General features: G+C 40.9%; 1 protein-coding gene and 1 long non-coding RNA gene across 2 annotated transcripts; one reads left to right on the top strand and one right to left on the bottom strand.

Annotated features, from left to right (window-relative positions):
- Positions 1–48,836: 48,836 nt before the first annotated feature.
- LOC121150316 lies at positions 48,837–56,115 on the bottom strand. Its single transcript, XR_005882947.1, has 3 exons — positions 55,986–56,115; positions 55,772–55,901; positions 48,837–49,162 (listed from the first exon to the last, which is right to left on the bottom strand). It is a non-coding gene; the product is annotated as an uncharacterized LOC121150316 (long non-coding RNA).
- A 3,695-nt stretch (positions 56,116–59,810) lies between these two features.
- On the top strand, positions 59,811–95,684 carry CD36 (CD36 molecule). The gene is made up of 15 exons (XM_040971115.1): positions 59,811–60,037; positions 67,132–67,212; positions 67,663–67,871; positions 76,363–76,523; positions 80,548–80,695; positions 81,447–81,626; positions 82,705–82,796; positions 84,439–84,485; positions 85,889–85,958; positions 87,882–88,069; positions 88,828–88,946; positions 90,288–90,361; positions 90,858–90,912; positions 91,877–92,041; positions 94,758–95,684. The coding sequence occupies exons 3-14, from the start codon at positions 67,752–67,754 to the stop codon at positions 92,039–92,041; spliced, it is 1,419 nt and encodes a 472-aa protein (XP_040827049.1). The 5' UTR covers positions 59,811–60,037; positions 67,132–67,212; positions 67,663–67,751; the 3' UTR covers positions 94,758–95,684.
- The last annotated feature ends 18,156 nt before the right edge of the window (positions 95,685–113,840 follow it).

Below are 113,840 nucleotides of genomic sequence, written 5' to 3'. Positions count from 1 at the left end.
GCAAGGAGCATTTCAAATAGAATGTCACTCATTAATAGGCAATAGACAATTGTTATCAGTGTTGCTACTTATCAATAATGCTGTGTCTTCGGATTTTTGGCTCTTCAGATTCTTCATAATCACTCCGAAATCACAATTAGAATAATTCTAAGAAACTACCCAAGCATGATGATTTTCCTATACCTTAAAGATCCTTGAGAAATTCTTAGCGAATGTCTCAGTGAATTAGGAAACACTGTTTTTTAGAACAAGGGGAAACGCACATCCAGTTTTTAAGCTCACGGCCACTGTATGACTACCAACCAAATTCATCATGCAGTTTTCTGGAATGATTGCTTTTAGTCTTAGGGGATTCATTTCTATAAATTGAGCTGCTTCTGCCTGGGAGAAAGTCCATCTGTCAGCACTAATTGAGGCCCCACTTTGTGTAGACATCCAAATGTGTTCAATTTAGGCAGCACATCAACTCTTTGGGGCCATTAGTCAAGGGCTGCAGTGCTGGGAGGACGTTTATCGATTTGGTACCAAGGGAGTAGAAGCCAACGCGCTTGGAGACAGAAGGTAATTTGGCTCTTCCTGAAAGACAACGGTAGCCACACTTAAATATGTTCCACAACCTTCCACGACCCCAGCAGCACCAAGTGCACTCAGAAAATCACTGGGATTGAGGACATGTACCATGTGTACAGTTTTTAAATTTGTAGTTTTCTTATTTAGGTAAATGCTATGAAGTATAAAGTACACTGTAAATAGCTCATCACGGTTTTCTCTGTAGACAAGCGACACTTGGCTTTTTGTGGGTGCAGGCAAGCCTTTCTAAGTACATGTTAGGATTTGTGAATATGCAAAGCCACGCAATGCTAAAATACAGCCAATTCCTCAACCTGCCCATGCTGTGTTTGTGGCATCATGGGCAAAGTTTGAACAGGTGAGATTTTGCATGTTCATACAACAAGGAAATAGGCTGCCAGATGAAATACATATCGCTACTTGGTTTGTTTTTACACATTTAAAAATTATGCTGAGGATACATAAGCATAGGCAAAACTTCTTGGAATCCGTCCCTCTCGGAGCCACGTTTTGCTCACAGGATGAAGCGGAAAGGTCGGAATGCAAACATGTGTGCAAATGCTTTGGCTTTGCTTTTGCCAATGCAAAAAACCTGCCTGTCTGCAAGGAAAGACATTTCCTTTGCTCTGTCGATGGCCCACCGATGAATTCAACCTCCTGATGAGACAGAGTAGCACAGCATTAAACTACCTTTTGTGTATGTTTCCAAATAGAAATTGAACACATATAGAAGCCTGGATATATAGGATTTTTATATGTTCTATAGCTGTAATGGGCTTGGAGGATACACAGGATAATTTGCAATTAAGTATAAACATACCCATGACTTTTTTTTTTTTTACCACAGATGTACAGTGGTTTAGGGAAGGTATGTATTGTCTTCACACTTTCTAACTGGATTACCAAATAAATCGAACACATTGACCAACCACTGCACTGTATTTGTGAGGAATTTCCACTTCTGTGTAACTGAGAAAGTTGTCATTAACATAGTTGATTATTTTTAAAAGATTTACTTATTTTTTATCAGAAAGACAAATTTACATAGAGCAAGATTCACTGGTTCACCCTCCAGGTGACTACAACAGCCAGAGCTAAGCTGATGTGAAACCAGGAGCCTGGAGTCTCTTCCGGCTCTCCCATACACGTGCAGGGTCCCAAGGCTTTGGGCCGCCCTCTACTGCTTTCCCAAGGCAACAAGCAGGGAGCTGGATGGGAAGTGGAGCAGCCCGGACACAAACTGGTGAACCATTGCACCGGGCCCAATTTATTTGATTAATGTTGGTTCCTTCACCATTGATTACACCCTTTTTGACAAATATAATCTTGTCAAACTCTGTTTTAAATATTTGTCCAACTATTGGTTAGGAGTTATATATTATCATAGTCCTAATGAGCTGTGATCATTTTAAATTTTACTCCGTATGAGAGAAATGGTCATGTTTTCTTTTGGGTTTTGTTCATAGCCTTTACCTATATTCCCACTAAATCCCCCCTTTTACTTTTTCAACTCTTTATTGAGTAGAGGATTAAGCCTCTGGCTATAATGTAATTTAAAATGTTTTCTCAAAAACTAGCAAAGAAAGAGAGGGGCAGAGGAAGGGAAAGAAAGAGCACTGCCTCGAGGCAGTGCTACTGCACAGCTAGCAATTCACGTTGCTTCCCTTAAGGATATAGCATATCATATCAAAAATTGACACACTTTAGAGTTGCAACTTGCACAAGACTCCAAGATGCATCTGACTGGCTAATGACTTTGCGTGTTTGGCACACCGCTAACCACAGGAAACTTTCAGAAAGCATCTCTTGCTGACAAAGTTACGGAGACCTTGGGCCTTTGTCTTCATCTTGCTGCTTCAGAGCATCGTTGGCCCTTACTTCCAAGGTTCGGCATGTAGTTTGTCTTTCTTAGCCAACTAAACTTTTACAGTAGAGAAAGCTGACCAACGAAGATATACAGCGAGGAGGAGAGACAGAGAGGAAGATCTTCCTTCCACTGCTTCACCACCTTAAATGGCTACAATGGCCAGAGCTGAGGCGATCAGAAGCCCGGAGCCAGGAACCTCCTCTGGGTCTCCCATGCTGGTACAAGATACTGAGACTTTAGTTCATCCTTGACTGATTCCACAGGCCACCAGTAGGGAGTTGGATGGGAAGCGGGATGGGGCTAGGACATGAACTGGCACCCATATGGGATTCTGGCTTCTGTGAGCTGAAGACTTTAGCCACTAGGCTACTGTGCCTGGCCCTAATAGGCATACAATTTCAAGTCGTGGTCCAGCATTCATAATATTTTTTTTATCAATAATAGCTGTGCGGTCCCTTCCATTTTCAAACTCTACCGTAATGAGGGAAAAAAAATGGTAAAACATCGTAATAGAAAAGGGGATCACAATAGTTATTATGATCACAATAGTTATTATGCATAAAAACTGGAAACAGCTATTAAAAAAAAACAGCACCATGTTATGTTATATATATTATATTATATAGCATACATAACATGTATATAATATATTATACACCATGTTAGAGTTATATATGTTGGTTTGCTAGCAGGTGGATTGCTCTTATTTGATCTTAGCCAAAAGGCCGAGAAGTGATGATGGATTTCTCTCTGCTCACATACGTGCACACACATGCACACACATGCACACACACACACACACACACACACACTAATGTACTTAAGAACTTATGTATGTACAAAACCAGAATAAATTGCAATGTGAAAACCATTGAAAATAATTTTAGAAAAAGGGTTGCTTTTAAATTTTCATTTATTCTGTTGCTTTCTTGTCTGAATGGAGTTCCTTTCCTTCGCCATTGTCTTGCAAGAAGAAAAATGACTTGACATTGAATACATGAAGAGGATCTTTCTACTGTGAAAGTTACCGGCCTGTCCCCAGCAGGGACAATATGAAGAGTTGTTTCCTTGCTGTATTTGGTTGCTGTTTATGTGAAACCTTCAGAAGTGGCTATTACTTTTGAACATGCTGGATGGATTATCACTGTGCATTTGCAATTCGGCATATTCTGAGATTCCGTCTATGGTTTCGGAGGCATCACGTTTCCAGGCATTAAATACCTAGGTTCTGTAATCATCCAACTGGATGTCCCTTGGGAATGTTTCACATGTCGGCCTTCAGCGACTTCCGAGCACCAGTGGTTCAACTTGTGCTGGCAACTGTCAAGACAGGCCGTCATGCATGTCATTCTTTCCTTTGTATCTTTCTAAGTGGTGTTGATTTTCAGGCACTGTGTTCCTAGGTGGTTTGAGCCCTGGCTGCCTTAGCAATGACCCTTATACTAGCATATCCCCAAGAAATTTGAGACAAGCCATCGCTCCTTTGCTAATGGTACTCAAATGGGTACTTCTGGGAGCTCTCAGCCTGGTGTTCCCTCCAGAGAGCTCATGCCATTTGGGGCTTCATAAGCACAACCTTTCCAGTCTTGAGGAAGTGAGAGAAAACTTGGTGCTTCAAGTTTGTGCAGTCAGCTCATGGAGTAAGTCTGCATTGCCATCATTCGGAGCTTTTGCGTTTTCATAGATGGCTTGGATACATATTGTTATTGGAGGTAGTTTCTATCTTTACCAGTCCCTGGCACATTTCTAGGGACTAAGATGTAATTATGCATAATAATAATGAAATGACTGTGACATTGGCTTTCCAGGGAGTCCCCACTGACCCATATTCTGCAAATTGTAAGGTCTGTAAAAATATCCCATTCAAAGGTTTCTGCTCCCTCACTGCTTTTTATCTCTAGCATCAGGGACTTCAGCTTTGGTTGTGGCAATAACTTGTTGGCCCTGCACAGACCAGTTTGGCTGACCTGGGCTAAATTGGCTCAGACCTGAAAACCAACATTCATCATTATTAGTTTCTTATTAAAAAGTCTTTTAAAAATTTAAAAAAATCCGCCTTTCCAATGAAAAAATAATAAAAAATAAATCTTTAAAAAAAAAAATTTAAAAAAATCCATAGCTCTTACTTTATAATAGTTTGATATTACACGGCTGTTGCCATACACTCAATAATCTAGTTAGCACAATGCAACCGTCCACATGTGTTTCTACATTTCTCAAAAGGCACCCTCTACTACGGATAAAGTTAATTTTTTTTTCTTTTGTTTTCTGCTTTGGCATCCATTCCAGTTTTCCTCCTCTGTTGTTTTGCTTACTAACAATGTGTTCCTCCTACGCATATGCCTTCCCAATAGTATCCATTTCTAATACTAGTGTTTTTCATTGTGGCTCCCATCCACTACAACAATGCCAGGTTCTTCCCACTCCCATTCCTAAGAGGAATCAGCAGTGAGTCAATGTGTGTTTCTTCAGTAACTGGAGCTACAGCAGAGAGGTACCTTACCCTCTGCGTCTTCTCTTTTGCTTATAGGCTTGAGACTGATTGCATATAAGAAAATCTTGCTTAGCTGAAATAAATGATGAATGCTGGATGAGCAATAGATCCATAAACAGGTCTCTGCTACATCTTAGAAATGCATTATTCTCCTTCCTAAGCTGTTGCAAGTGGAAAATATCAACTCTATAATTGAAGGGATTTATTTAGGTAGCAATTAACCTCCTATTCCAGAAATGGGGGGTACATCAAGGCTAAACACTCCGACACAAACCCTCCTAGAACTTAAATTTTCTCTCTCTCTCTCTCTCTCTCTCTCTCTCTCTCTCTCTCTGTGTGTGTCTCTCTCGCTGTAGGGCCTGTGGATTGAGAAAGTTCACAAAGAAACCACATTTGCAAAGTACATAGCTTTACAAATGATAAAAAGTATGCTGAGAACACCAACAACGGGAGAATAGAGTATGAGGTGGTGAGATACGCAAGTGGTTGGAAGAGTATGTATAACTTGAGCTGAGAGGACCTCACCAAAAATGTGATTGTAAGAGATTAAGCCCCATGGACATGGACTTTAACATAAACACGTGGTTGACAGATCACAATGAGAGTGTCCTTTGTAAAATTCATGTACGTAAGTGAGAGGATACTGGCATAGAAAAAGTTGGGCTCAAAGCAATTGCAACAAAAACATTCAGCCAACTCTGTGGAAGGAGCTCTGGAGCCAAGATGCTCTGTAGATTTATGCTGAAATAAAGCAGTAGGATGGAATTAGTTAACCCTTGCAAGAACCAGACTTTGAACACGCATTTGTCCTGGGGAGAGGGTACTATTTGAGGTGAGCTCTTTGTGATCCAGTGAGATTTCTGAACAAGTTCTGAGCTGTTCACCAGGATAATACTTCATGATTTCAACAGATGAATTTGGGCAATCCCCCTGGTATTTCTTTATGGCCCATTCTTTCTTCTATTTAAAGGGTAAGTAGATTTAGTGTGTTAGCTGCTTCTGGGTGTGTTCATGATTCTGGGAGAACTGATGCCGGCTGATTTTGTTATTGCCTATAGGTGGGACGTCTGACAGGGTCAGGAGCAACAGCATGAGTGGTGGACCATTTTCTCAGACCCATGCTTCATGGTCATTCCTGTCCCCAAGGCTGTCTTACCCCTATCCATTTGTCTGGCAATGGGGATGCCCTGACGAAGTTTAATTGATTTCAGTTGACCAACTGTCCAACACAGATGGACCAATTGTCCAACACTTTGTCCCTTCAAGCTTCTTTTATGATACGTGTTCATTACTATGGAAGCATGCAATATAAATCCTACAATGTAAATGCAATTAAATATAATTGTGAGATGTGTATGGTATAATTATTCAGCAGGTGTATTGTTGAGGCCCCTCTCCCCTGTTCTTTCAATCATTTCAGGGCCCCACAGTATCCAGACAACTCATTCACAACTACCCATAAATACACTTTGTTTTTTTTTAACCCGGCTTCAGATGCAGTTACCGCAGCTCCACCCATTGGAAGGATTTTACCTCATACAGTCTTTCAGTTCTACCTTTAAATAGGGACATGAAATAGGAACTGTCTTGTTTTTGCTCCCACCCACAATTTTACCTCTAACTGCTGTGCGTGTGGGCCCTGTTTGGCCTGGTTCCTGCTTCATTGCCAGCTTACATATTCAGCTTCGTACATAGGAAGCAGCCTTATAACTAAGTCATCTGATTAGGCAGTCTGTCTGTGCCCTCTGACCATGCGTGGGCCCAACCAAGATGCTATACTCCACTAAACAATAGATTGCGACTATGCCTCCAGTATCTAGGATTGGTGCTTCCTTTAGAACATACCACATTACAGACATTCCTAACCACATGATCAGATGTTTCATATATACCTCGACTCTGTAACATTAAATAGCTGTTTTCAAATGCACATGTTTCATTTGCATCTGACGTGACTTTAATCACTATAGAAGTATGTCCTGATTCTCCACTTGGGACTTCCTATGAACACTGCCAGTTATCTAACTCCACATGATTCTAATACAGTAGTGGTTTTCTTTCTCTTTTTTTAAAGATTTATTTATTTTTGATTGGAAAGTCAGATATACAGAGAGGAGGAGAGACAGAGAGGAAGGTCTTCCATCCGATGATTCACTCCCCAAGTGACTGCTTTGGCCAGTGCTGCACCAATCCAAAGCCAGGATCCAGGAGCTTCCTCGGCCCACCACATGTGTGCAGGTCCCCAAGGCTTTGGGCCACCCTTGACTGCTTTTTCAGGCCACAGCAAGAGGTGGATGGGAAGCAGGGTCACCGGACATGAGCCAGCACCCATATGGGATCCAGACACCTGCTGGAGAGGACTTTAGCTGCTAGGCTTCTGCACCAGACCCGGAGGTCATTTTTCTTAACGCAAGAGGCTTATTGTTGGCATTACATTGACAGAAATGTACAGGGCAGGACGCCTCTTCTCCCAAACAAAGAATTATGCGGTCCCAAATATCTGCTGTACAAAAAATGAAATATCCTGCTCTGGTGGTGTAAATCTATTGGGATATCCATGCTCATAGAGGAAAACGTCTTATATGAATTCCCAACCCTTTCGTCACTCCCTTTTCTTAGTTCCTTGATGTGATTTTACAGGTAGATTGGAGCTGGATGTCCTTTGTGACCCAATAAATCTCTACAGGGAATCTCTCTCAGTGATTAGCTGTAAGAAACAATTTGACATTTACTTTCAGGATGGTTTTGTCATATTATTATTATTATTATTATTATTATTATTATTATGGGATTTCAACAAACTTCCTGGAATACGAGGGCCCTGAAACTCTGAAGTGTGTTTTTACAATATTATAAGATTTTCCTATTTTTCCAAGGCTTCCAAGTGCATTTGCTGTATCTGTCTCATCTTATCTAATGAACATGATATCATCCGTACAATAGATCTGTGCAATATGTGAGGACGAGTAAGGCTGTACATTTCCCTTTGGAATCTTTATGGCAGAGTTCGACAAAGTTGACACAGACCTTGGACAAGTAAGTAAATAACTCACAGTGATTTGTCTCACTCGAATGTAAACTCTATTCCTTGTCAGATAGGCTTGGGAAAAAATATTCATTTCACTGAATCAGCAGTCACAGAGTATGCTTGGGTCTCTGTGAATTTGCTTGAGTGAAAACAGCACAATGCTGAAACTGGATACAGCTGGGCTTATTTCTTTAAGTCAATTTGTTGGGCACCAGAAACCATTTGTTAGTGCAGTTAGTCTCCAAAAGTAAAGGGAAACTAAAATGGGATCCACCATCCTTGGATCCCTAGGCTTGTAAGCTAACCAAGACATTTGTCACATTCTCTAAGATGCAATGTTGCTGGCTGGTTTATGAGTCTGTTTTGATAACTGTATCGCGATATCATTGATGGGGTGCCCTGATGAACAGAAATTAGTTCATCACCATTCTTGAGACTGGTAAGGTTGGTGAGACGTCTCCCTGGCTTGCAGAGCTGTTGACTTACAGCATGGCTACCTTTGGTTCTTCCCATTGGGCCAACTCAGCAACACTCATATTGCTGCCTAGTTATGTTGGCTCTCATAACCCTGGGCTCTACTGAACATTTCCATAGGCTTCTGCACATCAGGGACTTCTGGCTGACACTCTGACCTTGAATCTCAGTATCCAATTAAGCCTACATTATTTCTCATAATTAAATGCTACCATCTGGTCTCAGGTATTATGGGTTTTTTTTATCATAACCATTTGCTGAAGAAGCCTATATTTATAATTGTGTCAATGCTGCTTCTAGAAACCAGTCCTGGCGATGCTGAAATCCCTGCCACTAGAGGGTTCCTAAGTGTAGTGCAGTGGAAGCCTTGTGCTTAGTTTCTGAAATCTAGATGTCCAGCCCTCTGTGTTCATTCTAGCATGTCAGCCTCTCTTGGACTTCTGTTGCCTTACTCTCTCATCTGTCATAAAACATCTCTAGAGAGGAGCACTTTCGAATGCTTAAAGAAATGGAATTAGAAGGAAATCTCGCTCTGGTGTAAACACTTTGAATTGCATGCATGATATGTTGCATAGCATGCATTTCCACGGACTCTTTGAATAACTATTGCATGCAGGCTTCCAAAGTCCATTCCAGAAGAACATATTACCTTTCATGATGGTGACCCTAGTACTGGAAAGAGCTTCCATACAGTCTCCCCCAGTTGGTTTTTTTTTTTTTAATTCATGCTCTGCTTTCCCTAAACCAGCATCCTTGGAATCCTGTCTCCAGTGAGTGTATCTATAACAACAGAATTGTTCCAGATCCCGTCGTTGTCTGTTGGTAAGGGGCGATGATTCATTTGTTACATTGCCTCTTCATTGCATTATCAAGTCTGCATTTTTTCTAACCAGGTATGTTGTAAATAGATAATGGCTACAATTTTTGTTTCCAGGAGAAGCAAATATTGACCTCATTATGACACATGTCATGTAATATGGCAGACACCGTTGTTTCCATGCAAAGGGTGGTGCTAGCCATTCAAAGAGAAGCATGGGCCACTTCTGCTAGTTCAGAGGGTTGAGAGGGAACATATTGTCTCGAGATGCTTTGCTGTCTCAACTCCAGCATCCCCGTTTGAAATCTTAGAACTTCCCTTTTTTTCCAGAAAATGCTGATTTTATTTCTTTAGACTTGACAGGGCTGAAATTTCAGTCTTGTTTGGAACCCTTCTCATATTACTAAACCCTGGGCTTCATTTTCCCTGGTAAAGGCTGAGTCAATATGTATGCAGTCAGGAAGGCCCAGAGGCTTTTACACACCGCATTAAGTGGTACTCACCATCCTGGGCCTTCCATTGCCTTTCTATTAAACTAATAGCCACCAGTGCCATGGCAGGTATGGTTTCCACTTTTTCCTCACTTCTGAGACTCTGGAATGTTCCTCACCTGTAACATTACCTCTCACATTAAATATTTCAAAGAACCCTAACTACAAGCCAGGAGATTACTAAGAGATTCAAATGGTAGAGTTGACTAGAGGATGCCAGTGGGAAATCTAGTCTCAATAGCTCATTTTAGAACCCTTCTATTAGCACCAGGTAGCACAGTGTGGCCACACTGCAACCTTCTGCACTGTGGAAGGAGAGACGGGAGTGAGCATCAGTTTTTGCCCTGGACTCTAGTATAATCCAGGAGCAAGAAGATCCCCCAGGGAGAGACTCTGACTTTAACCAAAAGCTGAATCACGAGCAGTCATGCCCTGGATGAGTCTAGCATGTGACTAACACGTGATATGGTGTCATTGGATGCTGATGACCCTTAAAACTACAGCAGTGGATAAGCACATTGAGAATGTGAAGCTACAGAAAAGACGGGGCCCAAGAATTGTGCCCAACACCACTCCGAGGAATCTGAAAAGATTGTTTTCCAACGTCCCTAAGAATCAAAAATTGGTTCACTATGTTGTTCTCCTGGAAGCCAATGAATAAACGTTTTTAAGCAGAGGGAGTTATTCCTTCTGTCAAATGCTGCTGGTTGGTCAAGAGAGAAATGCATTGAGAATTAATCATTCTAACTTCTATTTTACACCTGGGATATCATGTACAACACACATGCACCTCCCTATCAATCAAGCTAACACATTGTTCATTAGATAGAGTTCCTTTCACTTAAAAACAAATGACTTTATAAATCCCTGGAAGGTTGTGCTCAAATGCAACCCACTTGGATTCTTAGAGTTCTTCACAAAAATGCAAAAAAAACTTCAATCACCCCTTCCCACCTCCTTCGGGAGTCACTGTCAAAAGCAGTGAGTTGGGGAAGTGGTGACAGAGCTTTGGTTTGTAGCAAATGCAGAACTGAGAGTGGAGGAAAAGGTGGATCCTGCCCCACCAGCTGAGATGGGGCATCCATTCTTCCCAGCTCTCCCTGAACCTGGTTCTGAGATCAACTTACACTGGCTTTTTAGGGGGCATATATAGAGAGAAACAGAGAAAGATCTTCTATCCACTGGTTTACTCCCCAGATGTCCACAATGGTTAGAGCAGAGCCAATCTGAAGCCAGGAATTTCTTCCAGATGTCCCACACAGGTACAAGGTCCCAAAGCTTTGGGTCATGCTCCATTGCTTCTCCAGGCTGAAAGCAGAGAGCTGGATGGGAAGAGCAACAGCCAGGACATGAATTGGTACCCATGTGGATGTTAGTGCTTGGAGCTGGAGGATTAGCCAATTGAGCCATCACGAAATCCCCTCACTCTTTGGCCTTTAAGCCATTCCTTGGCTTTGCTGGGTCTCCAGCGTGTGGACAATAGATCCTGGAAGTTCTTGGCTATCCAATACCTTATCAAAATTTTTTTATGGATTTAATGTAACTTAGCTAAATGATGTTGATGTGTATATTTAGTTTATCACTTATACTAAATGATAAACTGCAGACTTTGGAACAGGGGAATCTGGATTACAAACTTAGATCAGTCATTTCTGTGACTCAGTGAAGAGACACCTCACACTACATCTTGTCGCTGGCATCTAGGCTTCACCAAGATGATAACAGTGGTTAGATCCTAAGGATCCTCCCTTATCGCAGAGGTTGATAAAGCATGCAATCTGTCCCCTTATGACAACACAACATTCCTCCTTTCCAGAGGATGAGCCCTCACCAGGCAACCAACCACGCCTGCTGAGATTTTGACTGGACTTTCCATGCCCCAGGGCAGTGAGAAAATCAACTTGTGGTTTATAAACTACTCCGACTCAGGTGTTTTGTTATAGTAGCACAAATGAGCTAATATACACACAGAGCTGTTTGTGCTTTACCCAAGGTGGAAAGAACATCATGTTCAAAGACCCAGGTGAAGTTTTACTCTCCTGGCTTTGGCCAGTTGTGGCCATTCATAGAGTAAACCAGCAGACAGAATTTCGCTCTATGTTTCTCCCTCTTTGTATAACTCGAAGTTTCAAATAAACCAATTAACCTTAGAATTTTTTTAAATAAAAAAATTTATTTTTAAAAATAAAAAATTTCCATCTGTACTTTGGCAGCACAGATAGAGAAACTGAAACCCAGAAGATCATCATGTCCTTTAGTCAACAATAACATGCACATGCCGAATTATTCTAAATTTTTCTACCATGGTCAATGAGCTCAATGAGTAATTTCTTCTGAATGTTAACCCAGATGTCTTGGCCCCTCCTGGGCCCTGCTGTCTTGAGGCAGTTAGGAGAAATTCAAGGACACTTGGGGAAAGGACAACAGCTTACAACCCAATGCCAGAAAGGGCAAGGGGCAGATGGAGATGGAGGAGGCTGCAGGAAGAAGTCCCACTCCTCCAACCACAACATCAGCTGGCAGAAGCTGGCACTGGGGGCTAGTTCTGTCAAGTCAAACCACAGAACTACCTGGAGAGTGCATAATCCTGGAGTGGGAGAGGCCTGGGAGGGAAATGGTGGGCTCATCCCTCTTGGATTACCACTTCAGCGGGAGGGCATGAAAACTAGGACAGAAGCTGAGGTAGAATGGGGTGTGGGACAAACTGGACTACTGCTACACATACTGGTAAACCAGGGTAGGGGGCGGGCCTGGTGGGGGTTATTATGGGTTGCTCCAACTAGGTGCAGCTCCCACTTGATTATGTGAGGGCCGAGTATGTGCTGGGCAGCACCAGGCTGGACTGCAACACCCATTGGTTCCAGCGGAAGTTGGGGCTGAAAACAGAATCAACCCAGCGATCGCAACCACCAGCTGATCAGGGCCATGGACTGAGCTGGGTCCTGCACTTGCTAGTACATACAAGAATCTGCTCCGAGAACACCTCAAAGTTTCTTTGGAGATTTCCCCAATCAAAATGCTGGACTCAGAACCCTAACCAAGAAAAGAGAGAAGACAGAACAGGTCAATCAACCATCTCAGCTATATGTTGGAAGCGAAATACAGGGCAAACGGAGACTCTATGATGGACTATGTCAATCAGTGGATTCTTCAAAGACCTCATAGTGTTTGGAGTGGCAAGATTGGCAGTGATTTATAACTGGCGAACTATCAAGACCACTTGAGCAAGAAGCTTGGAGCATACCCTACATCTGGGACCTGGGGAGGGTGGGAGATTGGGTGGGGTTTCTCCTTAATACCCTCCTTTAAACATGAAGAAAACAATATGGAAATAATACTCTTACCTACTTTCCTATAGCCCTTGAACCTTTTTTTTTTTTTTACCACAATTAACTATGTAAAGATTGCCAAAAATATCATTTAAAAAATTGTCAAAAAATTTTTAAAAAAGATTTCCTTATTTTTAATGAAAAGGCAGATTTACAGAGAGAGGGAGAAACAGAGAGAAAGATCTTGGATTTGCTGGTTCACCCCACTTGGCTACAATGGCTAGAGCTGAGCCCATCCAAAGTCAGGAACTTCCTCTCTGTCTTTTCCATTGGGTGCAGGGACTTGGTGCATCCTCCAATACTTTCCTAGGTCAGAGGCAGGATGCTGGATGCGAACTGGAGCAAGGAGAAAACAAACCAGCTCTTCAATGCGATGTTGGCACTTGGAGAAAAAGTTGTCCATTGAGTCGTCACGTCAGCCCCCTTTACCCATTGCTTTATTACAGATACTTTTCCACTGGTAATGTCTTCCTCAGCATGAATAAGTATTAGTTTTCCTTAATCCTCTCGGTGTTGATACTCAATGTGACAATTATCTTTTGGAGGAGTCCCAGAACACTCAACCTAGAATTTAAGACATTTACTTAATGTCACAAAAGAAAATAAATGAACTTTAACACACACATTTTTTTTTCACATCCCCAGAGACTTTCCCTATTAACATTTAATTTTAGATGGTTTCAGTTCCAGCTATTGGGCGTGTTGGAAGCTGCTGGGTCACACCATGGCTCAAGTTTATAGCAGAAGGCAGGCAGCTCATAGGGGAACATGATCTGGTTTTCCTGTTGTGTATTTTAACCTTTCCCTTTACAAATTAATCAGCATGGGAGGAAATAAACACTTTTTTGTCTTGACCATGGTACAATGGGAGTGTTATGTTTTTTGATTTTCCCAATGATAACCAATTGCCAGAGAGCTGCCGCACGCTGTAACACTGAAACCAATGAACACCTCAGACCCACTTGGCAAGTGTTTTTCTCCAACACAGGACAACTTATTCCAGGATAAAGTAGGTCAAATGCTACTCTAACACAGTTCACAGCACCCAGCATTCAACTTTGCAGTCGCATCACTGGCGTCAAAGAACTATTTGACATTTTACCTACATTTAAACACAGAAGGGGAGAAACTATATGAGGGAACATTTATGGAGCTTATTAGAGTTATCAGAAACTAGAATTTGTGCCTTGCAAAATCTTCTGAAGAATTGGGAAAGTGCAAATTTAGAAAGAACAAAAAAAGAATTATGAAAATGGCACTGTGTTGTAAATACTTTCTTCTATTTCCCAGCAGGAATCGAAGAGAAATACTTTGGAAAAAATCCTTGGATGTGATGGATTTCAACCTTTTTTAAAAAGACAACATGTTTTGTCATGTTTTCATGGACATCTTCTAGGCAACAGCACGACTAGAATGTGTAGGAATGAGACAGATGTCTTGTGATTTGCCGAATCCCCAAATCCTGTCTCAATTTTTGTTCGCAACTTTAAGGATGGTTAGGAATCCCTGCGACGGCTTTCAGAAGATGAACATGGTCTCTTGTGAAGCTGCCCCGTGAATTTATATGGAAGAAATGTAACACACATGTTTGTCTTTTTAAAATCCAGTGCTCAGATCAGAATTACACATAGCCGAGGTGAGGAGCAGGGTCCTCTCTCAGCAGCATGGACAGTGGAGTGCTTGCTCTTACTTCCTGGGACATCATAAGAACTTAGGAAAGATGGGTACCAGGCCCTGTGTTTTAGACAAGAAGCTACCAATCGGGGAGAAATTGCAGCGAAAGCCTTGTTTAAGTATCAGCTTTTTTTTTTTTTTTAGATAGGATAGAGTTGCCCTATTACCTGAGTCAAAAGAAACCTCTGTCTCTTTAACAGGCAGTTTGAGAAGAAATCATTACTGACAGAGGCATCAGGAGGAAAAGCCATTTTGTTCCTTCCTGTCTTTCAATCAGGGACACACAGAGCAGCTGCTTCTCTTCCTGCTCTCCCCACACTGACTCTCATCCCACTGGGTCAGGGATGAACTTGCCAAACCTATTTCCCTCCACAAGGACACATTGATACCAATTTCTCCTGCAGAGACCAAGGGCCCTTGAACACTGGGACTATTGTTCCTGCTTCGTTGTAAACTAGGAAGGGTTTCATACTCAACTGTGTTAAGAACTCTCCCAGGAGCCATAACTAATACGCAGAACGCATGAGGAGTCTGGGAATCAATGCAATTTTGTTTTCTGGGTTGCAGCGGCACACTGGTCCACCCACTCTTGAGTGAAACGGTGAGGTCACACTGACACAGCCGTGCTAAGCTGAGACTAACTGCAAGAGTCAAAACCATTTGCTCAGAGACAGTGTATCGTGACTTTGAAATAAGAGTTCTCTGGAACCAAACCAGAAATATTTCCCATATAAAACAACAACAACAACAACAAAACCTACAAAGATGATTTAAATGCAATTGATTCGGATGCAAACCACACATTGAGTCAGGAACCAGAGCTGTGTGTATATTGAATATTGAGACTTCAATATGAGGCCCTAGTATCTTAACCAATAGGTTAAATGCCTTCCCTAATAGAATTCCTTTTAGTTTAATGATATGTTTAATAGGGTTTGTGAGCTGAGGAACTTATTTTGTGTTGGTTATAAGGCACACGTAGATGGACAAGACATTAGCTCAGCCCATATGATACAATCTGCAGCCGGAAATCATTGCATGTGAAATATATCAGTAAAATGCAGAAATTAGGAGGTAATATGAATGCTACATTTCATTTTCCACGTGGAAAAAAAAATGTGAGAAGGAAGGTTTCTAGCAGTGAGGATTATTTTATTCTTGAGAAACAGTTTTCATTTCTAATTAAACATTTTAATGTCTATTACTAATTTTTTAAAACCTAGAAAATCAGAAAATACAGTGAAAACTCTGTGTAAAACTACTTCAATTGCACTCTCTTCCCTATATCAGAAAAACAGAAAGCCAAATGCCAAAGCAGTCAGAAAGAAAAGAATGCCAATTATAGGGCTGTGTTGTAACCCCAGGCCTGTTTGTATAAGCCTTATTTTTCTGTATACTCCATATATTTACTTACAACCGGGTGGGGTAGGACCTGGTGCGATGGTTTGGTGGCTAAATTCTTGCTTTGCACTTTTTGGAATCTCATATGAATGCCAGTCTGTGTCTTAACTGCTCCACTTCCCATCTAGCTCCATATCTGTGGCTTGGGAAAGCAGTTGGTGATGGTCCAAGACCTTGGGACCCTGCATCCATAGGGGAGATCCTAAAGGAGCTTCTGACTTTGGATTGGCTCAGCTCCTGCTGTTGTGGCTACTGGGTGAGGAAACCAGCTGACAGAAGTTCTTTCTGTTTATTCATCTTTGTAAGTCTACCTTCCCAATAAAGATAAATAAACCTTCGAAAAAAATAAAGATGAACGGTTTTGAATGTTAGGGAAGCAAGAAAGGATTATGCTATTAACAATGAGCAGATGAAATATTGGCCATGGAGAATGGGAATGAATTTAGTTTTGATAGTGTAGCAGAAACTCTGGTTGTCCTGCAACATCCCTAAGCCTTGGGACCCTGTAACTATGTGGGAGACCTGAAAGAGGCCCCGGGATCCCAGCTATTGGCTTCAGATCAGCTCAGCTCCAGCCTTTGTAGCCACTTGGGGAGTAAACCAGTTTTCTTTCTCTCTGTTTCTACTTCTCTCTATAGATCCACCTACCCAATTAGAAATTAAACCATTTTTTTAAATGTGAACACTATTTTGTTACTTCCCATCCTGTACCCATTTCTTCTTGACTTCACTGTCAATATAGTCCCATTTTTCTCAGTCCTTTCTTCCATTTTCCAAGTACATTTTGAGGTTTGCCTCTGATGTGGTATACATTTCTTGGTCAGTTCAAATAGACACCATTGGATTAACATGATAATCTCCACTCTGAGCACGCTGGCCAAGGTGCCAGGAGAGTAGGAGGGGTGCCAGCACATTGCATAAGAGTTTCAAGCCATGTAATCAGACACTGTGGTAAGAGACAGCCAAAGATGAAGGAGGGGGAGGAAGCCACAGGAGGACTACCACATGGTGTGACAAGCACAACGGGCTGCCTGGTTCTGCTCCCGTTTTCTGATCGTAAGAGCTTTAAATAAAACTCCTTTTGCAATCATTGAAGAGGCTATTAGGCCAAATGAACCAAGAACATGGGCCAGAAACACACATGCTTCTGAATGTATGGTTTTAGGATAGGCCCAGAAGGAACCAGAATACTATTTGTCCTTCATCTGTCTCCAACAAACATTTCAATGCAGATTTTATACCAATTGGTTAAGGGAGAACTGGGGAGTCTTAGAATGTCATTCCATACTGTTCCTGAAATGTTTCTTGTTTTAGAAAGTGGAAAGGTCCTGCCCTTCAAGTCGGATTTTTCTGATTTTGGGCAATATTGTCTTCCATTCGCCTTAGACGTCATTTTTGATCCCTTTTGCATAGTTGACAAAATCCTGAGTGATGAGTGTACTTGGAGTTTAAAGACACTATGTGATGGATGTCATAAGGGTTTCTCGGAAAAGGCAGATCCCTTGGGAAGGAGCCTGAAGAAGAGGACTTCTAAATCATCTTATTATTTGAGCTCTAATGTTAGGAATTTTCACAGAACAGATTTTGTGAGCAGCATCGCTATTACAAAATGAAGCCTACTGAGATTGGACCATACACAGGTTATATGGATGCTGGAGATCATGGGTCTTTTACTTAGAGCTAGATTTCTCTAGGAAGGAAATCCCTTTTCATCTATAGGATCTCCCAGGTTGGAAGCAGTTGTCCTTAAATCTTATTGCTCATCCTTTCAACCAAGTTCTCTTAGACTGTAACCAGGTTTTTTTTTTTTTCCAGGATGTACCTTGCGTATGTGTTTTAGGAAGAGAACATACTAGGAGAAATAAGCCAGGCAGCATCTATGATGATAATGATTTAAAATGCAGCTTTTCTTTGAAAAGATTGATTTATTAACTCATGAAAGAATTACAGACATACACATAGAGAATACATGGAATCGTCTTTTCAAGGGCGTAATTGAGCAGTAACTGTATTCCAATTTTGACTGCAAACCATGGTCATTTTTCTCCGTGGTTTTTACTTTAGCGGATAATGATTGTCATTCATATCCAAGTGAGTGTTACTGACAGTAACTTCCCTATGAATTCATAGGAACAAGCATCTTACGAATGGGGGCTCATGAAGTTTTCATGATCTCTCTTGGGTCCGGTGCTGACAGAACTGAAACATCCTAAGTGTATGGCATTCATCCAGGCTTTACCATCCTGTCTTGTAAACCTTGATGGTTAAGTTGGGCCCCACCCTTCTGAGAAAAAGAGTTTCCATCTGCTGGCTCACTCCTCAGCTGTCCACAAAAATCAGTGCCGCTCCAGGCCAAAGGCCAGGAGCCAGGGATTCCATTCTAGTCTCCCCCTGAGGTGCTGTAGATCAGACCATTTGTCCTTCTTCTGCCGCCTCCCCAGAGGCATTAGCAGGAAACTGAATCAGAAGCAGAATACCAGACCTGATCAAGGGTCAAACATGACTCCAGTGATATGCCGCTGTATGTGAGATAAAGCTACTTTTCTTGACATTAAGACAATGGACTCAATGTTCTCCAAGTCTTAATCAAGAAAGGTAGAGGTGAGCCTTCAGACTCAGTCTATTACATTATTTCCTTAATTCCATAGACAGTGTAGCAGCAAAAATAGCATATGCCAACGTAATAAATACAATCAATTCCTTCTGGGTTGAAACAATATTCCAAGAAATGAAGTTTCAAGAAAGAAAATTTAGACCTTTTTTTTATTTATTTATTTAAGTGAGAGGTAGAAAAGGGGATCAGAATATGTATGTCTTATATACATATATTTAAATAGAAATATATGCATGTCACACGAGTGTGTATTTACATATGTTAATTAAATATTAGATATGCATATAGAGAGACTAGGAATTCGCATTGATTGGTTCATTCCTAAATGACTGAAGAGCTAGAGCAGAGTTCAATTTTCTCATATGGGTAGCAGTAACCCAATTACTTAAAGCATTCCTGGTGCTTCCCAGGCTCTGATTTCTGCAGGAGACTGGCTTCGGGGGCCTGAAAGCAACATGAGTTATTCTGAAGTGGGACACAGGCCAAATGCTTCCTTCCAAAGAAGCTTCCTCAGTGCTTCTGGATCTTGCAAATCTCATTTAAACCCTGTTTCAGCCTCTAGCTTCCACTACTGAAGACTCTACTCAATTTGCATGTGCCTTTCATGTTTCCATAACTATTCCTTCAGACATTTTCACGGGGACTGAACCTCTAAAATGACTTGGAGTCCAAAGAGCAAAATGCTGATCAAAATGGAGCTGAGATATGGTCTAAGGGGATGATTGTATCATTATCTTCGCTATTGAAAATATCCATAATACAAAGTCAACGGATGCTGAAAAGCATGAAAAAACAAATCTTCAGACACTGCCTTTGCAAACTAGATAACTGTGACATTGATTTTTTAAATTTACAGGAAGACTGAGCAAACCTAATTGCCTATTTTTATCCATTACAAATACAAGGAAATTCCACCTCAAGAATTTTGTGTGCCACTATGCCTTTACGTGAGAGACCATCAGTGTTCCAAGGATTCTAAGTTTCCTGAGTTAGACAACATCAAGTAAAGATTAGGGGTCGGACCTTGAAACTTTATTGTCCAATTCATCCAGTTCCATGTTATAGCCATTGTTAATTTAAACTTCAAATTCCACACGCCTGTATTATTTTAGTACATCACTTATCCTAGGGACCAGATGTTTCCTCTAGACCAGATTGTGACTTTTTATTTGCTTCCTTTTTTTTTCTCTTATAATGCATATTTACCAATATCTCCTGTGCAGTTGCATGAGAGATGTTCCAGATTCCTCGAGTTGGGGGTAGAGTAGTGTTCTTGGAATAAGGAAGGAAGGTGTGAGTAGAAACAAAAAAGATATGAAAGGAAATAAGGAAACAAACAGAGTGGATGGGTATACCAGATGAGGCTGAGAAGAAAAACAAAGAACCCCTTGCATCTTCATTGTGTCTTTAGTGTAGAATAGAATGTTTTATATAAGAAATGTTCCATTTGCATGCATTAGAGTTTAATTGAATATTCATCCAACTTTAATAATTATCTTTTAGAATATGGCCTTATCCATGGTTTATTATTTTGCTTGTAAGATTATTTTTTTTTCTGCCATGTATCATTTATGGAAAAAAAAAGCAAAGCCATTATGTTGTTTGCTGTGTATCTTTCGAAGTAATGCTCATTGCTTTTGAGTGAATGGAGCCTATGTACTAAACAGAGACATCTAGAATCACATAATACTCTAAGGAGTTTGGGAACTGTTAATTTATTATTCTTCTACATTTTAGAATCAACTAAAGTAAAAAAGAAAAAAGAAAGATGAAAAAGTCTGTCTGTGATCATGCAACGCCCAAGTGGAACCAGTCTGTACTCAGCCCAAATATTTTAACTCCAAGACAATGACTTTCAAACGTGCCCCCTACATGGGGGGCAGTGCTGTGACAATAGAACATGGAGCTGTTGAAGACATACTTTCTTTTCATTTTTCAAAACGCACAAAATATTTGTGCAAATATTACTCAGAATGTCATTTAAGTCAAGCCTATTGAATTGTGAGTTTTGTGTTTCATCCAAAACTCCTACAAGTAGTTTTGCCAAGTTTTTGTCTTACATTATTGCAGTATGTTGCAAATTCTTACTAGGTTTGTAACTTGCATATTTTCAAGCCAAAAAAAGATACAACATATTTTCTTTGTTATGTAAATATTCAGATAAAGACGGAAACACTTTAAGTCTCTTGAAAAATGTGCTGAACAGGGTCAGCTGCTCTGATGTGGTGGGATAAGCTTCTGCCTGCAGCACCAGCATTCCCTAATGGGTGCTGGTTCGTATCCTGGCTGCTCAAATTCCAATACAGCTCCCTGATTATGTCCTGGGAAAGCAGCAGAGGATAGCTCAAATCCGAAGGAGGACTGGAGGTAGCTCCTAGCCCCTGGCTTCAGATAAGCTCAGCTCTGGCCATCGCAGCTATTTGGGGAATGAGCAAAGAGATGGAAGTTTTCTCTCTCTTTCCGTAACTCTGCATTTCATATAAATATGTTTATTAAATTAATTAATGCATATATATGATAGTTTGATACTTAACTCCATGATGCTATAATTTTTTTTTTAATTTTACTCCTGTCATTGATTTTGTTTTGTGACTTCTCATTCAAGGGAGTGTGTAGTAACTGTGTAATAGAGACCATCATATCCAGAACTGAAGATACAGTGCAATATGCATATCTGCTTCCAAATCAAAGATGGACTTCCAATGAGACTGTTACATGTATCTTGACAGTAGAATGCTGGCCCCTCTGCCATTGTCTTTACCGGCAATGTCAGGACACACTTAAATAGCAGCATGATAGACTTATGACTGCTTGTAAAGGACTACACTGCTGAAATAATACAGGGGAAATCAGTTGGAGGGGAGGAAAATTGAGGAGGGGGGTAAGGGAAATCCCAGAGCCTATGGATTTGTGCAATAAGATTAAAAATAAAATAGAAGGAAAAATGAAAACAATAATAAAACAAAGAAGATGTGATAAACCATTTTTAATTTTAAAAATAATTTTAATACATTGATTTTTTAAAATACTTTTATTTATTTATTTGAATATCAGAGTTACAAAGAGAGGCAAAAATACCTGGGGCCGAGCCAGGTTGAGGTTGGGAGCTTGACTCAGGTGTCGCACATGGATGGTAGGGGTCCAGCATCTTCCACTGCTTTGCCCAGGTCATTAACATTGAGCAGGACTTGAAGTGGAGCAGCTGAGATTTGAACCTGTGTTCATGTGGAAAACTAAGCAGTGTGTTCACCTACTATGCAACAATGCCAGCCTCTAATTGTAGTATTTTTTTTAAATGATTTATTCACTTGAATGACGAAGCTATAGAGTAGAACAGAGAGAGAGAGAGAGAGAGAGAGAGAGAGAGAGAGAATCTTCCATCTGCTGGTTTAATTCCCAGATGGCTGTAGCAGCCAGGAAAGGGCCAGGTCTAACTCAAGAGCCAGAAAGTCCTTCCAGGTCTCCCATGTGAGTAGCAAATGCCCACACGCTTGGTCCATCTTCAGAAGGAGAGCATCCAGGTCTTGAAGTAGCACTTCACCTGCAGGGCTAGCACCCGCAGCAGCAGCCTAACCTGCCAATGCCCAACACTAGATCATATAAATGCATTCTTGAGATTCTTACACACACACTGAAATAATTCTTTGGAAAAACATATTTGAACAGGCTGCAAATGAATTCAAGAAGCCCAAGTAGATATTTTCTCTGTAAGTCCCAAGCAATTGAACGCATGCTTGTCATTTGGGTACTATCTGACTAATCAGTGAAGGAAGATTGACTTTTCTAAGATCCCAGCCAGCTGGAAAAACTGCCCTTGCAAGTACTCTCAGTGCTAATCTCAGGGACCTAAGAAAGAGCGGATAAGCTGAGGTCAAGAGTCCAACCCGAGGACTTGGGAACACCTTGTGCATTGGGCAGGCTTGAAGTTCTACATGGAGGAATGTTCTGAACGAACTGAGAAAGGGTCGGGAACATGATGAGCAAGACAGATTACAGGTGAGCCAGCAGATTCCATCTCTCAGGTGAGACTGGCTCGTGTTGGTTGATGTCACATGCGTACTGCGTGAAGGCATATACGTCAAGGAATTAACAAACACGACTTGGGAAAGTCCTCTCTCCGTTCGACTGGGTATTCTTCTCCAAGAATCACCTGTTTTCAGTGTGGGCCTCTTACTGCACCCACCCACACACACACACACACGCACACACACACACACACACACACACCCCATTTGAACGAGAGAGTAAAGGGGAGCTAGGAAATGTTTGTGTTTTCTTCCTTCACTGAAAAATGCAGGGGGGAATCCCCTACACAGGATACTGTCACTGCTGGCAGCTGTAGAAATATTTCGAAAACTATTGAAGAAAATTTTACCATCAAGTCCCACCATGATGATGTGCCTGAGATTAAAAGGTTGCCTAACAAGAGCATGCGAGGCTGCAGGGTTGACATCATCCTAGCGATGATCAGGCGTCCTGAGGAATGATTGGTCCTACATGAATACCTGATCAGGAACCATGATGCCAGCCTTCTGTGCACTGGCTTTCGTAAAATCTGGCTGCGTATGGCGAACCGATCGAGAACAAATCTATAGGCTTTCCTTAAAATTTTCCCTTTACACCTGTGCATTTTTTTAATGACAAGACAGCATCTGTGATGACCACACGTCTCTGAGTGCAGGTGCATTTCGCTTCTGAGATTATGCAATGGGTGACGCCTTACGTGAAGGTATTTTGCAGATTCCGAGTGGATTAGGTAGAGTTTTTTAATTTATTTATCTTTATTGGAAAGCCAGATATACAGAGAGGAGGAGAGACAGAGAGGAAGATCTTCCACCCGATGATTCACTCCCCAAGTGGCTACAATGGCGAGAACTGAGCTGACCCAAAGCCAGGAACCAGAAGCCTGTTCTGGGTATCACCCGTGGGTGCAGGATTCCAAGGCTTTGGGCCTTCCTCGACTGCTTTCCCAAGCCACAAGCAGGAAGTTGGATGGGAAACAGGGCTGCTAGGACACGAACCGGCATCCATATGGGATGCTGGTGTGTGCAAGGTGAGGGCTTTAGCCGCTAGGCTACTGCGACATGCCCTAGATGGATGGTTTTAACACGGTGGTAAAGTTTTCACATCTCTGAGATTCCTCAAGTAGGAAGGCCTTCTAATTAGGATCTCAAAGGCAGACAGGCTCCGGCAGATCAAGCCTGGCTAACTGTCAGCCAGCAGGAAGGACCTTTGACCCACAAAGGCAAGGGAGTCTTGCAGCCTACAATCACATGAGCTAAAATCATCCCAGCCTCACATGAAAATTCATCTCAGCCCCAGCTCCGATTTCTGCCCTGTAAGATTTGGAAGGGACATCAGCTCCTGCCTGTCTACATTTCTGACTCAAAGAACAGTGAATTAATAAGGAGGTGTGGCTTCAAGCTACTAAGTGTGTACCAATAATGCAGCACGGAAAACAAATACAGTCGGGTCTTCTCTTCGTGACGGTTGCTTGACATCCTTGTCACTTTCTATAGCAAGACAAATCTGCTGGCTACGTATGATACGTTAGATTTTCCATTCTCTACAAATTTTGTTTAAAATATTAAGGTATTACATAAAATTCCACGCAATTTCTAATCCATAAAAACTTCTGATATGCTTTCAGCGTGCCTAGTATCTTCCTATAGACAGTGAACAAGCTAGATAAAGTTCTCCTGGACCTCAAGGAGCTTGCATTATTACATGAAAGAGCTAAATAATAGGAAATAGTTAAGTGGCAAAATCAGCAAGTATGACAAAGGTAATAAGGAGAGTTAGGGGATGGAGAATGCAAAGAGATCAGCCAGAGTCCCTGAGATGTGGCTCCTAAAAAAACTGCTAATATCGGAACCGAAAAAGAGACCCTGAAGGAAGAGGAGAGAGGGTTCTAAGTAGGGTGACGCACTGGTACAGATCTGGAGGAGGAATGCGCTGGTTACATTCCAAAGGAGCCTGTGTCATTTGGCAGGGTTTGTGGAATGGACAGCGCATGCGTCCTGATAAAGATGGAAAGCTAGGCAGAGGTCAAGCCAGGGGAAGCCTGGCAGATGTCTGAATATGATCTGTGCTTCCTAACCAGATCAGAGCATGTTGAAGACAAGTTCCGTATTTCATATTTATCTGCTACATTCTTGCAGAAGCTTAAGCTCTGTTAGATGGGGTACATTAAGAAATGTGATGTCCCATGAAAGACTATCAAGTTTGCTGTGAGCTTTGTGTAGCATGATTTAGTTCTCGCATCATCTTGCCTGCTAGCTTGGGGGAACTGTCCTCAGCTAAGCCATTTGGACAAATACATTTCATTCCTTTATGATTATGTCTTTTTGTTGTGCCCTCTTGATTTTGCATCATTTGTTTTTGTAAATACTTTTTGAAATATGCACGCTAAAAAGAGTTAAGAGTACCACATTCGTCAACCTGAAATCTTTCTAAAAATATGATTTATATTAAAGCAATTTATCAAACACTTGTACTTTCGATTTCACGTTACAGTTCCTGAACTAAATGAGTAAGCCCTCACTTTTGCCAATGAGGTAATTAATAAGCCTTGTAAGTGAGTAAGATGTGTATTGACAGGTAAAACAAGATCAAAGAACAATCAATACAGAAAAAGGTTTGCTGGGGGATTGAAGATAACACCACGTACAGAAAATACCTTCAATGAATCCTGAAATAAAACCTGGGTACACAGCTGGGTACAGTAATGCTTTCCATGCAGGGCACCTGCTAAAGATGGCCATTCATTCTGTGTATGCAGTAATACCTGTGACCAGGCTGCACTATATATGGCAAACTGTAAATATAGAGTGCTCATGGAAAATGTGCATATCTTACAGTAGTTTTCTTGCTGTGTCAAGTGCCTTGAAAAAGTGACCTTTGTATTTACACAAAGCTATAGGCAGTGGTAGCACTGATAATAATTTTCAACACAGAAACACTCATTAATTCAGATTCAATTAGTCTAGAATAGATAGTCGGCATGCTGTGTTTCAAAAATTTTCAAATATGTACACCTGATTAAGAAACCCGTAAATTCGGGGTGTCAGCAGTGCAGAACTGGCATGGCCTCTATTGAGGAAACATTGGAAGGGGCAGAGAGAGAGAGAGAGAGAGAGGGGGGGGGAACTACTTCACTGAAGAGCAGAGGATATAGGAATACAACTTACAGTTGAAGATCTTCGAGATTGATGTGAAAAGTTAAAATCTGCAAGGGGGGGCAATGAGAATTTTAAATACATACATTGTAATAATGATTGCAATCATTGTAATAAGCGGATCAACTCTGGGACAGCAAATCTGTGTACGAGGGAACTTACTATGCTTCCATGGTGGAAGTGAATAGTGCTTAACGACTTAGGAGGAAGCAATGAAAATGGGACACAGCGAGCCAAGGAAAAACACATTGTAATCTCAGTGGCCAGTACCTGCCCCTGGGGATGGAGGCCTAGGCCTGGCGGTGAGAGGCACTGTGACAGACAGTCCCTTAACTGATCCGAACGTCCCTTGAAATCTGTAAAGTGACAAAGGTTAGCATTATCTCAAGGCAATGACAGTCACTGTACTTTTACATAGAAAAGTTTTTAAACTAATTTTACTAGTTAATACAAAGTTTAAAAGTCAAAACTGTATTTTAGAATGAACTTGGAAAAAGTGCCAACTTTAGCCTGTGGAAGGGTCACCAAGGAAGAAAAGCTACAGGAAGACAGGGTGAACCCCAGTTGAGACGTTGACAGAAACCTGTCATTGGAAGGCATGCGAAGCAAGGGGAGCATCAGTTGCAGTTGTAACGTTGCCACTTGGCGTACCTATACTAGAGTCTGAGTCCTAGCTTTGCTTCTGATCCAACTTCCTGCTAGTGCACATGGTGGGAGGCCCCAGGTGACAGCTTGGGTCGCCAAGCCCCTGACACCCATGTGGGATAAGACTGAATTCCAGACTTAAAAAAAATTTCAAAAGGAAACATCAGTCTCACTCACCCTCTCATTTTTCAAATGCAAACTTTTTTTTTTAAAGTAGAATGCAGACAGGTTAAATGGAACTCAGAAAGTGGAGACAAGAAATTCTCTGATGTTTTACAAGAAAGAACTCTTGTAAAGTTCTTTACAAGCACAGAGAGTATGGGTGAAGTGTGACCTAAAGGCTGGGCTTAATTAGAACACAGCATGCGGGCTTGTTTGTGACTCTTGGAGAAAAGAGGGTGGAGCTTACTGGATGCTACTTTGTACAGTTGCTTACGTAAGACGTTTGATTATTGTTGGCAATTACCTGATAACATGAACTCAAAGTTTCCTACAGCGTGGAAGTCATAATTAGAACAAACCAAAGCTCTGTGTCTGATTTAAAAACCAGTGGGACATTTGCTTGGCTTCTTCTGTAATTGGCCACCAGCCTGTTGTTTTGCTGTGCTGGAAGAGGGACTTTATGTCCTGTGGATATTATTTGCTCTTGGTCCAGGGGGACCCACGTTTCTGTTAGATTGCGAGCTCTGTTCGCACAGCCAGATGTGTGTGCAAAACTCTTGCACAATTTCTCCCAGGCATGCTTAACATTTTGCCCTGGATACTGTTTTTTGTTTGTTTGTTTGTTTAGATTTCCTCTGTTTCCTTTCTCTGTTAGAATGGAGTGTCTTCAGGGTTCCAGTTCCAAAGTGGTCACTTGTGTGGTAGCTTTTGCTGTCACATACCTGTTAAAGCTGTTGCTGATGGCCAAACTAACCAGATGTGCTATCATCCGTTGGTAACCCACAGGGGATGTCTTTCAGGACTTTGTACAATCCACAAGGTGTTCAACTCTACTGGTGTAGTATTTGCATAAGACTGAAGTGCATCCTCCTGTAGGTATTAAACATCTCTAAATTACTTAGAAGAATGCAGAATCCACATAAATAACTATTGCATCATGTCAGATTGTGTACAGAATAATAACAAGAAAAGAATGTCTTGTGCAGTCACCGTTGACACTAATGTCTTAAGCATACACTTTCCATTGTGTTGGTGGAATTTGTGGAGGCTGAGTCAGGGATACTAGAACTTACTCTGTTGTTGTCAATATAATTTCTTCAGGTATTCACATTGTATTTAGTTGCACTTGTTCAATCATCCGTTTATTCACTCTTGATTCAGGAAATCTTTAGCACCTGCTAGGTACTAATTAGGTAATATGTTATTATGAAACATGAATATTTACAATGGGGTGAACAATGAGTCTTAGAATGGGTTCAACTTAAACATTTCACTAATGAATCTCATTCTTATTTCACCACCATCCTTCTCCCATAGCAGGCCTATTGAACTTGCATGCTGAGTTTTTTTTTAATGGCTAAACCTGAACTTTTAATAAGGCTAGCATGATGATTAAACAAATAATTAGTTCAGAAAGCTGAATTCCTCCCTCTCCTTGGCCAATCAATGATTCAGTAGGAAGAAATGAGAATAAGGGGGTCTTTATGATGGGAAAATAATGTCTGTTTGCTTCTCTTAGAAGAATGCAGTGTTTTTTATTTTTCATGATTTTGTTTTTCTTTAGGCTGAGGGATTTTCCCCACCACCCCCACGCCCCATGAGTATTTCTTAATTCTACACTTTCCTCTTCATTTCCCTGCATCCATTTCAGGCCAAATTACCACTACAATCAGCAAAAGATGTCGCACATTGTTCTCCCTTTTTTGGTACATTAATCACACCACTGGTGCGACTTTTAGTGTGATTTAGACCCAATCATGTGTTTCTCAAGATTATAATACTTCAAAGGCTTCTCATTGTTCCCAAGAAAAGGCCTTAATAATACCCATGGTGTATACCCATCCCTAACCTTCCTGCATCATTCCTCGCTGTTCTTTGTTATTCAACCACACTTTAGCTTCTAGCTCATTATATTGTCCGGCTTTCTTCCTATCCATGACAAGCTCCTTTCCATTCCCTTATCTTTGAATGCTTTCCTAACACGTCAATAAAGCCTACCTATTTTACATATAAACCCATTTAGTTTAAATACATGCACACACACACACACACACATCCTTATCTGCATATTCAAAGAAAACATACACAAATATTTATATACGTATGCAACATTGATCCATATTTGTTAATGCACATGTAAACATATCCATAAATCTATGCGTACACATAGGTGTGTAAGTTTTAAAATCCATGCAGGGGCTTCAAGACACCCTCCCAACAACACAAATTACCTCTTAACTCCATCTTGCATGGACTTTTTCAAGTCCTCTGTCCAGCTTTGCTTATTCCCATGGAACAATCTATGCCTCCTTCTGCTAAACAATACAAATCTGAGACCATAGACTTTAGCTCTTAATTAATACATTTTCCCCCACAGGAGTAGCACAATGCACACACATAAACAGAATCTCAATGTATCTTCCTGCTGAATGAATACATGATTAAATGACTGCACATCCATTCAACGGAAAAAATATGTTCTCTGGCTGTAGCACGTCATGAAAATTGTTGATAAGACTTTTACTATCAAAGGAACAAAAGAACATGGACACTGAATGGGAAAAAATAAAAATACAAAATTTAGCAGTAATTTTATCTTTCAAAGACGTAAGAGCCCTCTTTCATCATTTTGACTAGCAAGCATATATTAAACGTATGCCCCCTACCGTCATGATTTTTCAAGCATACAAGTTGCTAGTTTATAATGACAAATAAAGCCGTGTGCATTGATGACAGACAACACGATGCTTTGAAGCACGCCTGATCATTGTGGAATGAGTATGTAGTTCGTTCACACAATCGTGGCCTCCTCTGATTTTCATCTGTCTTGGTTAGAACACTCCACGCCCACTCTCACTGTTGTTCAAGAAAGCAACAGATATTCAACTCAGGTTCTTTCAAGTGTTTTTATTTATGGGAGGTCAACAAGTTTCATATATTTCTTAGATACAGATAGAACAATATAATGATATTTCTATACTACTCTCCTTCCCATCCATGCTCACATTCCCTTCCCCCTTCTTCTAAAAAACATCTTTTTTTCGCAATGACACCATTTCATATTATTTTATGATACCTAGGGAAATAAGCCAATCCTTAAAAGACAAACAGTATGTGCTTTCCCTGATTTGTGGCAGCTAATATACAAAATATATTTTTTTAAAATCCTGTAAAATATATGAGTGAAACTGACAACTTTGCGGTTAGATTCTTCTGATAATCCATGTCTGTACTCTTCAGGAACACTGAATCCTCTACGTGTTAGTTCCTAAAGTCTGTATTGAGTGCAGAGTCGAGGCCATGATGATAGAATAAAGTAAAGTCAGCTTTGAGAGACCATGCCACAGATGCTACATTTGAAATGGATGTGCTGGTTTAAGTATGTTTCACATAGGATCCATTTGAGGGCAGGCGGTTGTTCAGCTTGGAATCACTAAACGCCTGCCCCATTATCATTAGCGCCACATGAAGAACACCGGAAGAGGTTGTTACAAGAACGAAACATGAACGGCAGGAAAGACCATCAAGGTATCAAAGAAGCAGACTTAGGGAGACCATGGCAGTAGATAACGCATGACTGCTACTGCTGCTGTACCCAGGGCGGTTTGCACACACACCGATGGATTTGATTACTTGGTCTTGAGGAAAGAGTTCCTTGCAGAAATGAGAAATCCCTAGGTAGTGCCTTGTGGGGGACATCCTGTCAGCTACTACTGTCCTACTAGCCTCAGGGGTGTTCCATCAACTTTCATGCCCTGAACTGATGCCCTATGCATGTGTACACCAGTAAAACTAAGTAAAACTTACCCTAAATCCACTACAGTATTAACCGTTCCAAGTGATTAAAGACCAATAATAATTACAAGCAAAGTGTCTTGGGCAATGTCCAGTAGTTTCTGCCTTATTAAATGAGGCAAGCTAAGGATGAGCAAATTGTTGCTGCTAACCTATCAGGAAGAAACTATTAAGAAATACACATTCATACTGAAGAGGCTCACGTGCTTGTGGACCAAATCGTAATAGGTAATATTTTGCTGTTTGAAAATCAAGAATGAACACCTACCTGCCTGCATGTGTCCCCATCAGAGAAGGGGGTGTTTGTGACAAGCAGCAAACCGATTACTAATGATTTTGAATTTCTCTTTCAAGGACCAACTACTACCTCGGGTTTTAGCAGGAAAAGGATTAAAGGTTTCACTTTCCTCCACTGAAGCCCCAAATGAGTGAGACTGTTCAAGTTCAATTTCACTCCTTTGGGTTCAGGTGCCAGCGTCTATATTTATCCTGTGTCAGGCCTGCGTTCCATGTGTTGGAAGCCTCAGCACGTCCATGGCTGTCAGGCTAACCTTGAACACAACTAAGTGCTGGAGACCCGTGCCTGCTTTCTGAATTCTCAGCCACTGTGCTGCGAAGGCATGTGTTTGCTCTCTGCGTCTCCTGCTACAAAAGGCGGTGTCACGTCGCTTTTCAGATCCTCCATCTGGGCAGGAGAACGTCTCTAAATGTTGGTGAGCAGAGTTCTCTTTGTTTAGGAGTTAGACTGTAAATGTCTTTATTTTTGAGTGATCTACTGCTAGCTGGTATAATGATTGCATTCAGTCTGGTTGTCTAAGATATTAATACTCTTTTAACCTGATGGGAAAAGAAACGTGGCCTTTAATCCTGAAATATTGCATTTTCTTACAACTGTAAATTCATCATATGAGTTTCTCATTTGCACATTACTTGCCTTTTACTTACAGAGTGTTGGAAAGTTTTTAACTTCTCGTGATTTCTAAAGTAGAAGTATAGTTAGGTTGTTTATTGTTTAGATTCCTTATACTGATCTGGTATGTGCTACTTTTTCAGCTCTTATTTCAATTTCTACTCTTTTTAGAATGCTAATCTTTTAAAACTAATACTCAAACTCTGTGACCAATTAAATTTTTCTATTCCAAGTTGAAACAAAAACTTTTTTAAAAATCAGACCAGAAGTTAAATGATCTTTACTCATGTGGTTCATTGCTTTTGATTTTTTTGTCCTTTTCAGAAAATTTGTGAAGTAACTGAAGCAAAAACAAACAAACAAACAAAAAAAAAACCAAAAAAACAATTATCTTAACAACTTAACTGCTAGAGGGAAAACTCTCATTCTGGGAAAATCTTTCCAGAATAGAAAACCTACTAGTCATTACTGGTCATAGGAATTTTATGAATGGTAGACACCAACATCTTATTGATTGGAGGGACAGTTTGTGACACAGCAAATTTTTGTTTCATCGTGAATTTCACATATGACTGGAAATGACCAAAGGACCATGAAATAGTGGCTAACACAGAAAGACAACTTCAAAATGTACTTATTTAGAAACAAAACTAAATGCTGATAAATCAGATAGCAGTCATTTCTGTTGGTCCCCATATCATTCTATTTTACAAAGCCTGGCAATGAAGGGTGGATCACTTGAATGCAGGCTACTTTGATTCTCTGGACAATGGTTGCTTGGCGATGTGTTAAGTTCCTGGGAAAGCATCTGATGCATGCTTGCAGGAAGTGTCAAGCTGTTCCTTCCCATGAGGCAAAACAACACTCAGGTGAAATGTGGATTAGGTGAAGAACTGGAGACGGCCCACTTGTTCTCAGATAAATGCGACTCCATAAGAAAAGTGGATTTGTGGGGCAGTATTTGAAACTCCTGTAATCTGGAGGCGAGGCAGGGAGAACTATTTTCAAAGGATGCCCTGCACACACACACTTATTATTTGGAATCGGATCCCTTGGCAGAGGACAATGACAATTTTGTAATTCACGATTCTGAGAGTTTAAGATGGAAAGCAGACACCTGAGCATAAAAACAGAGTGTTCACCTGGCTGAACTCAGAAGAATCTGCAGGAAAAAATTAATCACTTCACTAGTTAGATAAATAAAATACTACAAGGTGATGTAGTGACTTGACTGTGTGAAAAAGTACAGCCGGACAATTCCATGAAAGAAAATGTTTCTCTTAGGCCCATAATTACAAAACAAAAGTGATGACAGTATGAGTACAACTGATTTTGCTTCTGGCACAAATGTGTGTTAAGACAACTGTTAGAAGTATAATCTATTCCAAGTAATTGTATACTAACCAAAAGAAGCAAGTTCTGGGGGAGAGAAAAAAAAATTCAGGGAATGTTAAAGCTGAGAAGACACGCTATGAGATGAATAAAGAGAAAAAATTAAAAAAATATATTGCCATGTGTGGGAAAATTGAAGCATGTGTCACAACTGGATGGCAATGATTAGGAGCGGTCCATGATGAGGAATAGGAATGGTGCTGTTTCTGATTTAAATGCCCTGAATCCTACATGACATCCAATCCAAAGAGACTGAATCACAAGGAACAGCTCAGCAGGAAAGGAGAAAAACTGAAAATGGAATGACTCCACAGGGCCTGGAGAAAGAATGCACTTGAGTACATAATTTGTTTGACTTTTGTTTGTCCTTGCACAAGTACAGAAACTGGCTAAGACACCCGGAACTCCTTTGACAAAATGGTATTTAGTAGGCTATGGGTTCCACAATAACCTTTCTAGCCAACTCTTTATAAAGAAGGCCACGATGAACTCCGTTTGTATGTTCTGACACATTAAGGCACTTGGAGAATCAGTCATACTTTCACGTGGTTGCTTGTAGTAGCCTCCAAACTAGAGAGGATGTTTTGCAATACAACCAGGGACCTTTGTCACACAAACACGAAGGGAGGAAATGACAGCAAATTGGCAAGTGCTACGGAGGGGACACAGGAAACAACTTGGCCACATTCACCAAGGACAGCACCATGTGTTCCAATGGAAGAACATTGTTTGCCCTTTGCCGTTCATAATGTTGCAAAGTAGAATCACACGTTTTGTATATGTATGCATATGTTACGAATTCTGTCTTCTAATTAAGGTTGTTTCTTATTCAGTCTATCAAATACAATCTCACAATTTAATTTTTAATGTTTAGGAAATCACAAAAGATATCAGGAATCAGCTCATATCTTTAACAGGTGCTTTAATCAGAACACCTAGGCCATTTCAAGTTCATTTTGTTTCACCCTGGAATGTCATCCTTATTCTATTTGTAAGTTACCAAAAACTTTTCTAAAGTATATAGAAATATGATAGACTTCATATGCGATGAGGCACAGGTTGCACTTTGCAGATACTCCCCCTTTAGGACCTTAAACTGCAGAACCAGGCTGGGTCCTCCCTGTGCTGCAAAGACCTGGGCCAAAGAGAGGCTAGCAATATTTACAGAAGGAACAAATAGAAGACCCCCAGCACAGTTATTCTCCAGCCTACTGTAAGGTCTACATTCCTGTATTCTCAGATCTATGATTAGCTCTCTCAAACTCTGTTTTTCAAATCAAAGAAATGAATCTTTAGAAAAGAAATGCTAGGTCACCTCTGTCCAGTGTTGACATAAGGGATCCTAGCTGCTCTGCTTTTGGACCAGGTACCTCCGAATGCACCTGGGAAGCTGGTAGAAGGTGGATTGAGTGCTTGGGCCCTGCTCCCAAGGGGCAGACCAGGCGTAGCCCAGGCCGCTGGCTTAGGCATGCTCTGCCCCAGGTGTTTGGCAGAGTAGTCATTTAGAGAGTGAAACAGTGGATGGGAGATTACCCCATTGTGCGTGTGTGTATTCTTTCACCTTTGAAAAAATCAATTTGAAAGCAAATCGCTGTCACCTCCTACAGCATGTGGAAACCCCTCCACCATCCAACAGCCTCACAAAGGATTCTCAGGTTTGGAGTCTATGATTCCCTGTATTTACTTCCGGCTGATGTGCTTTGTCTGAAATGGATGATTATTCCTAGTTTACATGCTAGACCTCTGATTTTTCCAAGAATCATCCTTCTAAGATCTGCTTGAGCAACAGGTACACTTGGGCAGTCCTAGAGCTGGAGTCCTAGGTGGGAGCTGCGGGGAGGGTGACACACGGCGACACGGGTACTGCTGGTACACCTGTGGTACTGCTCAGAATCAGAACGTCTAGCTGGGATATAAACCACAGGAAGGCAGGTGCTGCTCGTAACTTTTTGTCAGCAAGGTCCCCACACCGGACATCTCTGATAAGCATTCAAGAAATAGTTCTGTTCATTTATTAAGAAATCGTTATGTTTGAAATGTTTAAACCCAAATGTTCACCTTCCATTGGGAATCATGACACAAATCTTCATCGTTGAAATCCTTGGATGCATTTTAATATTTCATATATATTCGAACTATTTACATCACTGGACATGTCTTCCTTCTCACATTTCCTACTCATTTCAAAAATATCCAATGGGAATGACATTATGGCACAAGGCTTGCAGAGCCAGCATCCTGCATTGTGGTGCCGTGTAGAGTTCCCAGCTGCTCCACTTCTGACTCAGCTACCTGCTAATGCTTTGGGGAAAGCAATGGATGATATGTCAATCATTTGTACCTCTGCTACCCATGTGGGAGCCTCGGATGGAGATTTGGCACAAGGCTTTGGCTAAGCCTAGACCTGACTGCTATGAGTATTTTTGGAGAGAACCAGTGATGAAATATCTCCATATATATATTATTCTATCTTTCCCTGTCCCACTCACATTGCTTTCAAATGAATACATCTTGACCAAAATATCAACAGTCACATGTGACAGGTGTTTAAGCACAAAATAATACAAGTGTCAATAATATGTTGTGATTTTAATTTTGTCTGCAAAATATCCAGGAAGATAATTTTGTGGAATGGCAGCAACGCACTCTCTTGCCAGCAAATCTAGATAAGTTTGTTGTTGTTGTTGTTGTTGAGTTGGTAACTTTTTTTCTCCTGTCTTAGCTTTTGCAATCTGCAACAGAGCTGCTCATAAAACCAATGATCATATTTAATAGACAAATGCTCTGTAACTTCCCTGATGCGGAGCATGCATGCAGACCCCCAGCAGGGGAGAGTTTGTGGAGGAGCTGGTCCACAAAGCTCTGTGCTTCACCTCACAGCATGTGTAGAAGTTCTCCTGGGCTCCAACCCTCTGTAAATATCAGGCATGCCTGCTCCTTTGTTAGGTCTCTTAGGAGAACTCATGGCATCTACTGAGCTGTGGATGGCGCCTGAGAGAAAATTTCAGATCCGTCAGTTTCTCTTTATAACAGGACTCTTTGTAGGAAACCACAGCTTGTATAACCACTGTCCCTTGCCAGCCTCGTTAACCCCCCAGATTCTTCCCTGGGTCCGGAGGTAGTGCCCAACCAATGATGCAGGTGCACGCATTCCACACTGCTCCCTATGCCCCGCCGCCTTGTTCTCTTACAGCAAACCTCTTGAAAGTTCTTTTTCCCCCAATTTTCCGAGCTTTTGTCGATGGCACACTCATACTGCAGCCTTACCATATAAGAATACAACAAAAGCATGTGTTTTGCCAGATGATGTTAGGAAAGACAGGATAAAACAAAGGAAAAAGCAAATCAGCTCAACAGCAAGCGAACTGAGCGCAATCATCGCTATTATCTTCTCTCCCCCGTTACTGTTCCCGTGGAGTATTTGTGAGAGACGCCGTTTTGTTCTGGCCAATCTCCCATGCGGAACTTTGTACATAGTAACAGCAAACACGATTCTGAAGCTGAAATCCTGCGGAATCAATAAAAAGCAACTGAAACCATCTGAACGGCCTTTTTGCAAGAAAGAAAAGGCTTCATGATTATGTACCATGGCAAAGCCACCGCTATGAGACTTGGCTCTTTCTAAAGCTCCAGGCTAGAAGGGTCTGTTTTCAGCTTCTCTGTCCGTGTACATCTTTTCAACCAGCACAAGCTGCGAATGTGAAAAACGGAATGCTTCATCACACACTCTTGAGCCAAGATGCTCTGAGCTTCGCAAAGAGGGGACCAAGGTTCAGATACGTTAAGCAAAGCTGGGATAGCTTTGCTTACACTGGAAACAGTACCTTCAGTTCCCATTTTTGCTCTTTTTCTGGGATCTATCTGCCAGGAGACCTGCCTTGTTTTCAGGGCTTCATCTGTATAATTCAGTGACCTAAGTCAGTACTGTGTGGCCTGAGTTGCATTCCTGAACTCTAGACCTGCAATTCTGTATCATGAGCAAGTTCTTGATGGGAGTACCACACCTTGTGTAGTAGGTTTTTTTTTGTATGTGTGTGTATGTATATCTACTACTTATTGAATTATTTTTTTGTTTTTAGATTTGCTTTTATGTGAAAGGCACATTTACAGAGAGAGAGAAAGAGAGATTTTCCATCTGCAGATTCACACAGCAGTAGCTGTAACAGCTGGGACTGAGTCAATCCAAATCCAGGAGCATCTCCGAGGACTCCCGCATGACTGCAGGAGCCCCAAGACTGGAACCATCTTCCACTGCTTTCCCAGACCATAAGCAGAGCGTGGCACTGCAAGTAGAGCGTCTGGGACTACAACTTGTATCCATGTAGGATGCTGGTGTTACAGTGGAAGCCCGCTGGACCACAGTGCCGTCCCCACTTGCTGAATTTTTTATGTGGTGCAGGTGAACCCTGTGGTTATAAACAAACTGAAAAGATGCCATTACCAAAATTCAAAGAAAACTACGAAAGGAAGGAGGAGGGAAGGTAGAAGCAAGGGAGGCAGAGTTGCCTGGATGGGATCGCCAGTTCTTTTTCTAAAATTTTAAGTTGTTCCAATCATGTAGTTACTTACCTATGTCTATTTGGGGGGGAAGGGTGTTTGGATGGCCTATACCCTTTTCCTATTCACTTTACTTGGACCAACCTGTTTTTATAAAATGTATTTAATTTATTTGAAAAAGCAGAGTAACACCAAACGAGAGGCAAAAAACTGCTACAAGGGCATAGCGGGCTACTTTTTTTTTGTGGCATCAGTATCCCATTGGGGTGCTAGTTCATATCCCAGTCGCTCACTTCTGATCCAGCTCCCTGCTGCTAACGGCCTAGGGAAGCAGCAGAGGACAGCCTGAGTTTGAGCCCTGGAAACCACATGGGAAACCCAAAAGAAACTCCTGGCTCTTTGCTCCTGGCTTTGGATCAGCCCCACCTGCTGCTGTGGCTATCTGAGGAGTGAACCACTGCACAGAATATTTTTCTCTGCCTTTCCCTCTATCTTGTTATCACCCTTGGGAACAAGATCTGCAAAGCAGGGTGGAAGATTTTCCATTCACGGTTTCAGTGCCTAAATGACTGGACTAGTTTCCCAGGTACAATTGAGGGAACTGAATTGGAAATAGAACATCTGGGATCCAATCTGGCACTTCTTTATGGGATGCCAGCACTGTAGGCAGAGGCTTAAGCTATTGTGCCACTGTGCTGCCCACAACCTGGTCCTGTATGCTTACGTGAGAGATCACCACCTGCAATACTTGCCTATTATGAATCAACCTGCCATGTTCTGCTGCAGCCTTCTAGGCAGAGGGATCAGTTTTTTTTTTTTTTAGAGGATTCTCATATTTTATCCAATTAAGAGTTCAGATGCAGAACACTTGCGGGGTTTATTTTGATATTCACAAAGGCTGTAGATGAATCAAACATTTGCCAACATCACTGGGGAAGTGAAAGCAAACACAAATAACAAAGCTAATGATTCCAACTGTGATAGGGAGATGATGTCAAATGTAATGTGTATTTTTTTTTCAACACGAAAGAATTTGATGGGGTGGAGACAGCATAAAAGCCTGCTTGTGAGTGTGTCTGTCTCCTTGGTGTTAAGCTGCTGCTGAAGTGAGCCGGATCCAAATCTGGTTCAGGTTTCAGGCATGACTCCCTAGCAGGTGCGCGCTATGTAGGCAAAGGGTTGAGGGCAACATTAGATGAGGAAAGGACGCGTACTCCGAAGAATGAACCAGGCTTAAGCTCTTACCTAGTTTTAAATCTTTCCTCTGTGAGTAAAACAAAAACTGGTAAGAGTGAAGACTGGGATCTAGTGAGTGATTCGCATTATCCTGAAACACACAGTTTCAATTTAACAGCCTGCTAAATCAGACTAAGTTTAACACACCTGCTCCCCCAAATTAGTAGGAGCCAGAAGCAGCAGAAATGTAGAACTCGGTACTCACAAGGCTTGCCTTGAAGATCATTGTAATCACGACCAAGATCATTGTAATTATTGATCATTGTAATCACGACCATTGTTCCCGGTCTACGTTTGTACCCCGTACTTCATGGTTCACTGCCTGAAATTTTAATCCCTTCTCAATACAGAGTGCCTTAATCTCTTGTGAGTCAATTTCAACAATTCACCTCTAAGACAGCCATTTACTGGAAAGATCCTTAGTTTCCAAATTATATTGTGCTGTTTGGGTGCCTTCTTTGCAGATACAAGATGGATATACCTTCAGTGTAGCAGCTGAGCCTTCTGAAAGAAATTCCAATGATGCTGAGTTACCTGGTTCCTCGTTCTGTCTGTCTCTCTGTCTCTCTCTTACTCTGTTCAGCAGACAAAGCTCACGCTCTCTGCTGGCTCGCTCTTCAAATGTTTGTGACAGCCAGGATTAGCATGGAGCCACAGCCATTTTTCACAAGGTGTTAGAAGTACGTTCATATTGATGATTCCAGCTGATGAAATCAAAACATCTTTACATTTATTTAGGTCTGTTTTAATTACATCCAATTGATTTTTGGAGGTTGGATTATGGAATAGAAAGGCAATATAAAAGAACCGATGTTCTGTTTTCTTCTGCTGCTCTGTGAAGCTAATTTGATTAGCCTTCATGGGTCATCAGTTTGTTACTCTTGGGGTTACCATCTAAACTAAAAAGTGTTCATTCCTCATATTCTTCTTAAGACTTACCTTTCTCAGGGTCCCCTTTCGCCTTTCCTGGCTTCAAGTAAGCCATGTGGCTCCATTATATGTGAGCCAGAAATAACAATTTAGTGAACAGGAAGTTGAAATTGAGCAGCTCAAGTTCCAGTCAAACCTGTTATCTTTGGGAAAATAATAAAGCTACAGAAGCAAAGCAGAGATTTCTATCCTGGAATGAGGAAAGGAAGAAAAGAATTATATAAATATGGCAGGCAGTATTTCGGACCCATCCTCAAATTCTGAATGTCTCAGCCATTCAACCATAAGGGGATCCCAATGAGTGAGCTATTTCTTGGAAAGTAGTAACGAAAAATAAGTCATACCAATAAATGTGATAGAAATGACTTACCAGGATAATTCAATGGGTAACCTTGGAATCTATTTTAAAATATTTATTTTCATGTAATTTGAAAGGTAGAGAAAGAGTAAGCACAAGACAGAAAGAGAGAAATCTTCCATGTGCTGCTTCTCTCCCCATATGGCCACAAGAGCCAGAAATGAGCTGATGTGAAGCCAAGAGCCAGGAGTCTCCTCAGGGTCTCCCACGTGGGTACAGTGTCTCAAAGCTTTGGGTCATCCTCCTCTGCTTTCCCAGGACACAAGAAGAGAGCTGGATCAGAAGTAGAACGGGCAGGACATGAACTGGCATCCTGACACATGCAAGTTGAGTATTTAACCACTAAACCATCTCATCAGGCCCTTCATCTTCCATCTTTAAACTTTTGTGTTACAATTTAATTTTAGACAGCCCTCGGTCAACGAGATAGTTGATGACTATTTAGCAGTAGGTGGAATAATATAATCGTGCTCTATTTTACATGATGTGACTTCCTCATGAGCCTGTTTTTTTTTACTGAGTGTAGTTCCTTTTAAACTATGCACATGGAGTTAGCAGGTTCGCATCCTTATTGGCCTGTGGCCTGTTCATGACAGCCTGTCTCCCTGGTTTTCACTCTCTACATCTTTTTCTCTCCATCCCCACTGCAGGACACTGAAATACTGCCACATCCTGTACTGTTTTAGGAACTAAGCCAGGAGCACAGCCCCAACACCGGGGATAGCAACCTGTGTCCTGAAGGGTGTGAGAAATGGGAAATTAGGACACTGAGTATCTTCCGAATATCTTTGGTGTTCTTGTTACCTGCTCTGCAACTTGCTGGTTGCATTTCCACCAAAGCCACCATGCATGCACTATATGTATGTTTAGTGATGTGGAAACTAAAGTGATATACTGAGAAGACAGCTCGCCAAGCAAATTGTTGAGAGACTAAAGAAGACATAAAAAAGCTGCTATAATGAAGGTAGCAATCCTAATAGAAAAAAAAAAGTAAAAGATTTGCCAAATAGTTACTAATCACAGCTCAATTCAAATAGAATTTAATTTTAAAATATACTTAATTATCTAGTGAATATTTGCTGCTGGAAATAGATGATAAGTCAAGAAGTGACACGACTGGTCTTTTTCCCCGCCCCCCAAACCTTCTCATTCACCAAATTCTAGAAGAAAAAAAGTTTGAACTGTTTCTAGGTACCATACTATTTTTCGGTTTGATTAAAAAATTCTTTCAAGATTAGTCTTTAATTTCTTATGTAGAAAAAGAAGGAACTAGCTATTATATTACCACTTGCAGCACCATTCCACATGTATCCACTACAGCCACAAACAATACTTTTCTTTTACCAGCCCAATTATTGCAGTTCATTTTTAACACTTTGGATTGTTTTCATAATTATTATAATTTTTCTTTGTAGCGGAGCCAAGAAGTACATAATGAAGACTTTCTTTCTGGTGCACTTTTTCTTTTTCTTTTTTTTTTCCTAGCTATAAGCCCACATCTCAGCCTGAATACTGCTTCCTCCCACTGCCACCCAAGCCTATTGCCTAATGCCCACCCAGAGACTTCCTGTCCATTTCTTCCTAGAAATTTTCTTTGTCTCTCAGTTGTCACATGGGTTATTTCCTCAAGCTCCTGTCTTCCAATTTCCCCTTTGGTAGAATTTATGTTCTTGAGCGTTGCACCTATTAAAATAGTCTTGAAGACTTGAATGCAGCTTCACAGTTGGAAATCACTTTTCCTCTGATGGTTAGAGAAATTGCTCATTCCACTTCAAATTCTCTGTATTATTACATGAATGTGCAATTTTCTTCTAGCAGGCTTGCGGGCTTCGTCTCAAGGCCAGCCACCAGAGATTTTGATGGCTTTTTTTAATCTTGACACTCTAATGTTTTGAAGACAGACAGGTTTAACCCATGTATGCCATAGATGGATAGTTTGTTTGCTTTGCAATCTTGGGTCCTTCAGTCTTTGAAAACACTGTAATTTTATCCTAGGTTTTCATGCTATTCATGGTTTTGTTTTGCTTCACACACACACACACACACAAGTTGCATTATCCCCATGTCATCCTAACAATTCCAGCTCTTGTGGTACAGTATGCCCACTGTCATTGCTGAAATTACCCAGATTGCCACTTGTTCATTCTTATTTGCTATGATTTTATGGTGTTCTGGCTCACCATTTCCATCACATAGCATGTCTTCTTAGTTATCTGAAGTCACTAACCACAGAAATTTTTGAGTCCCCTCTCTCACATTAACCTTGATTTATTTTTTAATAATGGCTTATGTGTCACGTTTTTCTTGAAATGACTGACAGCTGCTCAGGCATATCTAAGTTCTTATTTACTCAAGAGGCAAAGAGAGAGAGATCTTCCATCTGGTGGTTCACTCCCTGAATGACTGCAATGGCCATGGATGGGCCAGGGCGAATCGAGGACCCACACAGGTGCAGGCATCCAAATGCATGAGCCATCTTCTACTACTTTCCCAGATGACCAGGGAGCTGGATCAGAAGAAAAATGTGCAGGACTTGAACCCCTGCCCATAGGGATGGCAGCACTGCAGGCAGTGAACCAGCCTGCACCACAGTGCTGACTTGAGACAATATTAATGTCTAGCGGGGTAGGTCCTATTTCAGCTTACATGTGGAAATCTTGTTTTAAAAAGTTAGATTGCTCTGAAGAGGACAAAATATCAGGACACAAGGTGGATGTTTTCAAGAAATGCACCCGTGGAAAGAATACTTCACAAATGTCACAAATGGCAAAGGATGTCAGCCAACACAGGAGCCTTGTTGCTACCTTTCCAGAAATCTCCTGGCGAGAGGGACAAAGTGGCATGTTTAAGTTCTTGCCAGAAACATTGTAAAGGAGGAAGGGGAATAGAAAATTTCCAGATAATGTGTAGGTAGAATCCCTGACTACATGTAAATACTTCCTCATTTTCTTCATTCTCAGAAGTGGCTCAGATATTTCTAGATGTATTCATGAATTTTAACTGAAGCTCATTCATGTTCAGGGGCAGGGCAGCCCAGTTTCTGTCCCAGAAACTCTAGGAGCCACCTACCTACCACAGCAGAACAAAACTCCACTTCTTGCCTAATTCAGTTGAACAATGCAGACGGTGGGGAGCCTGTAGAAAAACCACCTCACGGAGCCCAAAGTGGGTCACGCGCTAAGCAGCATGCTGGCCTGGGGCTGACACCTGACATGCCTAGAAGCAGAGAGCTTGGACGCGTAGTCCTAGCTTTACGTGGCACCACGCAAGTGGATTTCAAGAGGTGGGATCTGGGTTGCTGGAGGTTATTTCAATCTCTCCCAATGGAAGAGATTAGGAGAAAACCAATATGTCCAGAATGCTATCTATAGTTTAGGAATGCCATAGTTGAGACAGAAGACAAGGGAACTTTTATCGTAATGTAACTTTGAGTCTGGGCTTTTGATTTTGAAAGAAAAAGGAATCACCCCAGAATCTAATTTCTTTTTTAAAGATTTTTATTTTTATTATTTTTTTATTGGAAAGGCGGATATACAGAGAGGAGAGACAGAGAGGAAGATCTTCCGTCCGATGATTCACTCCCCAAGTGAGCGCAACGGGCCGATACCATGCCGATCCGAAGCCAGGAGCCTCTTCCGGGTCTCCCACGCGGGTGCAGGGTCCCAAAGCTTTGGGCCGTCCTCGACTGCTTTCCCAGGCCACAGGCAGGGAGCTGGAAGGGAAGCGGGGCTGCAGGGATTAGAACCGGCGCCCATATGGGATCCCGGGCGTGCAAGGCGAGGACCTTTTAACCACTTGCGCCACCGCGCCGGGCCCCAGAATCTAATTTCTTAAGTGTGCACTACTGTCAATTTTATTTTGTAGTGAATTGTTACCTTGTACAAACCTCGTGTTTATTGCTGTGCAAAATCCTGAATATAAGTGCTTTTTCTAGTGACTAATAGTCACAGTAAAACAACGGGCTTTTTCGTGTTTACTGACATAAAAGAAAATGCTTTCATGCCTTTCATATCTACAGCTTCAAAAACATGATATTTCCAAGGCTCCTCTCTGCCTTCCATCTCCCCTTCTTTTTCCTTTTTTTAAAATTTCTTTTAATTTTTGCAGCGACGTATTTTCAGTTTCCTCAACCGTCACAAGCTTAAAATGAAAGGCCCTTGTCTGCAGGAAGGGACAGAAATACACTGAAATCACTGTAAAATTTATATTATTTAACAAAAGAGCAGAGAGGGCCATAACTGCCATAAAGACCCAAGTTTCGATGCTTTTAGACTAAATGGCTTTTAATTTGAAAATCACTAACGGACTCCTAAAGTTGTACATTCACCCTTAATTTTTAGCATTTATTGCATATGATCTTTTTCTGTCTTTTTAAAACAACACATCAACGTATTTTCTGCGTTTCATTTTTGAGTCACTAAATTGCCAAGTAAAGCTGTTCTTCAAGGTACTTGAAGCAGTTCTATTGGGGATCAAGTAAAAATCTTGTGTTTTGAAGCAAAATAATTTTTTTTTTTACAAAAGAAAAATGCATTGCTCTGAAAGGTCGAATGTCCCTGCCAACACGCCTTGGAAAACAGCAGATATTGGCCCAAATAGCTGGAACCTTTACGCCCATACGAGCGATCTGGCTGAAGTGCCGGGCACCTTGCCTTGGCCAAGCCTACTTAGGTGAGTTCAGTAATATTTTAACGAACACGATGGATTTTTACTAGTGAAAGTCTCTTTGTTTTTGTTGATTATGCCAAACTGCATTTCTGAGAAGATAAAAAAGCCCAAAAAGTGAGTTTCTAGTAAGTGCTGGAAAACCAGCTTGAGAATGTTCTCAACCAGCGTAACTGGTTACTGAAAGAAAAGAAATAGCAAGTGTTTATATAAAAGATTAGTTTATATAAAGTTAGTTTATATAAAAGATTCTAAGTCCACCGAGGAAATATTCACAGCAGGTGTAATACTTTCTTCCTCTTGGTGGCACAATTCTAAGCTTATCATGCCCACATGACAAATACCCATTATACACAAGAAAAGTACGTGAAGGTGCATACCCAATAAATCATATAAGTTTATCAAAATATATGATTTTTTTTTAATTCCCAAATCATTGGTCTCATGCAGCCCACGATGTGGTAGAATTTTTAAAAATATTTTTTTTATTTTGTTCTAATTTACTGGATTGTGTTTATTGCACATGCAGAACCCATTGATAATTGCTGTAAGATTTCTGCACTGTCATAGAGGAGCATCGCAGCAGTTATAAGCTGCCTGATGGCCAGAATGTTTGCCAATGCTTCATTTCTTATCCCAACGATCTGGGCACAGGTTGTGGCGTGGCCCCTGGGAGGATGGGAATGTGTAACCCACAGGACGGAAGAGACGAGGGAATTGCAGTGAGAAAGGCCATGGGGAGGGAGCCGTTTCTGTGTTTTAAACGTCACAGAGTAATTTTTTTTTTCTTTAAAGAACCAGGGTAAAGAACAGCTTCATTTCACACTGGAAGGGCTGGCAAACACTGCTATGATTTAGAAGTCCTGCTGGCACCCTGGGTGCATCCATCAGAATTCTTCAGTTATTCTTGTCTCTGTTGGAGGTGGGCTGATCTGACCCAGCCCTTGGGCCAATCACACAGACTCCTCCGTGTTAATTCTGGGGTCTCCCAACCAACACTGGAAAGTGTATCTTCCCGCACGGACCTCGTACTCTTCCATCGAACTTCTAACTGGTAATTTCCCTCACCCCCTGGTCTCTGTGAATTTACGTAACGGTTGCAGGATTAAAGCTGCTGCCTGCGGTACAAACTCTGTAAGCTTGATTTTTTTTTTTTTTTGCTTTAATCTTTTCTAGTTAAAAACATATCTGCATTGTTTCTTCTCTCACAAAGTAGAACAAGTGGTATATTTGTGAAGCGTTAGGCATCGCGGTTCCAAGCAGGAGTTGGTCTGATGAAATTTGCTAAGCTCTTCTCGGTCATGGCTATGTTACTAAATGATGTGAGGCCATCCCGAAAAGTTTTGAGATGTCCCAGACTCGTACACTTATACTAACGCCATGAGAGAAGTATGTAATAATAGAGAAACCTACTAAAAGTACCGATTCATATTTAGTTATCCTTTTATCTTGAAGGATATATCTCTTCCAGGAAGATTTAGCTGAATTAGCTATATAGAACGATAATAGAAGTGATCATGATAGCAGAAAAGCAAGAGTTTGGGAAATTATCACAAATAATAAGCCTAATTGTTTTGCTGGTGTCAATGTCATCATTAACAATGATGACATTTCATTGGACCTGTAGGTTGATACACAGTTCTGTGGGCACTAAGTTACTTATGCCTTAATATTACACATCGTGGTTGTATTCAACAGTAGAAAAATGGGCCTGTTGAGAGCGCAGAAGGCAATGGCCCAGCCGGCAGTTGTAGGGAGATGGAGTCACGGAGTATTTAAACAGAGGGACTGAATAAGCTCAAATCCTAAAATGTGCTCCCGTGGATTGGCCTCAGAACTATGCCAATCTGCCCCTTGTGTAACTAATACGAATCGGCAAGTGTTCTAGGCAAATTTTGATGAAACATGCTAGCATAAGATTTCAACTGCTGCTCTATATTTGCTGACATTATCTAAATGTGCAGTCGCTGGAGACAAGAATACTGAAGTGACAGACTGTGGGGTAGTGGCACTAAATAGACTAATATTTCCATCAAATGCAAGGGATTTATGAAGGTTGGCATTGCAGAACTGAGTCTGCTTCTAGAAAGCCGGATTATGCATGGCATCTTGTTCATTATTTCCAATATATTTGTTTACCACATATATAAGGTACTGATAGAGTTTTATAGCTGCTCTCATTTCCATGGCACTGTAATCATTGCACAATCTCACTGACTGGGTATTTTTAATCAACTAATCAAGCAGAGGCTGGTGAACGAAGGCCTCTGCCCTTGCGTCTTACCAAAGGAACCTCCAAGGATCAGGGTACCACGGCTTTCTCATTTGCTCTGAAACATCAGTGGACTCCTAGGTATCTGCAGCCTGTGGAGCCAGGTTGCCTAGGAACTCAGTGGCTCCGGGCTTGCCATGGCAATCCAACCTCAGTGACTGCAAAACGAACAGAGCTGGCACCGTGCCTTATCTTCATAGCACAAGTGAGACTACTCAGATAAGCCCTCGTTTCATGCCAGGATTATATGACTCACAGAGTCAAACAAATGAAGGCCTCAGATTTGCCAAACTGTTGAAATAATAAGTTACAATTCATGATAGTCTGCAATCACATAAAAATAAGCCTAAGATTCTGCTTGTCTTCTGATTTTAATTATGCAATGTATCATAAATGTGTCTGCTGTTGCTACCTCATTGCCAACATTTTATATATATATGTAATTATATATAAGATGTGTATTATATATAATGATATGTATGCACATCAGATATTAAAGCATCTTATATATAATTAAAATATGACACAGCAAAACAAATAATATTATCTGCTAGCTATTAAAAGGCTCCGTGATTTGTTTTTGTTAGTAATTGTACCCTAACAACTTAAAAATCTATCTAAATATATAATGTATATAAAGCACATTTCCATTACATTAAGTTAATGACACCTAATTTTCATGTCAGGAAAATATGAACGATTATCACAATACTTGTCTTAAAAAAAAAAAATCTTACGTTTTAAATAACTTGCTAATCATCTCAGACACCAGTACATCAGAAAAGAAATCTGTTTGGAAAACACATGTTTGCAGTCACCAAAAAGACGTTCAAGGACCGGGTGTCATCGTCAGATGGGGTAGCTGCTTGCTACACACCTTTATGAGGATTTGGACTTTTTGGATTTGAGGCAGGCTGTCCGGGTTACTGGCAGCTTCTACTGTGGCATGCATTTGCACTCTGTGTAACGTCTTCTGCTGTCCCGCTTTGCACAGAAAAGCTGTTTTCATCTGAACCTCTCTGTTGCTTCCGACTCCGTGTTGATCACAGTCCGTAGCGGGGAGAGAGCCTTGGGTCTCTTGAGACAGGCCGATTCTGCGTCCCGTTCCCCCGAGCTTTGGCATTTGCGCGTTTTGTTTTGCTATTAAGAGTTCAACAGATTAAAGACTCTCCGGGGAGTGAAGGAAGCTGTCTAACTCAGGGTTTCAGGAGGCAGTTACACTTGGTGGCAATAATGCATTCTTTGTTTGCTTACAAGTCTGCAAATGGTCTCTTATTTTCATCCATTCAGATCAGCAGTGCCCTTGCAAAGGACAACGTGCCTCCTCCCAAGGATGGAAATAGTGACAAAGACAAAATACAGGCCAGGTTTTTTTTTTTTCAAATTAACTGTGCTAATTGGAACGCAGACTCTTGTTCCCAGGGTTCCCAGGAGTCTTTGTTTAAAGCCCCAAAGCCTAGACCACACTAGCCCCTTCTCTGGACATTTCTGGATAGATTAATGATCCAGTTTTTTAAACAAAATAAATGAGCAGTGGTGAATAAGCGACAATGCAGAGAAATCAACTTCTATCAAAGAATGTCTATGGCAACTTTTATATGAGGCAATAGGTTGATTGGTAAAACATTGAATAGTTCAGTATAAATATTAGGAGAGCTAGAACAGACTTCATTTGGTCAACGCAAAACAAACCACACAACTGTTAGTGATCCACTTTTCTTGTTTAGTAATATTTTTAATACAATTGAAGTACTTAAGTAAAACTTCAGAAAACTTCCTGCTATTTGGGGCATGGCAATTCCTGGTAAAGGAATATTATTTTAAATCAGTGACTCCTAATTTTCAGCTTAGGTAAATATGAGAGATTATTACACCATTTGTTTTTAAAAATCTTACATTTTAAATAGCTTGCCAATCATCTCAGACACCAGTACATCAGAAAAGAAATCTGTTTGGAAAACACATGTTTGCAATCACCAAAATGAGTTCTAATGTGGAGTGATCAGTTCTTTTGCTTAAAGCTGCCTGTAAGATCTGTTCTTTATTCCATTATATACATGATTTATAATAAATAGAAACTTCTGGAATATCACCAGTTTCTCCTTTTAATATCTGTTTATTTGGAAGGCAGAGTCTCACACACACACACACACACACACACGAATGGTGGGAGGTACAGCTGGGGGAAATGACAAAGACAGGGAGAAAGGAGGAGAATCTTCCATCTGCCAGCTCCCTCTGCATATGCCTTAAACAGCCAGGTCGGGTCCGAGCCACACCAAAGCCAGGAGCCAGGAGCTCCTTCCCAGCTGCTCACAGGAACAAGTGTCATCCAAGTACCTGAGTCATCTTTTGTTGCTTTCCTAGGAACATTAACAGGGAACTGGATTGGAAACAAAGCAGCCAGGAACCAATCTGGCACCCATACAAGATGCCCATGTTTTGGGCAGCGGATTAATGCACTGCATCGCAGCAGAAGCCCTTCCTTTTACTCTAGATTATGATATCCCTGGAATAACAGATTGAGCATCAAGCTAGTGGGCATGTGAACATTGGTGTGAGCCAGACAGTATTTGTAACTCTGGGCAACACACGAATGAGCAAATCAATCACCTTGAGCAAATGAGTCACTCTGAGGCATTTAAAACAACACTGTTGATGGGACACTAAAATGTTCTGAAGATCTAGAGAAGAAGAGAATATGACCACAGGGCATTTTGCATGTGATTTGTAATGTTAACAATCTATATTGGTTGCCTAAGGTACAGAAATCATACAGTTAATTATGTTCCTTTTATTTTTTTTTCTAAAGAAAATCACTGATTAATTCACACTCATTACCATAATACATGACATATAGACGCTCAGGTTATTTGAGTGATACCAACTCTGTCTCATATAACAGAAAACTTTCATCAAAATGCAGGGCTGGGTTAAGTGTCTCTAAACTTGTTTTTATTTGTACGTTGGGTTTGATTCAGACTGGCCTTCCTCTGAGGTTATAAAAGAGCCAAAGAGCTTCTTTCATCTTACGCATAGCAGTGGCTGATTGGGATGGAATCCAGACGATAGAAAAGTCAATTCCATTGATATTGAATGAGTCATCATTCATGGCCTTGGGAGTCCCAAGGGATGATGTATTATAATGCTCCCTACCTAATGAGGTAAAAGAAAATGTCAAATAGGATTGTGGCATTTTAGAGGTAACATCACGTTAATGGCAGCACATAAAAAAATTGAGACAACTCTGGGATCTGTCCTTGGGAATTCAATGTTAAAAAGCCCTCTCTCAAAGCCTCCCAACCACGCGTTGTCTGCAACATGAGCACTCTTCACTACACACTAACTTACTCTAAGGATCTGAGCAGAGCATCATGTCTTAAAGAAATGTATGCTTACTTCTTTTGAGGAATTGTCTTTTTTTCATTGCATTTGAAGTATAGATTTCATGAGAAGGTAGCGAGCGAGAGAGAGAATGATGCATCCCTCATAATCCTGGTGGGTTGGTATATTTGTACAGTTCCATAATGGCTAGGACTGGACCAGCCCGAGCTGGGAGCTGGGAACTGGCTGGGACTGGACCAGCCTGAGCTGGGAGCTGGGAACCTGCTGGGACTGGACCAGCCCAAGCTGGGAGCAGGGAGTTGGGACCTGCTGGGACTGGACCAGCCTGAGCTGGGAGCTGGGAGCTGGAAGCTGGGAGCTGGGAGCTAGGAACTGGCTAGGACGGACCAGCCTGAGCTGAGAGCGGGGAACTCAGTGCTTGCTCAATGTCTCTCAACTAGGTGATGCCAGCCTAACCACCTGAGCCTTCACTCACTGGCTCCCTCTGGGAAATTCTCAAGTCTATTGAATTATCCCCAACAGATTAGGATTCAGTCAGTGGAGAGTGATGAATTTAATCAGTGTTATTCATTATGCCTCATCTTTTTGAGTTGGAACAAATCCCTGAAACACATCTGAACCCCGACCCCCATATTAAATTTCTCTCAAAAGATATTACCTTGTCTTAGTTTGAGTTACATCCACTTAGGATGAGATGAAGATTGCCTGCATTACAGGAAGAAAAGCAATTTTAATAATTTTGAAGATTTTAGTTTCAGTAGCAGATAGTAGGATGGTCAATATGAACTTCAGAGTGTCAGCCTACATTTTCATTTGTCTGATCTATTTTTTATATTATTTTTGAAGATGTACTGTTTTTCTTGAGCTCTTGCTGACAGCTATGTTCCTTAATGCACCTATTAAAGGGTGAACATTGGTTGCATCCCTTAAGATGCTGCCTTGGGATGTATGCCAAATCAGAGCACCTCCGTTGAGTCCTGGGCAGTCTTCTGATTCCAGCTTCTTGCTGGTGTCAGCCACAAGGGCCCTGCCACCCATACTCAACACTTCAAGAGTTTCTACTTGCTGCCCCTGGCCTGGCCCAGCTACACTTGCTGAAGGCATTTGGGAAATGCACCAGAAATTTTTACAGGCATTAGCTCCTATGCTCACCTAATTTCCTGCAGCCAAATCCTCCTTTTGGGATAAGTTTGCCTCAATAAGCCAAAAATACCAGATGAAGCAAGGTACCTAGGAGGTCCTTTGTTCCAATAGTTTGGAGGGTACTGCAAGCGAGGGGGGAACCGAGCAAGATGGAGATAAGGGAAGAACTGGGCGAGGGGGAAGGGGTGGCAAGAAGAGGGAAGAGGGAGGAAGAGGAAGTGGGTGGGAGGGTGGCCTTGAGGGATTAGTGAATAGGAGTGTCAGAGCCACAGGGGCTTGGTAGATGGGGTGGGGGCAGGGCGTGAGGGATTGGTGGGGAGGGCAGTCAGATACGGGGCCATGAGGGAACAGCGGATTGGTGGGTAGACCGATAGGCACAGAAGGTGGGAGCCACGAGAAAGGGGAAACAGAGTCCAAAATGGCGGAAGCCATCAGGGCGGATGTTTCCTCATAGAAGCAAATCTGTTTCTCTCTTTCTCTCCCTTTCCCTCTCTTTCCCTCCCCTCTTCCTCTCTCTACTACCTTTAAGTAAGTAAATAACCAAAAGGGGGGAAAAAATCTGTTAAGTGCACGAATTAATATTATCTATAAAAGGAATACGGGGAACAAACTGTTGGTTTCTTCGAATTCGGGGAGAGTTTTCACAGGTAAAATTGGTTTAAATTAATGTAATTGCAGATCTACACACACATAGAACCAGGTCTTATTTTGAAAGAAAAGGTGAAATAATGAGATGTTAACTACTCGAAACAGCCAAGAACAGATCAGAGAGAAGAAAGAAAAACTCAAGAGAGGCTTGCGAAAGACAGAAGCCTACACTAAAAGCTGATAAGCGATTTCTTGAGATGAACGTCATAATACGAGACACCATGAATGGACTTTTGTTTTGGAATATCACGAAATGGTGCGTTTCCCAGGTGTTTACAGGTTTATTAGAGTCTGCCTGCCTCCATCCTACTGGGTTATCCAGTTTTCCCTGAAGAGTTGTTGAAAATGAGAGGAAAAAACAGGCCTAGCAGTGAGCTTGGATGAATTCCAGAATGTATTTTTACTCTCCAAATAGATGTAGGATGCAGCTCCAAGTCTAAGAAATGCAACTGCAGGATAGAGGATAGCCCACGCTGAATGCTAGAGCGATGTGCTGTCGGCAACAGAAATGCGGAAAGCACGGCACGCTATGCAGATAACATCAACATCTTCCCCTCACATTTGCACAGGCGACGTGGAGTGGAACAGTTTGCTGTGAAATGCAACTGGGAGACCTCAGGCTCAACAGCCAAGCTACTGGACATCATGGGTCTCAAAAGCAAAATGCTGAGGTTCATTTGAAGGCAACATTCTACAGCAATGCGGAGTCCATGACCGGCCATTGTTTGCTGAAAGCAAACGGAAATCCCAAACAAACAAACAAACAAACAAATGAAAAAGTTCCCTTAAAGACTCTGGAGGAAAACAGGCTTTAGACACACACTGGGAGTCTTTGCTTTTACTCATCAGCAAACAATGAACTTAATAGATACTACGATAATATCGCCAGGATACCTAAACTTACTTAGTACAGTCAGAGGGTAAAAGATTGCTTTCCATGGGTTCCATGCAAGTGGGCCCTTTAAGACTAGTCACCTGTCATTCTCCAGGATGTGAAGCCAGCTGTAAACACTGCCACTAACCTGTTAGGGTTAACGGGAACTTTACCAAGCATGCGAGATTTCTCTACCTATCAAAACTGCTTAGCCCCAAGTGAAGGTTTTATGTTACTCCTGGCAAGTTTGCCATTTCTTCCATACATCTCAAAGTCATGTGCTGGTGAAAGGTGTTCAGTATTTTAGAAGTATTCTGAATTTGTAAGTTATCAGTCTTACACATTATATAATGGTGGCTGGTAAATTGCTACGTTTTATTCTGTCTAGATTTCCATGATTTAGAGGATCCACTTATGAAATATCCGATTTAAATGATTAATAAGTTTTCAGAAAAAAAAGTGTGTTTCTGGGCATTAGTATGCGCACGTGTGTGTGTGTGTGTGCGTGTGTGTGTGTGTGCCTAAATGATACATAAAAACACACACGTTTCTGTAAAGTATCCTGGGACACTTTGTTAAAATGTAAAAATTAACTTAGTGTACGATGGTCCCAATTTTAATCTTACAGATTCTTGAGAGTGTCAAAAATAGGCTTGAGCGGATTTGCAGAGATCCATTTGAGAACGGGTGCTTTAAACCAAACTCCTGGCTCCTCAAAACCCAGGGGACATGGTCTTTTCCAGAAGCCAAGCCTCTCCTTAGCCCACTGAGAATCAGTCTAGGGGGACGTGTTGGCGTCACTGTGAGCTGAAATGGCACATTGAGCTTCTTTGAAACAGAAAGCCAGAGCTGCTGTGCCACTCAAGTGCCATGTTTGTGTTGCCCATTTCTCTGTTCATTAGGGGGGGAAAAAAAAAGGCAGCGAAGATGCATTCTTTCCTGTGTGGCATTGTTCTTAAAATGTTAGATAACACTTCTTAGAACGTCATCTTTGTTCTCCTACATTTGAAAATTAAGTGTGTGTCCATGTTCCTGTGCAATGTGTGTTGTTAAGTACATGGATCTGTTTATGTGCTTAGCTTGTTCACACAGCTAATGCCCAATTCATGGCAGGCTGTGTGCTCACAGGGTCACGGCTGAGCATACAGTCCGGATAGCACTACTAGCAAGATCGTAAAAGACAGGCTTATCAATGTGATTAGCATATTTTTTAAATTTTTATTTTTTTCTAAATGTGCTCAGATTTTCATTTTTTATCATGACAAAGTGAAATGGTCGATTTGCATATTATCAATTTCATATTATATATACATTTATATATATTTATACTTCATATCTGATGCATATGTAATAAGTTCAGTGTTCATCTACTTTGATTGTTTAAACAGATTTTTTTCAAATTTTACATTCGTTGAGAATTTTAGCGGAGACATTTTTGTCCAAGCCAAGAACCTTTATGTAACTAAATCGATTGTCTGACCTTTTCAAAAAAAAGTTTTATCAACTTCATTTTTTAAGATTTCACTTTAAGAACGCTCTTGCCAGTCCAAACATATCGTATTTCTCAGCATGAAAATGTATTGTGTCCTTAATTGCCATTTTCTATTCTGCTGCCTTGTGAAACTTCAAATTGATTCTCCGAGTTGTCTTTCTCTCTCTCTTTTTTTTAAATTTGGAACTTTACAACTAAATGCTATCAATGATTGACTTTTTTTTTCCCTGCTATTTTACCACATCATCCTCTGATCACTGGTTATTCTTCCATGTAAGTATTTTTGCTTTTTCCCTTGATACCATCCCATCTATGGTCTGAACTTAACCAAACTGCTCCGATCTTAATGTTTCCTTGTATTTCTTAGCAACACTTAGGGGTTGGCTCTCTCCCCTCATCCTGCCCCCATTCCTGGGAGAGCTGAGTCATCTTTAGGAAGTGTGTAAGGAAGGGTTAGAACGGTCACCTTGTTACATACGGATCTGCCCATCCACAGACACAGAGGGGCCTTCTCCTTATTCAGTCTCTTATAGTCAGCGGCTACAATGGCTTCTGACAAACACCCGGGTAAGGCTGCTTTATGAGTTTAAGGCTGTAGCTTTCTTCACACTGTCTCTGACTCACCAGGAGATGAGATTGAAATATAAATTTCACTCTGCTATTCTGCAGTTTACCTCTCATATTGTCTTTCCCGTGACGTTTACAAGTGAGTATAGTCATTTCCATGTTGGTCTCTCTACATTTCTATGTTACCTGTTGTCTATCTTACATAATTTAATGTCTTAAAAAGTTACATACATCTGTGCTTATTTTCACTCTTGTGGGTGAAGTTCTTCCTCACTATATAAGCAAACAATATATCAATAATTATAGCAAATTAATACTTCAGGGGTTACAAAATTTGTTTTGTGTTCATATATTATGTAACCACACCTGCATACACATAAAGGTTCATCAAATAGTTCATGAACAATGGAATTAAGAGAAGGTTATTTTTGGTACAAAGCAATGGGAAATCCACATATTGTATTTTTATAGGCTTTTAAAAACTCCACATATTGGGATGTGACATGTATAAATCTCTACTGTGACTTTTCCCCTACAAATTTGGCCTGAGTTGTGCTTTTAGATAATGTGGAGGTCATTAGAACAAAACTTGTTTTCAATTTGAAAAGAATTCTATTAATGGCCACCTACACAAATTTCCCTGCCCATTACTGGTTGTGTTCAGGTTTTAGTTACCGCTCAAGGTAATATCTGATGACATTAAAAGCATTTAATCTGCAAAAACTCTGTATAAAGAATGTACTAGCCTTGACATTGATCAAGGACATATGTATCATTTATCTGAAAGAAAATAGGGTCTTCAGCGAGTCTGGTGTTGGCACATGCTACCTTTAAGTCCTCAGCTGGTTATCTCAAGAGCCTGGTAAGGATTAGTCAATGAAGGAAAATTAGTCACACACTCACCTCACCATCCAGCAGGCTCCCAGTTCCCTGTGTATGAACTCTCACCGTATCATCATCTTCATCAGTTTTTAACCTTCACCCGTTAAATTTAGCATTACAATTTACGTTACGCAAAAATGTTTTCCATGGGCTGAGTTGTAAACAAGAAAAAAAAAGACACTTAGAATGTGTTAAATATTATTTACAATCATAAGATACCAATATTGCTACCTACACATAGCTTTGCCATTGGCAAGGTAATCCAGCATCCGATTTCCTCTTGAGATGGCAGCTATAGGTCATTGCTTATGGTTATCCATTTGGACATAACGAGACATCAGAAACACAAGTACTACAGCTTGTTAATTTTACAAACCCTACTGCGAATAATTCTGTGATGGGAAATTGGGCAATACGCTCTGTCTCTAGAACTTTTGTAATGCGTCATTATTGGCCTCTCAAATATGTTGCAATGTTTGTAATTCTTCCTCTTTTTGCTTCACAAATGCTAAAGGGCACAACCAGGCTTAGTTCATAAAACTGTAATAAAGGAGATATAAAAATGCTAGAAAAACAAGATAGAATTCTTCACACGGATATGGTGGAGAATGGCTTTCCAAAAAAAAGACATAATTCTTAAAGCGAATGGAAATTAATGAAAGAAGCATCAAAAATCTCTCTAGTTAAAACAGACAATAAGATATGGAAAACTTTGACACTATTGAAACAGTGAAATATGCGAGATAGGAGATTTCATTTTCCATTTAAAAAGAGGGGCACAAATAACCTATAAAAAGGGTGGAAAATTGTGCATCCCTGTTTATTTACATGAAAGAGCCACAAGGAGGGAGGAATGAGGGAGACAGAGAGAGGAAGAGGAGTCTTCCATTAACTGAGTCACTCCCTTAAATGGCCCCAATAGCCGCAGAAGCTTCATTTGAATCTCCTGCGTGAGTGTAGACACCGCAGTGTTTGAATCATCTTGCATTGCTTTTCCCAGGCACTTTGTTATGAAGCTGGATGAAAAGTGGAGCAGGCAGGACTCAAACCTAGGATGCTGGTTTTGCAAGTGGCAGTTTACACTGATATGCCACAATGCCAGCTGCCACGAATGTTTTAAGATAAAAACTAGATAGCATATTTATTGTTAAAAGAAAATGGTGTATTTATTTGTTCGAAAATTCGTGTGGTGAGAGAGAAAGAGAGAGAGAGACAAAGAAAGAGATTCCATCCTCTGATTCATTTTCTCAAATTGCTACAATGCATGGGGCTGGGCCAGGTTGAGCCAGGAACCAGGAATTCCATCCAGGTCTCCTGCATGGGTTGCGAGATTCCAAACACCTGGACCATCACTTCCTGCCCTTCCAGGTGCGCTGCCAGGAAGTGAATTAGAAGTGGAGCAGCTGGGACTCAAGGTGGCGATCTTATAGAGAATGCCCATATTTTGAGCAGTGGTTTAAATCTGCCTATTGTACTTTAGAAAATAGATTAAATAATAAAGTTGGTAAAAAAATGTATAGAATCAAACAATGGGGTGATGTCTAGAGACAGATTTCTCCCATATTGTTGTGCACATTACGAACAATTAATTTGTCAAAAATGCCCTTTACAAACAAAAAAAAAATAAAGAAAAACAGTAAGGAACACCCCACTTTTTACTGATATCCCTGTTCAAGTGCAAGATGTCTTATGTATTTGTTTTTAAGCGTGAAGAACTAGAAATGGTAATATCTAATGAATAGGGAAAATAGGCCCTGAAAAGACGAAATATCCATGTAAACTGTTTTGGAATCGTGGGAAAAGAGTTCACCCTGTTTGTGCAAGACTTCCAAGGCATATGATAAGAGAAGTAAGTGGCACAAAAAAATATTAGCAGTCGGTCTAGGTGCGACCACACGTACGCAGATGTGAGCTTAAAATCTCAGGGAAGCGTATATATTGTGTGTGATACCACATGGTCAATTGTGGGGAATAGAATTGGGAGTTGAAAGTGACTTCTCATTTTCAAAATGCTAGCATTCTTGTCATTGTTGTGTGTGTGTGTGTCCATTCACTCATCTGCCCTTTCTAAACCTTGGGCATTCAGCAGTGAAGTTACACAGACACAACACAAAGTTCTAACAGAGAGAAGGCAAAACGACAGGTCAACTGGAGTATGTCCAGTCAGCAATAAGTGATCTGCAGGGAGAAAACAGAGAAGGGCCGAAGCAAAGGAAACTAGCAGGAAGGGATCCACACCACGAGAGCACAGGGTGTGCATCCCAGGGCTTCCAGGAGTGGCAGGATCCTCAGAGCTCTCACCACTGTTTGTTCTCTCCATTGATTATGAAAAGTGGATATGCTATTCAGTTTGATTGTGGCAAGGTATGTGCATATATATATATATATTATATATACATATGTATACATATATACACACATATATGTATATCCCTCACTCAAACTCTTCCTTCAATTTTATTTTTTTGCAAAAACATATTTTCTATCTATTCAATAATCGCAGGCTTAATTCACCACTAAGCACAATACGCCACAAGTATAAAGAAAGACCACAGTGGTGTGAAAGTAGAAGCAAAAGCTAACACTGTGCAAATCACAAGGTACTTGCTTAATTCTTGCACTTTTTTTTTTTAATTCGACATGAACTGTCCCATAAGTGAATAATTGCTGAAATCCTAACCCCCACTCACAGAACAGGTGCTGGAGCACCCGGATTTGATTGTGTCCTGAAATTTCTAGTGCGTACACTGCCTGATATTTCTAGAAATTAGTCATTCAAATAAAAATAATAAAACATCCATCATATAAAATAAAACAATAAGCATCATATATAATAAACATTTCATATAAAACATAAAATAGTAAACATAATCAAAATAATAAAATCGATTTTCCTAAATGATTTCTATTCCATCGTGGATAAGTCATCTTAAATTGGGGGGAAAAAAACTCATTCTAATATGCCTGAAGTGTTCTTATGATCTATTATTTTTTTAAATAAATACTTCTAAAATGATACTTTTAGAAATACCAGCAGCGCTGGCTCTCGAGAACGCTGGACCACTTCCGTTAAGCGAGCTGTCTGCTGAGTCAGCACCCACAGTGGTCAGTAAGTGCCCGCCAGGGATAGCACTGTGCCCTCTGACAAACACTGGCTTCACTATAGCTTAACCAGCTAACTACCCGTCTGTCTATCCTTGGCATGCTTCGTGTCAAGGTGGCTTGAGGCATTTATGCAGGTACCCTGTCAGATCCTTGCCAATGTAACCTCCTGAAGATTTGCCTGTAAGATTCTGGGAAGTTCTTTCTAAGAACACAGCTGTAATGCCAAGAGGCTTCTAGCTTCAAAGACCAAGTCCTTCTGTTTTGATTAGCTCTAAAAATAATGAGTTTGACCGTGAATGAGTGGCATGCATTTTTACATCAAGAGATCATTCTCAATAGTATTTGTATTTAAGTATTAATCCATAGTTCCCCTTTTGACGGAAGAGGTTTAAGGACCATTTATTGTTGGTAGAACTTTCCTTTGCTCATGAAACTAGCTTACAACTAATGAGATAAACAGGTAAAAACATTCAATTCAAGGAGAACAATAACTTGTTTCCTTTTCTCTCTTTTTTTAATTGTTTGTCAATCTTTGATTGACAGAGCACCCGACTATTTTCTAAATTGTTAGTCTCTGAGCTCCTCAGGGTCGTGCCCTGTAGGAAAGAAAATTTTCTTTAACCATCACAAGGCGAGTTTTGCAAGCCCAGTTGCAATGGAGAAGTGAAAACAGGATTTACTTTCCAATCTGTTTCTGTACACCAGTCTCGCTTCAGCATCTGGAATACCGATTCTACAGGAAAAAAAAAAAAGATAAATATATGAGAGATGGCTCTGACAGCCAGCTTCCTTTGTTTCTCTGGCCTCTGTCTTGAATGGGAAAATATCCAAGAAAAACAAAAAGTACGCTCAGTAGCTCTCCTTATAGGTGATGGGGTGATGGGTTTTCCCTTGACCATAAAAATAGAATCTTATGAGCCACACCAGTAGCATAGCATAATGGGTGTGGCTTTCTTTCCTTCATTCTTTACTTTTTTTTTTTTTTAATTCCTCTGGCAGTGAGCCATATAGTGGGATCTGACGTAGGATTTTTTTTTTTAAGGCATATTTAAACTCTCACACACTTATGTAATGAGAATTTCAGTGTCAGATTTTTCTGCAGGATCCCACTTAGTCTGTTAAGAACTGTCTATTTAAATGCTGCAGCTTTCAATTGAAAACTAACTCTTGGCTCTTTTAAAGGTAAGTCCTGTGGTTTTTGTTTAAATAAGAAAAAGATGAAGAGGTTGTATCACTCTGAACTAACGGGAGATGATACTGCTATGGAAATACTCCCAAGAAATTTTATTGATAAAAACAACAGAAAACAATTGTTCTTGTTTTAAATTCACTAGGCTTTATTTGAAACTTAGATTTGTCATGTTTTCCAGCTTGTCAGATGTTTTGCATCTGACGTTAAAAACCTATTACGACTATGTTAAAAAGCATTTTACTATTTGATGTGTAATAGCTTTTGTTTATCTGCATTCATTTATTAGAGCTTAAAATGGTCTGTAATCAATTTGGATTGTTGTAAATACCTCTGTCTTATGTTTAGACTATTCATACAGTATGCTTAGTTTAAAATATGAAGGTCACTATAATAATTTTAATTACAATGGAATTTGTTTTCATTAATGTCTGTCACTCAGATCAACATACTCTCTCTACTATATAATCATTACAACTACTTTTTACATTACTGAGTCCAATTAAAATTAGTTTAATTTTCAGTCTGAATTGCACAGCTTGTTGAAATTGAATTTGTCTAGGGTGTAGTTCAGTGCCTATTTCAGATATGTGATGATAAAGCATTTTTCTTTAATTCATAAAGTAATTGTTACTAGAAATTTATATAAACTTTAAACATTAACATATTAATTTGTATAAATTAGCTTAAAATTTACTAGTAAGTTAAACTAAAATGCGTATGGCAAGCCAGTGAATTGTTTTATTACATGATAGGATTTAAATAAGGGATAGGTCACTTTGGAGGAATTAAGAGGCTCATTTATATAAGTAAACACGCGAATAACTGTAAATGGCATAAATTTCATATAGTAAATCTCAAAGGGGTTCTGGAATTAAGGAATACATTGAAAGAATTTTTATGATTTGTGGCCCTTTCTTGGGTCATTTATGTCAATGATGTCTTTCAAAGTAGACTATTGTCTTAAGCATTGCTTTAAAGTAAACCATAATGAAATATTGAAAATGGGCAGCATACAAAAAAGTCTTTTAATCTGCTAAAATTACTGTTGAGGCCACACAAAGAAGCAAATACAGAGCCACCAGATAAGGACATAGCCTAGACAGATGGCTGTATTTACAAGTGGTGAGGTCATTGTACTGAGCGGACCGAGAACTTCAGAACTCAGCTGCTGATGTTCTGATTACCGTCCTTCCTTTTTATGAAAGTTGTGCCCGTATTCACTTGAATATATTTGCTGTATATGCTTGTGTGCCTTGTCCTTCATTGCCTAAAAGGTCGAATTTTATCACTGTTTAATCACAAGATGCTTTAGTTCACTAACTTAAAATTCTGCTGAAACTTTCGAGTGACACTGTTGCAAGTTTTTAGTTGCCTTTCCATTTGCATGGTATTTTCATTTCATGTACACACGTGTGTGTGCACATATACGCATGTCATTACATTTTACTATAAATGGTCCTAAATGATTATGACTATTTTTATGATATGTGTACATTTAGTATCATCTTAAAATAACAGTTTTGAAAGATGAAATAATATTTCGCTGCTGCTATAATTATTTAAGATAGCATTTCATAACATTTTTAAGCGGCACGCTCCATGAGAATTTTGAACATTGTCTCGTTTGATTTTATTTAGTACTTTCAATCTTACTGGATCTATCAAAACCAGAGAGAAAACCTGAAACAAACTAATTCTAAGATCAAAACTCAAATTTGCATTTCCTGACATGAGGTGTGCAATATCAACCACTGCAAACTGAGTAGTGTTTCAGTTTGTGGTGGAATTGCATTGCAGAAAAACATGCCATTTTTACATAGCATTGAAGATGAAGAATTTTCCCAAACAATCCTGTTTAAATTGGTCTGAGCCTAAAAGAGTTATTTGGAACTCACATTAATTGTTGATTCAAAAACCTCTAGTAGAAAGGCTAGAGTTTTAGAAGTAACATGAGTATAATATATAAAATTCAATATATTCATACTATGATTGATTACAGAATTATTTTTAAAGTGAGACATTTGAGAAAAACATTTTACTGAATCACATTGTGCTATGTTACAAGTGTCTGTTTAGTTTTTCTATTGTCTATTTGTACCTTCATATGTTGTGTAGTGTAGACAGGCACATCCAAGCAAGTGAGTTTATTGTGGTTGACTTGTATAGCACTGCATGTTCCTGATCTTATAGTTCTGTTATTTAAATACTCTGTGCAGAACCATTGGTTTCATAGAGCCCAAATGTGAAATACCTGAATGTGTGGAAAGATACCTCTCTGGCTTACTCCAGTTAGCTTTTCTCTGCCTTTGGGGTTGGGGACTCAACTTTGAGAGTTACTTATTTGAAAAAGACTTTGTGAAGATGGATCAAAAGGCCTTCTGTCTCCAAGGATGAAACATAACTGCATTTAAATGATTAGTATGCACCTGTTTCTACTATCTTGGATTGGGTCTGTATTTCATTCATGTCTAGGGAACCATGGCATGGTTGATAGAGAGTAAAAGTGTGGGAAAAAAAATGTTGCTCATTTTGGAAGCCAATTTAACAGTTCCTTTTTGATCTATTGTTGAGTAAACCATCCTCAGACACTCCACAAACTGGATTTTATGGGCACGTGTTGTATTTCTTTGGTGAGGAAGACTCTGTTAAGTGGGTGTTCTAATTTTATATCCTGAACAAACAAACAAAAAGTAGAGGGAAGTGCTATGGAATTTAATAATTTAAATAATAGGAAACTTTAGACATCTAACAATCAGTCCTGTGGGCCCTGAGACCTATTTATGGCACAAAACCCCTGGACATCTGAAATTATTTCCAATTTCATGGTTCCTATCCTGGAAATGTTACCACTGGGCTACGCCTTTTCTGGATGGAGTTTCCCAGGGAACACAGCTTCATTCACACCTGGGAATAATTACAACTTCTCCAAGGATTTGCTCTGATTTTTTTGACCTTTTACCAGAAGCTTCTTATAACTTAGCCTACTCTATCCTTTGCAAAAAGCTCAGTTCGTAAGTTCTCAAAATAGTGGAAAGAGATTTTGCTTATGATATCATTATAGAAACACTCCGTTAAATTGACAGCAAGGATAACAAAATCCAAGAATTTCTTTCTCTATTCTCTCAAAGACAGCCCCAAGGATGAGAATCCGACTGTGAGTTCTGAACAGGACTGGAATTTATCATCTATCAGCCAGGACCATGTATCCCCTTGACAATCAGGAAAGCTGTGTGATGAGTGACATCTTAAAATCTGTCTCCCTTCTCCCTGTTCCTTATTTAAGTCCCAAGAATTGGCTCTCATGATCTGCTCTCCATATTTAAAAGTTTTAAACAAGGTGTAAATTGTGACATCAAAACCTGGTCTGTTTCTTGTAAATGTCAGATGACGGTAGAACATAAAATAAAATTTAATCCAAAATTAGCAAGTGAACTTGTTGATCTATTTCATGTATAAGAAGGCATGCTACTAAGAAAATTGAGACTATGATCCTCAAACTTTACATTCTACAAATAGCTAAATACCTTTTCTCTGATAATAAGTGAGGGGAAGAAGCTGTTGAATGCTCTGTGTAACCTGACCTTACCTCTCCATACCCACTGCCTTTCTCACCTGTGTTATGACCTCCTTAGCGTTAGCTGAAGGAAGCTCATTATAACGCATTATGCAGCATAAGGATAAAGTATGATTACATTGGTAATATCCCATTACTCCTGGGTGTCGAGGCACTGCATGAGAGTAAAGCAACCTCAAGAATGTCAAATATTTTCCTATGCTTAGGGGAGAAATCAGAAAGGTACAGCAAAGTAGTGAAAGCTGATCTGTTGAAAATGAAAGAAGTAGACAAGTTCAATCAATGTATCTCTCCAGAGTGAGAATATGGATGAATTTGACCAGAAGTAGTGGACCAGTGCACAATCTTAGTTCCCTTTTATTGTTTAAAGTAGGCAGAATACAGGCAGTACCCTGACCTGGCCATTGTGCAATAAGTCTGGACTCAGAGTACACGTCTCTAGTACTGTGTGTCTGAAATGGTTTGTATGCTATGCTAAGTCCTCCAGCAGGCACTCTCAAAACTCCTTTCTTCCTTGTAGCACATGGACATGCATGGGCATCACTGAATAAAAAAAAAAAAAAAACTGATTATAGAATAGATCAGATAGAGTCCCAGCAAGGTTGTGGCATCAAATCTGGAAAGGGACAAAATCAGGCACTTTCTAGCTGTGTTTACAGCAAGGTAATTATATATTTCTAAATATTTATACCTGCAAGAGTAACAGAAAAAGAGAGAGGCAGATAAGGAGGGAGAGAGAGAATCTTTCATCTATTGGTCGGCTTGCCAGAGAGCTGCAACAACCAGAACTGGATGAGGTTAAAACCAGGAGCCAGACGCTTCGTCCAGATCTTCCACTGATTTTTTTTTCCCCCAGGCCATAAGTAGGAAATTGGATGAAAAGTGGAATAGCTGTGACAATTGCAAGCAGCAGCTTTACCCACTAGGTCACAACTCCAGCCCTCAAGGTTTTGATTTTTAGATCATTTTCTGGATTATCACATAGAATGAAAGTAACACTAAAGTAGGACAAATGTTTTTTTTAACAAAGTTTGCTTTGGGTGTAAAATTGCTTTTCAAAAAAGATGACTTCATCCTTGAATAATATATTTTTGAAAATAGATTCGCATTCTCGTCACAAAACAAATTTGGCAGAGGGTTTCTTGCCTCCTCGTGCTGTTTTATTCTTTCCCTGAGGGGCAGAGATATTGAGGAAGGACACACAGCCAACCAGCCAGCCAGCCATGGAGAGGTCACATCCCCTGCCTCCCTTTCCAAATGTCCACACTGGCCAGGACTAACCTGGGTTGTAAGCCAGGACACAAAACTCAGTGTACATTCTCCACGAAGGTGACAGATAACCACAATGTTGAAGCGTCACCTGCCATGTCCCAAAGTGTGCCCTGGAGCCAAGACTTGAACCCAAACCATCAACATGGGACATGCTGTCTTAACTGCCATGTAATATGCCCACACAGCCCCTCTCCTTCACTTCTCTTTCTTTCTATGGGTTTGCAAAAGCCATAGATTTCTGTAAGTTCTCCTTGAACATCCTAACAGAAAAAGGAGAGGGCCACCCAGGAATAGGGTGACCACACTGGAAGTAAGGGCACCGGGGTCCCCGTTACTGCTGCGATATTGCTCCCATGTTGGATGATCTTCCAAATAGACATGATACAGTGGCTCAGCTGTCCAACTTAGAATGCTAGTCTCATCTTCACAGACCACTCTAAGTATGGGGACTTTGAGGTACAAACAGATTAAGTGAATTATACACTGCCATTTGGCAAGAGAATGGTAAATTGATCTTTGGCCTTCTACCCTGTGCACTCAATTTGGACAGCTGTATTTATCTTGCTTGCTTAAGAATAACTTGCATGTATTGTTGATTTGAAGCACTTAGAACATCACACCAGAGTAAGAATTTTCTATTTAGCAATTACTAAAAGATTATGTTTCAAGAAAAGTTGAAGGGGCTGGTACGGTTCAGCAGATTACGCTGTTTGCTTACAACATTAGCACCTGACATTAGAATGCCATTACTAATCACGCTTGCTCCACTTGCCATCTAGCCCCTTGCTAATATTCCTAAGAAGCCACAAGGTGATGGCTTAAGGACTTGTAACCCCTACCACTCATGTGGTAGATTGGGACAGAGTTCTTGGTTTCTGGCTTTGCCTAGTCCTAGCCAATGCTGCTCCTAGGAAAGACAACCTACAAGAAGAGTTCTCTCTCTCTCCCTCTCTCTCTCTCTCTCCTTCTGTCATCTTGTCTTTAAAATAAATAAATCTAAGAAAAAGCTTAAGGTACTGTGTAATTATACTTTGCAAAAGAAATCTTCTATTTCATAATATTCTGTCTTTATCATCAACTTTAAACGAGTTGATGGCAATGCTTGTGTCACAGGAGGGGACACAAAATGCACGGGAGTTATTCTTGTTTCTCTTTCTTTCCTGGAAATACACACTGTGGGAGGCAGCAGCGTTATATCTCAAGAACTTGGCTTTCAGTTTTGTGGCAAAGAGACTGCCTGCCACGCCCGTATCCCACCCGCCCATCAACTTGAGACCCCGTCTTCCCCCTCTGAGTCAGCTCCCTGAACATGGGCCTGGGAAAGCAGAAAAGGATAGCCACCGAGTGTCTGGGAGACCTAGAAGAAGCTCCTGGCTTTGATGCCCTTCAGCTATGGACAATGTGGCCATTTGGGAAGCAAACCAGTTGATGAAAACTCTTCTTTCCTTTGTGTCTCCCTTTCTCTGTGTCTTTGCCATCCAGATAAATAAATGATTTGAAAAACCATCATCATTCTTGAAAGGATGCTACTGAAAGCTGGTGAACAATAATTTTGAAAAGGTACTTGGGCTGTGACCACCTGCCTAAAATGCCTGATGGAGTTCCAGGCTTCTGGGTTTGTTGTGGCCTAACCTCTTCTGGCACCAGCATTTTGAGAGAGAACCAGGAAGATGAGAATCCACGTCCCCTTTTCCCATGCTTGTCCTTCTTTTCTGTCTATTTTTTTTTCTCAATAAACTGAAAAGAAAGAAATTTTAAGACTTATTGGCAGCCTTATTCGATGTGAACTTCAAACACAGACTTCGTCGGATGACACCTGTGTTTTCTTTGGCCATTAAATAGGTCATAGGAGTGAGAACGAGAGGGAGACAAGAAGTTCCATCATGTATGTGTCACTCCCCAGGTGTCTGTAATAGCTGGGACTGAGCCAGGCTGTAGTTAGTACCTGGGAGCTCGAACCAAGTTTCCTGTGTTAATGACAGAGACCCAGTTACCCAAGCCGTGTTCATGACTTCCTAGGGTCGCTAAGAGCAGGACGCTGCAATGAAATCCCATCGCAACACATCTTTTTAAAATTTTTTTATTTCCTTTGCATCAGTATTCTGAATATTGTTTGTAGGACAAACAGTTCAGACCTGAACTCAACATTCATGGAAAGGAAATCTTCTTTTAACAGCGTATTCAAGCAATCATATTTTCTACTTACCCATATCTTTTTTTGTTTGTTTGTTTTAACAGCTGACAAATGATTAATGGAATTGATTCCTTCGGAGACTCCTCAGATTGTTTCCTGTAAGATCCCATTCATTTGTGAATAAGGTATAGTTAAAAAAAAAAATTAAAGGCACGAATGCCTTATTCCTCTCCCTTGCTTGCTTCTCAGAGAAGATGTCCATTCACCCACAGTCCGTCTGCAGGAGAACAACAGGCAGGGTAGAGGGAATTATGTTTAGGCGGAGATAGAGGGCAAGGATGCAACAGATTGCTCCCAGCTGAGAGATTACAGGTACATGGTTCACCTCCGATAAGGTTTCGGTATGTTCGTCATTTCTGAGAAGAAAATTCAGAAGGGGATTTCGAAGAAAAGTAGTATATGACATGCTTTCTGCCCCTCTGGCTGCTCAGGGGCAAGAATGAGAAGAAACACGCAGAAAGTCAGTTTATAGGACAAAACATTAGTGCGTTGATAGCTGGCCAAATTATCTTTGTACTTTGATCTTTTCGTACTGATATTTATGCTTCTGTTTTATGATCTTTTTCTAATGACAGAACAAGATCTGGTTTAAAAAAAAAAATACCTGAATCATACCCGGGAGTTGGACAGAGGAAGCCGAGGCTTCACCTCGCACATCAGAAACATGGGCTGCGATCGGAACTGTGGGCTGATTGCTGGGGCCGTGGTCGGTGCAGTGCTGGCCGTCCTTGGAGGTGTCCTCATGCCAGTGGGAGACATGCTGATTGAGAAGACCATTAAGAAGGTAAGAGTAGCTCAAACATCATCATTCTATTCCTGTCTTGTTTGGGTTATGGGTACCTACTTGTTTCATAATCCATAGTAACTACTAATATTATGTCTTTCACACAAACCTGCTTATGGATGATATAGAAGTGACCTTGTACAAAATGTTACAAATATAAGCGATAGGTAATATGAATACGTTGCTATGTTACACACATCCAAATTTGAACAAAGACTACCTATAGATTTGAAGATTTGTAGATACAACTACTTTCACTTATGTCCAAGAAATGTATTGATATATTTTGGATGGATAAGCAAATAAGGTTTTTGTTTGTTTGTTTTTGGTAAAGGGAAATAAATAGCTACACTTTGGTTAAAACTAGGAAAAGTGAAATGATATTGAACACTGTGCTTCATTTTGATTTGTGAACTTTTGGTAAACTAATAAATTAATTGCTTTGCCTAGTAATCTGCTACACTTTATGGCAAGCATGATATCTGTAAAATGCATACTATTTGTTTAACTCACAAATATGTTCCGTTTGCAAAAATTTAGATTTGATTCTTAGAATTTCTAATATAAGCTACGCCAGTACATCTCAAAAACTGAATGCAGTTTTAACACAAATTAAAACGATTTGATTGACGGTCTAGAATGTATGACCCAGTGAAATTAAAGCCAGTTATCTTCACACTCATCCAGCAGAGTGTCCAATTGAAAGAAGCTAGACTGGGGGAAGCATACTTAATGAAATCCTGAAGCAGGATGGTACATTCAACAGCAGGGTTGAAAATGTTAAGCTGCTATGAGAAGATGAAATAATTCCCAAACTCTTGTGAATTTCAAATTTTGCCTCGTACCCACAGGCATGGATGTCCAGCTTTCCAAACACAACACTGACCAAATAAAACCTTACCAAGCCAGCTTCAGCTCTGAGCTTGGTTTGGGTTTCTAGGACCTGTTGAAATAGCACACAACAGACAGTGGTAAGAATTAAAACACAAAATGGGAGAGACTGACAAACTCATATTGATTTTTATGTTAGGGTCCAATTTTGTCTCTCTCTCTTCCATTCACCCATGTTGCACATCCTGGTCTTGTGAAGAGTATGAACAAAACCATCATTTTAGTTCTAGGAATTGATAGAGTAATGTGAAGAATTTATTTCAAAGCTGGTCATTCATGACAAGATGTCACTACTTTCTGATTTTTTCTTTTTTAGCTAAAAAGGTTGAAGCTTGTATGGTTAAAGGAAATCTCTTTGTATGATTATAGTTACTGTCCTAACCTGAAATACAGGAGGACTTCAAAAAGTCACCTGAAAAGGAATTTTTTAAGTTTATGGAAGGCCCTTAAATGCTTGAATCCATGAACAGTTTTGCCCTATATGTTTTCAGTGAACTTTTAGATTCCTTGTATAGGGAAACTTTAGCATAACATTACCCATATTTATGCTCATTGTTTTTTCAATAATATCGTAACAATTTTGAGCTCCCCTATTCTAAATACCTTGTGGATCTCTCTTCAGCCTCATGAATTGGTGGAGCTGACCTGCAGCCTTTGCCTTTGGATTTCCAGCTCCCTTCACAGTGTTTTTGAGGCAGGCTGTTAGTGAGAGGCAGGTGAGGATGGAGGAGCAGGGTTTGTGTATTGATGGGAGAATGCATTGCCATCTCTCTAGCACCCTTTTGGCTCTGTGCAATCAATCACCCATTCCACTCAGCCATGTGAGGAACACAGAAAGGGCGAGAACAGTGTCTGAATTAACACAAGTTATAATGTCTCCTGAATAGAAGAGTCAAAATCATCTCCCAGTCTCCAGCCTTTCAAGCTATTTTTCCTGATAAATTACGGATCAGAAATAGTCGGATAATGATTATTTGATTCTTCATGAAACAACAGTAAGTATATCCCCAGTTCCATATTGGTTGGCAAATGAATTCCAGCATGTCATTTGTCAATTGCTTCATATTCATCCCTAAACTGATAACAGTCATGAAAAAAAGATGAGACCTCAGATGTCAAATTGTGCTTTCTTATAGAATGATCAATAGAGAATAAAATAAATGTTTATCTAAACAATGTAATTTGTAGCTGGGAAAATGTGCCATCCATATAGACACTTGTGACAAACAAGAGTTGATTAATACCCTTGTGATACAGAAAAACAAATACTATTTAGAAGGACAAGTATCTTGGTGCATTCAAGAAACCTCAGGAAGAGGGTGGAACTTCAGTCGCGTTTTGACAAAGTACGGCATCTTCGAAGTCAAAAAGATAAAAGTGCAGAGGAAATGTAGCAGAGAGAGAATTGCCAACAACACCTGATGAACAATAAAATAGCAACACAGGGTGAAATTCAGAAAGCTTTCACCAACAGAGCAAGGAATCTTTATTTGTTGATGTAATAGTCAGTGGCGGTTAGCAAATGCTTCTTCCCGCAGCTAAGCTATAATCAAACCTTCGTTCAAGAATTGATATCATGTGATTTGCATTTATTTAGGATTACACATATTGTTCTGCCTACTACATTCTTTAATCTTCACAAATATCAGGAAAATTAAAAAAATATTCTTTTCCCCATAAAAAATTCTTTTAACATAATGTTAAATAAACTTGCCAACTCATCTAACCCAAAGTCATTTGCAAAATGTATGTGATTTGAAGGCAGAGCTAGAGATGTAATGTTGTTTACTATGCTTGTACAATAGAAAGGTCTAAACGTGTAAAGCCTCAAACCAGGAAAACAAATGGAAACTACATAGGGCAGGACTGCTTGGAAGAATTTAAGATTCCTGGAGCTGATACATTAGCCTAGTGGCTAAAGTCCTCGCCTTGTACGTACCAGAATCCCACATGGGCGCCGGTTCTAATCCTGGCGGCCCAGCTTCCCATCCGCTCCCTGCTTGTAGCCTGGGAAAGCAGTCCAGGACGACCCAAAGCCTTGAGGCCCTGCACCTGCTTGGGAGACCCGAAAGAGGCTCTTGACTCCTAACTTCAGATCAGCTCAGTTCCAACCATTGTGGCCACTGGGGGAGTAAATCATTGGACGGAAGATCTTTCTCTCTTGTCTCTCCTCCTCTCTGTATATCTGACTATCCAATAGAAGTAAATAAATCTTAAGAAAAAAGAATTTAAGATTCACTTTCAGAAGTACCTTTGCATAATCTGTCCGATATGTAACAGGGGCACTGTGGTCTGGTATGGCATGGTGCACAGAAACATCAACAAATAATGGGAGATTGGGGAAAATACGCTGGATTAGGATAGAGGAAGTAAAAATTGTGAGGCATCCATGAGTTCCAAACAGAAACAACATGAACGTAAGGATTTGATACGAACATTGGTCTGCGTGTCAAAGGTCAAAGCTCAAGCCAATATGATCATTGCTCCGGAGACGCCAGATAAAAGAGTGGATTTCTTTTCCATTGAGATTGAAAGAAGAGAGAAAAGAACAGAAGCGTTCCTGCAGGATCCAGAGACAGGAAGACAGCGGCAGAAAGGGAAGGGAAATCATTTTAGATGAAGTAATGGACACAAGAGGGTGTGATTTCCTAAGATGTCACATGGAGGCCAGCACTCAAAGGAAGAAGAAAGAAATCCTCCTAAGAAGGGGTTTCTGGGTGTTGGTTCTGCAGTGTCGGATACCTGCACTGTCTCTCACATGACAGAAGGCGGTAGTGGCTGAATTCAGGCTTGAAGAGGAGGGACAGAGCTGAGATCTAATGGAATGATGCTTCCCCCCAAAAAAACTGTGAAATGATATTTGACATGTACTGCATGTCCAAGAGAAAGACTCGACCTCAGAATTTGCAGTGGCCAAGATCAGGAGCTCAGCAAAGCCAAGCTTGATTTTGCTCTCAGTTTTCCGTAGAAGTAGAATAATGACGTGGACCTTGCCCATTTTGTCATATGAAGATGCTGGGACTTTTTTCCCCCTTATTTATATAAGACTGTTTCCTTGTTATTCCTTGTTATTTACAAAGCTATGGTCACAGTGCAGGTGGCAGATGCTTATCTTTGGTAAAGATAGATCTGTGAATTGGGCACATACCTCAAGATTCAAGTGTCTTACTCCCACGTCAGATGGACTTCGGCCCGTGCTGTTAGTTCACGAACAACTAAGAATTGCCAATACTTGTGAATTCTTACTTATTTATCATTGACTCTCACTGAATATTGCTTGTTGATATGAATCGAGTGATAGCAGATTTTGAGGAAGAAAGGAACTAAAATGCTTCACCGAGAAGATAAAAAAAACTCAACTTAGGGTGTTTTCTTATTAATAAAACAGATCTCTGATACGTTACAATTCTAAACCATGACACCCTAACTGTATCAGTTGGATTAGTCTAGAATGGGATAGAAAGTGTACCCCTAATATATTTGGTTTTTTGCTCTTCGTCAACAAGGGATGTTCCAGAGATTACATGCTTTTTATAGGTTGTAACTGAAATCTCCATTGCCAGTACATTTTGACCCATTGGGTTGTCTGGAGCCAGCCGGTTCACACAACCTTCTTAGCTGGATAATAAACAATAGCCCAAGTTGTTATCAACGTAGAAACCACCAAAGCACTTTGGAAAAGGTCCAAAGTCCTACGCTATTTGTAAAAGATAAATTATCACTTGACAATGTTAATATCACTAGATAAGATGCTTAGTGAACATGATATATCATAAGGAATATTACAGTAATGCTGGTTTCTCTGTGCTGTGGACCACATAAATAAGAGCAAAAGGAAATCAGAACTTCTTGGTTTGACCTACAAAAGGACAAATATTCAGCCATATCAATATTTATTTATATCATCATTCCATTTTACTATCATTTCTTTCCCCATTCTTGAAAAGAAAGATCCTTTAGTAATTCACAAAAAAAAGTTTTCAGATAAATTGAAACAATAACATGTTTTTTTTAAACGAAATGACTATTTTGAAAGAATATCTCATATTCTGATAATGTCAGTTAACTTATTTTTATGTTAGTTTTGTAACAGACAATTTTGGCTTTTCCAGATATGGTAAATAATTTGAACATAAAGGCTATAAAGAAATACCTCAAGTATTAGTTAATAAAGATGATAAAAATTTGTCTTATATTGAAACGTATAAATTCAGAACCAGAAATGATTTAAAATAACAGTATATAAGTGTGTTATAAAATATGTTGATTTGTAAAAAAAAAATCAACATGTTACTTAAAAATGATATTTCAAGAAATAGCTGGTGTGTATATATAGCTTTCTTCCGCAAACCTGATGTAATATCAATGAATTACATTTCATGCTACCAACAAAATCACCCGAGTTCTTACATCCATTCCAAAAGGCTCATTTGTAGGTTTTCAAACATTTTAGAGCTTGTCACAGCAGAACATTCATGAGCTTTCCCTCTGGGACTTATTTGATCTTAATCTGGAACGGGTGCTGTCTCCTGGCACTTCACACACTTGCCCCCCCATCAGACTCACTCCCTTTCTTTTAATATATGCATGTACACATCCTATTGTCAGAGGGACACACAATGAGTCGATTTCTGAGGGACAGGGAGAAAGACAGAGACAGATCTTGTACTTGCTGGCACGCTCCCCAAAGCCCAACCTGAGAGCTGGGGATTCGGTGCAGCTTTTCCTGGGAGGTGGCACAGAGCCAGTGACTCAAGCCATCCCTGTTGCTTCCTGGAATCTCCACATTAACAGCAAGCTGGAACCAGAAGTGGAACTGAGCGCTCCTATGTGGCACAGGAGTGGCTTCACTCACATCTTATTGTTTAGACGGTTGCCCCAGCACGTGTCTTTTTGTTTTCTAATTTTGGGGAAAATTATTCTGTATAGGGTCAGCTAAAAGCTCATTGCGGTAGTGGATATGGAAGATAATGGTAATTCTAAGATAGCGTCTGCTCTTTAAGGAAGTGTGTATGTTAGAGGGAATACTTGTAAAATAGTTAAGCCACAGAAATAGAACTGTCTGAAAAAAATGACATTAGCTCCTGACACATGACTGGTTTAGGCAATAGTGATTGTGAAATAAGAAGTTAAAGCAGGTGGATAATAAATGATGTTAGGATAAGCCCTCTAGTTAGTGGACAGCATTTGAATAATATGATATGCTAACACGCTTATAAACACCTACGTATTCAACTCAACTAGGAAAATACTAATAGCCAATGTATTTTTTTATCCATCCCCCCCTCCCGTGGTTCAAGCTAATATCTTCATCTTCATTCTCTGTAGAAAGAAACAGATAAAGATACATAATTTGCCCAAATCAATGATTACTAAAGTGACCAGGTGGGACACCAAACTCGTGGCATGCAGTTCTCTTATGCAGTTCGAGAGAAGCCACCACTCTATTTTGCTAGCAAGCCTGTGCGGTCCAAGAATATTATATATATATCCAGTTCTGCGCTACAAGATTCTGGGAGACAAAAGAATATGTCTTTCACACATGTACGCCGCCCCCCCCCAACTCTACTCATAAGAAAATGTTGAGAACATCTGAATGGTTACACTGCAGTTTCACTCGTAGATTAGTATTATCTCATGCCTCAAGATACCCTACAATGTCTTGCATGGATTACAGTTGATTAAACATCATGTCTGTCAAGTACATTGTATCACAGATCTATTGAACTCTACAGGAATTTGAATATCTCTTTACATTTGTAACAAATCTAATATGTGCCTGGAACAGAGGCAAGTGATAAAACAGACCTCACTTCGAGATTGTTTTAGTGTGATAATAACTAATGTTTTTTTAAAAAAAATTTCTTGAACTTGGCAAATTCATAGTTTTCAGCACCCAGACTGGCATCAAGCATATTCACCTTTAGAAGAATCGTTGCAGTACTTCATACAGCCCTGCCTTCATGTTGAGCTTGTTTCGTGAAGTCAATTTATTTTTGCAGAACAAATAGAAGGTTTTTCAAGGACACGTTTTCGTAAAAAGCAACAGAGATTCAAACATCACTTGAGCAGTCCAATGTACACCATGTTCGATGGATTGCAACATCACGGGGTTTTGTAATTGCGTTTTAACTGAATGCTTGATTGTTCTCAAAGGACTTCCCTCACTCTCAGCATTAAGCAAGAAAATATGCTGAAGATGTTAAACTTTGTTTGACTTCTACCAAGTAAGTTCAGAGGGTGACAGAGCAGGCAAGCGAGGCTCCAGCACCAGTTTAAAGGGCCAGCATGGGTTTGGGGGCCGTGGGTGGGGAGAGTCGGGGGAATGTTCTGAATCCGATGCGCTTTGTCTAAGCTTACCCTTGGGCCAGTCTCCTGGGCCCTGCGAGCCTCCTTGTGCCTTACTGCAAAGCAGGACCAATACTTGATGTCTTTTCTTGATCCCTTCTGTGAAGGAATGATTCCAGGAGACTATAACAAATAGGTCAGATTGTTCCTGTATTCCGAGATTCCCCCTTGGTCTCGTTTCTGAGAAATAGTTCTTTTCCTTTTCCTATAGCACAGTAAGGTGAGTTGGCGCTCTCCTCCCTGGGCCTGCTTCCCAAGGCACTTAATTGGAAATTACTGCTGGCTGCAAAAACTCCTTTGTTTGCACCTGTTACTATAGCATCCGAGGAGTCAGCGCCTAGGACAAACAGCGCAAGAGCATCTGTGGAAAATTCCTCGATTTGCAGAGAGTAAAACTGAACCTAAGCGAGTGGGTGACCTCCCAGTTGGTCCCCAAGCTCCTGAAACAAGGAATTGGATTTCTAACAGAGGGTTTATAACTGGCATCGTTGGTATATTTTCCTGTTGTCTGTGTTTTCTGAACAAGTTACATCTTGTGTTTTAATAGATTGTACCTATGAGGATGCTGTCCTATGCTGCCCTCTCCTCGACAAAGTCAAGCATGTTGATTTAAGCTATTGTAGGAACAGGTTGCTGCAAAATACATGAAGAGTTAGGGAGGGGCTGCTGAGCAGGGTTCTGGAGCAAGGAGTCAGATTTTGATTTTTTTTTTCATCCAGAGCTGTTAAGCTGATACTTTCTGAAGCATCCAAGACCGAAAAAAAAAATGCAATATCAAAGTATTTCTTTCCTTGTGTTTATATTTTGCCATTAGATCAGTTGACTTAGCAGCAGTAGAAAAAGTAAATGCCCAACTTGCTGAAAACTTTCTGGAACAATTTGAATACAATTTGAAGTTGTTCCAGACTGTTCTGACTTAGCCACCCAACCAGGGTCACTCTGAAAATGTGCCAAGGGTTTGCTGTAACATCCACAGTCCTGGCTACAGGATTACACACACATGTGCTATACAAGGCATACTTAAAAGGGGTTGCTGTGCGAAAATGTCATAAACATTTCCAGCGCATGTGTGTGCCTAGATTTCAGGGCTTCTCATGAACAAGACGCTTGAACTTGGCTCTTTCAGCATGGCTGGCAACAGGTGGTACACACACACACACACACACACACACACACACACACACACACTCTGAGAGGGGCCTGCGCTTACTACAAAGGAAATAACTCGCGTTTGTTTTTCCTTTTTTCACAGGAGGTTGTCCTTGAGAATGGCACCATTGCTTATCAGAATTGGGTTAAAACGGGTACGGAAGTTTACAGACAGTTTTGGATCTTTGACGTGCAAAATGCGGAAGAAGTAGAGAAGAACAGCAGTAACATTAAGGTTAAGCAAAGAGGTCCTTACACGTACAGGTGAGTGGCTCTCCGCCCACGAGCTCCACTCGTCGGTGGCACCTGCCCCACGCCGCTGCGTGGAAAACGTACTCATCACATTCTTGTCACCTTGTAGCATCTTTACCGACCCGTGCACCATCATGGAGCACTAAGGATGCAGAAAAGAACCACTCATTCTGCTAGGCATTGACCAGCATCAAATGCCTACTGTATGCGTTTATGGTGTATAAGCGAAGCATGAAATATGCACGCTCAACAGCAAATAAGCTGCCAAGATTTCATATCCTCATGGTCTGTTGAGTTGTATCTCACTGGTGCTCCAAGAGTGGCTCCTGGACACGCAGGTTCTCATTGCCAAGGGGACTTGTGGATATTTCATGCAGATCACTGCAATCAGAGACTCTTGAGGTCAAGTCCAGAAATGTATTCGCAACAGAATCTTCCATTAGAATTTTAGAACTAGGAGAAACGGTATGCCAGAATCCCTCATTTTGGAAATGAAACAAGTGATGATTCTCACGGTCGCACAGACACAGGGACTGGTAATGCCTGCGTTCTTTTTTTTTTATAATGGATTTTATGCTGTTTAAATTGTAAGAATGCGGGGAGATTTGCTGCTTTTTAAAGACTGATGTATTTGAAACGCAGTGCTAAAGGGAGAGAGAAAGAAACGCAAGGGAAACAGATGGAGCAAGGCAGAGATGTTCCTCCTGTCGGTTTGCTTATTCCGCCATGGCAGTGGCCAGGACTGGGCCGGCCAAAGAACACTGGAAAGTGGAGGTTCATTCAAGGCCTCCGTCTGGGAGGCAGGGACCTAAGATCCTGGACCATGTTGGGATGCTTTTGTCAGGCCAAGAGCAGGAAGCTGGGTCTGAAGTAGAACAGACAAAATACCAACTCGTGCCCATCGGCGATGCTGACAATTAGACAACAGCTTTATGTGCACCGTCTCAACCACTGGGCGCATGCTGCTTTTTAAAAGATACTCTCTTGGAGCTGGCACCACGGCCTGGTAGGCAAGCCTCAGCCTGTAGTGCCAACATCCCATAAGGATATCAGTTTGAGTCCCAGCTAACTCCATTTCCAATCTGGTTCCCTGCTAATGCGCCTGGGACAACAAAGCAAAAAGCCCAAGTCCTCGGGCCCCTGTGCCCACAGAGGAGACCTGGAAGAAGCTCCTGGATCCACCTTGGCCTAACCTTGACTGTTAGCAGCCAATTCGGAGAGTGAAGGTGCAGATAAAACATCTCTCTCTCTGTTTCTCTCTCTCTTTCTGTGTGTGTATGGGTTACTCTCTATATAACTCTTCTCTTCAAATAAATATTTTTTTTTAAAGAATAATTTTTTTAACAGGAAGAAACACAATGTTGAGTCTCATTCTCTTCTCATGGGGCAGAGCCAAGAGAGGACCTTACGTGTATTTTATTTTCAGAGTCTTATCCCTTCCCTCCAGGGGATAAACAGGGGACGGGTTGGGTACACTTGATTTGCTTAGAGGAGTGACAGAGAGTGCTTGTTGAAAAGCAGTGGAGTTGGATACAAAATAAGGTAGGGAATTACTCCTTTGCATAACAGATCCAAGTGAGTCTTGGTTAAGGTTGAGGTTACCCCATCTGGTGTGACCAAAATGGAATCTTTGCTATTTGCCTGCTGCCATATATAACAGACGAATAACACGAAAATGAGACCCCCCAAAAAATGCCATGATCTTAACATCCTCTATGTGTGCAGCTAAATGTATTCCTCTGTCGATTGTGAATTCTGTTGGACTCCAATGTGCAGGGGCTGTTTCTCAGCCAATAGAGCCAAGAGCTTAGGAAGCCATGGCTGCTAGAGTGAGTCGAATGGAGTTTGGATCTACAAAACCTGATAGGCTCCAAGGAAAAGCTGGATCAAAATCTAAAATATTTCGGTATCCACCATCCCTGCGAGGCCTCTAATTTCTATCCAATGTAAATCAATCATGATTAGCGTTGCCTTCTCAGGAAACAAAATCGATCTTGGACAAAATATTGGACATAGACCTTATAAGCCAACATTTTCCCAGAATTGTAATATTTGTGAATAAAACTTAAAAGGGGAGCAATGTTCTCTATGGGAGAGAAAGGAGATGGAAATTTTTGTGTATACAGAATTGTATCATGAATAATAATCATTTTTAAAAGTACATGCTAAAGGTGAGGCTCCATTTTTAAGGTCGGAGTGCCATCTGCTGGTGAATGTTTGTAAGTACAACCTAGGTGAGCTCCAGAGTCAGCCCCAATTTTCACTATCGTTTTTATTTAAATGTACACAATTACTCACAAAATTAAAGCAGCTTAACTCACATGACCTTACTCTACCTTTAAGATAATATTACTTGAGAGACAAGATGTAGCTATTGAGGTCACCGTGACTACAGTACAGTGGGAAAAATAAATGTCAACATTTTGATAAAGCTGTATTAGAAGTAAAATATCCATCAGGCTGTCATTTTCTAATGCAGCTTCTCTTTTTTGAAAGGTTTATTTATCGTCTATTGCAAAGTCAGATTTACAGAGAAGAGGAGAGATAGAGAAAAAGCCCTTTCATCCACTGGTTCACTCCAGCCGCAATGGCCAGAGCTGAGCTGATCCAAAGCCAGGAGCCAGGAGCTTCTTCCAGGTCTCCCACGCGGGTGCAGGGTCCCAATGCATTGGGCCGTCCTCGACTGCTTTTCCAGGCCACAGCAGGGAGCTGGATGGGAAGTGGAGCAGCCAGGACAGAGACCGGTACCCATAGGGGATGTTGGTGAATGGAGGTGGAGAATTAGCCACTGAGCCAACCCACCAAGCCCCCAAATGTTAGCGATCTCCTTGGGAACTTATTGTTCAAGATATTTTTCTTTGGATTTCAGTCTCTGATTTCCTCCTTAACCTTACTTATGTACCCACCTTGCGCTGACTTCACATAGATGATGGTGCAATAAATAAATCATTTCATATTCATTAATAATGTATAGTTATGTCACTTTCCTCCCCAAAATCTCCTTTCACTGCAATCCACAAAAGCTGGTGCTACTGGGCCTGGCATGGTAGCTTAGTGGCTAAAGTCCTCTCTGTTCATCCGCTGGGAAGCCATACAGGCAACGGTTCTAATCCCAGTTACTCCAGTTCCCAGCCAGCTGCACGCTTGTGGCCTGGGAAAGAAGTTGAGGATGGCTCAAAGCCTGGGAACTCTGCATCCACGTGGGGGACCCAGAAGAAGCTCCTGGCTCCTGGCTCCTGGCTTCAGATCAGCTCAGCTCTGGCCATTGTGGTCACTTCGGGAGTGAACCAGCAGATGGAAGATCTTTCTCTCTCCCTCTGCTTTTCTCTGTAAATCTGTCTTTCCAATAAAGATAGATAGATAGATCAATCTTTACCAAAAAATAAATTATAAAAGCAGGTGTTACTTTGCAGCCCACATATATTAAAACCTGGAGCTCAGAACAAGTAAGTATTTGCTATAGGGTGTAGGCAAGGAGTTGGTTTGGGACCCTTAAGAAAGGAAATTATATTCTATTCATTAACTCAAGTTCTCATGAAAGTGTTGAAATTCACAGATAAGCTGGTCTTGGGTGAGATCTAATCTAAGAAAATGTGCTAAGCATTCCCTCCCATCTTCCTTACCCTCGAAATTCTTTGAATGCAAGAGATCTTATTTCATCATCTCTGTACAGCAGCAATTCAAAAATATTTGCATTTCCAAAACTATGTGAAGTTTCCGCTTATCTGCCCCACTTTGTGCAACTGAACTTCTATTTGATATTTACATCGGTTTTGCAGAATGCGTAAGGAAATGTGTACCACGGCCCCCCCAAGCCTGGAACTGATTCTCTTGTAGGTTTTCCCGTTCAGTGTTTCAGATGCCTTCTAGGTAGCCTGTGAAGGGCTTAGAACTGCCTAAATTATCATTTTAATTCCATCGCTTAGCATAATTGCTGGCATTTTCCATGTGCTCGAATCTTTGTTGAGCAAATGAGTTGCCACTCGTGGGAGAGTTCTCTGATTTTTGGCTTTGCTTCTTTTTTTTTTTTTTTCAGAGTTCGTTATCTAGCCAAAGAAAATGTGATCCAGAACAGCACAGACCACACAGTGTCCTTCATGCAGCCCAACGAAGCTGTGTTTGAACCCTCGATGTCCGTTGGCAAAGAGAGCGATACTTTCACGGTTCTCAACTTGGCTGTTGCCGTAAGTTGACAAAGAACACAATGTCTGTTGGGAATACACAAGCTACTGTAATGAATCACCTTGCTAGAATGACCAAGATTTTACTGATCACTTAAACTTTTTAAAATTTTTCTTTCTCTGAAAGGGATTGAGCGAGCGAGAGAGAGAGAGAGAGAGATGGAAATCTCATCTTTTTTGGTCACTTCCCAAATAACGACAACAGCTGGGGTTAGGCCGAGGGAAGCTAAGACCCCGAGATTTCAGTCTGGGTCTATCCTGGGCATAACAGCATCCCAGCCATCATTACTGCCACTCGGCATGTGCAAAGCCACTACTCTAACCCAACACATCAATACGGGCCAGTTAGGCCTCCTGTGTGGCATCAGAACCAGGTCAACAAATACCCACCTCTACTGATCATTTACATAAAACAAGTACTAATGTTGTTTTCAATACAGTCAGGATCAGGTGTAAAAATAGCCAAATAAGAATTACCTGAATTTGAAGATGGTTTGAAGTGTGTTGCCCAACCAATGTGGTGCTAAACCTGGCAATGAAACACACACACACACACACACACACACACAAAAAATGTAAGAAGGAAGGAATTTGACAAAGATTCCCAGTCTTGGCAGGATTTGGCAGTAAATGTTAAAGGTTTTTAAAAGTTTGCATTCGATGGAATTCTAGTAACTAATCCGTTTCACGTGTTAAGATCTGTGGTTATTTGGTTATCTTAAACATTGGATATTTCTTTGTTTTTATTCTGTAGACCGTACCTCATCTTTTTACAACTTCGTTCATTCAAGGGATGCTCAATCTGATTATCAAAAGATCAAATTCTAGTATGTTCCAAACCAGAACTGTAAAAGAATTACTGTGGGGCTATTTAGACCCATTCCTACAAATGGTTCAATACAATATTGATAAAACAGTGGGCGTGTTTTATCCGGTAAGTACCAAAGACGTTATCTTTAAGCTGTTTAAGCAACAATGTGATGAGGCGTCCTTCTGTAACTTAGATAAATTTGCTGTTTATCTAGTCCTCCTTACACATCTATTCAGTTTCCTAGAGAAAATTCTCAGATGGTATTCTAGTGTGATCAAGTTTCCACCCTTTTCAGAACGTACACATTCTCTGTACAGATTGCTGAAAACTGAACTTTGATTTCCTTCCTTACATCAGTATCAATGCTGTATCTCCATTTGCTCAATGTGCTCATTCTGTCGCTTCTCCTCTTAAAAATTCTTTAAAGAACTAATTCAAAATGTTAACCTATGTTTGTATGGTCAGATGGCCGCAGCCTGGTAGGGTTGCTGATTTATAAGTTCCAGTGGTGTCAAATGCTGTTAAATGGCAATTGAGTGATTATGGTAGAATGTGAACCTGATGACGTTGTTATAATTGAATTACAAGTAGGACGTGCTGACGACTCTATATTATTGGAATAACGATTAGAAATTCATTTGGTTGCATATGTCCTTGTTGGTTGTATTCCTAAATTTTCTGTTGTTTTCCTTAAGACTGTGGCTAGGATGGCAAGGTTCCATATCCGATATGGTCTAGATGATGCAAAGAACAATATGAAACCAGATATTTTGTTACAATTTTACCCCAACTAGTCATAACTATTGACCTTAGCTAATCCTGTTTTTAATCTTAGTAACTGCTTACTAAAGATTGTAGCATGCAGGGGCTCTGGAAACCTGCCACTGCCATCATTGGTCTGATTCAATTTCTTTAAAACAGAGGCATTGGGCTGCGTTAACACGGGGTGCTGGAGTGGAAGTTATGCCAATTTGTAGTATTTAGATTCTTCTTTTCATTCCAGCACTTGTTTCCCGACATCTTTTGTATTAGTAGTCTTATTTGGAAAGCAAGTAATTAAGAACATTGCCTATATCTAGAGTCTTATAAAATTATCATGCAAAACCAGCATTTAAGGACTGTGAAAAGGAATTCCATATGTTATAGCTTGGAAGATGCGGCTTGTTCTAGAAATAATATTCTCTTTGATCTGTCGTTTCAGTACAATGGTACTGCAGATGGAGAGTACAGAGTCTTCAATGGAAAAGATAATATCAGCAAAGTGGCCATAATTGACACTTACAAAGGGAAAAAGTGAGTGTCCCCATGAAGTACACGTGTGTGTGTGTGTGTGTGTGTGTGTGTGTGTGTGTGTCTTGTTAGGGCACGGATGGCAAGAACAGTGTTTTTTTAACAACTGCAAGGCGCCATCACCCACCTGTGGACTAGACAAGACTACATCAGTCTGAATGGTCCTGCCTGGCAAGCATGGGCACCTTCACACCTGTGCACACTTGCTAAAAATTCAGTCTTCCATCCTTAGATTTTTGTTGGTCTGTATACAGATTCTCTCCTAGAAAGACATCTGGAGGGGCTGCTTTCATTTCTTCTACATAGCCAGCGTTACAATGTCCCCGTAGAGTTAGGTAACTACATAGAAAATCAAACCAAATCAATAACTCAGTTGATAGTTTAGTAAGGGCGAAAGTAAATTATTATTTTTTATACTTTTCAAAAAAAAGTGTGCACTCTAGCAGTGCAGCCTGAATATCTTTAAAGAGTTTAGTGGATCTCTACATTTTTGTGATTTTTGCCCTGCTTTACCATCTTGTGACAATTTTCCACATTGCCACCTCGTTTCTCTTCAACTTTCCCAGTGCAGAAATGGAATTAGTATTTCAAGCATAGTTCTGACATAGATACATACTAAGTTGGAAAACACATGATCTTTGCCATAAGAACAAATAGCTCCATGAGGCCACGACTTCCCTCCGGGCAATCTCCTGTGAGTTCATCCAGAGAATTCATATTTTATAAGAGAACTGATATTCACAAAGACCCTAGATGTGCAGTATGAAAAAGCTGTGCATGGGTGTCAACAATTTTTGAACAAAATCATCCCTTTTTTTTTTCTATGTCTGTTTCAGAATAAACTCAATAGAAAGAACTCTACCAGCTGTCAGAGAGGTCCTTATTAGCCTTTGTTTTATATGAGCTTAGTCCCAACAAATAATCAAGCAATCAAACCAGAGATTTCTTACACGTTTTGTAACCACAGCCCTTACCTGATGATTGCTCTAATAATGGCACACAGCAGTGAAATATTTACGGGCGTGCTTTTTCTTCCACAGAGTTCAAAGTTAAGTTTATAAAAAAGTATAATCGCACAATGGCAGTCACATGGTCTACCTGGATACCACCAGTCCATGCAAGTGTTAGAAGGAGAAAAGTCAAAATGTTGTTATATGAGCGTTTACATTCCAGAAGTCACAATAACCCCCCCTTTTCTTCCTCCTCACTACACTTTTTGCCTCCTAGTGAGCTGGTTCCTACCGAGCTTAACACATTGCATCCTGTTCAGAATTCTTCTACATAATTAGTTTCTCCTGCTGGGGAAAAAAAAAAAAATTCATCCTAAGAGAGATCTAAGTTAATCAGCGTCTCTCAATTTTCTTTGGAAAATCTTTTCTTCCAATTATTTCTAGTGAGTTAACAATTTGGAAGTTTTGATTTTATGATGAGCCACTCGAGAGCAGCAGGCCCATAGCACACTTGTAATAAGAGGAATAGTTTGAACACATGGGTCAAAGAAGTTAGAACATTTCTTGAATTTACTAGTTGTCACATCTCAGTTTCATTAACCTCAGATCGGAGTTGAATCATCATGGAATAGTGATACGAGAAAGGTGTTCTTTGAGGATATTTGTTCATTTTCTTTGTTTTTTTTATGCCCAAGGAACCTCTCCTATTGGCCAAGTTACTGCGACATGATTAACGGTACAGGTAAGACTATCTGTTTTGTGGTAATAATCATGAAAAATCCACTGCACCCTCTTGCACAAATCCACACACACTTGATTGTGAGCATATGTTTTACTCATTTTTATAGCACTGCAGTATAATTCACGGCCCTCGTTTTTATAAAGGCTCAGTAAATGCTCAGTAAAGGCTCATGGCTAAAATATGAGTTTTTTTGAATTAAAATTGGGAGAAACAAAGAAAGAACTATAAACTTAGAGCTTGGTCTACTGGCTTATGATTTGATATTGCAGAGAAGCAAATATGAATTGAACAAGATTATTTTAAAAAAAGAGAGAGAGAGAATCCAATAAACAAAAAACTGGAAGCAGAGCTGGGTCAGGCCAAAAAAAAAAAAAAAAAGTATTCAAGAATGGAAAAAAAAGAGAGAGAGAATCCAATACCGTGGGGACCGTTAGTATTAGAGGTAAATTCTTGAGAAGCAGGTTATGAGCTGGACCAAAGCTGGTGCAGGAATTCCCTGTAGTGAAATAAACAATAAAGATGAACAAAGTTAAAGAAAAGGCAGCAGATGGCATGCTTCCTTTTGAAATACGATTGAACCTTGAATACGGCTTGTCACTGCTGACTTGTATTCGGCAAAGCACAGCAAAAATGGCTGGATGTTCTTTGCAGGGTTTTATCCGTGAAATATGTGCAGAAATTCCAATTCAATCGAAGTACCTTAGTATTACTAAGTGTAATAACACCTGTTTACAATACTTGGACTTTAGGTAGACACGTATTCTATGCTGTTCCGGGATCATTAAAACTATTTTATAGATTTAAGGAATCAAAAGCATTAAATAATTCTCTCCGAAAACTAGGTAGGAAGGGACTCAGGAAAATAAATCAGAGGATTTGGTCATGACAGAAGAGAAATGCCAAGTACATCCGGCATGCAGTTAAAATGACTGATGGGGACAGGCCGTGTGGTTGTCTCGGTGTGTCTTGAGCCTGGCACTAGGAGAGAGAGATCAGCGGAGGAGATCTGGATGGTAACCATGCATCCTTTACTTGCTTCAATAACTGTGAAAAGACACAAAATGAAAAGATTAAAGTGCATACCAATCAATTGTGTTCCATGGTCTAGTCACCTATGATGAGTAGGCATTTGAAGTATGGTAAGTGGGGCTGTAATATACTGAATTTTGACAATATAAAGATCTGCAGTCATTCCGTTCTGATACCTTTCGAATATGCTGGTTCAATAAAATATAGCCATTCCATTTTTTTTTTCTGTTTTTCTCTGTGATGGCTAGGTACCATAACCAATTGTATAGATGCTTTGTATAATGTTTCTATTGACCAAGCTGCAATGAAATTTCAAGATTTTTCTAGACACGTATTCCAACTAATCATTTATAACTGGCTTGAATTCTAAACAGATGCAGCCTCATTCCCACCTTTTGTTGAGAAGTCTCGAGTCCTACAGTTCTTCTCTTCTGACATCTGCAGGTAAGAGAAAGATACCAATGTGTTTCTAGGAGCCAAACATTTTCCTCCCGAGAGACGAAAGGCAGGTCAACAAGCTCCATACACAGGGTAACCTTTTCTTGATTTTCTAAGAACAAATACAACCATGTGATTTAACTTTGCACAACATTCTACTATGCCCTAAAATTGTTTATAATGTAGATCATTTCCTTTGTGATGTGTATTTAAGCAAGACCTGTATTGTCTCCTTTTTTAAACAACCAGTACATTCAATAAAAAGTCTTATTTTATATTTTAATTTTCTAAAAAAGGCAAAGAGAGAGACAGAAAGCATGAAAGCAAACTCTTAGTAACTGCTTCATGCCCCAAGTGCCTGCTATAGCCAGGTCTGGGGCAGGTGTGGAACCAGGAACGAGAAAGTCAATCATGGTCCCTCAGAGAGGGCCAGGCGTCTGATTATTTGGGTCATCACATGTGGGACAAGTGAATGAGTAGGGATCTAGAATCAGAACAGAGCTGGCACTTGAACCAAGGTGTGCCAAATGGTGTCCTTTTTTTTAAACTTTTTTTTTTTTAATCGCAAAGGCATATTTACACGGAAAGATCTTCCATATGCTGGTTCAAGTCCTCCAAATGGCCACAATAGCTGAGCTGAGCCCATCTGAAGCCAGGAGTCAGGAGCCCTCTTGGGATCTTTAACATGGGTGCAGGAATCCAAGGCCTTGGGCCATCCTCCATTGCTCTTCCAGGTCACGAGCAGAGAGCTGCATCAGAAATGAGTCAGTGGGACATGAACTGATGTCCATACGGCATACGGGTGCTTATGGTGGAGGACTAACCAATTGAGCCATTGCAATGGCCACCCCCTTCCCCAAGGGTAGCTTAACCACAGGGCCAGATACCCACCCAGCAAGCCTTTTAAAAATGTTCAGAGAAGGCATTACAGGTGTCACAGAACTGTTTTCATTAATATGCTCTACTGCTGGTCAGACCATCTTTTCAGATTGGTTGGAGCTCAGCAGATATTACACACACTTGGAGCCCAAACCATAACACCTGAACCAAGTTCTTATTCCTAAAGACATTACGGTTCCGGGCAAACACTTAATATCTTTTTCTTCTTTAAGAAATTGAGGGGAGCAGAGTTCCTTTTTTACAGAATCATCTAAAGATTGGACATAAAAAGTGTGTTGCCATCAGCACATTGCCTGGGTCAGGATGGACCCTTAGCAAAGGGTGGAGCCGTACGGGGTGTGTGTGTGTGTGTGTGTGTGTGTGTGTCATCTAGCCACCTGTCTAAAGTGTCATCCTTACATCCCAGCAGACTAATGGCCTTTCTGTTTGGAGTTAAGTTCCTAAAGGTTTATTTAACTCTGGCATACACTAAGTATCAACATCTAATCCTTTGGGGGAATTATGATAATTTCTTTGGTCCAAATATTTATGCTCATTTACTGTCAAAAGTTGCCCTTAAAACCATTCCCCAAAATAACAACAGTTCACACATACGTATCAAGTTCTGCCATGTATTAGAATCTCAGAAGATACTCCAGTTTAAATGTGGTCTTACGGTCTTTTTACTTGTCGGCTGTTATGATTAATGGTAAATTAAGCCTGCTAATATGGAGTGGATTAAAATCATGACTCTGCAAACACTGCTGAAGAGTGGGCAGGATGGAGGAGGACACAAGGGGGAATGATTTTCTTAAACTCCACATATGGAATTCATAAAATCTATTACAAATCTATTGATAACAATTAAAAGTTTATTTGAAAAATAAAGTAAAAAGCCAAAAATAATTCATAAGAACCTATCCGCTAATTAGAGAATCCTACCAAGAACATTCAGCTTTCTAAGTGAAAATTAAAACCCCCAAACCAGAATAAATATGTCTTCGGAATGTAGTGAGCCCTGGGAGTGAAACTTCTGCTTTGTCTGTGTAGGTCCATCTATGCTGTGTTTGAGTCTGAAATCAATCTGAAAGGAATCCCTGTGTATAGATTCGTTCTCCCCGCCAAAGCCTTTGCTTCTCCGGTTCAAAATCCCGACAACCATTGCTTCTGCACGGAAACAGTTGTATCGCATAACTGCACCTCCTACGGTGTGCTGGACATTAGCAAATGCAAAGAAGGTGGGTGCACGTCCTCAACGACATGGTTCATGGTGGGATCTGCAGTATGCTCCCAGAACCCCTTCCTGTCCCTAAATCCTGGGAACAGCTTTTGAGTGAGCAAAATTTGGGGATATTCATTTTGTGTTTTATTTGGCGTTTCTTATCCAGTATGAGTGTTGCAAAGCTGTTACGACTGTGTAAAACCCACACATTTGCTATCTTGTGCGTGTTAGTGGTTCGAGGTCAACTGAAAATGCTTCCCAGCATATTTTGAGAATCTTGTGTTTCCTCTGCGCGACTGCTTTATCTTTGTTTCCACTGACAAAATTATGAAGAGTAGTTATATTTTCATTGTGCCTCGAAAACAAACTGGACGGACACTAAATGTTTGGTCTGTCTGATTTGGCTCATACAACCATGTGGCAAACATACATTAGAAAAAAGCAACAGCTGTCTTTCCGATACTCATTATTGCCTGATTTTTGACTAAATACAATTGAACCTTTTTATTCAGCATCTAAACTGTACCTGTTGAAAAAGAGCAGCAGAGGAATGAATAACAGATACCACCAGAATGCCTCATGAAATGATACAAGTTTTCCATTTTTGTATAAGCATTCCTTGAGCTTCTATTCCTCCCCTCCTTGAATCTCCAATCAGTGCTCAAAACACTTCTCTATTTAAAAAAGCTTTCTTTTCAAGGGACTATGGGTGGCTTTGGGTGAAAAGAGGAGAATGATTTGTTCGCAATTGACTTTTTAACCACTCGTTTCCAGGAAGACCCGCATACATTTCGCTCCCTCACTTTCTACATGCGAGCCCCGATGTGTCAGAGCCCATCGAAGGTTTGCATCCAAACGAGGAAGAACATAGGACATACTTGGATGTTGAGCCTGTAAGAAAATATGCTATTGATCTAATTTGGTTTAATCATGCACGTTAAAAATAAAACTGAAGGCACGCATTTGAGCCACAAGTGGAGACGCTAGATGGGATGCTGACAGCCTTTGGTGAGGTACACGGGTTTTATTTGCAGCTCAGGCTCCTGCTTCCAGCTTGTGGGGATGGCTCAAGGAGGTGGGTTCCTCCCAGCTATAAAAGAGATCTGCACTGGTGTTTAGTTCTTAGCTTCAGCCCCCACTCTTTTGACCACGTAACAAATGAGTTACCAAAGGGGAATGAATCAGCCAATGGAAAGTGTCTTTTCAAGAAGTCGTTAGCTCCTAGTTGAATAAATTTAAATCATTAAATTGAAAAAAAAAATGTCTTGTTGGTTGTACTTACTGATTATATTTTTAGCAAACTGCTAACACTTAGTGACACTGCCATTGATTCTTCCCATTGTAAAATCCTGAGAAAATTCAATTGTAATTTTAGCATATAAATCTTATAAAGCTTTTTAACAAGCCCTACCAAAAAAAAAAAAATGCCAGTGACAGTAACAGTTATAACTGGCCTAAAACACTTTTGTGTTAATTAAGACTTTATGAGCATAGTTGACTATAAATTCTGGGCGAGGTCTATTACACATTACTGTCAAGAAAAATCTCTACAAATTGTTTCAACATGGCAATTTAAATCTATTTCAGTGTCATTTTCCAAAATTGAGCATAAATTAAAACTCTAGAATTTCTCTTAACAGATGATACCTGCACGTTCTGTCTGACTGTAAAGTTACTCCTTTGTATTCGAGTTCTGCATCTGAACTCAACCAAGGGCAGATTAAAAAACGTGAAATATGATCTCCTCTGAACATTGAACAGATGTAACGCAGTATGACATTTATTTACATAATATTTACATGGCATTATCTATTGTAAGTAATCGAGTTATGTTCTAAGTATCCAGGGGGTGTGGGACTCTTATAGAGGAATGCGAAATAACTTTTACAGCAACAGGTATCATGTATCATGGGCATTGTAAAACCAACCTTGAGGGATAACTGACTTTGGGTGAGTTGAGGGTTACTCTGGACTTCCTCTAAAGCATTCAGATAAAATCACAGAGATGACTGACAGCTTACGTTAAACAAAGTAACTATAGGTATACACCTGTGTGTGGGAGCACACAGCACAGGTGCACACCCAGGTGTGCACTCGATACACTGTTCGCAAACTTGAAACCCTGCTGTGTTACCATGAGTTTTCCTCAAGAACCCTTGTGCCGTCGTTACAACCACAAAACTCAGATATTCAATGAAAGGAATTTGTTCTTTTATTGCGTTCTCTTTTTTCAGATAACTGGATTCACTTTGCAATTTGCAAAACGCCTGCAGGTCAACATGTTGGTCAAGCCAGCAAGCCGAATTGAGTAAGTCTGCTGAACAGGGTTCTCTTGCGTCCTATAAAGCCTCTTCCTCAAGGAGGTGAGCTAGTCCGTGAAAGTCAGCAGGAAGAATATCGAATGTCAGCTTCTCTGGGCTGAAGGTCATTGCACAGTGATTAGTAAGCTGTTTATGATAACCAGCACTTGTGTTCATGGAAATGTGTTTAATTGGAGAGTGTGACGGTTGCGCTCATCTTATTAGATGCCTGATTATTCCTTTGACGAGTTTCAGAATGCATAGTTTATTTTCTTTAGCTGAATGTGTTCAAAGGAGTAAGGCGTCCTTGGAAAAAAAGTCAAAAATGTGTGAAGTCGGGAAACCCATCGTATTGAAAGCGAAATGACACGTTACAGAGATCAAAATCAAACTGCTTGATCAATATGCAGGAACAGCTTATTGTTCCGTGTGCAGAGTATAAATGGCTACAATGTCAGCTATGAGAATATTTATTTTCTTAATGTCCTTTGTGCATTATTGCAGCGCATTGAAGAATCTGAAGAGGAATTATATTGTCCCTATACTTTGGCTCAATGAGGTTAGTATTTTAATTTATGCATCATGCATAACAAACTTATGTGTGAAAAGCTTTTCGTGTGTCAAAGTTGATTATATACCTAGTATGTTTACAATTATATGTGTACTGCTGCCTGGGAGGTCCAGCTCACACATAGCTGATTCTACCTGGGAGAATGGTATAACAAAAGTGTGCCTTCTATGCATCTAAGGTTTCCTTTGGGGGAAATAAAGCACTTTTTAGATAGGCTTTGAAATGCATCTATTCAATATTATTTATCACCATAGTGCTTGTCTTACAAAAGAGGTTGCTTTAAATGTTAGTAGAAATCAACCAAGTTGAAATGTTAATAGAAATAAACCAAGTTTCACCCTGTCAGCAGAAGCCAACCCGTAAAGGCCAGGTTAGAGCAGATGCGGCCTGTCTCATGCAGAGACACGCTATTTTTGTGTCAACTGTTGAATTCATGCGTGATCAGATTTAAAACGCATTGCACAAGCCTTTTGAGCAATGGAAACCATAGACCCATTCATATCCCTCCGTCCCTGGGAAATAAGCTTTGAAATGCTGAAATAACCTGCGAGGTATCTTATAGAAACAGTCCTGAAGCTCAAATGACTCTTGTGCAGTTGAAGAACTCTAGACGGGTGTAGAAATAAGCGGCTTATGTGAGGGTATTGAACAAAACTTGTGGGAAAGGGAAATGAAAGAGAAATAATGGTGACAACTTTTAAAGCCAGGCGTGGTTTTCCCTTAACATGCTGCTTCCGTGAAATGTCGGTAAGCAGTTCCATCTCCCATTTAATTCTCCATCTTGGTGTCTGCTGTCTTTCACCTACAAGAGCATCATCCACGTGCTGAGCAGATACCAATGACAAACAACCGTGCAGGTGTCGGCAGGCAGCAATGACGCAAAAAATGAAACGCCTGAGCATTTCGCTGCAGTCAGCCACTCAAACAATCGTGTTCATTCGTTTGATTGTAGACGGGTACCATCGGGGATGAGAAAGCAAAATTGTTCAAAAAGCAAGTGACTGGAAAAATCAACCTCCTTGGCCTGGTTGAGACCATCTTACTCAGCGTCGGTGTGGTGATGTTTCTGGCTTTCATGATTTCCTACTGCGCGTGCAGGACAAAGAAAGCGAGATAGGTGAGTCTTTTAGCAAAGCTCGCGGACTGCGGAAGGGACCCTATTTTTAATCCAGGATCGATTACACATTGGCATCACAAGTCGTTCTGCGTATTTCACGTACACGCTTGTTTTTGACGACAGCCCTCAGTGTTTGAGCTGAACAGGGTTAACTCAGATGTTGAATAAATCAGATAAGCAGAGCCCAAGCATCCGTGCGATCGCTGAAATCTCATCGTTAATTCGAGGAGGAATAAGAACAATGTTAATTATGCCTTTTTTTAAATGCCATTCTTGCTTCTACCTAAACGTTTAAGTTGTCCGTCACTCACTGCGTTGCAGCTAAATATTAAAAAAAAAAAATCACAAATATATTACCAATGGAGAAAGCTTATGTAAAAGTTCAAAAATAGAGTCGAATTGGGAGGTTAACATCGGTAAGGGACAAGTGAGATAAATCAGGAAACTACAAAGGCAGTAGGAACAGAGGTCAAAGTAAAATACAGAGGGACCACAGATGTGGCATAGCGTGTTAATCCACTGCCTGGTACGGCACATCTGGCAACTCCACTGCCAGCCCTACTGCCTGCCCATAGTGCTGGGAAATCACTAAGAGGTACACATGCTTGAGACCCTGCACCAGTGGCGAGATCTGGGTGTAGCTCCCACCCATATACGATGTGAATCATATGTTTGCAATATCTCCTCTCCCTGTTCCCCTGTCCCTGTCACTCTGCCTTTCAAATAAATAAATGAGTCTTTAAAAAGGTTAACAGAGAACAATATAAAAACACACTATTTGGGAAAAATATTGGGCTGAAATGATAAAACCTGAGCATATATATTTAAATAAAAAAAACAACCTTTTTTTCTATGTAGACATATTGTCTCTACATTGTCTAAATGCAACGTTTGCACATCCATGATTTATCTTGGGTTCCCCCTACCAAAACACCGCCAAAAGATTCAATGTGGACTATGCTTTCTATGAAAAATCACAATGTTAGCGGCTGGCACAGTGGTATCTGAGGTCAGTCCTCTGCCTGCAGTGTGGGGGTCCCCTATGGGTGACAATTTGAATCCCTCACTCCATTTTTGATCCCGCTCCCTGCCTGTGGCCTGGGAAAGCAGAAGAGAACGGCCTAAGACTCCAGGCCCCCCAACATGAGCAATCCAGAAGAAACTCCTGGCTCCCTGCTTTGGATGAATCCACCTCTGGCCACTGGGACCATTTGGGGCAGTAAACTAGTAAATGGAAGATCCCCGACCCCCCATAACTGTATCTTTCATGTAAAAAAAAAATCTGTTTAAAAATTACAACTTCACAATTTCAAAGCAACCGTATTTGCTTCTGTTCCATTTCAAATTTCAGCATAGTTCTAAGTTTACAGAAAAGAGACATTCTGGCAGTATCAACAGTTCACATATAGCCCACATCCAGCTTCTCCTGTCATTAATGCCTCATGTCAGTATCATGCATTTGTTACTCAGACTACTGACCTTAGAAAGTCTCACCTAAAATTAATGAAGCTGCCACTGAAGTCCATGGCAACCACGAAATCGCTGCTAGACATTTGACATGAATTATCACATGTAATCTCAAAATCTCATGAGTTTTTAATAGTCTAGACTTAGCAGCACCTTCCCAATCTTCTGGAGATATTTTGGAAAATCACAAGCTTTCATCTGTGTGAAACTGTCTATTACCAAAGGGCGAGCCATTCAAAACTATCTCCTCCTTAAAATCCAGTCATATCTTGGGGCCCAGTATTTCTTTTCTTGTGGCGTCGAGAGCTTGTGTCTGGGAAGGCAACTGAATCTTTTGTTCTGGCCATTTCTATCTACAATCTATTTGGATAAGATGTGCTCAAAATTCTAACCTATTTTAAGTAAATAAATGTCTCAGCAACTTTAATATCTCATCCGTCCAATAACAAATAGGATACAAGGACCTACTCATTTAATCGCTGATCTACTGAAAAGCCAAAAAATAAATAGAGCTTCTTCGAGGCAGACAGCATACTTTTCATAATCTTCCCATAAGCATCTTGTGTTAAAGTTACATAATAAATTTCACCACGCGAATGTTACATTCCATAAGTCTCTGTGTGACTAAATTATACCAAAGAATTAAAAGTCGCCTTAGCTTTTCACAAGATGTTGTACATGAACTTGTTAAATTTGTGAACGTCTGGATGAAACTGTTTCTTCATTATGAGTAGAAAGTCTTCTTTAATAAGTTGCTTCATTGATTGACCAGATCTAGGAGATATAGAGCAAAAGTAGACTTTTTAAAAAGCCTCATTCTTGTTAACATTCTAACGCTTAGGTCTTTGTGAACGTTTTTGGACTATTGAAAAAGGCAAGGCGATGGATGCAGAAGGAATCGTGGCATAGGCTGACAGATATCAAACATGGCTTTTGTCAGTTAATCATGCAGATACAAAGCTATGGTCTTGTGACAGCTGTAGCGCATCTTCCTCTAGGTGAAAATGCTCCATCCGGTCAGGGAGATACTTGCCCACCACACATTTTGTTGGCTGCCCCGTTCTGTGTCTGGTTATTTTGTTGCGCGTTGCTCTTGAAGGCGCTGAAGTGGCTTCTTTGTGCGGCTTCCTTGGTGAACTCCTTCAAGGAATGTCGTTGTCCAGCATGAAAGTATGACATCGAAAGATAGGGAAATTGAGTGATGCTTTTTCCTATTCCACTTATTTCACTTATTTCCTCTACTTCACAGAAAACAAGAGAGCTCAGCTTTGTGATCCACTGAAGTCTTTGGTTATGGACCTACAGAATGAAGATTCGATCTGCTTTAATTCTGCAGTACTTGCCTTATCTTTTAGTTGAAGAAATGATGGCACTCGTATTTTTTTTTTGTACCAATCAGTGGTACAATTCTGAAGAATTGTTAAGGTGTCACTGAAATCCACGCTTCGAATGAAAGCCAGTGCATTTAGAACTCATGGCTCACGCAGTTGAGTTGATTTTTGTCTCTGCAGCCCTCATTCCGGCGTGACCACTGCGATGATTGGTTCTGATTTCACAGTCAGGTCACTGGTGGCAAACTCATCAACGTTCTCAGCATATCTTGAGCTCTGAACCCCTGCATCTTCCGCCTCAAGCACCGTCATTCTGGGAGCCATCCTGCAAAATTTCGTAGCATGCCAACTGCAGGCCTGTCAGTGCCTTGAACCACAGATATTCTGAGAGACATTTGAAGATGAAAGATAGATGGCTGACTTGTGGGCCACGCAGTAGGCAGAACCTTTCTTTCTTTATGGAATCATCCATAGAGCAGTAAGCAATATTTCTCTTTTCTTTCTAACAATGGTTTATATGGTTTGGGTCACCGATTATGTAAATGGATGTCATTTCTAGCACACTTTTTAACATCTAATATTTTAAGGACTTGGTCATATTACCATGCTCTGTGTCTCTTCTGCAAATCAGATCTGGGCCTCCGTGCTCAGATGTAACTTACACCTAGCAAACGCAGTAAGCTGTGTATTAAGATATAAAAATGATATCGGAATTACTGTGCAGATAATTAAAGATAGCAGCATTTGTGTTCATAGTTATTCGTTGTAATGTTTTACGCTTTTATACGCATTTTAGAAAGACTTGGTTTCAACCAATAAAAGATGCTTTTCCTTAAATTACTTCATCTAGTTGTGTCACAAATTGCTTAATTTTCTGTGTAAAATATTCTATCTGAAGCCATGTTTAGTTATGAAATAATATCTCTGAATTTAAAATACATATATATATATATATCGGCTTGCCCCGAGTCTACTCTTTTCAAGCTAATGGGAGAAAGAGCAAATGAGACATTTGGTTTCGGCCGTTACAACAGCACGACTGGCGTTGGATTGAATGGTCCTGGGTTTTTCAGCCAGGAGGGAATTCATTACTGCTTAGAATGTCTTCTAAAAAGCTCCGAAAGTGAAGATGAACACTGAACACTCTCGGCCACAGTAAAACATAAGGAAACATACAGGATGGACCTCCTGCTTCCTTCACATGTGGAGTAGGGAGGAAGGCAGGAGATAAAGGAAAGAGGAACCTGTGATGGATAACGGGACTGGAGCTGTGATTAAAATATCTGCATGGATACTCAACAATGAAAGGGGCCAGAAAGGAGGGAGGGGCAAGCTTATAACCATCCAGGCTCAATGCAGTTAACAGGTACTATTCTGCCCAAACCCTACCTTCAGTATATATGTAGTTGAGGTCCAGGCCATTTTTTGAAAGATGGTCCTGCATAAATGGAAAAAGAAAAGCAAATGGTGGGTGGTGGGTGGAGACTTCTATGGGTCGATCCAAGAAAGCAAGTCATGGGTGAAGCAGCATAAATATCTTCATATGCCTCTTAGTGTGAACTATATAAACTTGACTCTCAGGCCTGGGTTTGAATTTCGCTCTCATCACTTACTCTGACTTTGTTAAGTCAGCTAACCCCTACGTTAGTGACCTCATTTGTATATCTGTATATCTGACTTTGCAATAGAAATAAAATAAATATTTCCAAAAAAATAAATAAAGAATGATCAGGTTCTGCGTTTCTTGGAACCCAGGAAGATTAGTGAAAGAATAAAAAAAGGCTGAAGCCCACTGTTGAGTAGTTTGTCCTAGTTGATTTTTTTTATACTTTCTTGCCTAATTTATGCAAGCTCATAAAACATTTGGGGTTGAAAAGAATATGTGGACAGGTCTGAGTATTTGAGATGGTAGCTGTGTTCTCTGCCTTGGGGCTTTCATGGATGTGTTTATCTTAACCGTCTGCCATGGAAGAAATGACATTACTTTAACTCTGTACACCACGTGCCCCGTTCCTGAACTGCGTTACTACCAGTTGCAAGTTCAATGCCAAATATTCCTTGACTGGCTTGCCATAACTTTCTAAAATTCTTTTGACATTCACATGCCAGGTATCTTAGTAATTATTCAGATGTCCTTTATAGCTAAACACATCATCTTGTGAAATGTATTCACTCTCTTGCAATATTGATGATAATCTATCATCAAGTCTGTTGATGCCGCGGAGATTTTTGCGTGAAAATCAACTGAAGAGCAAAGTGGGCTTTGGCAGAGATCATGAAGGGTCCTAGATAGTCTCCGCCTGTCTCTTCAAGCCTGCTACCATTAGGAAAAAATCATGCAATAAAATTCCAAGCATTTGCTGATGGACAGAAGTATCAGATGACAACTCCCTCAGAAGCCTTGCTCACTCTTGGCACCTGCAGTGCCCTGACCACACCCAGAGCAGCGATGGAAGGCTGTGGTTCCCTGGCTTCTGAGTGTAGCGGGCGCCTCCACCTGGTGTGAAAATTCTTGGCATAATAGAGCTTCCACTAAGTTAGATCATGGCAGAAAGCCCATTGTCCTTTCTGTTTCAGCTTGAATAACAACAGATCTCCCCAGCAGCTGGAAGTTTTTCAGTTTGCCCTTGAAACCACGTATTGTCATAAATTCCGCAGATATTGAAGAGTTAAAATACCTCGTCAACAATGCTCATTAAATGGAACACTGCTCTTGGAATATGAAAATGCATGCTCTACGGAAAGCGCCAGAGTTCCCTTGAAATCTTTGCAAAACACTGCAAACTGTAGAGTCCTCTTGGAGAGTTACTCACTATAAACACAATAAATCTCCCGAAAACACGATCAGCCTTTCAGTCCAGTGTTTGTAAACTTGGCCATGAGGCGCATTTCATTTTCATTATTTATTTGGAGTAGTGGCCCCTGCAGCGTTCCAACTCGGGACATAGCAACACGGAGAAAAGAGTATGATTGCTTCTCAGCGCGACTGGATTTGGGGTGGAAGGATCGCGGAACCGCCACGCAGCTCAAGGGCATCAGGGATGGAGGTGGGTTACAAGATTAAGGGAGAAACATCAGAACCGCGGCTTCTGCATCATGCTCTAAGCTACCCAGGGTATTTAAAAGGTTAAGGTAGAAAAGGGAAGGCACGGAATGCAATTACGTTCTGTATTTAACACGCACAGGCACCTATGTATGTAGCGTATATAATGGCACTTCAAAATTGTTTCAGGAAAATGAGGCTGTAAGATCTTAGGGTGGGCCTAAGAAGCTGTTGAGGACACCTGTCTTCCTATTACAGTGCCTGGATTGGGGTCCCAGCTTTGCTGGTGATTCCAGCTTCCTGTTCAGGTGCATCCTGGGAGGTAGTGGACTCTCTGTCCCTTACTGTTGGAGCTGTCTGAGTTCCATTCGGTACAAGCATTTGGGGACTGAACATACACATCAACCCACCTTCTCATCTTATCAAAAATAAAATGTAAGGGAGACTAGATATTGGCAATTAAGAAAGAGCAGTGCAATGTGATGACTTACATAGAGATGTACTAGGGTCACAATGTTTTGTGGCTTCGCACATTTTATGAAGCATACATCAAGACATCAAAAAGAGCGGGGGCACGTTGGTATTCAAGTTGGGGGCACCGCCACGCCCGTATGGCATGCTGACATGCACCCTCTCTGTGTGTGTCGCTCCCATCTCCCTCTGTAACTTCAACTTTCAAATCAATAAATACATCTTTAAATTTTGAGGAAAAAAAAAAACCAGGTGATTGCCAGTTTGGGGGTCCCTGCGTTTCCTTGTTGTGCCCAGATCCTGAGTTCTAGCTTCGTGTTGATGTTCCCTGTGGGGGGACACCAAGTGACGGGTTGTGGGGGTTCCTAACACCCGCCTTGGACACATGCACTCCATTTGCAACTCCCAGCTTCAAGCCCAGACACGTGGGGCGTTTAAAACGTCACCTGGTAGATGCGAAATTTTCTTACACCTCTCAAATTCACAAGCAATTCGAAAAGAAATGAATCTAGTTGCACCAAAATTCCAGATTTCCATAACATGTGAGCCCCTTCTGAGATAAAAATAACAATAATGATGAGTGTAAAAAAAAATACGTAGAGAATAAAAGGAAAATGAAAATTTCGATTCAAATATGGGGACTGGTGTTAGTCATACATGTCGTTTACAAAATACCCACTAGATGGCAGACAAGACTCAATGTTAAATCTAAAAGATACGCTGACGCGCGCCCCCCCCCCCCAAAAAAAGGATTCTGGGTTTCATACATTTATTAAACTTATTCCCAGAACTCCTGTTGATAACGTAATATACGAAGACAAACTGACTTGGGCACACTTCCTTTACGTTTGTGTAAAATTCAATGAAATGGCATTGTCAAAAAGCAAGAGATTTCCAGCCCCAAATACAACAGAATTCCCGAGTACCTTACTTAATGAACGTCAGACTATCCCAGTCACACTTGGCTCTGCCCTGATGTTGCTTCTTAGTTGCAGTATTTGTGTCTTCAACTCCAGGGTCTTGGACTCAGCACCACATCCCCGTGAGGATATTATAAAACACATTTTTAATGTCTATAAATCCTCAAATGAAGGCATGGTGAGTCAAGCCATTGCCTATAATGTTAGCATGCCATAGAGGCGCTGGCTCCTGTCCTGGCTGCTCCCTGTTCATCGCCACGTGGTTGGCACCTGCCACCACCTGCAGGGGAGACCCAGATGGAGCTGCTGACTTGAGCTCGGCTCAGATTTGGCTACTGTGGCCATCAAGGGGCTCTAGCTCCCTCTGGTGGAAGGAAGCTCTAACTGTCTGTGTCTTCTTAGCTCACCTGGCTCCCTGACAGGTCAAGGAGGAAACTTAGGTGACCCCAAATTCTGCAGCCATTTCAACGTAGCACTAAGAGTCCTCTCACTGAACCCCAGCTACCTCCCAAACAGACTATCTATAAACACCATCACGCTATGTATGATTTTCATGGGGACACGGACATTCAGTCCAGAAGCACAGACTCTGATCAGAAACCTTGTTCGAATCCAGCGAACGCCAAGAAACAGACGGTATAACAGTAAAGGTTGGTCGTGGTGTGATGCATAAAATTGGGTGGCAGAAGTCAGAACATCAGGCTCTTGACGGTGATTTTTAAAGAACAACTGTACGCCCTTCCCTTCTCTGCTTCCTCCAGCCACGTTTGAAGCATCTTTCCAGCTCGAACGTCCCGCCCAATCCTTTACTCTGCCTTCATATAGCATTTATCACAGATGAGCATAATTGTCTGTACTTCTTAGAATCGGAACACAGAAATCTTTTTGTGTCAATGAAACTTTAACATTCTATTAAAAAGAGAAACAGTTAATGAGATAGGCACTTGGCCTGTCCAGGCGTGATGCTTCTTACAGAGTGCCTTGGCTCAATGCTGAGTCCTTGTTCCACACTCCAGCTTCCTGCTAAGGCTGGCTGAATGGCAGCACCAATGGCTCATGTCGTCTGGTCCCTGTTCCCAATAGGACACACCTGGATTGAGGTCCATGGGCAGCCATGGGCATTGTGGGAGTGAACAAGCAGGTGGGTGTCACCTCCCTGCCTGTTCAGAATAAATGTATAAAGAAGAATTTAAAACACGGATGTTTAAAAGCTATGCAAAAATGATGCCTTCGAATAGCATTCTTGCGGAAAGGCGAGGCTGTGGGATCAGTGGGGATGCAAAAAATCAAAAAGACGAAAAGCAGAATGACATCCGACCCCACCCTCCAGTTGCAACCTGGACCTCCCAGGTCGTAACTGTGTACGAGAAAGAGAGAGAGAGAGCGTGCACCTTACGCCTGTTACCTAAGCCGACCTGTGAGTACGCATGCTCTTAAAGCAGGCACAGACCTACAGGGGAGGCTCATCAGAGGGACCAGGCCCGACACGGATGCGATTACGGAACAGTGATTCTGCAGAGACGCAGAGGGAGATAAGCACTGCAAACAAACAACAGAAGGCAAATTCCCAATGTGCTGATTAATCAAAGCATGGATGTTGAGTATCTGCTGTGTGTCTGGACGTATTCACCCTGTTAGGGGTGAAATGAGAGAAGTCGGAGGAAGCAATTTTCTAGTCGAAAGGATAAGATACCCACACGCGAGAAGCTTTATCATAGTGCAGATAAATGATTCATTGCAGCATATTAAGGTCTGATACAACCCCAGAAGGAAAGAATCTGTATAAACACTTTCTAATGTTCCATTCTCCCCCCTCCCCCCAACAGCAGGACCCAGAAGCAGGGAAGGGGAATTAAGTGGAAGGATTTAAGAGAGAATATAAATTGCAACACTAGCGGTACTACAAGCCAGCATAAGCCTGAACTCGGGATATTTGCATGTCACATAGATATTAGCTATTGTTGTTACACACACAAGCCAAAGAGGAAAACTCTGTTAGCTTTCTTCACTATAAAAATCATTTTGCCATATACACACATCCTAATAATGCCTTACAGAAATGCTCAGTACTCCTTAAAAATATCTTTTAAATTGGTGATATGTAAGATTTCCTGATATGCGCTATATTAAGCTAAAAGTGTAAGAGAGTGCTTCTGTGTGTATGTTCCATTAATATGAGAGTCATGAAAAACATTAAAATAGGAACCGTCTTAAATGTTTCTCATAAGGAAGTAGTAGCATTCTTCAAGATTTAGTAACTTACTGATTTTCCTCTTTCAACGATATATTAGAAACAATTGATGGATTTTTTTTTCCCCTGGTGCTTCAAGTTTCCAACACTTAAAAAAAATTCTCCACGTGGACTACACAAAAATGCTACATCAAATTTGATTGAGCCGAGCAGGTAAAATCTGAGAGTTTCTGTTATAACATTCCTAATTCCCTTTGCACATGGTTATTTATATTTTTTTTCCCCTTTGACTTTCAAACTCCACTCAGTGATTTCACGCAAAATGTATACTATTTTTAGCCAGAGACAGAAGTAAATATAAAAGCAGAGGCAAGAAAAAAAAAAACCACATAGGAATTTAATAGCTTGAATAGAAACATTTCGGGCTAATGACCTTTCCCAGTTCTGTTCTTTCTCTTCATTCTCTGACCTAGTCCGTGTCTCTGTTATTTATGTCAGAGAGAGCTTAACTTTGGAAGTTTCAGGTTAGTAGATACACCAGTGCGTAAGCAGGAAACCCTAGCACACCGTGACCTCTAGAAGTGTGGCAGGATTGATACCCAGGGAAGATAATTAGAAAACTGGAAAAACCAGTAAGAAACAGAAAAAAAAAAAAAGACATAGTTACTCAGAAAACCAAAGAAGAGTGAATTGTAAGCAGAATCAACATCATGAAGGAAGACAGAGTTAGTGGAAGAACTAAGGCAGGTACTGAGAGAGCGATGTGCGTATGAGGGGCTGGGGAGGTGACCGGAGGTGACCGGAGGTGAAGAACGAAGGCGTGGTGGGCAGGTGCGGGAGGACTGGGCTAACCTAGGGCGATGCGGAGATTTACGGGTGAATGACACCACCAGATAGTACACGGAATTACTGAAGCGTGATATTGCAAGTTGAACAAAAGCTATCCATGACCTGAACTAAGGAGGTGAAATTTTCCATTAAAAAAAAAAAAAAGGAATACAAGAAACATGGAGGACATTGCATTGTCAGGGTGGATGAATGGATGGGTGGGTGTGCCCGTGGCTGGCACAGGTCACACAGCAGTAGTTGGTTTTGGTTGGGTGAAAGGATGTGCTTAGTCTTCGATGTGCTGGTTTCTCCAGGTACACGTAGATGTTGAAAGTGAAACCTTAGACCCAGCGGCGTGGCCAAGGGGGCTAAAGTCCTCGCCTTGAATGCACCGGGATCCCATATGGGCACCAGTTCTAATCCTGGCAGCTCCACTTCCCATCCAGCTCCCTGCTTGTAGCCTGGGAAAGCAGTCGAGGACAGCCCACAGCCTTGGGACCCTGCACCTGCATGGGAGATCCGGAAGAGGTTCCCGGCTTTGGATCGGCACAGCACCGGCCGTTGGGGTCACTTGGGGAATGAATCATCGGACAGAAGATCTTCCTCTCTGTATATATGATTTTGTAATAAAAATAAAATAAATCTTTTTTTTAAAAAAAAGAAGAAAGTGAAACCTTACAGAGACAATGATTCTGGGCGTGATTGAAACAACCCTAGGGAAGGGTATCATGGAAAATATAAAACAGTCCAAACAGAATCCCCAGGATGGGATAAGGAGCAAGTGGCAGCCATGGGAGCCAGGAGACAATTGGTCTTCAGTAGGAGAATACCAGTGAGCTACAGCAGGGTCCTTCCGGGCCAGAAGGCCAGCTCCCTGGGGGAAATGGGAGAGATCAGATTGTTTAAGAGGGAGTCCGCTCTTAACAAGTGTCAAATCCGCCTATGTCACTCTCCCAGGAAGTGGGACAAGGAAGGAGAGACAGGTCATAAAGGAAGGCTCTCCATGTGCACACAGCCCTAAAGCTAGAAGAGCTGGGCTGGGGCAACAAGGAGAGAATCCTCTTACCAGTCTGTCCTTGCTGGATTCCCTGCAGGCAGATGACCTGGAGGCGTTTAAGATGGCCGATAAAATCCAACCTCTTCCTGAGGTAGCAAGACCTGGCTCCAGCAAACACTGGAAAATTGGAACCAGGAGTGTCTCTAACTTCATGCCCAAAGAAGAGGGTATTGCAAGCATACAACTGTCACAACAGTGCCACATCTCAACAGTAGTCATTTCGGGTCAGGGCAATGACTTTCCTGCAAATACTAAGCATTTGAAAACACTCAACTGTGACAAAAGCTACAGTCACGCTGTAACTTTATATTTGTTATTGCTGAACGGATCTGGTTTACGACTGAATTCTCACGGCGACCTGAGGGTCCAGTTCTTATGTGCCTAATGGAGTCAATTTGGATCCTCCTCCTCCTCCTGCAGGCATCCTCTGGCTCTGCTCACACAAGGTCCCCGGTGATCTATTCAGAGCAGCACACACCTCATTGTCAGGCTCACCCGCCTGAGTCCTTTCTTCCCCTGACTCACACACGAGCCTGCCAACGTCTTCATTATCTTTATGAGCCAATACTCCCCAGTGGTCTTGCATCTGGCTCAAGGCCTTGGAGAATGAGAAGGCTGGTTTGGAATTCCTGGATTTATCTTATTGACAACAAGGATTAACGTTTGGGTTGACCTTGACAAGTATTCAGTTTCCCCAATCTGTGGTGTAGAGTGGACCCAAGTGTGTGTCCAACGTGGCTGCTGATCAGTCCTCAAGTCCCCAAACGACCTCCTGCACACGGCCAACATTTAGAATTCATACTTCCTAGCCCTCATGTGTGTGGCTCTAACCTCACTCCCATTTTCTTGTTTATCTGTTGCTCGGGAATGGTAATACCGCTAAATGGAAGTCATAAACCTTATCTTGTCAGAGGATTAGAAAGTGAGGTAAAAGTCTGGTAAGGCCATAAAGAAGCTTTCTAACTTGGCAAGGCCTGTTTTTCTTTGGACATGGTTGAATCTTAAAATCACCAGGAGCATCATCCCCCAACACATGATTTTGGATTTTGGAATGCTGTTCCTCAAGAATGTTAATGGTATTTACTCAAAGGGGAAAGAAAATGAAAGAGGGTGGTAAGATACAAGAATGTCTGAGCCAAGCTGCATGAACCAGGTGGCTGCCTTGCAGAAAGCTGCAAACATCGGTAAACAACATTGCCATGTGCTGACTCCAGACAGAAGGAATGCGGATTACAGCATTTCTTATAGGATGGGGGTTTGCATGTCACATGCATGGTTAGCAATATTCCTCTTAGGGTTTCCCCATTGACAGGCTCAAATAAGACACGCCTATGCATGAGCTATCAAGTTGCTGATCATTCTGATTTGCAACCAGCTCCAAGATTGGGGGAGACCGTCTCCTGCGTTGTTCTTGGGTGCTCCTGTGGATTCGGTACTACAGAATAACAGAGGGGCTGTGACTGGATTAAGTCATGGGGCAGTCAACTCAATATGCTAACATTTAATTTCACCTGGCAATTTATTTTTTTTTTATCACAACTGAAAACCAAGCAAAGCTAATTCATCTCCTGGGCCCTACCTAACATTACAGCAAATTAGCCTTGCACTTACCAGTGCGCAAAGAAAGGAAATTTGAGGAAGAAGATAGACCTAAGCTGATGCAATTTCCTTGAAGAAATAACATTGAAAAGCTGGCATTGTTCACCTACGGATCAGGTTTTTTTCTGTATTTCCAGAATCAACTGATAGTTCAAGGAAGTTAAAAGCATAAAATGAGCTCGCAGTGATCACCTCTTTTCAGTAACAGAAAATGGTTTATTTTTTGCAGAGAGAGAGAGAAAAAATACCGTCATTCTCTTATGATAAGCAAGGGCCGGGGTAGGAAGGCAAGGGAAGAGTCTGGTGGTCTGGTTTCCAGTACTGGGTTGTGTTTGAAACAGAGTGTCCGATTCTGATATCTGAATGCGAAAAGGTTTTCAATTCACACAAATAGGAGTACCACATTAACCTCAAGGGTGTCACATTCATTCTAGAAGATGATGGTGAGAGTGTATGCTTATCTCACACTTGCAAGAGTGTTTTTGTTTCAACATGTGTATCACATGCAGTGTGGGTACTCACATTGGGTGGGCTTCCCATGTGGGATTTGTTGTGTTGTTACTGTTGAGTGTGTCCATGATAGTCAGCAATGTTATTTAACACAAGGGACCTTGGAATAGCACCCACCTCTACAGATTGGCAAGGATTCCAACGACACCTTCAAGGCCAGCAAGGAAGCAGTCAAAACTACTTCCGAGTTTAGAAGGCTCACTGTCAAAGACCCAGGTACCAGAAGCTGGCAGCCAGAGCTGTTCCTGAGGGCAGCTTTCTCCTTGTGCAATGCACTTGTCCCTTTTTCATTACGAGGATCAAACATCTAAAGTTGAGCACTAATGAAGCCAGGAGGCATATTTAGCTTACAGTTCTGAGAGTTTGAGATTGGGTGGCTCCGCTGGCTCAGCTCCTCGTGCTGACCAAATGGCAGATAGCATCAAAATGCATGAGTGAATGTGGAACCAAGAGAGAGGAACTGAGAATTCACCCTCCCTTCCGATGGCTCATCTTCAACTGACCTACAGACATCTCAGTGGGCCCCACTTCAGATCACCCCCTCCAAGTTTTCCACACCATAAATCAAGCCTCCAACACACGAGCTTGTACGGGATGCGTTCAAATCACCTCCAAATTACATCACGTTGGGTAAACCATTCCATCTTAACAAGAACATTAACTTGATTTTTGTTGTGATGAGCTATATTTTGTTTCAAGTAAATTTCCAATCATGTCCTCCTCCATTTTTTTTTTTTTCTGGTTCAGGAGAGATCTGACACAGCCCTGTCTGTAACTGTCTGTTGGGTTGAAATCCAGCTGAATGGAGAGGTCTAAAGTCGAAGAAGTTGAGTGCTTTCTATTGTCTTGTATTACAAATCAGTCATTGTGACAGCAGGCTGTATATCACGTTGGCACAAGATCTGCCTATGACCGGCAGAACGCTATGGGTGGCTTGAATAAAAAGATAAAATGAAGTACAGATCCCATGACGGCTGATTCAAGGTGTTGCTGTCTGATTTGCAACTTTAAAGCTTGCTTGGTATCACAATAAGATTATCTGCAGTTCAAGAATAGAGAATGGTGGTTTATCTTGAGGGGGAGGCTGTTCTTTTTAAGATGTATGCATTTTTATTAAAAGGGAAGAGTTACAGAAATAGATGGAGGGGTTAAGGAAGGGAGAGGAAAAGAGAGAATGAGAGAGAGAGAGAGAGAAACAGATATTCCATGTAGTGGTTCACTCTCTAAGTAGCTGGTACTGGGCTTGTTCAAAGCCAGGGGGCCAGAGTTCCTTCCAGGTATTCATCTTAGGATTTGAGCCATCCTTGGCTACTTTCCCAAGCACATAAGCAGGGAGCTGAATCAGAAACAGAGCAGCCAAGCAGAGACTTATTTGCAGTGCCGTCCCAGAAAATCGTCTTACAAAAATGCAAAGTGACTTTAGAAGACGGTTTCTGTGATGACAGCCGTCATTCTGACTGTGACCATGGAGGCATCGGAGTGCTCTCCGATGAAATAATAACCTGTTTCTGGGAAGGCATTGTGATGCACGGGTTACTCAGCCTGCTGGGTCTCAGCTGCTCTGTCTCGGATTCAGTTCTCTCCCCATCACGTGGCAAGGCAGCTGAAAGTGGCTCAAGTACTCCGGCCCAGGCCTCCTGGATAATGGGCCCAGATGGAATCCCTGCTCCTGGCTTGGAACTGGAACAGACTTAACCATTGTGCTCACGTAGGGAGTAAAGCAGAGGCTAGCAGATGTGTGTGTGTGTGTGCGTTTGTGTGTGTCCCCTTCACTCTGTTACTCTGCCTTCCAGATAAATACATTTTAGAAATACAAATGCCCTCCTTCTGTTGATCATGTGCCCAGTGCCACCAGGATAACTGACTGAGTACCCCAGTACCATCTCTGCCTTCTTCTCCAAAGCCAAGGGGCCCCGGGGAAGGGGCTGTTCCCACCCCTACATTCTCAGCGTTCACATTTTCCCCTCTACTTTTCCCTCCCTCTCTGTCACCTCTCTCTGATGACGACCTCCTCAAAGAGTCCACGTACCAGAAAACTAAATCCTGGAGCCAACATTTCCAAGGCAATTCGATTTCTAATCAAGCTGTCTGCATCTCCCTGTGGGCAAGCCAATAGCATGACCTGGGAGGAGGAGTACAAAATAAATTTTCTGTAATCTGCTCTGTCATATCTGGAATCACTCTCCAAGAGTCTACTCCCAATAGTTCTGCAGTTAAGTCAAACAAACGGTGTCATCCAATTTGCCGTGGGTTGACCTCTTACATTCCCATGACATGTGTTAGTCAGCAGAGATGGTTGCGCAACACTCTACAATTCGCTCCCTGGCTGCGTCTCGGGCATTCCATGACCATGAGCCGCTGCACCTTGTGCCAACGTGCCACGTGCCCCTTTTCCACTGGCCACTGGATTGTGTTGCCATCTATACCAGCAGGCCTTCTGGAAGTCAGTCTGCATGGCAGATTTCTCCAGCTGTATCCTTCTCTGTGTATTATCTGTTCTTCTCTCCTGTGGCATTTTGCTATCATAGGTCACCCTTTTTGTCCTTAAGGTCTGGCCTCCATGATGCTTAATGATTAAGATTACAATACACTGTTGTAACTCTAACGTGGAATCTCTACTAGTTGTCTTTCGTGGCTGCCACACATATTCTAGGCGTATAGGATTGAAGATGAGCTTAATACCTTTTTATAATTCCAGCACTGTGATATTAAAGGATGTTTGTGTTCACTCTGTGTGTGTGTGTGTGTGTGTGTGTGTGTGTGTGTGTGTTGGAAGCAAAGAATAAATGGAAAAAGACAGTATACTTTCCTTATGGAAATAGAATTAATCCATGGAATTGTCAGATATCTTAAAACCTTAAAAGCCCAAGTATTTACATTGAACCTGGCATTGTGGCATTGTGAGCTAAGACATCGGCACCTCAGTTCTCAGTGCCAGTTTGAGATCTGGCTACCCCTTCTTTTGCTTGAGCTCCCTACTACGAATGCATCTGGACCTCTGACATACATCTGGCACTCCTGGATGGAGTTCCAGTGTTCTGGCATCATTTACGGCCAGCCCCAGCTATTGTGACCATTTGAAGATCTATCTTGGTCTGTCTATCTTGATCTGTCTCTCCCTGTTGTTCAACTAAGTAAATCATTTTTGAAAAAAATAAATACTTGCATTAACACATCTTGCCAGCAGGTGGTATAGTCAACCCCTTCCCTTTTAGGGTACACAGGTAAGTTTATGTGTCAGAGATCTCCATTCAGGCTCTTCCTAAATTAGCTGTAAACAACCATTTTACATGCTGGACAGATATCTCCAATCCAAGCCACGGATTTTAAAATTGCAGATAGAAACTGACACCTTTAAGTTGGATAACATGCCATCATCCGAGGTAACACCTAAGAGTGGAAATAGCACGCTATCTTTGCCTCTGCATTAACTCCAAACAATAAAGCTAAATGTATTACCCAAAAGCCCAGACTATTGGGGGGGGGGTATATATTTCTCAGATAGATATTATAGATAGTAATTGCTCTCAACTGAAATATATATTTCTCAGATAGATATTATAGATAATAATTGCTCTCAATTGAAATTTAAGTTAAAAAAAATTGCAACTCTCAGGGCCAGATTTAGGAGAAACTTTTATAAAGAAAGATGACAAAATGTTAGAAGAGCAAAGGTATGGGAAGAAGCAGAGGTCAAAGAAAAGAAAAGTGAATTTAGACTAAGAGAGAAAAGAAAAAGGAGGGGAGAGAGGAAAAAGAATGGGAGAAAAAAAAAGAGAAAGAGCGTGGAGAGATACAGAGAGAGACCCTGGTTCATTGCATTGTCAGTAAGAGACACGGGGCACCTGGCACTGCTCAGCCTAGGCGATGGAGAGAGCCTCCCGGTTTAGGGAGAGATCAAATTCCTGAGATTTCCTTCCTTCACTCTTTCCGATCCCATTTTTCCTTTAACATAAGGGAAAGGAAAGTTTGACCCCAAGATCCCCAAAGTTCCTTTTAAACAGAAAATCCTATGAAAGGTCACACTGAAAGCCAGGTGCCAGTTGGACACCCCAAACATCTGTTTACATTCCGAATACATTCCACAGCCTATGAAAAGGCCTTTGAGTGCATACCTTAAAAAAAAAAAATCCTTAAATGTGAGCTGCTCCTTAGATTCTGTGAAAATGTTCATTTCTTCCTTTGTGGCAGACCTCTGAAAACACCATCTGGGAAATGTTCACCCTGAGTTTTTATGCAGAGTGAAAATGCCTAGAAAGACACAAATCTACCTCTGCTCACTTACTGGCATCTCAGCCCTACATCACTGTCAGCTGCAAGGAGACGTATGTGTTGGGATGGGTCCCACTCAATTAGCATCTCTCCGTTGAGCTCCAGAGTGAGTCAGTGCCTAAGCCAATTCTTAATAAATACACCAGATTTTACCAGCTGGGAGGAAGGTGAGCCAAACCAAATTCTACGATCTACATTATATGTTGTTGTGGGGTGGTGACCTAAGCAGTGACCATGCCCTGGCTGTGGAGGATGAACTTTTAGCCTGACAAATGACAGCTCAGCAAGCAACAGCTGCCCCGTTGTGTGGCCAATGGAACTCCAAAGACTCAAATAAATGACTTGTGTTTACAGCGGCATTAACACTTCAGAAATGACTATTTCTTTTAATGACACAAAGCAAGTCCAGAATCCAGCCCCTCTTTAAGAGACAAAGCACGCTTTGGCAGGGCGACCAGGACTAATATGTTTCCTGTTCCTGTTCACATGGTTGCTTGTTTTCATCATTAGTTTAATCTGAATATTTTCTAAGGAAAAAAACAAAGATTTTGTCTTAGCTAGCTAGTGGTGTGGCGTGTGAAATCCTTGTTTTCTGACACATTCAACTAGAACTGAAGTGACATGATGGTGTCACAAGTGACATGTTCCCGTGTGGACCTCCCCTTTGGCTTGGCAGGTTGTACCGCAGTTGTGGGAGCTAGGCACTCCCAGGTGGTTGTTCATTGGCCCCGGATTGAGTTACACCAGCGACACTATGTGGTCCATCTCTTGATGGCCGAGTGAAGTCTCCAGGGGTCATGACAATATGCACATTAAAATAGGCCGTGTAAATATAGCTGGAGGCAATTTTCATAAAAGCTGCTCTACCCCAAAGAAAGGTGTCTCAAATTCAGTTAGACAAAGTGTTTCAATGAAAATGATGCATTACCCTAAAAGCCATGTGGACCATGCTATCTATTATGGATAAAATAACAACAACAAAAAAATAGAATCCATTAATGTCTGCATACAGGCATCTGAATTGACATTAACATATTTTGCTCTATACGTAGTCTCCTTTTTAAAATAACATATGGAAAAATAATGATGCGGATTCAATAAGCAGAGATCACTGCATTATTTTCTTAAGAATCTTTGGTTCGCCTAAAGCTCTCTGAAAGTTAGATACGGATAATGAGCAAAATAAGCCCCTAAGTGGGAGATGAAATCTCTCAGTTTCTTCCTACTTTTAATAGGGTATTAATCTCTGGAATCAATTCTTTAAAAAAATTCTCCATTTTATTGGAAATAGAATAACATTCCCTCTAGTGCTTTGCTCCCCACATACTCATAATAGCCAGAACAGGGCAACCAGAATTCAGTCTGCATTTTCTCTACGGTTGACAAGGACCCAAGTGTTGAAGCCATCCTGTGTTGCCTCCTCGCAGGCACATTGATGTGAAACTACATCAGAAGAAGACTGGGTGGAACTCAAATCAGACACTGTGCAAAGGGACACAGGCAACCCAAGAGATGAGTTAACCTCTGTGCCAAACACCTGCCCATTGCTTGTTTGTGATTGGTCCTAAGGACCAGGGTCGTTATTCTGAGCAATTGAAGAAGGTACATGCCTCCTCATCAATTCGCCACTCCACACAATTAACACTGGGACTCACACCCATTGCCCTAAGGTCCTTGGGTAGTGAACGTGTCTGGTATTTCTTAGCGTGCCGAGGCTCACAGCCCAGAATCACAGGCGCTCCATGCATCATGCAGCATCCCTGTCTGGTGCTTCTTAAATCTTATATCTTTAACAGGCAGAGTGTTCGGGACAGGCAAGAGACATCGCTAACTTTTCAAACACCTGGAGCCAGGAACCAGAAACTTCATCCCACGTAGGTGGCAGGGATTTGAACACTCGAGCTGTCATCTGAGGTCTTCCAGAGACATTCCCAGGGATCTGTGTCTGAACTGGAAGGGCCAGGACTTAATCCTAAGCAATGCACAATGTACTATGCTACGTCGTTATCCCATGCTGGAGCTCAATTCTACCCCTTTTCTAATTTCTTTTGTTTAAAAAGCAAATACATCTGAAACTGCAACAAAAGATCCAGGGTTATTTTTTTAAATCAAAGTATAATTATCCCCAGAATGTTATTTTTGAGTTCACGGTCTTTGCTAACGTAGCTCTTAGAAAGCATAGCATATTCTGGTATCATAACTATATGTCATATTGATTCTGTGCCATGTGAAAACCATGAATAATGGAATGTGTCCTGCAGAAGACTAAGGGAATTACCACTCCATGAAAGTAGTTCAGTTTGTTGGAATGAAAAACAAAGCTCAAAGGGCCTAGTTTTTGGTTATGAATTTAGCCAGGATGATGTTATAAGCTGTGACTTTTGAGTCAAAGGCAAGTTGTGAAATATCTAGTCTGCTGTTTAACAGTTTTTTTGCTCTTTCATTGGTCTTAAGAATGTGGGATCATGAGACTCTAAGATTTTGCTAACAGCAAAAGAACTTGAGCAATCCTCTTGTGGCATAAGCAAAAACCACAACTCTTGTGTCAGTTGAATGTTACTGTTGGGTAGTTTCATGTTGAATAGCAGTGACAGACAAGTTCCTCTTTGCTGGCCCCACTGCCATATGTCATCTCGGTTCCACCCACAGTGCAATGCATGAGCCACCCTGGATGGCTTTCACCCTGATCAAGGTTAGTGGCCAGCCAGCCAGAATGGACAGGGTCATTGCAAATATCCAAATGACTTCCAAATGGGGGTGCTGACAGACACTGTTAATGAGCATTGCCCTGTGATATTTCCTGATGAGCTTTGACAAGATCTTTCTTCCAGATGGCCAAGATTAGTCTAACGTTTTCCCCCCTCTGATATTTAGGTGGTATTTGATACTTAAATGTACATGTCAAGGTGATCTGAACAGTGACTGGAGACGCATTCACAGAAGTTGTAAAACTGGTGGTGTCTCTCCATTGGTTATAAAAATAATGTATTTTATTTATCTTTAGCAGAATTCCAGCACATACCTTTGTGAACTGCTCATGGAGACACGAATGTGAAATGCCTGCATCCGTATTTGTAAACACAGACTAATTGACTTGCAAACCGACTTCCAAGTATGGCCACATATCTTTCGTTTGCACCTGTTCTATGCCTGTGATGGCCAATGAGTTTCAGAATATAAAACAGTGGACTATGCCAAGCTTTATTTGATCATTCCGTGACAGTATTCTACCTATCCGGTGCCTGGGTGATGTGTTAAAACTCTCAGGCATCTAAGCAAATAGGCGTTTCACATCGCAGCCTTGTTCTTTTTACAGTTCCTGGAATCCCCTGTGATCAATCAGCCAGAACTCTCAAGAAACTATTTAAAATGATTCGTAAGTTAGAGTGTGTGGGGGACCACTGTCATGTTTATAGTTCAACATAAGATAGAAAAGTTTCAGATGTACTTAAGTTAAAGCTAAAACTGTTCAACAACCAAGTTCTGTCTTTATTATTTTTATGCGCATGTGCAAATATCTGAACTTTATCACTAACCTCTGTGCTTTTTAGAATTTCTCCTATACAAGCAATTAGCCTTTTACAACAAATGGGTGCAGCTAAACAACATTAAGATAAATTCCAACACAGCCATCATCTTAGCCTTCAGGGGAAGTCCTGTGGTCTCTCTAACTTCTTCCTCAACTAGATCAAATCAGTATATGAATAGATTCTAACTAGGGGATGCTTCTCTTAGAATCTATTGTTCACTTCTCTTCTCACCTAAATCTGAAAGCCTGTTTCATGAATATTTCAGATGCGATTACCTTAGAGGCATTTGATTAGAATAGCACTAATTCATGCAATACTGCAGTTAAAAATCACAGATGGGCTTGCACAGTTATTACTCAATTGAACTTCTTATTCTTTAAGCTACTGTTGCACAGCTTGCTTTTTTTTCCCCCCTTAATGGAAGAAAATCGATGAAGCTGTGGAATACACTTTGACAATATGATACTAGATTTTCTGCCATGGCCATGATAGACTTAAATAGCAGAATGTTGCATTTGTGATTGTTGCTGAAGAACTATGCTATTGTAATAGTAAGGGGGAACGGAGGAAGGGATTAATG

This window comes from Ochotona curzoniae, unplaced genomic scaffold (genome assembly GCF_017591425.1).
Source record: "Ochotona curzoniae isolate NIBS_2020 unplaced genomic scaffold, NIBS_Ocur_1.0 contig_21, whole genome shotgun sequence".
Taxonomy (NCBI): Eukaryota; Metazoa; Chordata; class Mammalia; order Lagomorpha; family Ochotonidae; genus Ochotona; species Ochotona curzoniae.
This window is presented reverse-complemented; position numbering and strand designations above follow the sequence as displayed.

Coding starts and splice junctions, on each gene's coding strand:
- CD36 (XM_040971115.1), top strand. CDS start 67,752: ATGGGCTGCGATCGGAACTGTGGGCTGATTGCTGGGGCCGTGGTCGGT. Junction 81,627..82,704: donor CAGTGGGCGTGTTTTATCCG/GTAAGTACCAAA, acceptor CTGTCGTTTCAG/TACAATGGTACTGCAGATGG. Junction 90,913..91,876: donor CTATACTTTGGCTCAATGAG/GTTAGTATTTTA, acceptor GTTTGATTGTAG/ACGGGTACCATCGGGGATGA.